At 38.7% G+C, this 137641-nt stretch overlaps 2 protein-coding genes across 18 annotated transcripts; one reads left to right on the top strand and one right to left on the bottom strand.

The window, feature by feature from the left end:
• The first annotated feature begins 40692 nt into the window (after positions 1-40692).
• Positions 40693-107563, top strand: PICALM (phosphatidylinositol binding clathrin assembly protein). Of its 17 annotated transcripts, XM_015629552.3 has the most exons (23): positions 40693-40986; positions 67113-67255; positions 69366-69441; positions 70662-70764; positions 72943-73036; positions 73541-73652; positions 75038-75144; positions 76325-76366; positions 77053-77138; positions 78338-78461; positions 78801-78937; positions 81287-81387; positions 86173-86322; positions 88127-88207; positions 90584-90691; positions 91554-91685; positions 91775-91805; positions 92639-92738; positions 94498-94521; positions 96556-96615; positions 98977-99081; positions 105105-105207; positions 106116-107563. In XM_015629552.3, the coding sequence occupies exons 1-22, from the start codon at positions 40857-40859 to the stop codon at positions 105195-105197; spliced, it is 2139 nt and encodes a 712-aa protein (XP_015485038.1). In that variant the 5' UTR covers positions 40693-40856; the 3' UTR covers positions 105198-105207; positions 106116-107563. The 17 variants fall into 17 exon arrangements, 14 of the variants coding, with proteins under 14 accessions (XP_015485038.1, XP_033372330.1, XP_015485104.1 ...); XM_015629576.3 differs by lacking the exon at positions 88127-88207 and having other exon boundaries at positions 40694-40986; XM_015629560.3 differs by lacking the exon at positions 94498-94521 and having other exon boundaries at positions 40694-40986.
• Positions 107564-112861: 5298 nt separating this feature from the next.
• CCDC83 (coiled-coil domain containing 83) lies at positions 112862-131310 on the bottom strand. Its single transcript, XM_033516460.1, has 10 exons — positions 131111-131310; positions 128563-128647; positions 125227-125395; positions 124442-124609; positions 121589-121680; positions 120384-120452; positions 117550-117671; positions 116441-116520; positions 114855-115009; positions 112862-113855 (listed from the first exon to the last, which is right to left on the bottom strand). The coding sequence occupies exons 1-10, from the start codon at positions 131194-131196 to the stop codon at positions 113667-113669; spliced, it is 1215 nt and encodes a 404-aa protein (XP_033372351.1). The 5' UTR covers positions 131197-131310; the 3' UTR covers positions 112862-113666.
• Between the last annotated feature and the right edge of the window lie 6331 nt (positions 131311-137641).

Raw genomic sequence — 137641 nt, 5'->3', positions numbered from 1 at the left:
TTTATTAGTGGGGCTTCAGACTGAAGCTATACCTTGAAACTAAGTGAAAAAATAACTAGAGACATTGAGAAAGAGAAAGGAAAGGCAGAGCTCTTCTATATGGACTGTTAAAAAAAAAAAAAAATGAGGAGAGGGTCCTCAGAAAGCACTGTTTCCTGGACTTCTCTCCAGGCTTCCCTGTAGTGCTTTTACCATAGCAATGATATAATGGTTATTGGGACACACTCAAGTGCTGTTGGTTGGAACCACTTATGTTGTGAGTGCCACATGTGGTTGTTAAGCTTTGTGCCCCCTGAAATTTAAACCAGAAGCAAAAGGGTAGGAAAAGAGGGAAAGGAGGGTTGATTCCCACGCTGGTGGCAATCGCTTCCCATGAGAATGTGCTGAGGACACTATCAGAGGCTTGCAGGTGCAAGGTCATAAGAATAACAACATGAGAACAGCCGAATAACAGCATGAGAACAACAGCATGAGAAAAACAGCATGAGAAAGACAAGGAAAAGATACTTCCCCAGGAGCTCTGGGGAACATTGCCAAGGCAGCCAGGGTGAGAGGACACAGCCCTGGGAGGCAGGTTTGGAGTTGCAGATGGAAGGCCCTTAGCAATACAAAAGGCTCAGGTGCCTAAGGTACAGGTGCAACAGCCCAGGACACACTGCTGGTGCTTACTTTGCCTTTGTGTCAGTCACACAGCCTCCTCACACTGAGCTGGTGGAAGGCACAGTAAAGAAAATGCTTCTGGGCCAAAACATCACTTAGCTCAATGAAAGCTGGTCATGAAACTACATTTTCAGGACCCTCTCTCCAGTGTCTGATGCCTGTCTTGTGGTCAGCTAGATCAGGGATCCAGCCAAAGTCAAAATTAATGGAGCCAAAAAAGAACAGAATATTTTGAAATATTAGAGCCAGCATCAGAGAGAAAGTATGGGCAGAGAGGTGCATGGGAAATTTCTCCACGCTGCAGCAAGGGCTGGGCCTTTCTTAAACCCATTGTGAACATACAATTCCAGCCATGATTTCCTGTCCCTTTCCTTGTAAGGGCATAATCTCCACAGTGACCTGGTTCAGAGCAGGCATCTATCCATGAGCTATGCTTCTCTTTCTGCTGTCTTAGTTTTCACCCAACCTGGTTTACCATTTGGCCATACAAATAGTTGTGTTGACCTGACAGAAAAGGCTGTGCAGAGTACAAGTGCCAAAGGGAAGTTAGGAAACAGAAAACACTAACTTTTGCTGCTTTGAAAAAGAACAGGTTAAACTATGGCCCAAGATGTCTTTGCATCACTTTTCCACTTGAAGACCTTAAAAGGCTTGAGAAGAAAAACTTGGTCTATCTCTGTACTGGGTATTACCAGACTAGGATGGGGCTGTCATAACTGCATTGCCCTGTTCCTTGCTGCCATCCTTTATTAGTGTAGCAGCATTACCAAGTGGAACTCTCCCTCATTAAGTCTTTTTCAATCTATTTAATAGTAGTTTATTTAGCTGCTGGAATGGAAAATGGGCACATTCCACATGGAAATGACAAAGAGGTGGGAAGGGACTGAAAAAACACTGGGGCATAGGATTAGAATTCCAAGTGCTTCTGACATATTTATAGAAGGGTCTGAAAATAGCTTTTTAATGGAGGTAAATTTGAGATACTGCACTTGGGCAGAAATGTTCAACTGCACAAGCATGGGACAGACAACACAGAAGTAAAGTCCAGGCCTCAAGAAGGAGGCTGAGGGGATTATAACAGATAAAGACTTGAAAAATGTCAACTACTACAGCTAAGGTGTTATCTGTATATCCAGATCCAGGCACTACACTTCAAGAATAATTTGACTCTGTTGGAGAGTGTCCAGAGAAGAACCAGCAGGAATGATGATAGGTTTGAAACCATGACCTGTAATGGAAAAACACAACAAACTGGAACTTCTTACCCTTAATAACAAAAAACTGTGTTGAGGTGATAAAGAGATGAAGAGAGATGAAAAAAGGGAAAGGTCATTGAAGAAATAAATTATTTTCTACAGGAGAAGAAGTAATGGGATTTAATTGTAGTAAAGAAGATTCAGTTTATGTATAGGGAAAATAAACTAATAGACAAATTAATAAAAATAGGTTGTTGTGAAGGATAGTATATACAAGCTTTAGGGTTAGAGAAATATCAGTCATGAATAGTTTAAGCGTAACTGATCCTATAGAAGGCCAGTAAGGCAAATGGCCTCTTGAAATCCCTTCTATATAAGCATGTTCCAGATGCAGAGCAGACAAGGAGGAAGCACAGAATTAACAGGGATTAGTAGAGGACAAAATAGTCTAACAGATTACATCGCAGCAGAATCAGGGGGAAGCCTTGCTGGCCTGTTTCCTTCCCCCTTAGTGCCTAGGTAAGATTTGGGCTCAGGGTAGCTACATATTTCTGATAATCTTTGAGAAACTGAAGAGATTATATTTCCACTGTGTGTATGTTGTCTTATTGCTGGAAAGGAGTTTCTAAAGTTGGCTGGTAGGAAAAAAAAGTTACTGTAAAAACTGTAAAGCCTTCAAGTTCCTTTCTGTATACCATGACCTGTGCCTGCCTATTTGCTGTGACTCTTTCATGGGTGACAACAGTGTTGTAATATTATAAAACAACGATTTTAGTTCAACCTCAGACCAAAGGCTTGCTTATACATGCACAGACAGTCCAATTCTGTACATGCTAACTGTTCCTAATCATGATTCCATGTAAATATGTGGGTGGCACACAGGCACCAGCTTTGTGCATGCAGAGCAGCTGTGCAGCTGTGTGCTGAATTTCAGGATGAGCACTAGGAACTTAGCATCCTGTGGTATCTCTCATTTGCAATTTGGATGCACATTACCCACACTGCTGGTGATGGATTGACTCTGAACAACTTAACTGCATCTAAAGAATATGTTAAATGGTTGGAAATGTCACTCCAGAGGGTATCAGAAATGCCAACAGCTTTAGCTATACATTATCTGTTGTGCAACTGTATTTGACAGAAATCATCAGATCCAACTATAAGCAAAAGCATCCCTTATCCCACTTCCTTCAGGATTATTATCAATGCAGACACAGAAAAACCCTTTTGGAAAATATATCTTATTTCTTGCAATAAAATACAGATATATGTACACTTCTAAACTTGTCAGACACTGTCTCAGATACAGACAGCAGGATCACCCTCAATGGTTTCTGACTACCTATGGACAACTCACTTTTTTTTCATTTCCATCTATAAATCTGAATGAAATAATAATGATTATTTTCTCACTAATGGACTTTGGGCCGTATTGAGAAAAAGTTCACTTTTAAGTATTGTTTTATTACTTTCAGGAGGAAAAAACCTAGCTTTTTTAGGGACTTTTCAGATGAGTTGCTGAGAAAACTGTAGCTTTAAGACTGCATTAAAAAATTGTTACTTAGAGTTCATTCACACATAGCATCTGTTGTATCTAAGTAAATTAGCTTTTTTCTATTTGCCTTTCACATGGTACTAAGCATACTTCTTTTTTCCCATAATATTGTAGTTCTGCTTTTATGTAACACAACGTGAACTAGACACAAAGAATATTGAATTGGAGATAATCATAGCTGAAGGGCTTCAGACAGAGACAGGATGACCTCAGAGGAGGGTTAAGCAGGAGCAAGATACTGTCCTGGACACCAGAGGCTGCAATATTCCAGCCAAAACATTGCCACTGTCAAGGAAAGCATAGGAATGTGTTCCCTAACCAGTTCCATGGTGGAGTTAAATAGCTGTTTCATTTACACTTCATTGATTTTTAGGAGTAGAAATGGTATTATATCTTCCAGCTTAGCCTCCTGTTTAATAAGCACAACTGAGTTTTACTGAATTAGTTAGTGTTGGGCCCAAAATCTCATGTTTATTAAAAGTATTTTCCACAAAGGCATTCAGTCCTGAGCTGAAGACCTGAAGAAATGGAAAATCTGCTGCTTCCCATGGTAGTCTGTTCCACTGGCTAATCACTCTCACAGTTGAACAATTGTGCCTTATTTCTCTTGTGAAATGTGCCTGGCACCAGCCGTTAGTGACATTAAATAGCACCTGGTATTTCTTCCCTGTAAGAATAAATTTTGTTATCAAGCCACTTCCTAATTTATCTTTGGTTTTTGTGGTTTGTTTTGTTGGGGGTTTTTTTTTGGGGGGTGGGGTTATATTATCTTAATTTTTATTTTTTAAAGATGAAACATATTTTTTTAAGTGTAGGAACCAGCATACCTATGGTAAACAGCCATGACTACAAGCTACTTGCTGCCAGTATCCTGTGTGCCCAGCCCATCACACCTGTTGCCATGTTTCTCCTCTGGATCAGCCTGTCTCTTTCTGCTGTCAGGCCTGTCTGCCAGCCCATTTTAGGCACAAATAGTTTGGTTTCTTAATTACTTTGATGGGAAGTAGTTAAGACAGCTCACTGTGACCCAACAGGGTAGCTTTGCAAGCAGATGTTGGGCAGCAGCACCTTCTGTTGGGAGGAGGAATCTGGAAGAAGCACCAAACACTGCTGAGCACAGCAAAGGATCTCCATCTGCAGGCATGGTTGCCCACCTTTGATCACAATTAGGTGGCAATTTAAACCAGCCTGATTAGTCCTTGCCCATATCATCCCATTTTGTTCCTAGTTCCAGCTCTCATGTTTGTATGATTCTCAAGGACCCCACTCCAAGGCAATAAATCCTCAGAAAACTTCCACGTATTTCACAGAAGTAGTTTCCTAGCACTTTGGTGCCTAGAACCAGCTCATCAAGGGACTGGACAAATTCCAGTGTCAGTTGTCCATCAGACTGGACAAATTCAGTTCATAATGGAGGGCATTGAAATCTGTGTTCATGTTATAGGTGCCAGCTTCTACAGCCATTTTTCATCTGTTTGTGCCCATGAGTCACAACCCAAAGTTTCTCTGACCTCATAGCAAAACGCCACTGTTAACACCATCCTCACAATTCATCTGTAGGCCTAGAGCCACCTTAAAGCTTTATAAAAGCTGACCATCTTTTATATGAAGTCAAGTTTCAAAACAATGCAGACACGTGGAAGAGGTAATATTCGGCATGCATTTTCAAACTGTCATTTGAATGAGCTCTGCCTACATCTTGGACTACAGATCACAAAGAAAGCTGGAGATCAGCATGTTTTCAAGCTTCCTGAAGATATCCACTGCAATGCAGTCACTGTGTTAAATATCTGAAAAAGAGACCAGACATTTAGGGAGAAGGCCCCAATCAGCAACCTTGATTAAATCTTCAGCTGCTGCACATCAGGATAATGTATAGGCTTCTTCAGAGCAGCATTATTTTACTCTTGGCTCAACAATGAGATGTTAAAATACTGGAAAAGGAAGACTGCTTTGTTTTTGTTTAAGAGTAGTTACAATGGTGATAACTTAGTCCAACCTTCATTTTGTTTTTCCCAGGGACACATTTAAAGAAAATGTAGCATCTTACAGCTAAACAGGCACTGGCCATCTGACTGCTGGTTATGATTATCTGTCTTCCCCTCGTGCATGTTCATTTAATATTCACTGTAGTTCTGATTCATTGCAATTTGTAAAGTAATAAATTCCTTACCAAAAGCTGGTGTCACATTTTCCAGAATTAGAAGTCTGAAAAGGTGTTGAAAAAAAAAATAATTTTCATATCTGTTTTCTAATCGAATCACAGGAATTATTCTACCTCACATTGTCATGGCTTTATTTTTCAAATAGATGTTGGAACACAGGCAGCTGCCACAAACAGCCAAAACAGAGTTACTTTCCTTGTTTCAGTTTCACTTACACTTTGGCTGCATCCATGCCATGGAATTTTAGAGTTTATATCTCTTCCATACCACAATTTCATTGCTATTCCTTTATATGACAATGTTTCCATTTTTCTTGAGAATATACAGAAAATACCTATTAAAAAATAAAAAATACTCTTAATACTAGCTAACCTCTCACTCTAATACCTTGTAAGTTAATGGGGGTTTTACAGTGTTTGAAGTAACACTTCTTCCTTTCATACTCACTGATACTCGGTTTCTGTGAATGGCTTCTTGTGAAAAGCACATGAATGGAAGAATCCAAATGTGCCTCTTCTAAGTGTTCGCTTCATGCAATTGATCAGTCTCCCCTCATTGTCCTGCTACTAAAATTAAGTTTCAGTATTTTCCCTTTAATACCCATGGTTTTCCATTCTTGTGTGAGTTTTACTACCCATCTCTCAACCTTTTTATTTTAACCATATACTTTATTAGACCCAGTGGCCAAGCCAAGCACTTTATTTCGGAATATTCCTTCAAAAGCTCTCTGCTCTGTCTCCAGGTCTTTCCTTCCTTAAATAATACTGACTAATCTGCAGGTTTTCCCTTCCTGCTGCTCACCTCTTTCCAGATCAGAAATGAACATTCATAAATATATCCAAGGTCACCACTTCAAACAAGGAATATAATATGAGTAGTCCCCAGATGGCAATTTCACAGAAAATAATACAAGTTGCTTTTCTTATTACACAATCAAGAGTTTCATCTGAGTAGATTTATTTTTTTTAAAGTGTATTTTATGATGCTTTTCCTTTGGAAGAGTCATGGCAAGTAATAAGAGCATTTGTTCTCTCATTTATTCCTTCTCCCCAGAACAGATAGCATTGCTTCTGGCATTTGTGACAGGATAGGCAACACTGTCCCCACCATCACTGCCAGGTCTATATAACACATGGTTACAGGGAAAATGTAGGAGAACACCAAGCTGCCAGGACTCAAGTGTCACCTGCCATTTGTTATTGCCATGCTGAGTATTGCAGCTTCTGCTCCTAACTTTTGCCTGTTCTGTGTTAACACTTGGTTGTCACCCATGGATGTGGGTGGAGTAATTACTGATCTCTCATCTCTGGCCTCTGATGGTATTTCACTTCTTTTGGATAGCTTAACTATTCCTTGTTCAAAGACTCATTCAAGTTCAACTTTCTGTCTCCTTTTTCTCCCTGTTTCATTTCATTGATGGATTTAGAGTACTATAGTGTAAGGGTGAGACATAAATTTCCTTTTCAAAAGATGTTTAAGGGTTTGTCATATCATCTTTCTAGCGAGTCATTCCATTTTGAATTGTAGCTTACCAGTATCCCATACACCAAAGCATGGTTTCACTATTAGCTGTGTACATCAGCCCTTTCTGGGTAGCACGGTTTCAGTCTGTGAGATGATACCTTCCTCTAGATTCAGCTATAACCCTGGAAGAAGTTATCACTCCCAAATTTTATTTGTTGCCTCTCTTCCATGTATTCCTGACCCCTTATATCTGTCAGATGAGTTGCTTATGTAAGCACTTCCAAACCCATCTCTCTGGCAAAGTGACCTGGATTGTGAAAATTAATTATTTAAAATTTTTAAGCCAAGCTGTCCCTTTTTCACTCAAGTGAGTCAGAAAGTATTCCCACTGCTTCACCAGGAGAAGCCCATGGTGTTGGTATTTTAAAAGAGTAGAAAGAATAGCCACTTTGGTGGAGAGACATGATGACACAGGCAGCAGTGGCCACTTCTTCCACCACCAGCTGGCTCTGGCAGAGAATATTTTTCTACTTCTGCTTTCTGCATGCAGGGCATCTGCTCCAGAAAGATTACAGTGGATAAGACTGAGAACATCTCTGCTATGTGGATTTGCCAGTGTGAATCAGCACTTCCTGAAGGATGTTCTACACTGTGCTCATCTGCACAATACAGACATTCAGGAGGAGAGTGTGAGCTAGAAGATCTTCACCTAAATCCAGCCAGGATCTTCCACTAGAGCAGCCACTGGGCTGTGAGCAGTGCACAGAGGGCAGTGCAGAGAGCAGTGACAGTTAAATGAAGAACATACTGCTGATGTTTCTTTTCAGAGACCAGTATTGAAGTTTCCAGACTAAAATAAAATTTAATTCCCTTGCCCCCTCAACACTGAAACACTGGATGAGCATTCAAGCGTGCTATATAGTTTTATTGGTGTCTCATTGAAATTTAAACTCTTTCAAATCTCTACAGTGACTATACACAGTTTTTCAGTGATGCTACTGTTTATTCTACATTCCTATAACTTCCTTCCTTAATCTTTGCTGATAACCTCAATTTTTTTTCTCCCATTGTCTGCATTTTCCAGCATATTTTCAAAAGGAAACTAATGCTGAAACATAACCTTATTTCTCTGCATTGTCTTCTCATTCTTTACCATTCCACTCATTCCCTAGCTGCACCATGAACAGGATTCACAGGAAATTTACCATTACATTTTCTATATGTCCTATGGAAAATATCATGTATATAAGCTGGAAAGCTAAGCAGATGCTTGATGGAAGGTTGTCCTAATTTCTTCCCCCTGTGAAATTATCCTGTACCCTCTTCTGTGGGACAAAATGTATGTGATGATGTAAATAAATACATAATCCAAAATATATGCTCTAGTTGAACAACTACTACCCATATTCCTTAGGTTTTCAGGGATGAAGAAGGAAATGAATATTGCACATGTAGAACCATTGTGCAACTTCACCTATCCGCTTGACTGCTCAGGCTGCTTGAGCTATAGGAACAAACTATATTCATTGGCAGTACAAAAAGGCAATTGTCCTACAGCAACTATTGTCATGGAACTGTGGCTGGAACACAGTTACTTCAGTGCTTTCAGGTATTTTTCAGGCAAGTTAGATGGACTTCACTGCCTCCAGTGCCCCCTGTCAATAGCAGAGGTGACTGTCTCAGCTAATCCCCCTTGCACATGCAGTCAGTGGAGGAGGCAGCACCATCTATCCACTCTGGTTTAGACATTTAATGTAGGATGTACTCATTTTGGTCCTATATGCCTGGCTATGAGTGTAGTAAAGGGATTCAATGAAATACAAGACTAATCTTACAATTGTAAAAGGAGAAAAAAAAAAATATTAACTGAGGGCTCAACATCACAGTCTTCAGTGTCTCTCAGGCCACTCTCATACCTGATGTGAATAGGCCCCTGTTGAGTGGGTGCTATTAAATTAAGCCTGAAAGTTTCAAGTATAAATTGAAAAAATATTTCCTTTTTGGAACACTGCTGTGTTACATAAAGGTGACAAATTTCACAGTGTTGCACACTGTATCAAATCAAGATGTTGGTGAAGAGAAGGGAAGTGACAGTCCTGGAGCGGTAATAGAGAAAGTCATGTACAGATGTTGCCAAAATGTCAGGATCAACAGACTTGAAGCAGCAGCAATCTCTGTAATCAAATATCTTAACGTCAGAGAAGTTCACTGCCTCCTGTAAAAGTTACTCATGTGGATGATAAATCACCAAGGTGAAGATCAGGTGCTCCCTACAGACAAAATAATGTCTGGAGCTGGTGCTGAGCACTATTAAACACTTCCCTTGTCTGTGAGAAAAGGAGGGTTATTTCCATTCCACTAGATACTCTCCTCCCTTTTTCTTGAGAATTGATATTCTTGCATTTGAAGCTCTTTCTTTATCAGAACAAAACATTCCTGCCCATCTGCAAAACCTTTCAGGCACCATGCCAGATCAACAGCATTTCCCAACACATAAGGCATGTTTAGGACAAAGCTGAAAACAATTATCCAGAGGAACAGGACACACAAGATAAGGCAAAGTTGTTGAGGTGCCTCAGAAAGCTTGGCAGATTTCAGAAGGAATGCTGACTGATTCCACTGAGTCTGAGCTTTGTACAGACTTTTACTCCTGATGAAACACCTATAGCCATCTATATCCATTTTTAGATAGCTCCCTTCAGCCAGTCTGTGTGGCCAAATGCTTTAACAAGGCATAAAGAAGTGCTTAATGGTAACAGGCACATAAGATAGTTCCCCAAATAACAGTTTTTTCTTTCTGACAGTGACTAGATTTCATACATTTTGGAAAAACAAGTTCAATGAATTCATAATTCTTGTGTCTCAGAGATATTTGCATAATTATTAATTACTGACATACAATACTTTAATTCTTCCACCTTTTATCACCTGACTAAGATTTCACTGGAGATAACATAGAAATGAGACAACACACAAAACAGAAGACCTGAAGAAACTGTATCTTTGTAAATGACATCCTAGTTTCAAAGGAGAGGGATGTTTGAGGGAAGGATAGGAGGTCCAGAAGAACATTTTCAAAGGATGTTTATCTCCTAAGACTGTAATCACAGCTGTAACTTCTCTCTGTGGATTCCAGGCTAGGACAGCTCTTGTCAGCTACTCCACAGAACCAGTGGAGATTTTCTTTCTGCTCTGAAGTAATTTCTTATGAGGTGTTTAAACAACTATTTTCAAACTCTCCATCTAGCTAAGTAGAATGGTATCCTTTGGTAAAAAAAAAAAATTACAACATTATTCATGTAGCATTGATTGTGCTCTTTCTAGACCATGTGAGGTTGTATCTCAGGTCTTGGCTGTACATTACACCTCTCCTACTGTGTTTTTACCCGTTTCTTGTTTCTATGACATGAGGTATGTTAGACATTTCATATACATTAGGTTTTGGGACATACAAAGGACTCATATTTTTGAAAATTGTTTAGCTTTTCAAACCATACCACCTGATCCAACAGAAGACTACCAATAAATCTTGTCTCACCAATGTCCACTTAAAATACCCTTTCTGTCTGAGCAGCAGATGGCAGAAACCTGCTACAGCCTGGAAGTTTTCTACTTTATTTGAGCAAAATGATGGTGATCTTTTATTTTAAAGCATGGTATTTTACAGACAAAAACAAAATACAAGAATTTTGCCAAAGGAGTGCATGCTTGCAACAGAGTGTTGGCTTCAGAACCTAGCTGAAGCTTTTCAACTTAAAAGTAAGAAAGAATCAAAACCAGAAGAATAAAGATTTTCTAACAAAGGAAGCACAGTGTTAGTGTTTATGAAAGAAGACAGTGGAAATCTCCATTGGAAAGATTTTGTGAAATGTTATTTTCCCTTAATTTTTCAAAATGTTTCTCATTGTTATTATTTTCTTTACTAATACTTTATTATTTCTATACTATGGTGGCTCAGCAAAAATTGAGCTCAGTACAGTATACACATGGACAAATACCTTTAGAATAGAAATCCAAGACAAAATACAAAAGGCCTAGATGGAGAGTGAGGAAGCGATGCAACTGCATTAGCCAGCCAGACAGCATAGATTGCCAAGTATTTTCTCAGCATCATGGCCAAGGAGAGCTGCAAGGAATCTGAATTAGAACAATGAATGGGTCTAAGAGATCATTAATAGGAATACATTTTTTTTTTTAAATATGGCAAATATGTGGCAGAAGCAGGAGTCACCCTCTCAGTATGCATGACAGACATGATAGAAGAGAGGACAGAAAAGCTGTTAACCTCAGTGAAGGTGAAGAGATAGAGCTGAGTTTTGATGAACACGGAAGGGTAAGTCAGTAAAACAATATAGATGTGGCTCTGAATGTAGAGTATGGATTGTACTTAAGAACTGCACAGCTAAGAGTTATCCATATTCTGAATAATGTTTCATACTCTTTAGTAGTTTAATTTTAGAAAATTACTGCATCTTGCTCATGCAAAAGACCTAAAACTTGCACAGAATTTTTGCCAGTGAGACGTATAGGAAGGGCTTTATCTTAGAGGAACCTAAACAATTGAGTCTGTATTTAAATGAATTCAAAAGAGATCAAAGAAGTCAAATCTGATTTCCAACATATGGGTCTGACTGACAAGCAAGATGATGTACAGTACACAGTGCTAAGAGTGAAAATCATGTTTTGGTATTGGAGGCTGAAACATCTTCCTTAGTAAGATGGAATATAAACCCATTACACATCCACTGAAGATGTCAAATCAACATGAGTTTTTAATTTGAACAGAAAGGACAGGGCTCGGATGCCACTATAACATATAAATCCAGGCCAGTCACCCAAGCTTCCTTTATGAACAGTAAAGACCTACTAAATGGATATTAGGACAAAATCAATTTCATCCAGGTTAATATCTAACACGGGCCAGACCTGAATAAAAATATTTCTAAACTAGGTCTCTGCAAGTGCCTTTTTCTGTCCACTGACTACAAAAAGCAATTCAGATGCCTGGTTTAGCTGTAGAAATCTATGTTACAGATGCCTAATGTTAGGTAAGATGACTCAGCCATCGAGGCAGATCTGTGGAGTAGTGAGTGTAAGTCTCAAGAGCAGAGATGGTAGATTATTGTACATGTGTGAGGCTTCACAGGGATAAAGTACAAAGAGAACAAAACTCTTTTTGTGTGATTTTGTGTATAAGTGCTACTCTTCAATCTGTGATGTATGAAATTGTTGCTTTCAGAATGGAAAGCTTCCTGCCCTAGAGGAGGAGGAGGCTAGAGGCTGAAACTACATAGCACATTGGCTATGCTAGCATAAGGAAAGCAGCAAAGTGATTTCCCTAATGATTACTGTTAAGTCTAGTTCCAAGAATACTGTCTGTGTATCCAGCAAACTCTCTTGGACATGTACATTTCCTCTGGCTCTGAAGTACTAGGCTACAAAATACCATATAAGTGCATGAAATGTCCAGAGTTTTTTCCATGAAAAGAAAGCTTTCAGCACTGCAAAGCTGAGTGCAGACATCTTTTTTACTGCTGGCAAAGAACAGGTGGGTGTTCTGTGTATATGGCACATCTGCAAATAGAGCAGGTCTGGCATGCAATCCTAAGTTGTCTCTTATTTCCCACCCAGATATCTTGCAGCTGCAAATGAAGGGTGTTTGATGATAAGCATGTTTAGAAAATAATTCTTTGATAAAGAAAACTAGAGCTCAACATTTGAATTAGAATCTCACCACTGCAACAAACTAAATTGTGCCAGGATGATCCTTTGAATGGATAAATAAGAATTCTGTGGATAAATAAAACAATAAATGCTGCAAGGCAATGAATTTAAATTCTGTGGTCTCATAGTAAATCACTGTATTGTGCCTATATACAGGGAAAGGATAGAAAGCACTTTGTGACATGACATTTGGCCTCTACAAATAAATATTCATAAGTTACAAGCAAAGAGGAGAAACAAGAAACAAACAAAAATAGTTTGTAGCTCCACTAATTCCTGTGGTTAGAAAGTATTTGGATAATGATGGGATATCAATAATAACCAGGAAGCAGAACAATAAACAACATAAAATAGCAAAGTCAAAGTCAGCCAGCCCAGAGTTTTCCATCAAAGTCAGCTCAAAAAAAAAAAAAATTAAAAAAGACACATTTTAAATAACTATTGTAGATGAACTCACCACTGTGTTTCTACAGGCTGATGACATGATGACTGCTTTGAATTCAATGTGATGTAAAGCCAAACCAGCACACTGTTGACATAGACCTATTGTCTCGTACTAACAGAAACACTGTTCAGTTAATGGGAGAGGTCCTGGCTGATTCAGACCAGAATCTGCGACTGGAATAAGCCAATTGAAGCAGATTATTTGATTGTAGTGGAGAACTTTTATCCTCTCTCATCCCCAGGCCACAGATAAAACAAGTGTCAAATAGCCTATACAGTGAAGGACCAGAGCAATGAGTGGCACATAGAGGTTGTAATGAAATCCGTGAGGTCCATAGAATTTTTCCTTGTGCAGAGACAATACAGGATCCATCTATATTAAGTCCTGCAGGATAGATCCTGTAAGATCTTAAGTCTAAATTTGTGCTGATGACAGTGGGGGGCCGGGATGAAGAAGTGTGCTATAGCAATTGAATGTGCAGATCATGTGCAGCTGCTGTGGGGATGGCAACACATGATAATGCAGACAGAGACAATAGATGGTATCTGGGCAAGGGATCCCCTGTGCCAAGACTCATGTCAGTGATGTCACACCCTTGGCAGAGAGAGCTATGTAGCATCTCTCAAATGTCTATTTGGGGATGCAGACCACAGCTTTGGCCTGAATCGCCTTCATTTCACAGGGTCGTGAAAATGCCCTCAGACAAAAGAGCTGTTTCATTGTAGCACAGGGGCTGCCCAACTCCACCCAAGAGGTTGCTGTATAGAAGTAGCCCTTCTTATGTCACATCCCTTCATCAGCTTCTTGAGACAGAAAAGCCCCACATACTTACAAACATATTTATTCTCTTAGAATAGCAGATCCCCTTGTGGCTTATGTTTAAGTACCTACCTATGAATTTGGAAAAATCTTAGCAATCTGCCTATGCATGAAATCCTACCATGAGGGGTTTTCTTGTTGCATTACTAGTCATCTCTGCCCCTAGGCTGAAGCCTGAAGACATTCAATTCAATACAGCATTATTATCTGTGTATTCTCCTGTATTAAGGCCATTAGCAGGCTATATAAGTACCTAAGTGAAGCTCATGAGCAGTTTTAACATATTACTGAATTAACATTAAGTAAAATATATTTTGTGTTGAACTGCAATAGCCTAGCATCAGAAATAGGATGGTTCTCCCTGTGCTAGGTCCCTTTCAGAAAGGAAATCTAAATTCATCCCGACCATCATTTGGACATCTGAGAAAAGGTTTAGTAAAATGTCTAGCCAAGCCACAGAACTTTTTCACATCTGGATGTGTCCCATGTGCTAAACTGCTTCAGTCTGTGAACAATTCCAAAGTACACTCGCCATTATTATTGTAAAAAAATGTAATGTTATATAACCAAATGTGAAAGCACATATTGTGGAATATTTCAGAAAGAACAACATGTTAAAACTGCACTTTTAAAACAAGGTTTGAATTTAACAGAGAAAATGGCCTCAACTGGTCTGCATATGTCAATAGTTTACGTAATCGGCTGAAGGCAGAGAAGCCTGCCAGGAAAACTGCTTTTAAAAATAAAATCACACTGGTGAAATGGGCTTTCTTCAGAGCAGAGGTGGGCCTCAGCTGCAAATATCATATCTGGCATGTTCAGAAGTTTGAAGCACTTAAATCCCAAGGTATTGCCCCACTACTTCTTTGAAACAGATTTAGAAGTTATCCTCGAGGAATTGAGAATGAGTCTCTCTCTATACTATGCAAAGAAATTCTGAAAGATTATAAAAATAAGATCTTGGGATGAGGGATTTCCTATGAAATACTAACAATATCAGATGGGCTTTTTCCTGGTTTTACTGAATCGTTCTTTAGGATCAGAAAATCACCCCATGTTCTTCTTCTTCATCCTTTATTTAGTTGTGGACTGCCAAAATTACAACTCAGCTCATTCCAGGCCCAGAGGTGTAGCTGTGTTAGGAAGCAGATTGTGGTACAGTGGAAAAATGCCAGCCCAGACCTTCCAGAGACTCTCAGGAAAGGTCTGTCTCAGATCCCTGCCTATGACAGAAAAAACTTCAGAACAGTACTGTGGGAATATGTGAGAAATACGCCTTTGCTTGCAAATGTCACCACTTACTGACAAGACACTATGGCAGAGGAAGGTTAAAGATTTTTTTACTCATGGATAAGGAAAAGGTTTAATGTAAAAGAGGGGAGTGGAAGTCCAGAGTGGATTTCTTTTTAATTCTTCAAGGTTACTTTTAAGTATCATAAAGATGGGCCACCTACAGTTTGTTTGTTGCTCTGGAGTTTTTGTCTTTTATTATGCTACAGAATTGCTGAGTTTCTTCAGCTAATCATGATCCTCTCTGTCACTTCTTGAGACTTGATAAAAATAAACGGTGTTTTCTGTGTAAAGAATGGACAATGAACAATGCTCAGGATAACACCACTCCCTATTTCTGCACTGCTGTCATCCAAGGAGGGTAACAGCCTGCTTAATAAACTGGGGGCAAAGTCTGCCTTGTGGATATGCAGCTTTTCTTGAGTGCCTCGAAGAGTGTGGATGTAGTCCACCTTGTGCACATATCCCTCACTAGCTGCATTTCAGCAGCAAGCAATCTCTGTGGGGAAAACACAGCAGTCTTTCCCATTCTGTGCCACCAGGATTACACAAAGGAAGGGAAGTGAGGAATACGTCATTCAGCTGAAACTACAGAGAAAATTCAGGAAGAAAGAAAAACATCTGAGCTGGAACATAGCCACATCTTAGAGGTTAACACCCTACTTCTGTGAAAAGTGCCGTAGTCATAGCGATAAAAAAGTGGTCACAGTCCTCATGTTTCATACAAAGGAAGGTTTTTTCATTCAATTTCCATTTTAAAAACTCAAAATTCAGAGCAATGCTGTTCTTTCTAGGCATTCTAAAGTTCTGGGTAAAATCTGCAATAAATAGGATGCCTTTTTTGGTTAGGAAATCTTAAAAAATGTGGTGTGTGTCAGAATCCAGTGAGTAAATGAATTAGAAACTCTCAGTCTATGGCTTATTTGTGAATCATTTCTTTGCATACCTTACTAGCCATTACTCATACTCTGTGGTCGATTCCTTAAGGCTTTGTCTTCACTGCAAAAGGGATCCATTCTTCACTACAGGCTACCTGGGCCAGATCAGCTTTGCTTTCTGCAGCTGCATTTTTCTTTGAGTTTACAGACAGAAACTGCTGAGCCTTTCTTCCATTAGGATTTAAGCTGGGATAGCCAGTTGGAGAAAGACAGCAATTTTAATGGAAAAAACCCACAGAGCTTGTTTTGGGTTTTGTTTGCTTTGCAGTGAACATGTCATTTTTGTCCAAGACATTGTTTCAGCTCCCTAATTGAATGACGGAAATTTTTTAAGCAGAACAATGAAATGGCCTTCTTGTGAAAAAAAATTCTGGTTGCTATCCAACTATTTGTGAATAATTCCGATTGTAGAAGTCAGAGTAAAACAAACTCTTTAAATTATTTGTGAATACATTTGTATTTTGTATTTTTTCAATAGATTCTGCTTATTACCACACTTGGGCAATGCTTTGTGAAGAGAAGGGCATCTTATTTACTCTCCAGCATCACCAATTTCTCACACATTTGATCATACTCAGTATGTAGTCATGCGCCACACCAGCTCAGCTTTCCTCCATCTTATGCTCCATGAAGCTTGAATTCATTTGATAAGAAACAAGATACCTAGAGGGAAGGAGGAGGGCCTAGTTAAAAATATAAGTGAATTAAAAGCTCACTTTTTGAATGCCTTTTTTGTTACTTAAAATCTGCCTGTCAAGTGAGGTGACATTCAGCATGAACTGGATCTCAGAATCTGAGCTTTAGTCATTTCTGCTTAATGCAATAACATCTTGAATGAAATAGTTTATTTCCTGGCAAAGGGCTTAACAGCAAAATTAGACTGTGTTCTGGCATGGCACTTAAATTGCTTTCCAGAAAGCTTGTGATTATCTTCTGAAGCTGGCTGAGCCAAGGGTCTGTTCTTTATCAGTGCCTCTTGGTCTATTCTGTCCTTTTCATTCAAGGTACAGCTTCACCAGTGCTGAGTAGAGGACAATCCCTGCCCTGGTCCTGCTGTCCACACTGTTGCTGATACAGGCCAGGATGTCATTAGCCTTGTTGGTCACCCGGGTACACTCTGGTTCAGGGTCAGTTGTTGCTGACAAACACCCCCAGATCCTTTTACCCCGGGCAGCTTTCCAGACATTCTTCCCCCAGCCTGTAGCACTACCTGGGGTTGTTGTGACCCAAGGGCAGGATTGAGCATTTTGTTCTATTGATCTCATACAATTGGCCTTGGCCCATCGATCCAGCCTGTCCAGATCCCTCTGCAGAGCTTTCCTGCCCTCCAGCAGACCAACACTACCACACAGATTGGTGTCACCTGCAAGCTGAGGGTGCACTTAATCCCCATGTCTAGATCATCAATAAAGATGTTAAAAAGGACTGGCCCCAGCACTGAGCCCTGGGGAACTCCACTGGTGACTGGCTGCCAACTGCATGTAACTCCATTCCCCACCATTCTCTAGGCTATCCAGACAGTTTTTAACCCATAGTGCACCCATCCAAGCCATTTCTCCAGGAGAAGGCTGCAGGAAATGGTGTCAAAGGCTTTACTATAGTATCAGTGTGATGGAAGAGATGTTAAAGCTTCCATTGTTGCTGGTTATGTAGTCCCTGTTTCTACACTGTCTAAAAAGACTGATAATTCTGTAAACATGAGTTTATGAGATCAACAGCCTGGCTATGTAAAAGAGAAAACAACTTTCATTATCAAGATAATAAATCAATCACAAAGATCTATAAAATTACTTTCTTCTGCCCTTGAGACAAATCCATATATACAAGAGTAGGTCATCTCCACACCGTTCACTTTTTAGCCCATTATCTTGGAAATGTGCACAAATTTATAGAAAACACCGAGTGGTCTGAGGTTTGTGACAAACATTCCCATGTAGGTAAATGGGATTAAAAGGGTGATACATTCTTCTGTGTGCCACTGGCCAGTCTTGAAATCATTACAACATGCAGCCTAGAAGTGAATCCCTAGGAGGTGAATAACTTCAAATCCTTTCTACTAATCCCTTGAGCTGATCATGTCCTTTCCTCTCTTGGGCATGAATGAATAAATTAATATCCCAGAATGCTTTAAACAACATCTAAGGATTTTGCATATGCAGGTAAAACATGCAAAACCATCAAAGCAAGAACAGAGAAGTCCAGAAGAATGTGAGCTATTTAAACTTAGGGAGTTTGCTAGAGAAAAGACCCTTGCTATGGTTTGTTCCATGCTCCTGGTGAACTCTACAACAAGAATACCAACCTGATTAATTCTGGAGATTGTTCAATATAGGATAAACTTAATACAAACTTTTGTTCAGTTGATTAGAATCATGGGATTGTTTAGGTTGGAAAAGACCTCTAAAATTGTAGTGTCCAACTATTAACCAAATACCACCATGCTCACCATGAAATGTTGTCCCCAAGTGCCACATCCACATGCCTTTTGAATACTTCCGGGGACAGATATTCCACCATTTCCCTAGGCAACCTGTTCCAATGCCTGACACAGGATTAACAACAGAGTATTGAGTTAAGGGAAGAAAATAGCAAGAACTGCTGCTTGTATGGTGTCGTAAGAAAAATGCTTCAATTTTGATCTGAATTGCTGACAACTCTAAAAAAGTTCATGTGTGACTGGTTCCACAGCTGATGTCTACAGAGAAGTTACTGGCAGTGTGCCGGGAACTTGATCTCCTCTCCCTTGCTTTCCAGCTACTAAATTGCTTTAAAGGAGAACCTAAAAATACATCAAATGCTTCCTGATAAATAATTTTCCACATACACCATTTCTGTACTTGTCATAGGGCTATTATGAGAGTGAAATGTTCTACCAGCCACTCTCTCTCCACTAAGGTGCCCAACACATAATGACTATGTTTGAGAGTCTAGGATTTGAATGTCAGTACATCCAAAGCAGAGGAAACCCATAGAACTTCATAGCTCTAACTGGGATGTGGGAAAACTTCCTGGTTTAAAGAAGTAATAATAATAAAAAGCTTGTGAAAACTGGTAACTTCACATTTATGCCTGGTGTTATGTGATCCTTCCTCCCTTTGAGGTACAGAGGATACCTTGTTCTACCTCCAGAAAACATCCGGCTCAGTGGAAGGAGGATGTTTGTTCTGTTCTTCTGAAGAAGTTTGAAGTAGAGCCCAGTCTGGGGCCCCTGATGAAAGGCTTCATGATGCCACACTCCCTTGAGAAGATTTTGAAGGAACGTAATTTGCTGTGAGATACAAATGAAACCGTTTACAACGAACAGGTTTTCCCTTTTATGCATAATGCAATCCTCCTTTTAAGTTGGTGGATTCCTGTCATCCAGTTTTGCTGAGGCCCAGCTGACTTGTTGTGTATATCCAATAATAAAGCTAAAAAAATTGAGAGCCACAACTAGCATGGCTGGGTTATTTGCAATTACAAATGACCACAATTCTCAAATTTGGTGGGCAAAACTTTGGTTTTAGCAAGATGTTTCTCAGCTGATCTAGGCAGAGATTTTTAAGCCTGATGTCATTCTTTGTTTCATCATGATAACTGCAGAAGGTTTAAAGAGTTTGTCCAATTTACATTTATCCTGGAAAAGAGATTGAAGAAATCAGATAAGTCTTACATAAAGTAAACAAAAATTGGGTCTTATTCAATTTTTAAAACAATTTTTGTCCACCACTGAAGGTAGAATTTTTATTTATTTCTGTTGTTGCTATCCATTAACTCCAATTTCTGACACATACCCTGAAGAAAACCATATCTATTCAAGATCCCATGCCTTATGTTGCTGAAACTGCTGAAAAATTCTCTGCTGCAAGAAAGGAGAAAGCTGATTTCCAGGTTTTCAAAAGATAAACAACAGTCAAACAAATTCCCAAACAAATAGATTGTGATGCCTCTGAAAATATGCAAGTTAAACCATCTCTGTCTCAGATGCCAGGTTCCTGTAGAGTTATAACAATGATAGTTTATCTTTCTACACTGCACTTTCTACACTGTGAGAAGATCATTGGTGCTGTGTGTGTGTCAAATTCCCCCAAAACTACAATCTTGTCTTCTTTATCTAATAACCAGCCAGCTGAGGCCATGCTTGGCTGCTGATGACATCAGTGATTCGGCTGAAAGAGCTAAACAAACCATTAAATGCCCAAAAGTGCTCACCCATGGCAAAACATCCCACCAGTCATAGCTACTTTAGCTTTACCAGAGCAGAAACAGGGTCAGAAACTTGTCCCATATCATTCCCATCCTGTTAATGATGAGTTCAATGAAGATGGCAGCTTCTGACTCTAAATGCAGAATAGAAATGAAACAGATACCTAGACACCCAAGGGGGTTTTTTTGGGCTGTATGTCTTGTAGTGATGGTTCTCATGTCTATACTCCACTCTGGTAAGACCACACCCAGATTACTGCATCCAGCCCTGAACTCATCAGGAGGAGGAAAGGCATGGACCTGTTAGAGCAGGTCAAGAGAAAAGCCACAAAAGTGATCAGAGGGCTGGAGTACATCTCCTGTGAGGAAAGGCTGAGAGGTTTTTCAGTCTGGGGAAGAAAAGGTTTCAAAAAGACCTTACTGCAGCCTTCCAGTAAAAGGGGGCTTACAAGGAAGGCTGAGAGAGACTTTTGACAAGGGCATGTAGCGCAGAACAAGCAGAAAGGGAGTTTCTGAAATAGGGCAGGTTTAGATTAGATATTAAGAAGAAATTATTTCCTGTGAGAGTGGTGAGACACTGGCACAGAGAAGTGGTAGATTCCCCATCCCTACAAACTTTCAAGGGCAGGCTGGATGGGGCTGGAAGCTGGAAGGAAGGAAGGAAGGAAGGGCAGGAGGATATCCCTGCTCATGGCAGTGAGGCTGGAACAAGATGATCTTCAAAGGTCCCTTCCCACCCATTCTATGATTCTATGTTTCTATACCTGATCAGCAGGCACCAAACCCACTGCTTAGAAAAAAGTCAAATTGTCACCATGCTCTATCAGTACAGCCTGCTCCTGTAAAGCCAGTTTGGAGCAAATTTGTATCTATCACACAGCTAAAAGGGCTTAAGAGCATTTTTATCAACCAAAATCCTTGTTTGTGAAATAGAAAATGAAATAGACCAGATTGGTTTTGTTCCAGATGCAGCAGGTACAGCTGTTATTTGATCTTGGCATGTTCTTTTCACCCCTAGACATGTCAAAGTGGTGACTTTTTTGGTTTATTTGTTTATTTGCAAAGAGCCCTGTTGAATATATCCACTGCTTTATTTGTGTGTAATTTCAAAGTGTTCAAATACCTTAGTTTTTAATCCTTCTCTCACTGCAGCATGGGAAACTACAGAAAGCTAGCTTCACTCCTGGCATATCAAGCAGGAACAGTCCACATCTGGGTCTGACTTCTTTTGATGACATTCAAGAAATTCCATTGCTCAAGGAGTTCTGTGAGGAAGACAAAAGTCAACATTACACAATGCCTTGGTCTGGATGTCTTGGACCAGGAGACCTAATCAAAAATACTGCCTTTGTTACATACAATATACTCAGAGCCCTTGAGCTCCACTGAATATTGGACTGACAGGGGTGACACAGGTGCATCTCCTCTAAAAATCTCAAGCCCGAAAGCAACTACAGCCAGTTTGGCATCAAAAATAGTATAAATCAAAGCAAACTCATAGAGACATCAGCTCTGCTGCTCATTACTACAGTAATACAACCCTAGAAACAAATTTCAGATTTGCCTTTAAAAGAGTATTTATAGAGCTAAATCTCATTCAAGTGGTGTAAGAACATCTTGATAATAGCCTCTATACATTCTATAGGATGAAAACACCTGATTAAATATGTTACATAAACATGATCTTAGCTTTGTGGTTTATCAATTGCAGTACTGAAAAAATGCTATGCAAAAATACACTTTAAATATTTCATTAACCTTCTTAACTCTGACCCAGCTTCATGATACATGCTGAGAAACTAACAATGTATTTTACATAGCAAATGTATGTCTCTGTCCCAATAATTTCTGAGCAGAGAATAAATAAATGTCGATTTTCCAGCTGTACCAGCTGAGGAAATTATAGACCCTCCTCAGTAAAACACTTAGCATCTTGTTAATTTGAATAGCTCTGAGGGAAAGCTTCAAGCAGAATAAATGACCCTTTCCTTTAACAAGAAGTAAGGGGCAGCAAATGAGCAAATTTGCATATGGAAAATACTTACTATTCACCAGCACTAAATGTTTCCTGTTCAAACCGGCAACAGAGGAGAATCTAATTCTCTAGAATGTTTTATTGAGGAGCTAGAAAGTTAATGGGAGAGGGAAGATACCATGTTTACCTCAGGAAATAAGCTAAAGTCAGCATTGATAATTCTGCTGAAGTGCTCCCAATTTCCATATTAAAGAGGTTCTTATTTGCTTGCTTAAATCCACATCTAAATAAGACAGATCTGAAGAGGCTTCAAGATTAATGCTGGTAGATTCTAATAATTCAAACAAGTTTTCAGGATCTTTTAAAGCATACATAATATAAGGTCAAAGGATAACTTAACCAAGACTCTTCAGTGTCTATGATTTTTGTTACTGCCCATTTACCTTGTGACAACTGAGAAAGGCTCAGTTTCACAGAAGAGGATCACAGTTTTCCCAAAAACAGACTTTCTCAGATATTTTGTGAAGGCCACTCAGATATTAAAGATGTTAGTGCATTAAAGTAATCCATATCTTTGGAAAATATTAGCCACAAGGGAACTGGCTTCTCAGCAATGCTGCAAGCTGTATGAGATAACTAGCTTGGCTTTCATTTTCTGGCTAGTTCATAAGGCAGCCCCTTCTGAAAACAAGCTATGAAAATACAGTCTGCCTGAAATATTGCAAGAGGCTGTACCATTGGGGAAGTAGAAAATTCTTATATTCCCCTCACTGCATGACAAAATCCAACTGATAGTGCTCAGGTGTCCTCTTTAAGCAATCTCAGAGAAGCTGCCTCACCATTTTGGCAGCCATCCAGAGTGTGTATTTTGTGTCCAAAGTTGAGGGAAAAAATTCATAGAGGCAAATGATTTTACAGGAAGACTGACACACAAAAAAAAGCAGTTGGAGTATTTTTAACAGAAGCAAATGTTTCATACTGTTTTACCTTCAAAGGCCTGGCTGCAGCTCTTGTTTAGTTTCTTTTGTACTTGGCTAGATCCCAGTGTATGATTTGCAGAACATAATCTGCCTTTCCTGTACCTATGGGTTTTTTGGTAGCTCAGGATTAGCATCCATTGAAAAAAGCATTTTTGAGATCTCAAGGCAGCATATTCAACTGCACTCACCAAAATCTGTGTTAATAGGATCAATAGCAGTGTGTGGGTTATATGACCCAGGGAATAGCTCATCTTGAGCACCTCATCAGTCATTAGTAGTCACTGAAAAAGCCATAGGATTCCAACAGTGACTGCGGGTAGATATCAAATTTAATTGCAGCCAGAATTAAGTGTTTTAGGCTGGAGAGATTTTGTTTAAACAACTCTGTAAATGGCATAAAGCTGGCCCACTACAGCTACATAGCTGTTTCACATGGAGCACTGCATGTAAAAAATACCATAAAAGAAACCTTACCAATCTCTACAACCGAAAGGAGGTTGTAGTGAGGTGGGGGTGAGTCCCTTCTCCCAGGTACAAAGTGACAGGAGGAAATGGCCTCAAGTTGTCCCAGGGGAGTTTTAGGTTGGATATTAGGATTTTTTATTTTTTTTTTTAACCTAAAGGGTTAAAAAGACATGTAGATATGACATTTGTGACATGGCTTAGTGTTAGGCATGGCAGTGCTGGGTTAATGGGTGGACTCATTGATTTTTCCCACCTTAGTGACTGATTCTGCAAAAGTAAATTCTCTTCCTCTCAGCTGCTCAGGTTCCCTCCACAGTGCATGTTGGCTGCCCTAATCCAGCGATGCACAGCAACCACAAATCCACTCAGATGACCAAAGTGACATGAACAGCAAGCACATGGCAGCAAGAATGTGTTGTCTGAAAGTCTGACTTTCAGACAAAGAGGGCATGTATGCACGTATAAAGGGTGTGAAGAAAATCTGTACCTTGGTTTAAGAGCTGTGCATTTACATGCAAAGTTGAATAAGGAGTTGGAAATTCCACTATCACTACATCATCACTGTTCCATCTGTCATGTGTCAGCAGAAGCATACCACTGCACTGGACAGACAGTATGGCCTTAGTGGGGAGACAGGTGGAGAAGAATGAAACTGTGAACTGACTGGAAAGAAAATATCTTCATGTCATCCACACCTCTGATTTTTATTTGAGCATTGTCTTTACCCTCTTCCTGCATTCCACAAAAGCTTTATATTGTTGTGCTCTCAGTAAGGGAACAGTTCTATACTGACTATCCAGCCTAAATCACACAAGATCTGACAGCTCCCCAAAGCCTGCCTATAGTTTCTGTGTGACACCAAAGAGACAAACTCTTTAGGCCACTGTCCCTTTCAGTGCAAGAGCATGGGTCATGAGGTGAAGTTAGGAAAGACCAGGTGTGAAACAAACAAGAGATGGCTCTTCATTTAATGGTTTGTCCATTGTCCCTTTTTGTCCCTGTGTCTTAGGGACAGGGATTAGTCCAACTCTGAAACACCGTCAAAGCACTCCCTCAGAAACTAAGAAGGATGAAAAAGAGAGAAAGCAGAGAAAAGGAAAAATCAAAGGACTGGGAACAGTGGCTGAAAAGAAAGAAAGACATGGCAACAAATAGATAAAAAATTAAAAGTAAGGAACTGCAGAGGGGCAAAGCACAAAGGACTAACCCAGCACTTCCAGCACTCTGGTGAACTGCTGGAACAGTTTTGCTCTTCTGTCCAGGGGCAGAAGGACAAATGAAAAGAAACCTCACAAATTTGGGGATCAGTGAAGCTCAGACCTGTTAACTGACTGGCTTGGCCATGGATAGAAGGAAGTAGGTGAGGAGGTCCAACATTGCAGTGGAGTCTTAGTTGAGACAAAGGAAAATAAAAAGATGAGAGGAAAAGTGCAGGTGCAGGAAGAAATTTTATGAGAGCAGAAAGATGGAATACAAACTGATAAGCCTTATCTAAATATATGATACCCTTCATCTTGCAGAAAACATGTAATTCTGCTTATGAGCTGCTCTATGAACACATTTCTGAAATAGAACCATAGAATAATTAAACGGTTTCTGTTGGAAGGGACCTTTGAAGAACCTCTAGTCCAAACCCCCTGCAATGGGCAGGGATATCTCCCACTAGACCAGGTTGCTAAAAGCCCCATCCAATCTGGCCTTGAACACTGCCAGAGAGGGGGCATCCACAGCCTCTCTGGGCAACCTGTTCCTGTGCCTCACCACACATACTGCAAAAAAATGCACTGCCTGAGTGGATTTTTCACTTTTTGTCCACAGTGATGAGAGACACTAGATCAGATATAAACTCAAAGGTGGGATACCAGGCTAAATAAAATCAGTGAAGAAAACAGGAAGAGAGGAAGAAATATCATTCTCAGGACAGAACATTTGGCTAATAACTCTCCTGGATATAGGGAGTGAAGGCACAGAGCCACGTGAATGATGACAGGATTCTCTTTGCATCTGTTTTCAGCAGAGCTTGACACTGTTACCAGTACAGTTCTGGGAGTGCTGAGAAGTCAGGGATCCTGACTGGGATCAGGGCTGTTTGTGCTGTATATGCCAGCAGGTTTTATTTCTCAAGTCTGATTACAAGAAACGAGAAGAGACAATAAACAGACAGTGGCACATTAAAAGAAAATGGTAGGTTAAGGAAGGAACACCTATCTATCTTGTCACTGACGTTTGGAAGACATCTATCACCTTGTTTTCTAAATCCCAAACATATTTACAGAATTATAGAGTTCAGAGGAACCATGTATTTCTCTCTGCTCTTCTGGAATGACAGTGATAGGTCAACTGAGTCTTAAATAGATGCTGTATAGAGGCATCCTTCCTTTTCCAGAATTTGGAGCCCTCACTGATTCAGCTGGATGGAGGAAGACTAGTTTGTGGTATAAATTTAAGTGCAAGAACACAGACTTTCTGCCATGTACCAGTTAGACACTTTTTCAGTTGTACAGTTCTCCATCTAATATAGAATTCATAATTGTCTTGGGGAATCATATCCAGATCCCACAAGGAATGCATTGTTCTAAGTGGTTGGGGACAATACCTTTCTATTGGTACTGGTATTGGACATTCCCACTAGGATATAAGTTAGAGGCCCTGTTTTGGCCCCCACCATACTTGGATAGCATATCTTATTCACTGGGAGTTACAGTCTTTGCAAATGCATTCCAAATTCTGCTTGATTTAATCAGTGCAATTTTCTCTTTCCTAATGGTCTGGCCTTTCCCTCTGCAAGCCAGGAACAATTCAGCTGCATTAAGAGCATGGAGGGCTCACTGGTACCACAGAAAACCTTTCACCATTCTGCTTTTTACAGTGTTTGTTCCAAATTCCTTAACAGCAGCCTCTCTTCTCAAGGTCCAGTTCAGTGAACTTGAAGGCCTGTCACTTCTCACAGCCACCTCACTGTTCTTGTAAATACAGGCTCCTTATAAAGTCCCTGTCTCTGCAGTGACAAACTGCAACCTTCAACTCAGACTGATGGAAAATTTATATCATCACAAAGCTCCCTCTTACCTCTTTTTGTCATCTCCAGGACCTTCCAGACCTGATCTCCAAAGGTTGTGGCAGAACTGCTTTTAACAGGCTTCAAGGATGGGAGGAGCTTGTCCCAGACAGTCCCCACATCTTGACTTTCCACCCCCACCTTCAGCCAGAATTTAATAAATTTGGCTCTTTTCCAAGAACAAAAACAAAGGCAAGGATATTGACTTTAATCTCCATGTCTTGCTTTCACTGTCAGTAAAGGAAGGGTAATAAAACACATTTGCATGGCTCTGAGGGGGATTGTGAGGGATAAATTAGTCTGTAACATATCTATAATTGCTCAAAATGCTATAATGAAAAGTATGAACAGCATGTAAAAAGGGAACACCTTTACACCCAAGTAATTCTGAGCTGAAGCCTTATAGCAAGAATCATTTTAAGAATAAGTGTGTACTGAGCTCACTTTTAATGCTGATGAGAACACTGTATTGAGAAAAGCAGGGAGAAGCCACCACCTGTGAGATGTGCCATCCACGTTGGCCTAAAGCGCTCCCTTTACTTGGAAGGAAAATAACTAATTGTGGAAGTCCAAACAGTGCCTACCTGACATGACTTTTGAGATGTAAGCAGTTATCAGGAAACCTGTTGTACTACTATAAAACAACACAAACTGCGCACTGGGTCTATGACCAGATGTGAGAGTCCGTGGGACTATGCAAAGGACATTAAAAGAGGCACTATCAGCAGCCCAGATCTTAAAACAATATGACTCATATTTCATTACCATGAAATTTGCTTAAAAATCTCACCATTTCCTATAGGTAGCAATCATGGAGAGGGGTTCTCCTTCCCCCTAAGTTCTGAGCCCTGAATTCAGAAGTCCTTTCTTTGCAAATCTGAACACTAGAAACCTTCCAAAGAAATAAATAAAAGTTGAATTTCTGACATAATCACTGAATTTCAGAAGCTGGGCTTTAATATAAAATGCAAAGGATTATAAGTGTTAACAACAGAGCTATCAGCTTGACAAAGTATCCTCTGTTCTTGGCAAAGGCTTCCTACAGGTGGCAAGTTTGATCTCTGGTCTGTCAGTGTCTTGCAAGGCACAGAAAGGGAGAGATTGGGGGAAGGGCACCTGGCACAACATGATCCCTCAGGTGCAGCAAGGACTATTGCTAAGGTATAAAGGCTGAATTGACCTCTGCTGATTTGCTGAGCAAGTGACTTCAGGAATGGGTATGGCTTCTATCTGTCCTTACATTTTTGAGTCATTAGACAGCAAGGCTGTGAATCAGTTGCTTTTGTGCTACTGAGAGCAATATTTACAGAACCCAGAAATAGATTGAGGAGGGGAGACACCCCACCAGTATGAAAGTCAAAGAGCTTAGCCACTTTCAAAATTATGGTTTAAAGTACCTGCAGTCATATCTGGAGAGCAAAGCAGAACATGTATTCTCCTCCCCCTTCCTCCTCCTTTCCATGTGAAAGGTATGGCTCTGTGATGTACTGCCCAAGGACTAAGGCCATGTTCGCTTTGATCTGGTAACAAATTGTATAATAATATCTGGTTGGCATTCAGAGAAAAACCTGCTAGTTTGAACTTGTGATTTATCATCAGAAGTGGAAACAAGGATTACTTCTTTTCAGGGACACACCAAATGAAGGACAATTTGCAGGAGACAAATTCCAGGTAACTGGTCCATTGTGCAGACACAACTTAATAAAGTCCAGCTTTTAATACAGCTTCCAGCTACCTCTCAGACAGGAAATTCTGATTGTTTTGAAGTGGCATAGGCTTGAATCCCAGTAAGACCCCGTATCTATTCCTACTCCTGCTACAAGTTTGCTTCTCAGTGGCTTATTAGTTTCTAGAGGGAAACTGAAGATCTTAAACTTAGGTCAAATAAATTCCAGGGCATATCACCTTTGGCAAGCTTCTTTATGGAGATAATAGTGTTCACTCCTTAGCTTTATCAGGCTATTTGAGATGTCATTACAACTATAGTACTTTGACCATGTAAATGCTACGTTGTCATAATATTCTCTCCTTCGCTCTGTTATGTTTAAAACAGGACTTTGAGATTTATAGGTGTCTCAGTCATCCTTCTTTCCTGGGTGTCAAAGACATCAGGAAATCATGCTTGCCTGTGACAAAGGCTTGTGAGTCAACATTAAATACAGCTGAGGGTTTGATCCTTGTTATTACATCACTAGGAGAACAGGTAATGTAGCTAGAAGCCACAGATCAAGGATACATAATATATCACCTGCTCTTTGGGTACCAGTGGCACTCACAGAATCATCTTCTTGGAAAAGCTGGCCCTCTGACACAGTTGAGTATATTTCAGAGCCAATGTTATGAACAAAACATTATTTCCTCTTTCAGAGGCAGATTTTTACTGCAAATAAATATGTTTCAAATTGTGTCATCTTCAGAACTGTAACTCATATTTTACTGCTTGGAATAAAAACATTATTTTCAGCATTAATAACTTAACTAAGTCAAAGTGTTCATTTACATTTTGACTACAAGCTCTCTCCAATGCCAGTATAGAACTCCTATGCAACCCCTTGGATGTGATCAGAAATTTTGATAAATAAAAAAAATTCCATTAAAAGCTTATTTAGGAATCCTGATTTTTAAATGTTTCAAGTCTTTCTCACTGATTGAAACTCCCTAAAGCCTTAAATCTAGATCACTCTCTTTCTTCCTGAGCAGAAGTCCTGCTGTATTTCTTAGTCATATTGAAAGGCTGAAATCTCACAAATTAATTTAAGAATGGAGCAAAAAGCAGTGGAGTATTCTGTTTCACATTTGTGAAATACATAAATGAGATGTTCAGCCACTGGAGAGGGAGGAGGGTTGGCAGATAAATCACAGTGGAAATTCAGTAACTGTTTCTCTTTTAAAATAGGCTTGCTATAGTTTCAAAAGACATTATTTATAGAGCACCACATGCAGTAAGAGTTTAACAGGCAAGGCAGATAGAAGGTATCAGTCCCAAAGCATGGTTCAATATTCAGTCACTGGACACCAGAGACCCACTGTTTTCATATCCCTGAACTCCCACTCTTGCTCGAACATTCCACCTCTCATTGCCTTTACTCTACTGACAGACTTTGGAGCCACATCACAAATTGGAACAGGGAACTCAAATCCAACCGAAAAAGTAAAACTGCAAAAAAAGGCTGGATAAACTTCAGCCATATTTTTCAGTCAGGTAAGCTCCCTGGTCAGATTCATCACGCAGCAGCACAAGTGCTGCAAGAATAAGGGTGGTGCAGGAGGAAGGGGTGGCCATAGTGGGAGAAAAAGAGGAGGCTCATGGTGTCTGTTTAAGCAAATAGGGTGGTTATTAAACTGGTCCTCTGATGCCTTCACCCCAGTGGTTTGAAGGCAGGTTTCACTTTGGATGGGGTGAGTCATTCCTTTTGCTAAATGGCACTATTCACAGCAAAGAAACCTTAGGGTTGTCCCCTGTTCTTGTGATCTTTGTGGGAGCCTGGAGTCATGTTAGCCATGTGAGAAACACAGCAACCCTTTGGAAAGGTCAGTTTATTTGAATACCTGCTGACTGTGGAGGAAAAAGGCATGAAAGTCACACCATAACAGCTCAAAAAGTTGAAAGCAAAGAGAAGAATCTCAGTCCCATATCAGCAAAAACATAATGGCTCCATAGCCCTTGCTATGCCAAATGATATGATAATGCTCAGATATCTTCTTTAAGTGACCAAAGGGAAGCTACCTCACCATTTTGGGGTCATAGCTAGATATTCACATGTTCTGATCAGTGGAACTGTTTAATTACACAGAGTTGCTTCCACATGATGCTGTGCAAACTTCACTTACAATCATCAAAGCTTGTTATTTTCCTGTGCTACAGCAAATGCCTTTGCTGCTTCCTCGGGCTCAGAGAAGTGTCAGCACAGACAAATCTAAGGCAGAACATGTGACTCCTGAGACTCGTGTCCTGCATGGAACCAAAGTTCTGTCAAAAGCCCCTGTACTCATGGGAAATCCTCTTCATAATTAACATTTATGTAACAACTCCTTCTCGGGCCAAACATATGTTTACATTCCTCCAGTCCATTTTTTTAAGAGAGTGCTGGCCAGATGTTTTTGCTAGAGCACTGGAATTAGGTCTTTGTTTTCAGCTCTCCTCTATCTACCCATGCAATGTCTCTAAGGGGATAAATGCTCCCACACATCCCTTTGTTTACCAAAGAACATGGATGTGTTCTGCTTTCCTTGAGAGTATGTATCAGGGAGAAGTGACAGAGAGCCTGTGGAGTGACTGAGTCATCCTACCTCCCCCACCAAAGGAGTATGGGTTTGGTGTAGAAAGGAGATCTGAGGATCTTTGGGGAACGATGCCCAAAAATCGTGTCTCACCTAAAGAGGTAACAGATCTTTGGAGTGTTCTGCAAAGTGCACCAGTGGCCCTGACTTAAGGAAAGGCAAGATTTCTGGCTCACCCTCTAATCTGCAGGCCCCTTCATGTTTTTGTGCCTCCTGTCTTGGTGTTTATTGTCTGTAAAGTGGATGAGCTATTATAATCTTCACCCACTGTGACTATAGAATTCATCTCACAAACATCTGAAAGATGGAACCTGGTAAAAGAGTAAGGTGCAGTCCAGTTGGCTTTTGAGTAACTCCTCATTGCAAGCTCCCCTTCAGACTGGCTCACAGCCCCAGGACTATCTAGCTTAATTTTGACCAGAACCCCAGTTTTGGGAATTACTGCCTAAGGGTGCTCATGTTCTACTGTGATTTCTGAATGCAAGTTTTTTGACAGGCAACCATCCATGCAAGGGAAACAGTCCTCAGAAAGGATGAGCTGCACTTTCTAGGAAAAAAAATTATCTGGATTAGAGAAACACCAAAGGATGTGGCAATTTAGAAAGGTTCGGCAGGTAGATGTTTCTTCCAAAACTATGAAATGTTATATCTAGGAATGAGGCAGCTTCATAATAAAATTCTTGAAGGAAAAAAAAGTAATTTCTAAAGACAGAAAAGGCTGAGAAAAGTAAAACCAGTAGCTGTCTGCACACTGCCCTCTCATACATGGGCCAGTGTTACTCCCAAGTTGAGCTGGGCTTTCTACAGAAAAGTGAATTGGGACAGCAGCTGCCACAAGAACTAATTTAATGAATATCCCCCTCACCTGACTAGCAGGAATTTGAACTGAAATTTAAAACAGTAAATCTTTGCAGGGAGGGTTGCAATGTCTTTCCTTAAGGAATTTCTCTGGATTCAGTCCTCACTGCTTCAGGAAAAATCAGTTTTACCTTTCTGTAATGGAACTGTTTTGAAAGCCACATCTGGTTTCATCAGAGGCTTTCTAATTTGGCTTTTCATAAGTTTTTCATAAGAGTTTCTTTGCTTAAGGATGTGTATCTGAGAATGACAGACTTCTGCCCTAAAATTTCTACAAGAAAGTATCTGCTTAGTAAAACACTGAAGTTACATCAAACACAGGCAGGTACTATATCAGTCTAGATTTTGTAAGCACTAATGATGTTTACCCAGTTGATGTTTGTTTCTGTCTAATAAAGAATTTATCCCCATCATAATATTATACCTCTAACCTCATAAAAACCCTTTTTATGCAAATGGGCACATAGAAATTAAAAAGTGGTGGGTTTTAACATCTTGACAATGCAAAATATTCACTCCCGTTGAAACACCTTGAGATTTCATTTGCCATAAAAGACTGGATTCCCAAATGAAAAGAACTGTAGGGAATGATGTTACTCTCTTTCAGTAAGAACATCAGAGTTGGGTCAAAAGACCCCACTGATTTCAATATGTAAGTAGCTTTCTTCAAAATTTTCATGTCACTGATAATCACTTTCTCTAGATTTTGTTGCTTTCAGTAACCCACAACTTTAAAATTATGGTCTTCTGTTCTGTTAAAATATGTGAACTAATCTCTGGTAAACCACCATATTTGATTTAGTTGAATATGTTTTGGTAACATTTTAAGCTAGCACAGTTAGTTCATGTGCCAAGTATTACATTTTTTCATTCCCCACAAAATCAGGACAAACTGTACGTCTCCCGCTGTGTCCGAAGCCGATTTGGCTAACTTTCAGCTATGTTAATTAAGAATTCAGCAATCCTATTTTTATCTGATTTTAAAATACTACAGACACACTGGCAATTGTACTTGTTTTGATGCAAAATTACTTTAATGAAAAAAAAGTTCAGTAGTTAATTTTATGCTATTCATTTTCACATCCATGCACAGATACTTGCTATAATGCTGAGAGCTGCCAATCCATTACAAAGACTTATCAAATTCACTTTTAGGATAAGGTTTAAGAATATAGATTTGGATAAACTTCACTAAAGGGAATATCATGGAACAGAGAAGGAGGTAAAAAGAAAGGGAATACCAACAAGAAGGTTTAAAGGTCTTTCTTGAACAAAGCTGGCTGCAATATCAAAAAGTTTTGGTTTGAAAAGAATGTTTCTAATGCTTCTAAAAACCTTGGTTAGCTATTTAAAAATCTATTTGCTAAACAAATTTATTAGCATTAATCACTTCAGCCAATGAGCTGTAAAATATTGTGAACAAAAAAAAAAATAATGAATAATGTAATGTTCTAAGAGTAAAAAGGTTTTGTTAATTTGAAAATAAAAGAATTAAGATCAGGCAGGCACTAAATTTCCAGCACCAACTCCCTACTCTTCACCTACACAATTTCTATTCTGCTTTGGTACTGCTGGCCATACTCATAGCTTAGAGGGACAAAACCTATTCTGTTTGAAGTCAGTGGGCATTTTGCCATAGATTCAATAGGATGGATAGGAACAGAATTTGTCATGTGAAAGCATGCTGCTATGCGATGAAATATGGACTCGCAAAGTATTTGATGTGTGGTTTTACCTGCCCACACTACTGTTTTCTTTACAACTGTTCTTAGTAAAATATTCTTTTAGGCATCTGATCTTTCAGGTCAACAAGATGTTGCACAAACTACTTATTTCCTCCTCTTTCCTCCAACTGTGTTATCTGAGTAAGTTCAATGCATCTGATATCCATTTTTGCTCTTTATCATCCACTGGTTTTTTGGTTGCGAGGGTTAAAAGACACAGGTGCCCAGAATGTTCATCATCATCTTGCTTTTGTAGTTCTTCCTAGGTTTCAGCTGCTATTGCAATGCACAAAGTCTTTAGCAATGAACAGACTCTCTTCAAGAATATTAGAAGTGAATGCCAACACATGCAGGGCTACTGTTTGACTTGAGAATATCCCAGTGCAATTTGAGATACTATAATACTTTCTTTTGGATCATAATTCCCTCTTTACTCCTCTGGTAGCAAGCCCTGTCAACATGTCTGGATTTCCATTGAAAAGGGATGCTGTATGAGAGGCAAAGGGAAGCTTAACTGATTACCGAAAGCACATAGAAGTGGTTCAAAGAGAAGAACTGGGCGGGTGGATGCCTCAAAAACACAGATCCTCTACTACCCTTTCCTCCTGCCTTCAGAAAAAAAGTGACCAGTAAAAACAGTAGTGATTTTGTGACCTACAGAAAGTGAGTTTTTTGGTCTGCAACCATTTGCCAGTGAAGAGATCCACATCAAACAGCTTTCAGCACATTGGGTGACTTATGATCTGAAGTCACAGAAGTTTGTTGCCAGATTCACTTGTAGCTTTAAACAGATATGGATTTATTGGGAGGTTACCAAGGACATTTTACACTTCTTGTAGCCCCTCTCCCTGTCCACTGGCGTAGTGCTAGCAATTCCCTTGTTCCCAGCATATCATCTCATCCACTCTTTGGCATCTCAACACTAACCACAAGAAGTGGGGAGTTGTAGAGAAAGCTCAGCCTGAGTCAGGACTGTGAGTATGCATTCTCCTGCATTTGGCCCCCCACTGTGGGACCTCCTCAAGGCCATTGAGCTGTCAGAAAGGTGGGTGTCCAACACAGAGTTGTGAAGGGAGTGCTGTGTCCCTGATATTAACATCTGGCCTGCATCTGTCCCTGGTTTCAGCAGAGAAGACAAACAAAACATATAATCCAATCACTTCTAGAAAAGTGGCTGAAGCGCATTGTCAAGACAAGCCTGCTGCGCCACTGCTACTAAGAAAGTATTGCTTTTTGATTTCTAAGAAATAAAACTAGGAAACACAGGATGACAGAGAAGGTGAGAACATTCATTCCAATATTACTCACAATTCTTTGCTTCTCAGATCCTGAGAAATAAAACAATTTTAAATTCATATTATTTTTTTATGCATTTCCTCAATTTTACTAAATAGAAAGCACTTTCATTTATGTACTTGTGTGTACTGGAATTAAAATCCTCTATGGATTTTAAGATTCAGAATAGCTTATACACCATCAGAATGTTAGGAGGCATTCAGTTAATGTTCTTTTCAGTGCAGTAGTTTGATTTAATCAGCATGAAGTCTGCCCACATGTAAATGCAGTCACTGACCCCTGAAGCACAGAGCCAAACACCGATAGCCTGACTCACTCCAGTGGGCAAGACTCAGATCTCACATAAAGACCAGGGAGTGGGACCTACCCATACAAGGCTTGAAACCAACTCATTGGCATAAATGGATTTATTTGCTTGAGGAAGAAAACCAGGATTTACTTTTACTGCACAGACCTGATCATGAGAATACTTTTCACATGTAGGTTTTCTTCTGGGTGAGAAGCCCCATTCAAGTCAGCATTGGCAGGCCCCAGCTATTTACTCTCTATAGTTGGCATTGCCAGCATCAACATTTTTGTTTCAGCTCCACATCAAAATTCATGTGGGTGTAAAGCTTTCCCAGACACAGAGCATGAGCACATGATCCTCAACATTAATGAGGGAATTGATTGAGCTCTGCTGCACGTATATGTGTGCAAGAGTGTGAGCATAAGTACCAATTTTAGCTTGGCAGCAGTGATTGTTCCATTGATACCCTGCCTGTTTGCTTATAACTTTCCTTAAAAATATTCCTTTAGGTCTGGAGTGTGTTCTGCTTGCTTTTGGCTCAAAGGTGACTGAAGGAAATGATAGGGGCTGCTTCCAAGTTACAGGAGCCCAAAAGGAATGCACTTCCTCCTGTACTTGCTCTCCTGGCTTGGTTTGTGAGCTGGCAGGGGACTGAAATGAATGACAGTGCCCTCTCAGAGGTGCCCAGAGAAGGATTCTTATCAAATGCTGTGTCCTGCCAAGTCTCACAAACACTGTCTGCCTGCAGTAATGGGGAGAAGCATTTGGCAGCAAGGCCCTAGGTTTTGGACATCAAACTAGGGGGAAGGGACAAGTGACACCAGCAGGGATGGGGCCACTTTTTCTCCTGTATGATAGATGGTCTCCAGAAATTTTGGAGAAGAGTATAGGTGCACTTACCATGCTGGTGAGGCTGTGTTGTAAGGTTTGCTTTTCCTTGTTCAGTATCTGAGTTACTGTGAGAGTGCCCACCGCTGGGAGAGGATGTGTAAAAAACCACAGTAGGAAGGAGCAGCAACAGGAGTGCATTAGGCATGTTTGCTGATGGGCAGTGCATGGCAGACACAGAGGACAGCAAGCCTCTTGCTCCTCAGAGGTGTCAGTGTTTGACACATCCACTGGGAAGTGTGAACAAAATGTAAGGGAGCTCATTTCCTTTCTCTCTCACGCTGAAAGACATTTACTATGTGCATTTGTCAGGTAGGTAGGAATCCTGCTTACAGAATTAATGACACAATCAATCTTGCAGTGTGCAAGTTTCATGTTAGGACAAGGAGAGAAAGATGTTAGAACACACAAGTGAATTCAGAAGCATTTTATTTGTTTTCCACCTCTACTTAGATACTCTCATGAGGCATGGGAGCTCCTACCCAGATATCCTGCTCCTAAGTGAATGCAGTAAAATTAGTTCTGATTGCTCCCCTCCTGTGCAATGGTAATGACTCACTTTTGTCCCTTACATGCTTTTCTCATGTCAAAATTAGGTTAGCTTTTGGACAGATGCTTTCTTTGTTGACAAAGTTAGCTTCTTTTCAGGGAACAGCACCGCAAGGGACATTGACTACTAGATAACAAGAACTGCATGAGGTGACACAAGCTGCAGAGCTAAGAATGCTGTGTATGAGGAAGGAAGTTGGATGTTTGCTTTATAGAGAGAGGCACAAAAGAGGAAATGCAAAATAAACAAAAGAAACATGAAAGCTGTCACTATTTCCAGAAAGAGGGAAGAGAACTGGGAAAGATATCTCTGATTCACTATGAACTTGAGGAAGTTGTCTTTGCAAAGAATGAGCTGGAATAGATTTCAGGATTGATAGATTTGGAATAGATGCAAGTACAGCGCGGAGCTTGAAGAAACACAGGTGATATAAGAGGAATGCAGAGCAAGAGTTGAATGTCCCTGTTTCAACAGGAAAATTCTGGATAGGCTCAGGGTGGATACTTGGATGGATAAGGATGATGAAACAGGAATGAACATGAAATAATGATCATTAGGAAAGGAAGGAGCTGGGTACTAAAAGCATAAAGGATCAGAAACTGGATACAAGTGAAGCAAAAGGAAAACCTGTGAACAAGCACATTTGGAGTAGCAAAGAGGTGTATCACTTTAAAAAGCATCCTAACTCCACTGTGTTTCATGACTATTTTGAAAATTTTATTGGGAAGCTGGTGTTTTCTATTTCCTACAGTCTATTCTACATCTTATGTGTACTCAAACGGATGCTGAACTCCTGGGGCTGACATCAAAACCACCTTCCCTGAAAAGCTGGGGGAAATACTATAACCCTTAACAGCAAATTAAACCACAGCGATCCTTTAAATGGGTCATGTGAAACACCTGGATTGTAACTTGTTTCCAAATAATTTATACAACGCTAACAGGGCATTTCCCAACCTTACACAGGTGGCTTTGCTGCCTTTGCTTTTCCTCCTCATTGCCTCCTTGCCCCATCAGTTTTACCTTCCCCTTCAGCTGTTCCAATGCCCAGCCCTACTTCAAACTTAATCCCTCTCTTCAACTTCTCTTCACTAGCCCCCTTAGCTTTCCAAATTATGATTGATAGGGTTGGTTTTTTTTTGTTGTTGTTAGCAGATATGACCTCAAATCCTTAGTAACGTGCCTGCAAAAGTTTATCAGCATATGCTCAGCTTTGTTCCTCACCAGTTTTGTGCCTCAGATGGGCTGATTTCTAATTGACCTGAAATTCAGACAAAACATCTGGCTTAGATCTGAAGCCAATTAATAGTGACCCAACCCATGGCTCTCCTAACAGTGTACAGTAGCATGGAGCAAGAAGGGAGGACATAGATGACAGCAGCACTGGGAACACCGAATCACAGTGGTGGACTGCAGGCATTACAGTGTAGCCTCACAGAGTGGAAATGACACTGTTGCAAGAAAATTATATACATAATAAATTACAGAGGTCATGCTGAGGCTAGGTTTTCAGTACTATACAACATGCATGGGAAGAAACAGATCTGTTAGCTTGTTTGTCCTTCCAGAATAGCTGAATACCAGTGAAATACTGTCAGTTTTGGGGAGCTTGTGAATGCAAGATACAGTATTTTCACAGGAGCTAGATCCAGATTCTGGAAGAACTTTTCACTAGAGAAAAGAATGTTGTTTAGGTTTGCCGCTTCACTAAATATAGGACTCCTATCTCTGCAGTAGTTTCTCTTTAGATGTGCACTCCTTTCTCCTTTCATTCTCAAGCACACCCAGGCACACAAACAAAAACAAATGAGTTATAAACTAATCAAACTTGTTTTCTTCAGGTTGGGAAGGAAAAGAGATAATATTTTGATTTCAATTTCCAAATCTTTGGGAGGTGCTCAGATATTATCTATCATAGTGTTTCAAGCTTCTTGCTGTAATGGTATCAAGTGTCTCCCAAGCAATTAAAAAGCAACAATTATCAAAATATATTTTTCCATCAGTTCTCTCACCAGTTTCTGCTTAGAAACAAGCAATACAAGTAGATTTTTTAACTGTGGAGTAAAACTCTGAGCTTTCTGTGAGCAAGAAGAGCTGTAAAAAGGGGAAAAAATATTTTTGGTTTTGGACCTTTGAGATCAAGGTCACGTTTTGTTCCCTTAGGAACGAGGTTTTGTCCAAATCTGGTCTCAGTAACTCCTAGAGTCACAAGCTTCCACTGTTTGCATAGTTTCAATGTTCCTGGAGAAAGTGACGGGCATCATCAGAGAACTGCTGGAGCCTAATTTACTCAGGCCAATTCCATGGAATGTCTCCAAACAGTAGCTTGAAATGGGGTGATTAAATCCACGTCCTAGCTGAAGTTAGCATGAAAAATACCAATGTGTGTTGCTGTATCAGTAGCCTATAGCAGCCCCTGTGTTTTCATGGTGCAAAGCTTTGTGCTAAAGCTGTCTTGTGCCAGAGTCTGCTGCTGTATACATGAGTGATTTATTTCACCAGCATGGGTATTTGGGACTTCAGAAGGAGCCAAGAAATACAAATACAACAGTATCCTCAAAGAGCTTGGCATTATGAAGAAAGCAAGCTCTACATGTTGCAAGCCTTCCTTACACACACACACACAAATGGCATTATTTGGGTTCTGCTTTCACCAGATGTTCTTCCTCTGACACCAATTTTCCTTAAGCATCATAAACAGACAATCCTACTTACACATCCTGTCAAGCAGACAGCGCTGAGTATTATTTGCATACTGCTTCTCTAAGTTGCCCAATAAATACTTCAGTGGCTTTATGAATGGGGGACAGCTCCTCAGGAGGCACTTCTGGGAGAGGAAGAACTGAGTCTGCTGGAATCCTGTGGTTTTGCGTGCTATTCACTGCTGTGTGTTTGGGGAGGAGAAGAGCCCTGTTGCAAGGAGTAATGGAAGTTGCAGATAGCTGGGAGGGAGGCTGGGACGGCACTTCGGCAATGGGCGGCAGGAGGTAAGGACGCCAAGTAGCTGCTCCTCAGTGTGTGTCACTGGGATAAACGTAACCACATTTACGGCTGGAGGAACCAGCCTGGGAGAAGGCACCTTAAGGAACAGCTGGTAATTTTTATGAACAGTAACCAAGTAACTTCGTACAAAATCCCAGGCTGCCAAGGACAGAGCCACCGAATAAGCCCAAGAGGCATTAGCTGACTACCAGCACAGTGGGAGGCTAATCATGAAAGACCTAAAAACCACCAGTGTTTTCGTGCTGGCCATGATGTACGTTCGAGAAATTTTTGGCGAGCTTTCAAATAAAAATAACTCCGAAGAGAAGCCCGATCGCAGCAACCAGCAGGCTGCGAACCCCTCGCTGCGTAAGAACAGATTATTTTTTTTCCCCCTTTGAGCTTTCTCTAGCCTAAGGTGATGCCAAAGGAGTTTCCACAAAAACTTTACAGGCTGACAATTACAAAACTACTTCATGGGCGGAGACACCCCCTACTCGCTCCACGGAGACTTTACCCAGCGCTGAACCCGAACAGGGGCTCACCGAATCTCCCGAGAGAAGCCTGTCCAGAGGAACAGAAGCTTGCCTTCCCCCCACAAGGGGAAGGGAGCCCGGGGCAGGGGAGACTGCCCAAGGGCCGGGGATGCCGGGGGAAGCGATCCTGGCCTGAGGAGCGGCTCCCGCCCCCTGCCCTCGCCCCCGCCGCTGAGGGGGCGGCGCGTGTCACGCGGGCGGGGCGTCGGGTGGTCACGTGACGCGGGAGAGGCCCGGCAAGGCCCGAGGAGGAGCTCGGCCGCCGCCATTTTCCTGCGGCGCCCAGTGCGTGTCCCTGTCCCCGGCCGGGCGGGCGCGCAGGGGGAGGGGACGGCGGCCGGGGGAGGGGGGCGGGAGGAGGAGGGGTCCCTGCTCGGGTGACAGGTCCGTCCCTGAGGGCGGAGCGGGGGCCGCCTGCGGCACGGCGGGGTGAGGAGCCCGCGCAGCTCCATCCCCCCGGCGACTCCTCCCGTCCCGGCCCCTGAGGAGGGAGCGGAGCCGCGCTCGGTTCCAGCGCCGCCAGCGAACCCGCCATGTCCGGCCAAAGCCTCACCGACCGCATCACGGCGGCGCAGCACAGCGTGACCGGCTCGGCCGTCTCGAAAACCGTGTGCAAGGCCACGACCCACGAGGTCATGGGCCCCAAGAAGAAACACCTGGACTGTGAGTACCGGGAGGGGACGGCGGCCCGAGGGATATCCCCGAGCGTCCCGCCGAGGAGCGGGATTGCCCGGCCTGTCCCGGGGTCCCGCTGCGGGGCTGCCGCCCATCCCACCGGCCTCGTGGGGACGGGAAACCTTCTCAGGCGGAGGAGCTCAGGGTTTCAGCATAGGGCATACCCGGAGGGCGGGGGCGTAGGGTCGGGGACGTGGCGATGGAGAGCCTGGGAGAAGCTGTTCAGTGTATCTGCTCTCCAAAAAGGGCCTTGCCAGCTCTTCCTTATGCACAGGGCCCCGGACAATGTGAGCTCCTGAAGGACGGGACCTGCCCCATACCCCTTTATTCGGGAGAGGTAGAACCACGGAGGCCAGGTAGAGGAATGGGCTGCAATTTCCTTATTAATTGATCTCATTTGTGTCGTGCTAAGGCAGCACTCCCCCATTCTTTAGAGGAGGTGCAGGAGTTTCAGGAAGGAATAGCTGATCACTTATCTTAATTATTTTTCAGGTAATCTACTAGGAAAAAAAAAAATCCTTCTTTAACAATCACGTAAATTTTCCATGTAGGAAAATATGTGAAACGACTGTTTGAGTCTCTCAGTAAGGATGTTCTTAGTCTTCTTCCTAGTCTGTCTCATTCACTTGGGAAGATGTGTCTAAGAGGACTTCTTTAGAACTTCAGTACCTGATCTTAACATACCATACAGGATCTGGCCATTTTTCAGCTTCTATTAAGACCAGATCAAAGGTGGGAAGGCTTAAAAGGTTTTCTAACAACTGTGATCCGTTCAGGTGAACATGAAGAGAATTATGAACACCAAAGTTCACATTAGTGTGTCTCCCACTAAGCTGTAAGGTCAAAGGACTGAGGAAGTTCTTGGTCTGAATACCTGATTGTCTTGCATGTTTTTATTCTAGGCCTTTTAAAGACGGCCCCTCCCCATTCCCTTTCATTTTCCCAAATATATAATAAATGATATTGGAGATACTTGTGTGTCTGTGCTTTCTGTATGTGTGCTTTCTCCCTTCCTCTCACGTCTGCAGAAGAAGGCTCTGTCTTCATGAGTCTTGAGTTTGTGCCTTCTGAATTGCTCTGTATCCAAATGAGAACACCAGATGATAGTAGTAGGATTAATTGTACTGTAGTTCTTTCTTCTTTCCACCGAAATGTGTGCGTGTTAAAGATTTAAGAAATTCTTGTTCTGCAAGTACCTGAGAGCAATTTGATTGATTTTTTTTTTTTAGGGGAGTCCCATAACAGCTGCCTCTGTCCCTTTTTGATATTCCTTCAAACAGTTCATCTTTTGGCTGAAGATAATAATAACTGAGTGGTCTTGTTATTTTTGGTTAGCTCAGGGTATTGGAACATTGAGGAAATATTTGGGCTTTGAGTAACTTATTGGCAGGTAGAGAAAACACCTTGTTGTATGGCATATGTATGAAATCCTGATGTTACTGGATTTCACACAGCAGAAGTGAGGCTTTCTGGAAAACAAACTTTGTCACGTTTAGCCTGTAATAGTGCTAAAAGTACAGTTTTAGTAATAAGGCATTTAGGAGCTGAATGATTTTGTGGTATAAACTTTGTTGAAAAGAGTATGAAGCTGGCCAGTAAACTTCTCTTCAGGTGCTGGGGGGTGTGTAAAAGGCTGGTGTTGTGAAAAAGGCTGCTGGGAGACAACCTAATGGAGACCTCTAGGGTGCTGCTTCAGAGGGGTGCCTGGACTTCCTTAGAAAGTTGTCTGGTAGCTGCTGGATGAGAATACCAGTTCTGTATTTTCTTTTCCTACTCTAGACTGTCAGGAGTCTGTTTTTGCCTGTTTCTGATAATTCCTTTATCAAAGCAAAGCAAATTTTTTTTTTTTTTTTTTTTTTTTTTTTTAAATTAGTCCCTCGTTTTAGTGGTTAAAATAGATCATGGCTAGATGTTTTGTATGCTACCCTAATATGTTTGTTAGAAGTCTCTGTTCCTGGCATCAGGAAATGACACATGGTCTTGTATTTTGAACTTTTTCTTTGTTCATAGCCTTTATGGCTGTATACTTTAAAATAAATATTTTTTACACAAGCTGTGACTCAAGCCCCACTTCTGAACTATTTGTACATATCTTCGTTTTACAACAAACAGTTCAACTTGGTAAGTCCTATGAACTCACATCTCATTGTAAATGACACTTAATATACTAGTCTTCATAGGCAGCATGCTGCCTTAATATTTTTCTGATTACTGCTTATTATGATAATACAGTAAGTAATACTTCACTATAGGTTGTGTCCTGGGTGAGTGGGATAAGTTGAATTTTCCTATACTGTCCTGTAATGAAGTCTTAGTTTTGTAGCGTATTCTGTGACCATGACATACATTGTTGTTACCGTATTTCTTGTATAGATCTCAAGATTTCTGACTGTCCTCTTACTGAAATTTTTTCTTCATTAAACTTGAGCTGTCATGAACAGATTATCTAGCTCAGCCTCATGTTAACTCATAAAAATGGAGGGAAGTCCAACATAGATACTAGTGAACACAATTATTCCTGTTCTAATTTATCTTGCTCCTGACAGTGTATGGAGTTTGAAAACTGAAGTGCTCTCAATCCTAGAGTTGGAGACAACCATCACTGAGGAAACAATCTTAATCAAGGAAGGTGAAAATGAATTCTTTCCTTAGCTCATGATAGTTAAAATGTAATATACTTCCAAGAATGTTTTCTCTCCCATTACAAGCCTATTTGGTTTGAGGGAGAAAGACTTCTAATTTACAAGTGGGCATGGCTTATGATAGGTAGTAGCATCATCTTGAGACTGTATACTATGATACTGTTTTTTTTCTTCTGTTTTGAAGGTCCGGGCTTAGACGTGGGTTAAGGATTCTCTTTGGCAATCTAAATGCTGCTTTTGTTATGATGGGTTACTTGTTTTACAAAATCAGGTTTAATAGCCTTGGAACCCTCAAAGCATAGTTCATGAACTTTTATGGAAAACCTAGTTTCACTAGGTCTTTGTCCCAGTTTTTTACACCTAGAGCAGTGGGAGCTCTAAACTGGTTTGTGGGTTTAACTTGCACACTGAGATTGGTACAACCCTTTCTTTCTAGTTAACTTCTTGTCCCCACCTTGTGTGATGGATAGTGATGCCAAGAACAAGTGCTTTAGGTTGTTTGAATATAAATGGTGCTGGGAAACTTGTTGCCACATTTCACTCCTTCTTTATGTGAATCTGAGACGGAGATGTGCTTGTGTATGCATGTGTGGTGGATAATTAATATTAGGAATACCTGGAGGTACATTAATATTAGGAATAGCTGAAGTTAACGCCAAGTAGATTTCACTGTGTTGGTTCAGTGAAACTGCTGTAGCAGTGATAGCTCAGTAGCATAAAAATGCTTGTGTACATGTGCATGTTGTAGAGTGTACTTAAAACAGCTTTGTTGTGATACACATTTAGGGTTGGCCTCTTGAATGAGCGTGGCATAGTAACCCTATCTGCTTATAGCTAATGGAGTAGCCCTCTTTAAAGGAGAATGTGGATGGATGACTTGGAAGGAAGTTGTGATGCTGTAATTACCCATTCCTAACAGGAAATATCTCTATAATTAAGCTAGAGTGTAATTTCCTTGATTTCTTATTGTAAAAGAAAAAGTGTATTTTTTAGGAAGATGGTAAACCAGAACCCTGCCCTGAGTTGGGTAGATGTCTGTGAAAAGCTGTGTAAGCGAAAGTAAACTTGAGGGAACTTGTTGGAAACTTAATTCCTAAGTCACTAGTGTCAGCTGCTTTGGTTTTGTCTAGAGGCTAATACTAGGACAGAGGAAAGCCCAGCTAAAGACTTGCTTCATGTCTGTGCTGGGAACAGCTTCTATTTCAAAATGAGATGGCACAAAGAGGGTAACTTGTAGAACTGAGAGACAAGGATCATTGTTATTCCCTGGATCACCCAAGAGGTTTGTAGGAAAGCTGGGAAAACCAGCATTGTAAGTGTTCACTTGCCTTTACATGCTAAAGTGTAACTGGGTGATGAGGTGAATTAGCTCCTAGTTCTGTGGATGCTTCTGTGTTCTCCAGTAGAAACAGATTATCCACATTCCTTTTATGGTATTGTAGTGCTTCAACAAACTCATATTTTGTTTCTGGTTTTGGCAGAATCACCTGAAGTTTCTTACAGCTTTGCTTCCCATTCTGTAATTGACTTAAATTTCTGTAGGCTATCCGTTGTTATTTTTGCTTAGAAATATTCTTTGTAACTGTAATTATTTCAAATACAGATAATTGCATTTTTACAACTTTCTTTTGAAGTATTCAGTTTTCTCTCTGAGTTTTTTTTTTCTGATTCCTTCATAATTTTTCCTTAGCCAACTTTTTTACTTTTTACTAGAATTCTTTTGAAATACTTGTTCGTGCCTTTTAGTAGAGTATGAAAACTATCATATTCCTCCTGGCTGCCAGAGGCACAATTTTCTACTACAGCTGCTCATTTGCAGAAAGAATAGCCATGTAGCTGTGCAGCTGTTGTTTTATTTTACTTAGCCTGAAGCAGTGTTCTGCTTCAGATGAAGTAAGAGGCAGGAGCTAAGGAGGAGAAGCTGTAGGACACCTGCAATTAGCTTTCTGTGAATCTTCATACCACCATTGTTTCCCATTAGCCGTGATTATTCAGGTCTCATGTAACTTTGGCCTATAGCTCCAGTTGGGATTTTTTTTCTTAATATCTTTGGGGTTTGTTTGTTTTGTTTTTTTTTAATGGTGCAGTCATCTCTTGCATTTTCTAAAAGGGACACTTGGGAGATGCATTCTTTTGCAGTTCAGCCTGTGACCTAATGATCTATTTCAGTCTTCAATTCCTTATCCTAAAATCAGTTTTTGACTTGTAGATGTGAAAGTTTTAAGTTGTCCCTAATGACTTGTCTAACAAAGTAATAGTAGTTTGCATAATAATACAAAAGATGACTTACCCAATGTGGAATTTAAAGCTTCCCAACTTTTGCATTTGTTGCTTCATATAAAGTACATGATCGTTGATGATGGTAAAATTCTGGGAAAGTTCGCTTGCAAAATGTTACTGATGTCTCGCTCCCTCTGAAAAATGCAATGTTATTTCTGAAGCAGAGACACCTCTTGTATTTGAAAGCTTAATTTATTAAAAAGCTTTCTTAAATTGAAATTTCTCAATACCATTAAAATATTTTCACTCAAAACATCTCACATCAATTAATGCTTTAAAAATAGCACATAAATAGCTTTACTACTGGTAGGATATGTGTACTTTTCTGTAAACTGTGAAGGAGCTGTTTCTCAACCATGATAGAAGAAATCATGTAAGAATTGTAGGTGACTTGTTTTTATTATGAAGTCTTGAAACCCTCCGCTGGGGCAGTTATTTAATATTTTCAAGTAGTTTGCAATACAAGTTTAAAGCAATAATCTCAAGCATGTGTCCTTTTGAGTATTTTAGCAAGCTCTTTTGCTGCAAACTTTGCTTTTTGTTCATGCGTATTTGAATTTAACCATTTAGACTTTCTGCTGGTCAAAGTCTTAACTCTGGGAGTAGTTGCAATTTGGAGCTTAATGTTATCTTTCAAAGACATGGATATGACAGACATTTTATTACTGATTATATCTGATTAAAAGTAACCAACAACTAACAAAAAAGAATGCAATCAAGTGGAAAAAAGCTTGTGTTGCTATAAAATTGATGGGTTTGGTGTTTTCCTTGCTCTTCTGGCTGTTTTCTCCATTGTGAAATATGATCATGAGTGGGCAGGTTATGAACTCGTAGTAACTTCAAAGTACTTCTATCCTTCAAAACTTGAAGAAGAAATATTGTTTTACTTTACATTTCACCCCTAGTTTATATCAGAACTTTATCAAGTAGCTGGTAGTTTCTAAACCTAAAAACAATATCAGTAAATTCAGTGCTAAGGCATGGTAGTCTCAAACCTACTAACAGTAAATCCAAGTTATGAGTAATATGTCACAAACCAGGTATTGGGATTTTAGAAATTAGGGAACTAAGCTGTATTTAACTGTGTGAGAATAACTTAATGAAGTTAAGCATTTCATACAGATTTAGCAAATGCACTGGATTTTCTGTTTGTGACTAAAAATCTCCTGTGCTATTTTACTAAAGGAGCTTTATTAAAGTAATGCTTATCTGGATTATTTGCAATATTATACAAGGGTAAATGAGGCTTTTATAAGTTTTACCTCAAAAGAGAGGGTGTAAATTAACAAGATCTACATCAAAATTTGATTTGGGCATATTAATTCAGAGAATGAAGCATAAGAGAATTTACTGGAGTGAACAGTGGTGGCATAAAGGGAAATCCTGAGACTTATATTCAGGTCATGACATAAGTAGTCTAAATTAAGATAAATAAAAAAAAACCTCACAAAGTGGGGATTATACTCATTCTGAGCTCTCCTATATACTTCCATTCATACCTATGTTAATTTACCCAGCTCTCCTCATCAACTTCTTTTTTCATTTTCTCCAGAAAAGACACGTTTGAAATCTTTACTTGCCTGTCCTTTATTGCTTCCTCCCAAGCAAGCAGTCCTTCAGTCACAACATTCGTGTGCTCCAGCAGCGGTGCCATTCTAGCAGGAGTGATTCTTTCACTGATGTGGGAAGTGAGAAGTTTGCATGGGTTGAAACTGCTCTGGTATTTTACATGTTTACTCTAAATATGGTGCCTGCAGTAGCTCAGCTATTCCAGTTGCTGGCTGTGTATTATGACATCAACAAAGTGTCTGTTTTATTTGTAGCCTTTCTTGATTCTTTGAATAACTAATTCAATAAAACTTAAAGCAGAAATTGTGAATCATTAATAACACTGTTTCCTAGGTAAATAATTAGTGTATAAACAAATTTTCCATGTTAATAACTTGTAGAAAAGGATATTTCTTTTACTCATTTATAAAAAGGTGATACGAGGTTCATATCATTCCTTAATTACTTTAGTTCAAAAAAAAAGAAAAATGAACCCAACAAAACCAAACCAACCCACTGGTGTTCATCTGCGCAGCATAAGTTTCTAAAGTTACCATGCTAAACTACATTTCTGACCCAAAGTGGGTAACATAGAAAGTTTTAAATTTAACTCAGGCTACAAAGCTATAGAGGTAAGCATGTTTTAAATACTTATTTTTTAATTTAAAAAAAAAAAAGTATTTGTTTTCAATCTGGCAGTAAATCCACTCAGAGCAGCTCTGGTTGTATGTGATGTGTTACTTTGTCTGCCAGATGAGAAGGTTGAATGTCTTGGCTGTCAAAGGTCGAAGTTGGTGTCTTCCTGTTCCTTGGTGTTCTTAAGGGCTGCTTGTAACTTGCTTTGCTGTTGGTAGCATTTGGGTTTTTCTGGGGTGGATACTGACCTGTGAAGTGCTCCTGTACCTCTTTTTTGCTGTTCAAGCGTGTGCTTTTGGTCTTGTGTTTAGTTTTTTTATGTAGCATGTCCCTCTCTTCCCATCTGTTCAGAAGTTGCATCAATGTTTCACCTATATTTGCTTGCAGTTGCACTTGGTTTATGTGGCTGACCTCCACTTTTACTGACAAATGTGTCAATATTTAATTTGGAATGGGGTCACACTCAAATTTGCTTTATCTCCTTCTCTCCCTGCCCAGTATTACCAGTTTCAGCCTTCATTGCAACCTGTTTCAAACTTTATGAATTTTTCTGATCAGCAACTCTGTATTCTGGATCTGACCTTATTTTTTATGTGAAGTGTAAAACCTTGTTTGAACTGCTGTGGTGGTTAAGTCGCCATACAGGGAATAGTGGTGTTATTTGAACATGTTTAATTCTGTCCCCTTTTCTGTTTGCCAGAAGCCATTGGTGTTCATAATTTGGCATGTATACTGTCACAGTGAGATTAAAAATAACTTTCATTTAAAAAGAGTTTTTTAGGAATATTCACTTGATTATGTATTGCAGTCTCATACAGTTGTAGTTCCCAAAGCAATTCTTCATTTCTGGGTTGATGTGAAACTGGCTTTGAGTCTTGCTTACTCATGAAATGCCTTCCTTCTTCTGTCTCACAAGGGGCACTTGAGTTTAATGTTTATGTAAGCAGTTATGTCAGTTTGTAAATTTTAGAGCTGAAATTCAGGTGTTTTACTTGCAATTAATTGTTATTCACCATAAACCACAACTAGTTCAAATACATAAAAAAGAAAAATGTCTTTTTGAACAATATCATTGTGTTCTTTTATTCTCTTGAGAAGTGATGTTTCTTTACTGTTTAGAAATATACTGGAATCCTTAGGTAGATTTCAAATCTGAATTAATTCTCTGGATATCCATGCCCCTTAGCTTTCATTGATACAGCCATGCTCTGATGCTTTTATTCAAATGACTGAATTTAGATTTATTATCCTTTAAATCAGTTTTTCTATTATATATTAATAACCTGTCTTAAATCCACTAGGGATTATTCCTTCCTAGAGTGTTTGCATTTCAGTCATCAGTGTTACAGTGCAGCACTGCAGAATAAGATTTAGAGTGTCAAAAATACATGTGAAGTGGATTTTAATCATAGGAATAAAAGAAAAAAAAAAACCCCAAATATGAACACCTCTGCATTTGTGGACTGTAGTTATTTCAAATAAGGATATGTCGTGCGTAGTAAGTTGTCACATTTGATTAGCAGTTGAATGGAAAAGCTCAGGATGCACAGCTCTTAGCTGTAAGCTGTTTGACACACAGGGACACTGTTTGTTGGGCTTTGAGGAAAAATGGTTGTCTGCATACAGACCATTTATTTTTAGGTTCTTGATAGTTAATAAAGAGCTAGCCCAAGCTTTTTTTCCTGGCTTGTTCTGTTGAAATGCTTTGCACTATGTAGCATCATTTAAGCATATCAAATGTAACATAAATTAAGTCCATTTACAAGCAGGTTACTTTGTGTTAAAAGTCTGGAATATATGAAGTTTGTTTCAGTGCTGAATTTGCTGTGTAAATCGATGGAAATCCAAAGAAGTTTTTCTGTTAGTTTTCAAATTCTAGGGTTAAACATAGTTTAGTAATAGTTAAACACAGTTTAACTTCTGAAATTTGGAATTTCATTGTTATGAATTTGAATTGAATGTGCTTTGAATTTCATTGTTATGAATTAGAAGCTCATGCATTTCTAGGGGCTGGTTTTCTCTCCTGTTTAGCTGGGTGTTTTTGCTTTTTATTTACAAGTAGTTTATGTGGAGACTTTCTTCATATTTAATGATCTGTAAGTAAAATACAGTGAGCTGGAGGAGATGCTTTTGTCCTTATTTTAAACTGTTAATGAGGAGTCTTTGTAGACAGGAATGTGGTCAGTCTCTTGGTGTATTCTAGGGCTGACACAAGATGTCTTAACACATAGTTTTAAGTTCCATATTTGTTTTAGCTCTCTGAGGTTTTAACCAATGAACAAACCTTACTTCAAAATAAATTGAATAACTATTTTTTCTCTTCTCTGAGCTTTTCTTATGAAACAGTTTAGTTTTAAGGATAGCATCTGGCTGAAGGTCTCTTGCTTTGTACTGAAAACCAAAAGGCAGATGCTATTTACTACTTCTCTTGGCTTTAGTTTATCTTAGAGGCTGTTTGTGATAGGGAGATGTCTTTGTTCATGGTAAACAGAGAAATTCCCAGCTGAAAGCTGTGGATACTGAGGAGTTCTTTCTGTATACAATTTCCCTTACCCATCTAGTTTCAGACTTAAGAATTTTGAAGTGTTGGCTCTGAAACTTTGTGAAACTTGATGACCCTATAGTCACTAATGAGGGTCTCAGGAACAGTCTCTAAAAGTGAGACATTAGGGAAAGAACTGATTTGGATTTATGAAACTCAGACATAACAGTATTGCTGTAAAGAAGGTGTCTTCCCCTTGGTAAGGTCCTCTGCTTTATCTGCTGAAAATTGGTGAAGCTTAGTGTATGGTCCTGGAAAAATTCAGCTTCCTTTCTGCTCTTCATGTTACACGAAGGTTGTTCCTACACCATCCTAACCTCTTACTACAGTGTATTTTAAAATATTTCCTTTGAGCAGCTTTGGCATGGTCTGTAAGGGATAGTCTTGTTGTGCCCTTGTAGAAGAGTTCTATTCAAATGTGAATTGAAGATGTGCTTGGGATGAGCCAGGGTGAGTCTTGTTTGGTCAGAGGGCTCCAAATATCTCATGGGAATTGTTAGTCTAAATTGAAAAAAGGAAGTAAAAGCTAAATTAGGCAGGCATTTCCAACATTTCTATTAATAGAATGGAAGAATTTAGCTGTACTTTTGCTTGACTGCCTTCCTTCATGGAAGAGCTGCACACTCACAGTACATGAATGTCAGTTGGAACAATTTTGTGGTGGTACCTCTATTTTTAAGGGTAGAGAAGTGGGGTTTTTAATTTTTTTTTTTAGCTCTTGTGCTCTGCTTTATCTGCTTTATTTAATGTCAAATATGATTGTGTTTTGGTCAAAAGAAAAGGTGTGAAAGTGGCTGGCTGTAACAGATCTCCTTTAATGAGTTCACCTACTTTTAAGTGCAAAAAGTGAAATAGATTGTATGGAATTGATAGAGCATGCATTAAAATGGCTGCAGAAGTGCTCTAAATCCATGTATCATGAACTTTCATTGTTGCTTAAAAAATGGTAGTTTGTAAAGTAGTGACACTTTTTTAATCAAAATGATTAGAATTTTGTATGTCACCAAATATTTTGGCATGGAAGGAGGACTTAGTTGGTTTTTGTTATGCTTCTTTCTCGTAATCCTGATCAAATGAAGATTAGTCTCACTTAGGAGTAGACAGAAATCATATAAAAATGTCTGGTGTGCAGAGTAATTTTTTTTTTTTTTCTGAATAGAAAAACGTAGGTCTCAGCCACATTGTGCAAATTGTGTGTTCAGACTGTTTTGTATAACACTAGGGAGTACAAAAATTTAGCCTATTTGATCTCTGAGATACCACCTCAAGTACCCAACTGTGTAAACCTGTGGTGGCCTGTGTGATTTTCTGCCAGTCACTTTGTAGGAGAAGGATGGTGTTTGATTTTCACTGAATGATAAATATTTGAAGTTTGAGAATTTGCTGCTTTGATCATTCAAATAATTCAGATATTTTGGTTTTTGTTTTTTTTTTTTCTTTAAGAAAATACATTATATGATATAATAGGCAAGTAGTCTAAACTGCTTTCCTCCTTGGTCTGTTAACTGAAATTTAGTAAGGACTTTTTTACAGCAATATTTGGGCAAGTGTTTTTAGTTTATAACCTTGAGGGTTATTATTTTGAGATTGACTAGCTTCTTCTATAGGAATTTCAAGAAAAAAGTATTCCTCAGCAAACCTCCTTCATGAAATCTGTGGGTTTTTTGTCACTTATTAGCCACATGATTCAATTGTCTTTGCCTTATTTTCCTCTTTTCAGGTTTTTCCACTTTCGTTGGGTTGCTTAGGTCATTGTTTATACGCCTTTAAATTAGAGCTACCTTGAGACCTGTTGAGCTCTGTTTAATCAGCTATAAGAGTAAGTGATCATTGGACAGGTCACTGCTGTATGTATTTCCTGAGAGACCCACATAAAAGATATATAGATTATCTATACAAAATGGAAAGTACTGCATAGCTGGATTGTTGTATGATGTATGTATTCATAGTAAAAATCAGTGTTAAAGCTATCATCTGAAGAGGTTTTCTCCAATTGCTGGGCATTGTGCTATTTATAAGGGAAAGCATTTGCACTTTTTTTGTAATAAATAGTACTAATTTTAAAAATCTAATTATTTTTGACTACTTCTGTTTGGTTTATGTCAGAAAAGCACCATTTGCAGTGCTTTTGTATATTGGACTTTTGATATTTACTATATTAAAATGAACCAAAATGATTAATTTTTGCAACTTTATGATGTTGGAAGAACATGATGTAATAGTCAAACCACTTTAGAGTATGGCTTAAACCTTTTCAGCCTTTTCCCATTTTTTTCCCCTTTATCAGGTTAATTTTGAAGATCTGTGTAAATACATGAAAAGCAATAAAATGTGGAGTGTTGGTTTCTAACCAGTATACTATAGGGGCAAAAAGACCTGTGGTAGATGATGACTCTAGACTAAATGCTGACCTTAGACTCTCTTGACAGTACAGCTGTTTTGTACAATATACTACCATGGAATCTTGACAAAAGGAAACCTATTTCCACACAATTAAAAGTTTCTGTTTTACTTGGGTTTTTTCCAGTAGTTAACCTGAAGCTGTAGAGAGTGATATCTACCAAGAAAAGTGTCCTACCATGCACCAGGTATACACATCTTCATTGGCAGTTTCAGCACTGATGGAGGAAGGCAAATACAGTGGCATAACTCCTTTAACTTAAATACATGCATCCTGACAGCTTCCAAAGGCATTCAGGAAAAACGTGCTATTCATGCTCAGAGTTAGATTTTGTTCAGAAGGAAATCTAATTTCCAAAATCTTCTTTTAAAATGGGAGAGAATAACACGTATTCCAAACAACTTTGCTGGAGTAAGACCTTTGAGCTATTAAAATGAGATGAGTATTGAAGTAGGAAAACCCCAGGTTAGATGGCTTTGGTTTTATCTTCTCTTTGGTTTTGTCTCTTAAACTGTCTAAAGATGCTGCACCGCTGTTCAAAGAGTAAAGAATGTGAATTACACGTGTGTGATTAATTTCAAAGTAACAGATTCTTTGGAATTTTTTTGACTTGAAGATCTGTTCAGTGAGATGTGGTGGCAGGAGGCCAGGTTGATGTTAATGCTCACTGGTTTCAGTTTCACTGTGCTCTACTGTGATGGTACATCACTACTACAAAATTGCTTTCTGGTGCATCTTTTAGAAGAAAGGGATGTGGAAGGTAAACATCTAGGAAACAGCTAAATTACACGTGTGTTGATACTCTGTATATTTAGAGGATACATATATTTAGATTCAGAGAGTGTGCTAGAAGTGTTTACTGCCAAAACATGCTGTGCACAAAGTCTGGCATTTTCTGTTTACTCCTCTGCAACACAGGATTAAGGAAGTCACAGATGTTGCAAGTTGGCATGGGCTGAGAGAGCGGGACTTGTTCTGTATGGATATAAGAAGGCTTGGGGACACCTCCCTACAGCCTTCCAGTACTTATAGGGGGCTGTAAAAGGGGTGGAGAGGGACTTTTTATATGGGTAGAGAATGACAGGACAAGGGGAAATGGCTTTAAACTGACAGAGGGTGGGTTTAAATTGCATACTAGGAAAACATTCTTTACTCAGAGGGTAGTGAAGTGCTGGAACCACATTTCCCAGAGAGGTTGTAGATGCCCCATCCCTTCAAGTGTTTAAGGCCAGATTCGATGGGGCTTTCAGTAGCCTGACCATGAGAGGTATCCCTGCTGTGGTGGAGGTGTTGGAACTAGATGATCTTTAAGATCCTTTCCAGTGTAAACCAACGTATGGTTCTGTGACAGGTACTTTGACAGTCTTTGGGTGTACTTTTTAACAGATATCATCTGAATGCCGTATGACCAGGCAAACTGAAGTTAGGATTAGGAGTTCCTTGCAGGGTTAGATACTGAAGCAAACCCTAGTTACGTTAAAGGCTTACCTTCTCAAAAAGATAAAAGTTGTCTTGCTGCAGAATGACTGTAGAATTGTGCTCATTGAGGTGTTTTTGTTTGGTGGTGTCTGCTGTTAACAAAATGGTTTCCCTGTTCTAGTGGGCTGGGCTACAGTAATGTTACTGTACCACTGCTAGCAAGCTGCCAGGTAAGGCATTTGTTGGTACTATGCCTGCATCCAGGAGGTATCCAGAGCAATCTGCAAGAATTGGTTATGTGTTATTGGCTGTACAATAGCAGGTTGTACGTGTGTTTTACAAGCTTTGATTTGAAAGCATGTCTGTTAGCACAACTTGTTTTTTATTGTATGGAGGTGTATTAGCTATAGAACATTTACAGCTTCTTTGGAGCAGAAAGAGAGGGCTTTAATTGCAACCAAAAATTTACAGTATGCAAAGGCAGATGGCTTAGGCATTATTCCATCATAGACAGAGAACAGTGTGGTAACATTCAATGTGTACATTGATGTGGTAAAGAGATCTGAAGGTTAATATCTCTGGCATCGCATACTGATCTCTCAGTTATCTATAAACCATGTTATGTGCCTTCTCTATGCACTGTAAGATGAAATCATAGGATAAACTTGCATGTATGCAGGCTGCGTGAAATACCTTCATGTTTTCAGTAGGATGTAAAAGCAGTGTTAAAGATATGCAATTTTCAAAATAATTAGTTTTCATCAAAGTTAAAATGTTGCACCTTCCTTATGCTTCCATACATCCACTGTGTGTGACTATTTACACTATAAATATTATATTGGATACTTATGTATTATTATAAGTTATTATAATATTTAGTATTGTATTTTAATATTATACACTGATATATTAAATATCTATTTCAATATCCACCCAATGGCTGTTGTTCAAAATCAAAGCCAGCCCAGCCACCTGTCCTAAACAGCAGTGCTCTTATAGAACTGTTAGGGTACATTCCTGCTTTCTTTTTGTCAGAACCTTAAATGGGGTGCATCCTCAAGTGTTTGCAGCCATGCAGTCTGGAAATACTGACAATCTTGAACAGAGAACTATTCATAATTTTATTCATGAACGCATTGAAATTAGCATGTGATCAGTGAAAAAGAATATTGGTTTCTCCCTGGTTTAATTAGGCCGGTGGGTTAAATATTCAGATTGAATGTACAGCTTATGCAAGAATTGTCATGTTGGTTGGCTGATAGATACAGACATTTTTCATCTTTTAATGAAGAATCATCCTCACAATATGATTCAGAGACTCATTATTAAGCATGTTTGTAAAGATAGGATCAAGGCTCTAAGTTTACAGATACTTTTCAGTAGGAATAATGTGCTAGTGTACGTGTGGGAGCTAATAATTATTTTGGACTAGATTTCATGATAAAGTGCTTTAAAAGAGTAGTGTAGGAGCTGAATGTAGAGCAAAAGTATTCAATAGTTTTAGTATGTCTTGCATATTTCTCAGTATTAGGAGCTGAAGCAATTGTTGTTTTGTTCTGTTTTGAGGAAGAATTTACTCTTAAGAGTGAGGGGCAGCTGGAAAATTAATCTTTAGGAAGGTAACTAATATATTTCAGGTACTTTTGTATCAATCACTATTTAAAGATTTTAACAAAGATAGTTCTCTCCTGTTATAACAATTGATAGGTACAGATAAAAGCCATGAGTTTTAGTGTGGTTTTTTTTGACTCTCAAATTTAGTGGAGCAAGAAGAGCAGTGCTTTAATACAGATTGCTTAAATCACTTGTCCACGGATTGGAGGGTACTTAAAGTGGAGAATATGTCCATATGTGGTTCTGATGATGCTTTTTATTAGTAACTGCTTTGTTGGTACACACTTTGTGTCAACAGAGAATTGCATTGTCTTGGGGATGTTTGCAGCTGCTCTTCAGACCAAGATTAGTAGATGAAGTTACACTGATAAATTGTAGTAATGCTCTATGAATGCTGGCAGAAGTCTAAATGTGCAAAGAAGGTGTAAAACTAAAGTCTTAAGAGGATTATCTGAATGTGCAGGAACACTGCAAGAGGGTTTGGCTCATTTAAGTTTCATTATAAACCACTAACATGAGAATGTAGGAAAGATGGGCATCCCTCCATGTCTGTAGAAGGAAGTAATTTCCATTATCCAGCTGAGACACAATATTTGACAACATATATAAATAAATATATACATTCATATATGTGTGTGTGTTTATATATAAAAATCAGTGAAACTGTAGAGAATCCAGAGGAGGTCAGATGAACTAAGAAGACTGAAAAGTTAGGAAATGTTGAAAGGAAATTATTTATTTTATTAAGAAAGAAAATAGTAGTTTTTCCATTGTGGTGAAGTCTTCATGGATAGTATGGATATTCAGTCTCCACTGAGAAACACAAGGAGAATTTCTTTTTTAATCTGCACCAAGACATCAGACTTTTGGGATATTAATCTAAGAAAACTTGGAATTGTAGAGATGCACAGTAACCATTGAAGGCTGAGGCAGACATCTTGGAAGAACAGAGGATGACGGTAGTGGAATGGCTGAGTAACAGTCACTCACTGGTGCCAAAAATGGGAGGACTTGTCCACTTTTCTTTTTCCTCTCATTCTTCTTACTTTTGCATGCCATCATCTTTTCTTGTTGTGGCTTTTGCCAATTTTGGTCTTTTGTGAGCCTTTTTTTATCTTGTAGGATAATGAAAAAACTATGCTGTGTTGTGTCATGTCATATGTCATCCCCAATATCCCACCCACCAGCACTGAGGTCAGGGGCTTTTATGTGGTTTTTTTTTTTTCTATTATGAGAAGTTAGTATGGTTCAGAGAAGTACACTAGGGCTGACATAACATAAGCAATGGAAGTGTGTTAATGTTTGCAGATAGAGACAGGATTGGTTGGGATCACCCTGTTTTGTCATGAGTTGTCATGGAAACATATGCTGCGAGTTATATATCTTACAAATTTGTGTTGGTCTAAAATAACTAACTTCTGCAATGTGTTAAACTTTCATGAAGTTAAGCTATGGTTTGTGTTCAGCTTGAACGGTATAAATGTTGGGGTAAAGCAGTAATGGGTTAACTTGTAGCAGTTGCCATTGAAGCCAATTTCATTAGCTCCAAGTCTGATCAGTTGTGAGCTTAATAGCCTTTCCTTATGTACAGAAGGAAAGGAAGAGACATAAAACTGAACAAAACTAATTGTCACTGATAGTGGTTCCACAACTGCATGTCTTCAGAAGATCATTCCTCAGAGGGATCCAGGCTCCAACAACCTGTATATTTAGTCAAGAATCTGTAGGATCTGAATGGAATTTTTATTCCAGAGGTTTTGGCCAACATGAATTATTTTATAGGTGATCCTAAATGTATGTATAAATAATTTATTCTGCTATTATGATCTGGCAATTCAGGTTATTTTCTTACATTGAGCTTTAGAGAATCAGCTTCTCTGGTCTGAAAGTGTAACATGATTCTTTGCAGGATGAAGAGAACAGCCTAAAATCACCTTTTTTTTCCAAGAAGAAATGTGCCTGATTAGATTAAGCAGATAAGAGCAAGAATTATGGTGTTGATATGTTTATTTTCTAAACTGCTCAAGCTTGTTTATGTGCTGTCAAGGTACACTGAATGCTTGTGTAAATCTGGTTGTAACTTTCTGGATTAATTATACAAATGTATTTGAAATGAGAATGTTGTATTTACAATCTGTGGCTGGAGCTGTTGAGACAATATTTAGCAGTATTTTAATGTTAGTCTTTAAAATGTGATGGGGATACTTGGCAAGTTTAGATGAAAGTGATGCTCAAGTCTGTCTTGAGAAATCAATTCTCCAAAGGTAACATAGACACACTTGTCACTTCAACAGTATTTGTAACTGGAGAAGTTTGAATGATCGTTATGAGTATTAAATCAAATGGTAATGTGGCATCTTCCAGTATGTAGGAATTAAGATTAAGTAAAGAAAAAAACAAAAAGGAAAATTGTGTGACTTACACAATGGTTTGAGTTGTGCTTCCCTGATTTTTAACTTCTTTTTCTGTTCCATTTACCAGTGCTTCATTTGTTGAGGGGTTTTGGTAGACAGTACTAATATTTTTCAGAGAATTCTTCATTGAAGGCAGTTGTCTAGCTGAACTAATTTTTACTGTATTTTTTGCAGAAAGTATCTTAATTAGTTTTTACAGTTCTCAAATGGAAGTAGAAAGTTACTCCAAGTGTTGCCATTTGAGAAAAATTTAGAGTTAAAAGATCCCTGTGGCAGTAATGCTGAGTTCACAGGGTTATTGATAGAGATTTAAAGTAATTTCTAAAAATTCTATTCAGAAACAGCAGTTTTAAGTAGGAGAGAACATGATAGTCTCATTTGAATTGGAAGAAAAGGCAAGATGCAGCTTGATGAAACAAAAATATAAATCTTTGACTATAGAGCAACTTACTCAACACTATAATGAATCTTCTTTCTGCTTATCTAATATAAATTAGATTAAATCAGTTCTTTTTAAACCTGGAAAGCTCAGAATATACTGAGTCTTTTCAGATTTCTTTAACTCTTCCATAGATTCTTTCCTGAGTCAGTGCATGTAGCTGTTAAGATGCCATTTATATGCAGAGAAAGAATTCTCAGTGGGAATTTTTATTGTTAATTTAAAAACGTGTGGTCTAGATTTCCTTGTCCGCTTTCTTGAGTGGGTTTGGGTGAAGCCATGGGGCAATCTGATGTAGTAAAATGCTTCTAGTAAAGTGGTTTGGTAAAAAATGGGTTTATTCAGAAGAGAAACAAACCTAAATTTAGAACAAATAGTGTTTATGACGTATTTTGTTTTAAACTGCAAAAATAGGTATTTTGTTAATTAGGAAAATACTGAAGTATTCATTCAGTTTTCAAATACATGCTTGTTATATAATATTTTCAGATTAAATTCAGCAGATTAAATGTCCTTTAGTGAGCGGCTCAGAATGAAATTTAACATCACTGTGTCTTGCCTGTTCACTCCAGTATCTCATTTGGGATATCCTTGTTTTTGCACAAGTTTAATTTTTAGTTACCAAATGTATTGTCTCAAGGAAGAAATCAGCTTTTAAAAAATTACAATTTTACTTGTTTGCATTAATGTTCAGAATTATTCTGAGTGGTTGTTTTTTTTTTTAGACAAATTCCTTTGTTCTATAATGAAAAGTACTTACATCCAGTAACTTTCTAATTCTATTTTCCGTATTTAAAGGAGGACATCACCTGTGGAAGAAGTGGGAAATTATTTAGAAAGTTACATATGCTTACATTAAAGTTATCTGCTTTTAAAATGTCAGTTGGAATGTCTAGAAACAGATCTGAATGTGTGAAGGTGTGCAGTTATCAGAACTGTTAATCTGTAGATTTTAATTATAGATTTTACAGAAACCCTTTTTCTTTTGTTCTTCTTTTGGTATTTCTGATTTCTTGAAGTTTTTGTATGTGTCCTTTCATGGCCCAATTAAGTCCTCCAAGCATTTAAATGTTAGAGAACACTGTCTATACGTATATAGACATGTACATACATAGACATCTAGAAATGTTTTCAAAGAGCTTTGCTAGAATAAAACTGGTATGTATTTGTGAAGTCATTTCAATTTTGTTAATTTTATAATTGGATAAAATGAGAGCACACTCTTCACGAACATTGTGTGAAGGTGAATAGAGAAAATAACCTCCAAAATCCAAAATACGTTGTCATCTGTGGCCAGCTGAAAAACTTGATACTTTATATTGAACTTTTGAAATTAAGGGACTCCCTTGACTTGCCAATTATTCAAAGAAGGAAGATGGTCTGTTACAGAAATTTGAAGAAAAAAATACAACAGAAAATATATCTAATATGCAGAGGTTAGATATTTCTAATATTTTATGTTACATTTTATGCAAAACACTCTGGCTAAAAAAATACTTCTAGTTCAGTAAATAACAACAACAACAACAACTACAAAACAGACCATGAAAAACTTTGTTGCTGCTAAATTCAGTTTCTCCTTCATTTAAGACCTGTGGACAAATGTTACATTACTGTAACTGGAACATGTTGATTTCTTTAATTTTTTCTTCCCCTGTCTCATTCTCAGTAACCTGTGTTTTCCCCCTCTTGTGAAATTTTCTTGATGTCCTCCTGGGAAGGAAAGATGTGGCAGGTGTGTGTCCTTTCCCAGAATCTGTAACAGGACTGTTTAAAATCTACATGGGCATATAGATCAAGAGCTCTTTAGGGGTAAGCAGGGGAATGTTGATCTTAAACCTATAAAATTTGTTTAGAAATAGTAAAAGCTTGCTGTAACTGTATTCCTAACAAAAAATGGAAGATATTTCTTGTCTAATGGCTGATTTCTCAATGGCCTAAACCCAATAATTTTTCATATCGTTTACCAGTTTGGTGTGAACTTGCTGATTTCTGATCTTTTAAATATTTCACCAAATTCCCAAAGTTGTCAGTGTTAAGTGCTGTTACACAGCATGTCATTGCATGGGAAATGGTCACATGGCTGCTTTCTCATCTATCCTTTGGAAATGTTTTAGCTGTTTAATAGATTTTTAGATTCAGCCATTTGTGTTTTGATTCAGATTGCTGACCAAACGAGGGAGCAGCTCTGTTCTGGTGATCAAATATTTGTGTAGAACAAGAAGAAAATGAGAGCCTGACATAGAGGAAACTGGTATAATTTGAAAATCATGATATGAATTGAAATCTAGGCAGCCAGAGAAAGGAATTTAACTTGAGTATTGGCAGTGTAGGTAACTGTGTCTTTTCCATAAGTATTTTATTTTTGTTTCAACTTTTGGATTGACATGCCAACATTTTTCCCACTCATTTCCAAAAGTATGATAAATGTAAAATAATGATATGATAAATATGATAAATGACAAAGCTTTGAATATTTTGTGTTGTTGAGAAATTGATCCCTTAGAGGAAAGCAAAATAGCCCTATATCAATAATTACTAGATTTTTTGCTCAAACCTAAGAATCATTTTGTATGGCCTTAGGTGAAAGGGGAATTGATCATAAGGAGATGTATACTGTTTAGTAAAACTATCTTATTATGGATAGACACTGTCCTGTATAATTCATGCAAGAAATGTTTTCTATTTCTTTTTTTACTTAGAAAAATAAACAAGTTTGCTGTGTTGACTTCAATTTTAAATTTATTAGTTGAGTAAACTTGATCTGATGTGTTTTGGCTTGTGCTTTGGATCTACCAGTATGTATTTAATTTTTTTTCTTTTCTTTTTTTTTTTTTTTAACTGAAGGATGTAATTTGTTTAGCTCTTGGCACTATCTGCCAAGTGGCAGTAGTGGTATGATCAATAGTGCAAGTCCTTACCAAAAGAATGCTGTCTTCTCTGCCATTATGTATTTTTTTCCTTAATGGCACAGCTATCAATAACTTTCAGGATATAACCAATGAATTATTCTAGGTAGTATCTGTGGTATAAAAGATGACAAAGCAATAGCTAAGAAGATGGACATCTGTCACAGCTGCCCGACTTGTTTTGGAGTAACTGGGGTGTGGGACACACTTTCTGGCCTGGAATATCTTAGTCTTGTAAATATTTTCAGATTGATACTTATGAATAGAAGTATTCTACAAAATGAGAGATACAGGTAAACTGTTGGAAATAATCAGCTACTGCATGTACATGAAGTATGTAAATCTGGCTTATGTTCAGTCTACTTGTCAAGTTACCACAAATGACACAGTCTGAAACTCTATCTGAAACTAAAACTGTTAAGGAATTCTCAATCTGGTTCTTTAGAATCTTACTGGGAATTCATATGAGTAAGATTCTGGGAAAAGAAATCATAAAGACTCATTAATGATACCTTGTAGTTCTTTTTTTGTGGGGAAGGAAACCAGTTTTTCATAGCTTTGTCTTGGCAGTCTGCCTGGTGCAGAACAAGGTGCTGCACAAGGAGTTAGGTCACAGGCACATGCTGAAAGCGCATGCATTCTCTGGGGTACTTTGGGACAGATGCCTTTGATGCTTTATTATCCAGCCTGACTGCCTCATGTTTGCCATGAGTCCCACTCATGATCTCTTACCATGGGTTGGCTAATCCACATCTACATGCCTAGTGTGGAATAGATGGCATCATTTATCATCACAGCCTTGTAGTAACTGCTTTGTGTAGGTGATTGCTGCTTCTTTCTTGTGTATGAATCTTCAGTCTTGCTCTACTTTTACTCTACTTTGCACTTTTATACTTCTTTCACCTGGTAACTATGAATTGCATAAGGCAATGAATCACTTGATTCTTTCCTGTAATGAAGGATGAATGGTTGAAAGGCTGTAGAACTCTTGTTTGGGAGCTGCCAGTATGTTATTTTTCTAAGCCTTAGTATTGTACAGTATCGTACTGTATGTTTTGCAGTAGTTAACTTGAACCAGGTTAGGCACTATGCTTGCTTTGGTACAGGTGCAGTTGCAAGTCTTCAAGTGTTGCTGAAATGTCTGTTGGCCAGACCTTTGTTATGATTCCTTGCAAATCCCTTGCTTTCTTGGAAAAAGACCCAAACAGAACTGAGTTATGTGGAAGTCGCTTGGTGGTGAAAGCTTTAACTGTTATAACAAAAATAAAATCTAAACACTATTTAAAAACAAACTATAAGTGTTTTCTTGGAAAATCTAGATTTGGCTCTGAAACCTCTGCTGAAATTTGATCCACAATTTAGTGTAGGTAGGTAAATGGTGTTCTCAAAACATGTTTTGTCAATCACTTCCATAAGTCTAAGGTTTTTCATCTTTAGGGATACCTGTTGGACCACTCTGTCTGACTTCAACTTACTTTGTAAGTCACTTTTCTGTTTTTGCCTGCCTCTATTCTCTCTTTCTATAGATGCTGCATAGATATGTAAATTGCTTTAGATTGGAAGGTGTCACACTGTATTAGGGATGGCAAAAGTGATGACAGACTCTAGCTTTAGTTGCGAAAGAGAGCACTTTTTATTCTTTCAGATATTTTATAGACAGTTCTGAGAAGGTCTGAAAAGGTAACTCTGACTGGTCATCAAACCAACACATCACCATTATTGGACAGTTAGGAGTAACAATCCTTGACTCTTTCTTGCAAGTAAACAAGAAGACAAACAACACCTGCAAAGGTTGTTTTCCTTCTCTAAGGACTGTTTGGATTCCTCTTCATGATTTCCCAGGCCAGAGTGAGAAAGTTATGTACTTGACTTTGCCACAGGCTCGAGCTAGTGCCTGAAGCCTAAAAATCTCTTATTTGACCACTGTCAGTTCCCACAGGAGGGGACCTCAGGTTTTGTAATGAACCCCAGCTTTTAAACCATGCAGAACTTTAACAGATTTGTCTGTTTATGGGCTCAGGTGCCTGACATTTTCCCTTTTGCTTTTCATCCTTTTTCTGTGAACCTCCAAGATTACATGATTAAAGGTATTAATTATATCCCCCCTCTCTGCTCCAGCCTTCTGTTTTGCTGGTGGAATAAGCCCTCCTCCTTCCACCACTTCTTGTGCATCATGTGCTTGATGCCCTGGGCAACCTGGTAGCCTTTCCCTTGGCTGTCCCCTGCCACATCCATGGATATGACTGTGAATTCATTGCTGTCTAACCTTCCCTCATATACATCTCCCAGCCGACTGCAAGCTTAAGATTCTTGTTGCTAATCACTGCCTTCTTTGAAGCAAGGAATGACATTTCTCTAACACCTGTATGCTGTGTGTCTCATGCTGTGAAGTTTTAACAGATTTTTGCAGAATTCTCTGATTTTATGTGGTTTATATTTCCCAGGAGTTTCTTTTTCTGCTGTGAGGTATTCTGGGCCTTAATGCAGAAGGTCAATACATAAAGTGACTTTCCTTTCTGTAGTATTGATGGGGTAACTATTCAGTCTTCCTCCTTGACTCCCATGACAAGACGGATCAGTGAAACAAGCATCACTCTTTCACCAAAGGTCATCCTTTGTTTTCTTGATTATTTTGCTTGTTTCTATTTTTGCTCTAAGATGAAAGCTATTGCCTTAGTGCTGTACCCTTTGGTTATACACCTGCCTGTGGTATTGCTCGTAGCATTTCCAGTAAGTAGCAGTCTAGAGATATGTTGCTTTGGGGCCCTTGGGTTTCCAAACACATAGCTAGTATTTTCATAGGTGGGTGTGAGATGAGTTGTGTTAAGCGTAGGATGTGAAAATAACTATATATTTGTTCCTCTCTTTTAATGAAGGGTGTTTGTGGGCCTAGGATAAATAAGTAAGAACACTGTATATGCAGTGTGGGATGTAGTGCAGAAGTGTGGGATGAAGGATATCCTCTTCTGTCTGTACTATGGTGCATATAGTATAGTTAGCACAAAAATTGCTGTTCTAATTTGGGTGTAACTGTGCAAGTATTTTACCTATTTAGCACTGTTCATGAAAATACTTTCAAAAGAAATTTCAGAGAGATGTAGCTTTTCTGAGATGTATATGGTGTAGGTACTTTGAGGTATTAAAACATACCAGATTGTTGTGCATCTGTTCAATCAGCATTTTGGAGAGAAAGAAATTTCATGTTTTACTAAATTTGATTTGTAGTAACTGTAGTATTGTAGTGACATCCTTGTTTGTGTTTGCAAATTTACCTCCACTGAAGGCTGGGGTTGCCTCTGTACCTCTCTTCTTGCCTATGTTCTCTCCCAGTTGGTTACTGGTTCCTCATAATGTGCTTGCACTCTCCCTCTGTGCACACCCCCCATTCATTTCTATGCTTTTCGCATAAACACTCATCAGTCTTGTTAGGGATGATTTTCTGAGGGTTATAGAGCCTGTTTTCTTTTATTCACTGCAACATAAAATTATTTTAAAGTTCAGTGGCATTTCAGAAAACATTTATCCCAACACAAAATATCATCTACACTGGATATTTATTTGGGGTGGGGATTTTTTAAGGTTTTTAGATAGTGGATATTGAAGTGCCACCTCTTCTATTTTTTGTTACTGTTGATGTGTTGGCAAACGTTGCATTTAGGGATAGAAGTTCTCACTTTGTAATATGCACTTGCACCTCTTGTGCCAAAATGTATGACCTGACATCCAGTGATGTGTGTACCTTTGTATTTAATGTATGTTCCTGCTAGGGAGCCTTGCACAAAACTGCTTGTGTTATTATTTAGGAGGGAAGATCTGAAGGTGAAGAAGCTGCAGGGCTTGGTTTTAATGATCCAGCTCAGACCATGTCTCTTGCTGAGTAATATCCTTGTATTGTCTTAACAACCCCAAATCATCATCCAATAATAGATAACCGTGACTTAAAAATGAGGTCATGAATGCCTGTAGTCATCACAATTTTAGTTGTAGATAAAAGAATGTTTATCTCTCCATCTCATTACATTTATGAATGTGGAAATAATTTCCTGCTCACTTCCTTTAATACTTAAACATGTAAATTGCAGCTTTTTCTGTTCTGACCATACTAGTTCTGAGTATGGTAGTCATGCTTACCTGCTGCTCTGGCTGAAGGAAGGTCCTGTCTTTCAAAAGTCCTTCAAGGTGAATGATTGTTCATAGCAAGATATAAAACTGTCTTCAAAGGTGAAATGTTTGCTTTCAGATTAAATGGGTGTTTCCAGTATACCTTGATAGTCCTTAGACAGGCATTCTGAAGTCTAGATTTTTATTGATCTAAGGCCTTTGGCAGGGCTGTCAGTTTGAGTGAAAATTACTGATTTATTTTTGGAGTGGTAATAGTAAAAAAATTTCATCCCTACTGTATTGCATTAAGTTAAGTTTCATATTAATATCAAGCTCTATGATCATATAGTTGTTTCTGTTGTATTTGTCAACATAGTGTTGTAATCTTAAATCATCCCTTCATCAGCCTTTGCAAATAAATTACTGGATGATGATCCATTATTCTATTGGTTGTACTGGCAGTATAGCTGCTCCCCATGTTTACACAGGTGGGCCAGTCAGTAGTCTAGGCTGAACAGAAATTGGAAAGCTTTGTTTTAGCTAGCCAACCTCAGGCCTTGTGCTCCTAACCATCTTTTTGGTTAACAATCCAACTTTGTTTGAACTAAATTAATCTGTCTTCTAAAATAATTCTGGTTTTGTTGCTAGAGGCTCCTTTTTCCACTCAACATTTCCTCTGCCCTTTTGAAGGTGTTGATTGCATTGTATCAAGACTAAGCAGTATTTGAATCTTTTATTACTCACTTTGAACCAGTGTCTGAAAGGGTTTACTGATCCATTAAGAGGCCAGAAATCTGAGATTACAATTAATTCTAGTCATAATCTTCCAGTAAAATGTAAGTAAATGGTACCATGTAATAGTTACCTTGCTGTTTAATGCTTTAGGTGTTTGAAAGCTGAGAGTTGTTAGAGGTAGTGTAGGGATTTCTGTTCCAGGGCTTTCTAAGGCAACTGCAAAAGCAGTTGAATCTTGGCAGTGAGCAGAGTGAATTTTGTATTATGAAGTTCTGATAGACTATGGCCATGGTGCTTTTCAATATTTTACTGGAAAGCCCCTCGGTTTTCAACAAAAATATTGCTACATAAAATGAATGTACTGAATTTCTGGGGAAAATTTTTGATCTTCCTTCACAGAACTGATAATAATAACAGAAATTTTTGTGTTGCAGATTTAATCCAGTGCACGAATGAGATGAATGTGAACATCCCGCAGCTGGCAGATAGTTTATTTGAAAGAACTACCAACAGTAGCTGGGTAGTGGTCTTCAAATCGCTTATCACAACCCATCATCTAATGGTGTATGGAAATGAGGTAATACAAAAATGATGTGTCTGAGAACAGTTGCAGCCCCTCATTCCTGTCCAGCTAAATGTTTCCACTAATCCTTTTTGTAAAACAGTCTTTGGGTTTGCCCTTTTGGGTCCAACTCTGCATGAACACAGGTCTCATTTTCTGTTTGTCTCCATTGTTTCTACTTCAAAATGTACAATTCTGGAGTAAAAAGTAAGTGTCCCAAATGCTGAGGATACTTTTTTCCCTATGTTCATATTCTTATGATGAAGGAAAAAAACCCAAGGAAAAACTGACTCATATGGGATTCTAAAAGCTGAAAATGGAAGCATTTTTACCTTCATGCTGTAGCTAACCTTCTGGTCTTTTTCCCTAGATAACTTGATTTTAAGTTAGTTTCTACCATCACCCCCTAATCTTTTATAATGAAATGTGTGCCTACGAGTTGGCTTTGAGGGTCACCCTAGGACAGGGTGAAGTAACACCAAAGTGTTAAAAGCTGAACAGTTTAACAGACATAACCCTAAGTTACACAAAAAGGAATAAACTTGTTTTGTCTCACAATTTGAATTCCTGTGGGGCCTTATTGTTTGAAATACCAAGCCAAGCATAGCAGCAGCTTGAATGTTTTGCTTTAAAAAAACAAAAAATATATTTAAGGCTTTCTTAGAAAATGTTTGTAAGCATTCCTTTTTACTGCAGTCGGAATAAGGTAAGCTATGAACTTGGGAATTGAGATAGCTTTCGCAAATTACCAAAATTTTTCATTTCAGGTTGCATTCAGAGGAACTACTTCTGACTGACTTGTCTGGGTTGGAGGGGGAGGTTAAGTTTTAAAACATATACTGGTTTCACTTGCAGGTTATTGCTGGTCTGGGTGAAAATCTATTCTGTGCAGATAACTAAGCCACAAGAGGGCAAACTTCTGTTGTTGACTAGAAACTTAAACTTTTTCATTGGGATAATTGACACTTTTCAAAACACAGTCTATACACTTTGCACTTTGAGTCATATGAATTTTAAACTGATGCCAAAATAGTTCATCATAATTAAAGGTATTTCATGGGACCACTGTCTGAAATACTTTCCATTAACAGTAGAATTTCTAAACAAGTTTTGCTTGCCAAATATATTACAGAAGTAGTGAGGGTAAGATTGCTGCTCAAAATGAAAGTTTTCACTGTTGGAAATAGTACTGGACCAGTGAGAGTGCAAACTGATTATAGCACATTTAGATTGTAGAGGACCTTTAAGGTCAAGTCCAGCTGCTAACCCAGCACTGCCAAAGCCCACCACTAACTTAGATCCCCAAATGCCACCCCTGTGTGTCTTTTAAATACCTCCAGGGATAGCACCCCAACTTTGGTTTAATTCCTTTATGGCTAGGTACTGAGTGCCTTTACTCTTCTCCAGTCTTTTTTCTATGTAACCTATGTATGCAAATGAAAGTAATGAAGTAGTACATGTACACTGTAATCAACACTGGTTTTGTCTTTTGTCAAAACGTTTCTTGCAACTGAATGATTGGCTTATTTTTGTAGCAGCTCTGTACAATATTTTTTCCCTATTAATTTGTGTCAATGATCTGAAATGTGTCTTTACAAGATGAAAATAGCATCATTCACCTTTTGAAACATAATTTGTAATTATGTATATTAGAAGTATTGTGATACAGTGTTAATACTTCATATGGTTTGTTTGGTATTTGATTTATGAGCAAACTAACACTTATATCACCTTATTCTCATATTTAAGCTAAGTACCATTGCAATTGTATGCTGAGCAAAGATGACTTGGCTAATTGGTAAAACTAAATTAGTTCTTATAAATTGAAATCAGTGAAATTTTTTTAGAACTTCAGAGTTCCATAATCTGGCTTAAAATAAACTCCAACTAAATGAGGCCTTCGTACAAAATGCTACTTGTATTTGTTCACATATTTATGCATAAAAACCTAACTGGCTTACTTCAATAGTTTTGCTGGTTTTGTAATAGTTTCCAGATTTGAAGTTAGTCTTAAGGCATAAAAGCTGAATTGTGTAACCTGGATAAAGAGTTTCTAGTACTGCTACCTCAATTCCTTCTCCTTGGTAACGCAGTAAAAGTATTTAATTTTTTTTATTTCATCTAGCGTTTTATCCAGTATCTGGCGTCCAGAAACACATTGTTCAATTTGAGCAATTTCCTAGACAAAAGTGGATTGCAAGGTAAGGTGTCTTTTTTTCATTAAAAGTTAGTAATGTGCTGAGGAGCAGCAAAGACAACTTGGTTACTCTAAAGAACCCTGTCATTTAGGAAGTAACTTTTTTGTCCATTTTACCCTAGGCTGCATTTCTTAAATAAAATGCTGTAATGGTGTGATAGGAGCTGTCTGCTGGAAGAACATGTTGCATCTTTTCTAACAGGCTTACTTAAAGACTTCTGACTTCTGTAGCAATACAGATCTCAGTAATCCTCTTATTTCTATAGAGATAGACCTCTCCAAATGAGACTATTTTGATTATTAACATAATTTTTAAAATATACATCATATGTACATACAGCATGTCAGTGAGACAAGAACTGTATCTAAAAAGAATTAAAATTACTTTTTTGGGAAATTGATCAAAAAAATTCCATTTATCTTTGAGACTAATTGTGGGTAAATAATTGTTTCTGTGGTTTGGGTTTTTCAACTGAAATAGTCTTCAAAACTGTTATGCTGCAGTTCAGTGCAGATCTGACCATAAATGTAGCTGTCATTGCTTTTTCTCTTAAACTTCCTTAGTTTGTCTACTGTTTCTTATATACTTCTGATCTTTGCCACAAGTGTACTAGAACAGGCAGCTAAAGTGGTTGCCTGAGAACTGAAACCCTCTCATAACCAAGGCTCTACCAAATTGTCATTTTATTGAGTTTTAACTTCTATGGTCTCAGCATAGACTATGAATAGATCTTTTTCTTAGTCTATACCCCTAGATTGACAGTTATCAAAATATTTCCTATCATTGCTGTCTTAACAGAGAAAAATTTCTGTCATGTTGTAGAGTTTCCATCAAAGCCTTTTTTTTCTATTCAGTTGCAAATGAGACACTGTTAAGGAGCTGATATGAAAGCCTTTGTGAATGCATCATTTAATTTCTTGAAAGTAATTTCTATTGTAGTATAAGAGAACTTGCATAAAATTACTTTGTTTTGATTGTGGAAGTAATTTCCTTAGGAAGTGAAGTGTGAACTTGTACGTAGTTGAGGTTGTCTAGATATTTGTGGTATTGTCTGTTTGATTTACATGGTGAATACAATGACGTATGCAGTTATTTTCAGTTTATATTTTTGCACAATTTTGCAGTTGTTGGAGCGGTCATGTTAATATTTTGCACTTTATTTTGAATAACATCCTTGTTCTTTGATTAAATAGGTAATAAACCTCTGAAACTTGTTTTTTTAGGTTACGATATGTCAACATTTATCAGGCGGTATAGCAGGTATTTGAATGAAAAGGCAGTTTCCTATAGACAAGTGGCTTTTGACTTCACAAAAGTAAAAAGAGGGTAAGGACTGTATTTTGTTCTACTGATCTTGAGGTTTTGTCACATGTCCTGTAATTCAAGTGAAAAATAGTGACGTTAGCTCAGGCTTAATGCAGACAATAATGACTCCTTTTTTCTTTTGAGTATCTCCCATGACACACAAAGGCTCAACTGATGTATATTGATGTATATTGCAAAAACTATTTTACTTCAGTTATTGCAATTTTTTATCTTTAAACAGTAGCAGTTTAATATAAAGGAATGGAAGATGGTATGCATGGAAGTATATATATAAAAAGCAGAAGTTTGAACAAGTTTTTCATAATAGATTATATACTTTGCCTTTTATGTGATATAGAAGACTCTGCAATTTATTTGTGCTTGTAGTTCTGGAAGGTTGAAATGACAGGTGAAACACCTGTCGTTACTGGTGTTTGTGTTCTTGTCACAAAATATCTGTGTGAAGTTTACTACCTTTGTGAAGGTAGTGTAAATTTCATGCTTTTAATAGCATGTAACAGCAGATGCTATCATGAGTTGGTCTACAAGAATTCAGATTTTCCCTGGGAAGTGTCCTCATTTAAGAGAAACGAGTTCTTTTGAGACGAGGTACCCATTTGCATATAAAATAAGATGGTGCAGAGCACCAGTAGTCTGGTAAACTACATGTTATAGTGAATGATGAAATTAATCTGGAGCTCTTCTTTGGGAAGGCTAGCAAGAAGGTACAGTTGACAGTTGAGTTTTTCCATCTTTGTCCAATATCTTTTTATATATCGTGCTCTTTAAGGTTTAAAAGCATAATACAAATTTTACATTTGGGTGTCCTAGATCATCCATACATAGGTGAATTTATATTGAAACTAAAAACTTAATGCTTAATCTACAGAAATCTGAATTTAATACCGTTGAATGAATTAATTGTAGTAATGGGCTGTCTAACGATATTTTGCACTAATGTTGTAAAAGCATTTGGAGTGGGCCTCAGAACTCTGTCCAAATTCCTTCTGTCTCCTTGCTAAGACTGTAGAATCCACTTTGAAGTGTGACAGTAAAGTAAAAGGAGGATGCTTGGGCTCCTTTTGCTCTTTCTGTGTTTATAGTTGCTTGGATTGCCAGCAACGCAAAACAGCCTTTTCCACACCTAAGATTTGTGTGTGGTAAGGTGGCTGCAGCTGCTCTAGAGAGATACACAATTGTTTTATCAGGTGTTTTGGGTCTAAGGAGGTGAATTATTTAGCCTGCACCACATGCTTGGAGGTCCTTCTTTGACCCAGTAGGAATAAGTGTTCTGATGGCAGCAATCTACCTTTTCAACTCCTTGATTTTTCTCAGGGCCCTCCCACCCATGCTCTGCATTATATGAATTTCTTGCACTTACTGTTAGGAGTAAATATACAGGACAAGTAGAGAGCTGGAAGCATGGAAGCATGGTCCCCACTGCTTTCCAACCTGGAGAACAGCCACAAACTTTTCTGTGAAGATGTCCTATGAGATTTGCACTTGCAGGAAGCATTTGGTTTGCTTTGTGCATGCTGATGAACTACAAGGCTGTCTGATTTGTCTTATAGACAGCAGTTGTTTTATGTCACTGAGGGGATTTAGTCTCTTCCTCAGTTGTTGCTGTTTTTGGATATTTTTCAAATGTGCAGCCAGTCTTAGTCTATGTAATCTGAACAATTAATAAACAACCAAATAATGGTAGTCAGCCATTAAAAGACATGTAGTCTCTAGAGCCTTTCTGAAAAAGCTTGAAAAACATACTACTGCATTTTTTTTATTCTTTCTTACCTCTTTAAGTTGAAAAGAATCCAAACTGACACAAAATAATAATTGGGTGATTGGAAAAAGAATACATAAAAAATTGCTTCAAAAATAATTTTTAAAGGTTTGTTTTTTTCCTTTGGTTACCTGATGCATTGTATCTCTCCTATATTTCTAAACACTATCAGTTTCATTTTCTCTGAGTAAAAATTCATCTTGGATTCATATTTTGACCAAATCAGTTGTTATCCTTCTGCGCTGCAGTTATTACAGTTGTATTGGCTAGACACCATTCCTAAACACCACAGGGATGGCTTTATATGGCAACGACTTAAATGGTTTCTCTGATGACCTGATATATTTTCTGTTGCTTCCTATTAATAATTGCGTTTAAAATTCATGTGAAGAATTTTCTTCATACTTTTTTCACAACAGGGCAGATGGAGTGATGAGAACAATGAGCACAGAAAAACTCTTAAAAACTGTACCAATTATACAAAATCAAATGGATGCACTTCTTGACTTTAATGTAAGTTTAGCAGCATGTACGTTTCTAACATACTATAAACTTGTACAAACATATAAAATAGGTCAAGATTAAAGGTCTTGCACTTGGTTCCATGTTATCTGCACAGCTTAAAGAGAACAGATCATTTTATTCATTGGTATACCCCCAAGAAATCAGAAAAAGTAGATACAACACTCACTGGAGAGAATGCTTTATGCTAAATTACTGTTTTTATTGTGTAGCTTATGTAGGAATTGCTTGTTTGTTGAAAAGCTGATTACTTCTGCCCTCTGTCTTTTAGTTATGTTAGTTAACATTAGCATTAGTTAACAAAAACGTCTGCCAAAATGATTTGATTTAATTCTGTGATGAGAGAAACTCTTGGTTTGTTATGATGCTACTTTCGGCTAGTAGCCAGTGAGATGATTGGAAAGCCTGTCTTGAGATAGCATGCTGGAGCTTAACTAGAAGTTTTCCAGTAAGAGGTGAATCCAGTTCAGTTAACTTTTTCTCTGATTTTCCTAGGTTAATAGCAATGAACTTACAAATGGTGTAATTAATGCTGCCTTCATGCTCCTCTTCAAAGATGCCATTAGACTGTTCGCGGCATATAATGAAGGGATTATTAACCTCTTGGGTAAATACGACTTTCTGCAATGCTTAGCTCTGGGTGGGGGAAACTCAGTGAGTGATTCACAAGAGCTGCTGTCTTGAGCAACTGAAACAGTCTTACTGTAAAACATCAAAATTTTACTGTTATTTCCAATGTTTGTCTCTGCAGTTGTTACATTGCTTACATTGTACCTAGGGATAGGTAAAATCTGAAAGTAAAACCCATCCAAGATTTTGGATCCACCTAATTTTTTTTCTTGCACTGTATTGTTGGGGATTTTTGTGTGCATTGGTTTTGGGTTTGTATTTTTTTTTATTTTGTCTTTTTGAACTGCATGGCAAACCTGAATTATAATATTGATGTTGCTTGGGGATTTTCTTAAGAAATAGTTTGTATTTCATAGTAAAGGAATCGGTTACTCAGTTCCAAATTTGCAGTCACAACATCAATGATTGCTTGGGTATTGAAACTTCAATGTTGCTTTGGTTCCATGATTGGTTGCCTTATGTTCCTATAGCGTATCTTGTATTTTAAAGAGAATTACAAATTCAGGGTTAAGGCCCTTTCATTTGCACGTACTGAAGGTGGAGAGCCTAAATTTAGAAAAGAATTAAGTTGAAAGTAATCTGTTGACTTGCTTGATTTTATTATATGCTGTGATTGGATGAAGCTACCTGATTGCTGTCATTACTCAGTGCTTGCAGAATGAAAAGTAAAATCCAAAATAAGTCAGTAAGGGACAATCTGAAGTCAGTCAAACTTCCAGTCTGAAGCCCCTGTCGGCTTCCTTTCCCTTGCTAAGAGGTGACATACAGTTGCTTTCACTTATGCTTTGAGTGAAGTGTAATTAAAAAAAAAGATAAATAGGCCTTGAAATTGCTTTTCTAAAGAGGGGTGGGACCCTCTTGCTTTCAGCACTGGTATTTTCTAATCAGTTGTACTTCACTGCACCAGACCATAGTAAGAGACATCAGTTTGTCAGAGAAGATCAAAATCTTGTGTGATATGTGGTCACTGGAATAGAGTAGATACTTGACTGCCAGATTGTAAAACTACGTTTTTTTCCTTCTTCTTCCCAAGAAGATGAATTTACATGTATTTGAGTGACCTATTCTTAAACTTGATTGTCCTCTTCGAGGTGGTTATGCTTTTGTGGTATCTAGTACCTGCAAGCTAGGGTGTAATCTCATGCATGGAACCAACAGCTCACATTTGACAGAGATTTTGACACTTTTAAGTTAGGCACAGTGACTTCTGCAGTTATCATAATATCATATTTTAATATATCATAATAATAGACATGCATAATAATAGACATTTTCTGTTTGTCTTAAAAGTACGCTTTTACTTTGCATATCATTTGCAAATCTTGATTTCTTATTTAATGCAAATATTCTTACTGTTTCTAGAAAAATATTTTGATATGAAAAAGAACCAATGCAAAGAAGGCCTTGATATATATAAGAAGTTCCTCACTAGAATGACACGGATTTCAGAGTTCCTTAAAGTTGCAGAGGTAAACTCTAAGTCAGTCAACTTTGCCCTTTATTTAGAACAGCTTTTAAAGTGCTTATTTTATCATAAAACAGATGCTTCTTCCTTCCTGCTTATTTGCTGTTCTCTCAAGGGTCATCTTGTTCATCTCTGCCTTGATTAGTTCATTTGAGGGCTGTATTGGAAAACCTGTGGAGTGCTTGTTGGTTTATCTTTACTTGAGGGGAGTGTATTAATGTGCATTTTAAATTTTCTTTGGTTATGTAATACTTGCGAGCTTTCTTTGGAGAATAGACTTGGTTTAAACAAACAAAGGAAATTCATGGTGATCTGCTTTCTATGATTCTAGCTGTATTCTAGTTTGAAACCCACAATTCTACCAGAAGTTTTAGATGAAATAACAGCTTCACAAATGAGCAACTGAGATAAACAGATGAACATGGGATTTCTTCAAGATTTCTTGCTGTAGGTGTGCTCATAGAGGGAAAAACAATTACCTTGCAAAATGTTTAGTTGTGGGTTTTTCTAAAAAAAGTGTGTTTAGTCTGTTGCCTTCTTGTTTATAGAGCACTGCTAAATTGTTGTATTAATATTATGGACTTCCTTAGTCGAGGTGTGCTTCTCTTCACATTTTTATTTCCTTGGTATTCATATCTCTCTTAACAAAAAAATAAGCGTTCAGGCTTGGCTTGCTGTCTGTCCTGGCAGTGTCTCTGTCAGAAATACTGTCTTCAGCTGATAAGACCATCAGTTGAAGTTGAGAATATTCATCTTTCTATTGTAACTGTATATGTCCTACTGTAAACTCCTACTTTTCATCTGCATTTTAGAAAAATGTTTCTTGACAAAACTGCAGAGGTGCTTTGTTTCATCAAATATGTCCTGTGTATCAGGAGGTGTGAGAGTTTGCCATGTAAATTGTGAGATAGGCAAACTTCTCCAGGTTATAAAACACTGGGTTCTTACTCTCTTATTTCCAAGATGCTATCTGTTAAAATATCTGTGTAACACACCTACTTCAATGTGTATACATTTAACAAGAATTTATACAACCGGCCATTAGAGTACAGACTGGAGATTTAAAAAATACTGAACAGGTTTGTGCTTTTTGCATTACTTCACATTAGTGTTGTTTACTTTTTTGAGAATCTCTGCCTTCAACAAAAGCAAATGGGTTCTAAAGCTTATGTGTTTTATTACAGCAAGTTGGAATTGACAGAGGAGACATACCAGATCTCTCACAGGTAGATAAACCTATTACATGTTTCCCAGTGCATGTCTGTGTGTTTTTTAGGGGTTGCATGATCAGAAAAACCTGACATTATGGTACTCACTTATGCATTGTTGTATACATTGTCACCAGGTTATGTCTAAGTTTTTGATTAAATCTAAGCTCTGTCAGAGCCTGGCTTTTCTATTCAGTGAGCCTGTTGTAAAATACTTAGATAATTTCTGTCATTCTCTAATTGAATTTTAAAATAACCTTATTTCCATCATGCTTGAAGACACAGTTTACATCTGTGAGGTCACATAATGAAACTTTTACATGATACTATGAAGCTGTTGCTTTTAGCAGCCTTGCTTTTGGCTAATGTTGAAATTAATGTGAAGACTTGCAGATCATGCATAGAGAAATTACTTCAGGTACAATTTCCTTCTTAGTGTCTCTTAAAATATTGACTGCTTCTGATTGTCTGCTTGCTGTTTCCTAGCTGTTAATTTTAACATTTCTTGCTGATAAATCCTTGTGATAGAATAATGTAATAAGGAGAATACATCACCGTATACTTAAATTCATTAAATACGTACAGAAGGCCAAGAGGGGGTAGAAGTATTCTGAGCTGTTGTCCCTGTTGCCCTACAATTGCATTCTATGAAAATATTTTAACTATTGGTTTCTTCAAACTTTCCCCAATGTCTCTCTTTGCAGGCACCGAGTAGCCTTCTTGATGCTTTGGAACAACATTTAGCTTCTCTAGAGGGGAAGAAAATCAAAGATTCCACAGCTGCAAGCAGGTGGTTATATATCCTTGTCCTTTTGGACAATTGTCAAATTGTTCAAATCCATTTCTTTTCAATCTAATTGTAAATTAAAATTGGAGGAGGCTTCCTTAAAGACATTGTATGAGCAAAGATGGATTAGCAAGTTGTCATATCTTAAAACAGCTTCTTCCAGGTCAACAGAACTAGAATCTAAGGACCTGTAAGGGCCTCCTCTAGCATCTGTACTTGCGCTTTTAGCATTTGATCCAGAATTTCTGAGGAGAAGCTAAGTTTCTTTCATGTACTGCCTGCCAATGTTCATTTTATATTAATAATTAGACTTTTGTAACTTACACAGCATGAACAAATTCATGTCTTTAGACCTTTACATCTCGGCTTTAATCCACATTTTGTCAAAAGCAAGGAAATGCATCCAGAAGTCCTTACATGAGGAATGAATTTTGAAAGTAATTGGAAGTTAAAGCCATAATGCATATGGTATAAGGCATTAAATTATTTTGAGTGCTTTCCAAAACACAACAGGCAATATAGAGAAGTCCTATACATGACAAATTTCATTGTTTAAATTTAACAAATCATAATATTGGGTGTAAGACTTGTAAAATTAAATAGTATTTTTTTTGTATGTTCAAAAACTAAGGCAGTAATGTTTTATAAGTTCTTTATGGCAGTGACTATTAGGGCACTACTTTTTAGAATATTTGCTTTCTTTTTTAAGATTACTATGTTAAAAGTTCAGTATTTGTTTAAAATCTTATTGCATACTCTTAAATATGATGATAAATTAGAAATTTCCTTTGGGATATATTAAAAGCATTGATTGTTTGTTCACTAAGCCTGTTAAATTAACAACAATTTGAAGTGCAGCCCAGATGATTTGGAACTGCTGTATGCCTACAAATAATGTCATTTTAAGCAAATAGGAAAAATAAAGGCTTAAAATGTGAATTTTGTGGTGCCATTTGGAGGAGAAGCATTTAAGGTGGAAAATCCAAAAGGCAGTAGAGTGGACAGCATGATTTCTGGGCATTTTTAATTTTGCATTTCATTTGAGGTATCTTATTTAAACTTTTCACTTCTGAAGTTTAAGATATCGCCAATGTTAGAGAGCTCAGAAGGAGACTGGGTGGATACAAGCAAAGTGCTCTTTAGAGGCTCCTATCACGTGTCATCTGTTAACTGCCAGCTTTTCTCCTGTCCAATTACTTTAGGGCTACCACCCTTTCCAATGCAGTCTCTTCCCTTGCAAGCACTGGCCTGTCCCTCACAAAAGTGGATGAAAGGGAAAAACAAGCTGCGCTAGAGGAAGAACAGGCTCGCTTAAAAGCTTTAAAGGTAGGCATACAGAATTTTTAATTGAAAATGCTTTTCCTGTGTTCTTGTTGATAGCTTATTAGGATTCTTAAAGAAGCAAAGGGGAAAACAGAGTTATTGGTACTGAACAGGTACTGTTGGCAAAGTGTAGGAAGTAGAATTGTGTATTCTTAGATGGTACAGCTTGTGCAGGGTTTGTTAAAATAGTTTTCCCCAAAGCATTTGTGGCACTGTTGACTTGTAATTGCAAGTGGTTTACACTAGTGTGTGGAATAAATATTCTTTAGTTCTGCTTTATTTACATCAAATGTCCTGGATGCAGATGTTCAGATTTCTTACACCAGCTCACTTTCCCAACAGGAGCAACGTCTAAAAGAACTTGCAAAGAAACCTCATACCTCTTTAACCACGGCAGCTTCTCCTGTGTCAACTGCAGCAGGAAGCATAATGACTACACCAGCCATTGATATTTTTTCTACCCCTAGCTCCTCTAACAGGTATGCTGAATCCTCCACTGGGACATCTGCTGCAGCAAGAGTTTCCTCTAAATTTCTGCTACAGAGTGTATATTGCACAAGATTGGTTGGATTGAAGAGTACATTAGCAATATGATAAGAAATTAGAGTGAAGCAGATGGGAAAATAGCCTATTGCAATAAATAACATAAAACTGTGTTCTCATCATCTGTTTGCAGAAGTTTCTGGTATGAACTGACTGCTGACAGCCCTTGTAGCTGTTCTTAGTTGGTAAGCCAGACGGTTGGAACTGTAAAACACACATGCTTTGTCCCCAAGGAACATTACAAGTAAATTTGAGAAAAGTCAAATAAAAATTCTGTTTGAGAAGTCATAAAGAAAAGGCATTTCCAGATCTTTAAAAGTAGAGTGGCATATATTCTGGCTAGTTTTTCAGAAAAAGGAAAGACTGAAACAGGGTTTGAAATGAGAGGCAGGTTTTGCAGTCTTGTGTTGTATCTGGAACATCTCTGCAAGGACCTGCAAAGGAAGTGCAAGAGTATTCACAGCATGCTAATCCTGATCTTTGACGAGCAGGAGCTGTTGGTATGAGCAAGTGTGTGATCTTCATTCTGTAAAATACCTGTCAAATTAAGCAGCAGCAGAAGATACAGTGCTTTTATTAGTATAGAAGGAATCTGCGCTCTGAAGTCATATTTTTGCTTTGAGCGTGATCCTAAACCTGGAGGGATTGCTTAGTTGCTCTGTTAGAGCACACATAAGAATCTATTGCTCTTTTGACAACTTTATTTTCCCATTAGAAAGGTATTGTAGGAAATTACTTGACACCAAATATGCGGTAAATATCTGAGTCACGTATAAGAAGCTAGAGAATGTCAGTGTTAGTAACTGAAAGACTTCCTTGTAAAGAGATTTTTTTTTTGTTAATTCTTTTTTAGAGGCCAGAAAACTTGAAAAGGGTGTATGCTTTGAACTTAAATATCTGATCTTGCTTCTTAAGAGGTCTGAAACATAGAAACATCTGATAAAGCTTCTTAAAACAGACAGAAATGCTGCATAGTGAGGACAAGAGTAAAAAAAACAAAACAAAACCCCAAAGCTAGATTTTCTTCATGTTCAAATTTACTTGCTGGCAGAATGACTGCTATGAGCAAAGAACAGATTTTACAACAGGAGCTGTCATGAAGGGGATATGCTGGGTCAGAAGTTCAGTGGCTTGCTGTTAGATGCAATGTGTCTGGTTAATCCCTGTCATTATCTTGAGCAAGCTTTACCTTGAAAATTATCTTTGTTCAGCTGCTTGCATTACAGGGCAGTGCTAGATCATGCTGCTTTTTAATAGGAGCAGTAGTGGCAAAATGTGATGGCAATCACTGCTGAAATGAATCATGCAATACTGAAAACTGTGAATTATACAAGTGATTGGATGAGCAAGAAAATATACAGAGGTCTAGGATGTCACTACTAGCTATTAAACTCTTGTGCTGGTCTCATTTAGAGAGGTGTTTGGATGTCAGTGATTCAGCTTCTGAGCATAGTAGAAACCATATGTGCAGATTTCGGTTCATTTCATGTCCTGAAAAGTTCTGGGAGAACACCAGTACACTTTTTTTTTTCCCCTTTTTTTCCCAAGACTTATTTAAATTGTGAAATGAACACTGCAGGAGGATGAATTTTACTGTTCTTGTTTGACTCCTTAAATTAATGCAGCAGTTGTATATAAGCCCTCACTCTTAATTTCCATGTAATGTTATATGGTCTCAGTTTTAAATGTTCTAAATTCAGAAAAGGTTTTGAATGGTCTAAAATGTGCATTTGAATGTTATTATTCACATGCCTGATGTGTGACCTTTAATCACTTGTTTAAAGACCTCTTACGTTTTGCTTTCCTCAAAGTTCTTTAATTGCTCATGGTTGTGAGGTAGTTTCTCAGCAGTGATTATAATGGAAAGATATAAATTGTGGGATTTAGAGTAATATTTTGGTGGTGCAGCCCATGAGAGTTCATTTTGTCAGTCACTTTTGTTGTATTATAGTGTTTTTGTGAGGTGACATTAAAAGTTGATGAACATAAAGAGTTCTAAACATAACATCTAGCCTGGTGTTGGACTGTGAGAATGCCTGTCTTTGTCTAGGACAGCTTTGAAAAAGGTCCCTTGGCATAATATACAACTTACCTTGCTAAGTTAACAGTTTCTTACAGAACTGAAAATATGGAGCTCACCAGCCCTTCTGATTTTGGCTCAGTTCTATCCATTTTGTAATAATCGTTTTGTAACAAAGCTTTCATTACTGTTGACAGTAGCTAGCATTTGCCTATATTGAAAACTGTGATGTAGCTCAAACAGTTTTATTAATTTATCTTTCTAGCACTTCAAAGCTGCCAAATGACCTGCTTGATTTGCAGCCAACTTTTCATCCGTCTGTACATCCTATATCTGCTGCTCCACAAGTAGGAAGTACCTGGGGAGGTAAGAATTCCAAGTTGGATTAAGGTTCTAATTGCTATGGTCATGTTCCTGTAGCTGTTGCCCCTAGTCTGAGGGCTATTTCTTCCTTAATGAGATCTTAGAAAGACATTACAAGTGAATAAGGGGAACAGAAAAAGTAAAATCTGTGTACAGATTAAAATAATTTTGTGTGGTGATTCTAAATTATCTTGATATGTCTTCTTATTAGCAAAGTTACTTTAATTGTTGACCAGCTCTGTTAGCCTCATAACTGCTGTCTTCAAGATTTCACATAGCTAGCTGCAGAAACTTAGCTGTTCAGAAGTCGGTTCATCAGTGAAGATATCTATGTAGGTAGACTGTGCTGCAAACACAGGAACCTGAATGCAAAATTGCTTTAATACATATTCTAAATTTTATCTAATGTTAAATCAAATTTGCTGGTGATGATAATGCAAAACTTGAATGAGGCCTGAAAGGAGGCACTTGTGACAACTGTGCATACAAAAAAAGGCCAGAGTTAGTTATTGAAACAATAATAAGGCTTCTCTTTACAAATTCTCTGCTATGTTTAATTTAACTACAACAGAAGATTAGCAGAAAGCTGTGGTTGGGCCTCTTAAGTGAAGAGACAAAATTTATATTCTTCCTTCTGAAATCTACTCTAGAACTCCCAAATTTTCATTCTGCCCAGTTTCTAGGGTGGACTGAATGAACTGAGATGATCTTACTCAAGTCCTCAAACCAAGGGGTCAAGCAAGAGAGTTCTAGAAAGTCAGGAATTTTCCTTCAGGATTGGTTTGAGTGCTGGAGCATTTGAATGTTTACTCATAGTTCTTGGCTGCTTTGCAGTGTTCCAGAATAATTCAGATATGGTATTATATTGCCAATATAACTGTTGGTTATACTGGTGGAGGTTTAAAAAGCTTTATATCAGAGGGAGAGGGAGGTTGTGTTGTTTTTTTTTAATTTTTCTACATAAATGACACTTAAAAATAAAGTAAATTCCTGAACTATGTGGGCTATTTCCAGATTTTTATTTTTTTTTCTAAACTAGATGCTTGCAAAAAATGCTTTCTTTTATGATGTGAAAAATTGGGGATTTCTGCTTCAGGAAGTTTCATAGGCATCAGAACAACCCTGTTCTAAATTTTTACTTCCCTCTTTCTTTTTATGAGCTGTAGCTCTTCTTAACATCTTTCCAGCTATCTAATGTATCTTCATAATAAGCTGTGTATGTATTCCACTTTACTTTTTGCTGTGTGCTTTGTTTTGTATACCTTCTCACATTTGTTCATAGGGAAATAACACAATTTTGAGTGAGGAAGGCACTACTAATATATGTGGCAGCTTCTAAAATAAATGAGTTTTACTTGTTCTTTAGTTTTGCTGAGCAAAGCCTCTTTGGAGAAAGATGTAGTGAGGGGTATATGGAGTTAGGCATACAAATTTCAGTGCTACAATAGGCTTGGAGTTTAGAAATGGAAAAAAATGGGCTCATCTTGATTGCTTTCTGCAAAATACCTTCTCTTTCAGCTTGTCCTGTTTGTTTTGTGGATGAGAGATAAAAGAGGAACTATCTGCCTCTAAAAGGTCACATCATAATTTAGCATTTCTTTATTAACCTGAAAGCTGAACCTGGAAGTCTGTTTGTTCAGTGTTGTGTTGCTTGTGACATGAGTCTTCAGTAATAGTCATTGATATATCTGCTTACTATTGACACATTTCTAAATACTTATAAGACTTAATTAACTGTGAAGATTTTGGATTGTCTGCTAAAACTTCACGTTAAAATTCTGGGATCTCCATTTTTTGTGTTACCTTTCATCAAAAAACACCCAACTCTTCAGCTTTACAGACATGAACACTCACTTCACACAGGTGAGGTAGATAAGAAGTGCTTTCCACATTTTACAGATGGGGAAATCTGAGCAATTAACTGACTTGTCTGAAGTCATACGGCAAGTCAGTGGCAGAGCCAAGAATGGAACCTGAGCTATTTCCAGTCCTGTGCTCTAATCACTGCACAGCATCCCTCCCTTAGGTAATTTTCTGACATGATGATGTTTGTATTTGGTGTATATGGTGGATTTGAGAAGAGTATCAAATCAACTAAAATCAGTTACTGTTAAAAATTTTATGCAGAAGCTCTTAGGTGTGTAATAAACCAATAAATTGTTAAATAAGCATTATATTTGGGTTGCTCTCTTTAGTTTTGTACTTCCAAAAATGTTAAAGCTAACAAGGTTAAACTCCTGGGGAATGGGTTCTATGATTGTATGTTTCCAGTTTACCTATTTCAGACTGTAAAAGATGCCACTGAAAACCCTTTGTCAAGGTTTCTTTGGACAAAATACTTCTAATTAGATAATTTAAAGGTAAAAATTTGCGAAATTTAAACTACTGTTTTAAATGCACCAAAATCATTAATGCCTAATGATAGCATGCAGGTGCAGAGTGATTCCATTGACACAAACAGATGCCATGTGTATTCAAGGATGAAATGGGTTTTAGAAACATTGAGGTGTTGCTGTCAGAATTGACAGCAATTTTTAAAACTTGAATATGCAAGGATATAAATTACCCAAACCAAATTAATTTTTGGTTACTTTTGTTACTAGCATTTGCAGGGTCTGAGACTTGGATAATATCAGACATGTTGGCTAGAGTTAGAATGGGGCAGACAAGCAGTGAATCTGAGAACAGGTTACATTTCTGAGCAAATTTTGATAATCTAAAATTGCATTATATTGTCTCAACGGTCAAAACATAGGAAGTTCCATATATAGCCTTGGGAATTGGGAACAGAAAGTAGTTTTTGGTAATTTTCTGGATGAGTGCATGTGTAAAATAATTTTAGTGGACAGGAGATTCAGACAAATACAGTTAAAAACTTCTGCTTCTTAATTTCTTCTATCTTATCTTCACTATTTATTTGGGTTCTTTGGAGACCATTCCAGCTGTGTCTGGTATATTTGCCAGCTACCAGTTTGTGGCTAAACTTCAGAAGCAAAACAAATCAGTGTGGAAATGAACATTTTGACCCATCTGTTTGATTTTTTTCCACTTATATAAAGAGAACCAATAAAATCAGCAGAATGTGAAGCAGCAACAGAAAGAGCAAGGAGGAACTGATGAACGGATAATCTGCCCCATTTTTATTGTTAGATTTGTTTGTTCTACATTTTTTGAAATGGTATTCAAAGCAGAAAGCAGTTTTAAGGAGTAACTGAAACAAGGACTCAGTTTCAGGCAACTGGCTGATTGGCATGTCCAGTATATAAAACATACATGAGGTAATATATAATTTTGTATTCCTTTTGTGTATTACAAATATTATATTAGCTTATTCTGCTTGTCCTTGATTCAGTGTTGGACACTATAATTTTGCTGACTGAATGATTTAGGAAAAGGTCTTCTAAGGTATTTCAATTGTTCTTTGCAACATAGCCAAGCAATTTGGGGAAAAGTCAGGACTTACCTAATAACATATCTTGAGCTTGCAGTGAATCGAAGCATGCATTAAGCCTGGAAAAAATAATGTAATTATAGTTTTTAAATTTTGTTTCCATTAGGGCTTTTGTACAACTGAGCACATTATGAAGCTATGTGGGACTTAGAGCTAAGAATCTGAAGCTATGTGGGACTTAGAGCTAAGAATCAGGAAGTCACATTCAGGGAAGGAAAATAATTTACACTTCAAAAGTGCTTCACACAGCATGATAGTATTTACAAGAGTTATGGATAACTGCATAAACTTGCCAGGTGAAAAAAAAATAAAAGGCCAAGAGCTGAAGAATTTAAGACATCTTTCTTACAATGATTATTCAGAAATTTTTCTGTAGTGGCTTTGTCTAGAAGAGTAAGCTACAGTTCTAGGCACCATGGTAAGTAGGACTAGATACAGCCCTTGCTGATCTCACCTGGTGAGTTCTTGAATTTTCTATCAAGAGTTCATGGGTTCTGAAACCAGACAGCTAAACCACAGCTCCTTCAGTCAACAAGTATTGTAGCTGCCTTCTCCATCCACTGTATCTGTTAGATTCTGAATTGCAGGAGTACTTGAGCTTGGCAATTCCATTCTCAGGAAGACTTGAAACTATGTGCCTTGGGAAGTCACTTGTATAGATCCATGTTTCCTTCATTCCAATAAAGTCTGGCCGTTTTTTTAGTAAGCAGCATTGTCCTCCTTATGGTTTAGTCTCTGTTGTCTGTAAAAGCAGAGCAGTTTTTTGCTTGCTTGCAGGTAACAGCATATCCAACAACAAGCTGTTTTGTTCCTGATACCCAGGGAGCAGAAGTGCTTATGTCCTGTATGCTACTTTGCTCTTGAAAATTTGTGATGCTCAGTAGTAACAGAACTGAGTTGTGTGAGTGTGTGAGAACACAGTTTGGAGAAAGAGAAATTCAGCTCAGTTGGTTTTGTTTACATTTTTAAAGTTGTCTTGGGGATTTTATTGCACTGAATCTTCTCCTAGTGCCTCAGGTTCTGTAGTGCTGATGGATACCCCCTGCTCCAGAGACATTGTTGCAAATGTCAAGGCATGACTGTGAGAAACAAGAAGTGATTGTGTTTAAAGACAAACGTAGTTGCTTTCAGTCTAAAACACACTCAAGAAGAAGCAGTTTATAAGATGGTGTTATTAATTCAAAAATTTTAAAAAAGAAAATTAGAAGCTAGTATCTGCAGTCCTGGACAACTTGAAAATGAAATAATTAGCTAGGTCATCCCAAGCTTAGAGATGTCCGGAGAAAACTAAATCCGTCTCCCTTTTCTTCTTTCTCTTGCTCTCTGGAATTGAACAGATCCTTTTTCTGCTACTGTTGATAGTGTTGATGATGCCATTCCAAACCTAAATCCTTTCCTTACAAAAACTAACGATGCTGCTCATCTGTCTGTGTCTTCTGATGTATCTACTTTCACCAGTAGGACACCCACACATGAAATGTTTGTTGGTAAAGTACCATTTTAAACTAATTTCCTATTTCCTAAAAATTTTAACATTATTTTAGTTTCCAAAATATATTTTTACAGCCTTTCAGAAACTAAAAGCTGGTCATTTGGGGCTGGTTTTGTGCTATGTTAAAATTTGACTTAGTAGCTGTGCAATAAAAATGGTGTTAAAATCCTTGCTTGGCTGCCTAGATAGGATTCTAACCTGATGTAAAGAAATAGTTACAGTTAGAGCAGCTGCTTGAGTGCAGTTTTACAGTCTCTTGTACTTGGGAATTTTAAGGTAAAATGCTGCATATGCCTGAGAAGTAAAAGAAAATGCTGTTACTTTCTTCCTCAGGTTGAAATGCTCTTTTTAAACAAAGGAGCCTAATCCAATTTTTTGGGTAGTGGATGTTTTTGCCTCAGTCATGTTGTCATGAACGAAATTGATAAGGCCACGCACATATTGATGCATAATTTACTCTTTACCTGTGGGGTAATAAGCTAGTGACTCACCTGCTAAAAACTGTTCATATCTTACTTTGGAGATGGTTCAACATGGCTGTCTCACTAGAAATCTTTCTAACATTTGTGTTGGTGCAGCTCTGTAGTAATTTAATTGCTTTTCAATATGAAGATTCAGTTTGTTTTCACACATGAAAAATCACTTAATTACATGTCAATTCTATTAAACAAAGCAAGTTTAAAGACAGTTGTACACCACTGGCTGTATTTATGCTGGTTGAACCTCACTAGAATTGATGAAAGAAAAACGCAGACTATTAGAACAAAGAGTTTTTTAATACCTCTGGTACTTGTTAACAGAGGTAAATCAAAGGGATTATGTCTTTAAAGGTATTCATACTACTTATACTTTGTCAGCTTAACTAACTAGTTTCCTAGCCTGTCTTCATTGGAAAGACAAAGCAAGCAAGAGAAATATATCTTTAAATAAATGTAAAATACTTTTAGTTGGTACTGCTATGTTTTATTCTGTCTTGTCTGTGCTTCAATTAAATTTTTATGGCTCATGCAAACGTAGAATGGTTATTTGAAATACAGCTGGTTTTTTAGTAGGATGATTATTTGGTCAGATTAGTTTCCTCTGTCTAACTTGTTCTGCAGTCACACAAAAAGTTGCAGCAATACAGAGTTGTGAACAAGGACCCTGGTGGGTTTTTGTGGTGCTTTCTGGTCTTTGTGATATTTATTACATGAGAGCTCTGAAGTCACTGGAAATGGATGACATTGATACATTACATTCCCTTCCAGTGTCTCATGCTCTAAGGGTATATCTAGAACCAGAGGGTGGCCTCCTGACAGATTGGTATGGGACAGGTAGATGCAGTTTTAGCTGTAGCACAATCAAGACACTATGATAATGTGAATGTGGGTTTAAAATAACTCTTTCTGGTTCTTTAGATCATTACAATCCATTTACTCAACTAAATCCTTTTGTGGCAACCAAATATGAATATACTTCAGGTATAAGAAAAATGCCTTGAAGCTTTTACACTCATTTCCTCCAAGGGTGTAAAACATGGCATTTGATTGGAAAAAAAATTGTTCCTAATATAGCTGTTCCTTTGAAATTGTGCTTTTCCCTTTTGTGTTAGAGATTGTGTAAATATGTTTCTTACTGTCTGTCTGATGTGTATTGATTTCATTCCATTGGTTCTATGTTATTAGACTATATGTGGATTTATAGACTGATGTGAAATTAAAGTTTTGAATAGCAGATAAACAGTGTATCTTGGTTCTCTTTCTGTAACTCTCCCTCTTCTCCTTTCCTGGCTTTCTCTCTTGTGTGATACTCCTTATCAGATTCTTTTTGTGGTCCTCAAGCTTATCCTAACGCTTCTCATTTCCGCAATGAGCCTTCTTCTGTAGCTGGTCTATTTGGAGGTAGGTAATGGGATGCAGCCTTACCACACACACAGAAATTTGAATGTGTTGTGTGCCTAGAACTAGTAGGCATGTTACTGACTACAGAAGTGGCTTGTTATAGTGGCTCCCACTATTATTCATGTGCTTGTGCCAGGTGTGTGGTCACAAATGGTATGTACTTTTTCAGTTTGTGCCAAACTAAGGCTTGTTTAGTCTAAACATGAAATGAGTATCTCCCCATTTCAGGATCTCTCTTAGTTTACTTGTTGCTACAAACCACACAAAAGACATGCATGTTTATAAGTAGCTTTCATCTTGCTCTACCTCATTGTTTCTAAGATAAAGGGATTGGGATGTTCGTGCTGCTTACGGCAATTTTGTTGATATATTACTCTTAAACAGTGCACTAAACTAGTGTTAAGCTTTTCAGCAGAGCAGGAGAAAGAGTCTGTGCTGCATTAAAGTACTGGCTGATGATTTGTGCAGCTGTTTCACATTTGTGTAGTAACACCATATTGGTAGTGATTCTGAAGCACCATCCTGATAGTTGCTAGAGAGACTGTAGGCTGTGACAGGTTATAATCTGTCCAGACCAGGTTGAGCAGGGTGTGTAAACATTGCTGCAGTGCAAGGCTTAGGAATATCTTCGGTAAATGGTTTGTGGAAGGCTTAGTTCTTAAAAGTCCCATAAAGTCCCATTTTGGTTTAGTATCCTTGCGTAAAAATCAGTGAACATCATTTAACAAAAGATTAAATACTACAAATTACTCTATTCCCTTTATTCCTTATTAAAAAACCAGGATTATTAGTTTCTGTCAAATCTTGATGCTCAAAGAAGTTCCATTAAAAATACTGACCTTTGCATCTTTCAAAATATCCCTGTTAAACAAAATGCCCTGAGTTGGTTGATAAGTTGGTTGGTAGGATTTGATCTTTATCAGGGGCTGATTCAAAGGAGTCCTTCATATTGTTTTGTCTTGGAGATGGTCTCATCATCTTAGTTTCATAAAACTTGAAACTTCTAAAATGTGAAAGCAGCTTATTTTGGTTGAGGCTGATTGCTAAAGCAAAATATGAGCTATTGTAAGTCAAGTTTTCTATTGGTACAGGCACGGTTTTAAGAGTTGCAGGACATCCCATCAAAGGAATTCCTATCTGCAGTTCAGAGTCTCTGAAATGGCTTGTTACAACTTGATGGTATACATGTCATAAAGATACTCATTTTGGTTTGTTGATTATTTACTCTCTCTTTTCCCACATTACTGCTTCTCATGTTTTGCTGTATGCAGTTTACTTAGATTTATTTTTAATGGAAACTACATTGTCTAAGTTGTAGTAATGGAGTTAGGAGTCTTGTGTTCCTTAAGACAAAAAGAGGCAGGTAATCTGAATTTGGGGTTTTTTTCTGTGAAATTTACGTTCAAGAATAACATCCTGTAGTTATTAATTTTTTTAGGCGCAAAATGTGACTTATTTTAGAAAAACAGTAAGATTGAAATGAGGTGCTGTCGCAGCAAGTGAAATGAAATCCAAGAAGTGTTCTTGGTCAGTTATTTCTGCCCACTGCAGTGTTTTATTGCTGACATAGTTGTAATCCTTTCATTTCTCCATATCATACTTTTTGTTAGAAACCAGAAGAGCTAATTTTCAAGGTGTTTTTTTTGCTTTTTTTTTTTTTGGTGCTTTTCATATAAAGCAATAATGACTTCTGTTATTGCCTGAATACTTCTGTGATGCACATGCATGTGCTTGTGATCATATATAACATGAAAAAATACTACAAACAAATGTCTACCACCTTTTTTACTGAACTATCAATTAATGCTGCTGAACATCATATGCAATGCTTTATGCTGCAATAAATTTTCAGTGTTAAAAAAAATTGTGTAATTGTAGAAAACTACAAATACATGGAAGATAAATGAAGTAAGTTTAGACAGCACTAAGAGTTGAAATATGACTGTACTCCCTATATCTTGCCATAATTTCTAGAAATTTGACTGCTAAACATGGTCAACTGCAAAATGTGCAAAACTTGAAACACGTTCATCACTAGCCAGCTTCTTTTCCTGGAGAAGCATGGTGACTTTTTCCTCAGTAATTTTATTGTAAGCATATAGTAAAAGAACAATGAAGGTATCCAGAGATTAAGCTGTTGCAGGGGAGTGTCTTATGGCCTGTCTGTTCAGCTTTTGAGACAAAATCTTTCTTTGGAGGAGTAACTTCAAATAAAGACCAAATAAACTGCTTGGTGTCAGGGTGTAATCTGGGCTTTTGAGGTATTCCTAGTCTTTCTGCAGTGCTGAAATATTTATTTGACTTGTCTAGCATAAAGGTGGATTTGTGGGAAATGCTGTATAAAAACATACAATTTCTTTCTTTTTTTCTGCACAGGGTTCACTCCATCTCCTGTTGCTCAACCACAGCCATCAGCTGGCCTTAATGTTGACTTTGAGTCTGTGTTTGGAAACAAATCTTCTAATGTTGTCCCAGATTCTGGTGGTAAGACACTTGTTAAAATAAATGATGTATGTTCTTTCCTTTAATTTATTTTACTTTTGAGGTATAAATCTCTTAATATGTTTTGACTTACACTACTAGGACAGAGTTTCAGATGAAGAAAACTGATTTTAAAAGGTCAATAATTAACAGCATTAATAAAATAATTTTTCTTTACAGACTATTTCTACGCTCTGCTGAAATGTTATCACTGATTTCCCCCACTTAAATATTTTGTACATTAAAACTTCACACAGTGAACAGCCTTAATTTTTATATGCTGTCAGCTGAAATTAAATTTGTGTTTGTAGAGTTTGGTTGGGAGAGGTGAACTTTCATCTTCATTTTATGCATCTACAACATGGTTTTGACACTCCTTTGCCTTTTCTTTTGACATTAAGATTGCTTCAGAAAAAGATCAGTTAATACACAATTTGGATTGAAGTCATTGTGCTCTTTCTGTTCGAGCATCTGGAAAGTAGATATTTTCTGATCTTTTGCATTAGGCTCTTGACATTGGATTTTTTTTTGTATTTGATTTGCTAAAAGCAAATACATGTTTTTGTAAGATTGAAACACTTTATATATTTCTTCTTTGTTTTACATTTTGCCTGCTTTACTGTCACTGTATGAATCCATTCCATGTAAAGTTGTCCCATAGGTTAAACCACTGAAGTGAAATCTTATTTCCATAGTAAATATCTTTTTTATCAAAAGGTGTAAGTTTTGTCCCTCTTGTATAGAGCAGCATCACTAGGTTAAATTTTGTATTAGCCATTTTGTTGACCTTGCTGTCTGTTTAATTGAATGACATGACATTTGTAGGAGGTCTGTGATTCAAATCACTTATGTTTCTCATTCCAAGGCTTTGATGAACTAGGTGGTCTCCTAAAACCAACAGTGGCCTCTCAAAACCAGAGTCTTCCAGTTGCCAAAGTCCCGCCTAATAAATTAGTGTCAGATGATCTGGATTCATCTTTAGCCAATCTTGTAGGCAGTAAGTATAGAACCACTAAACTGTAAATACTTACTGATTTATTTTAAACAAACAGAATTTCAGTAGTCTCTTTTTCTCCCTTGTGACAGATTTGGGCATTGGAAATGGAACTACTAAAAAGTAAGTATGCTTAGTCAGAAGTTGAGCATTTGGATTTTCATGATAAATTTTCATCAATGTACTTCTTGAAACCTGTGCATGCCAACATAATGTTATCCTTCAGAGCGCATGTGGGACTGTACTTCTTGTATAAGGTGTAATGAATTGTTGAGAGCTGTTGGAAGGTGACTGTGGACTGGGTGGCAGTGACAATGATAGCAGCAGGCAAGTTGTCCTCTGATTCCTTTCAGACTTTAGGTATATTAAAAAAATTAGTTCATCAAAATGTTTCTTTGTAGTTGTTGCAGGTAGTAATAGCGCTCCTTAAATACTTGGTATGATCTGAGTGAGAGCAAAGTGGTTTTAAATATTGTGAAACTGCAACCTCAGTCTTGAGGCTGACCTTTAGACAAGGTGAATTCTTAAGCGGGGTGTGTGTATTCAAGGGTAGCAAACATCTACTCTAGCAGCAAAGTTGAGAAATGGGATTGGCAAATTTCAAGTTTATTGGAACCATCTGTGCCAACTCTGAAATCGTTCAGAAATCTAATATGCTGTCTAGAAATCTAACTCGAACATCTTGACTCAAGTCAGATACATTAATTCACCTATTCTGGACAACTTGACTGAGATGCTGATTCATGCTGAACATCTCTACATGGGGATTCATGCTGAACATCTCCTGCTCTTCCAAGCCAAAGCATATTGTCACAAAATTTTTCATCAACCCTTTTGCTAAATGAGTTTCATTAATAAAAGAAGCCTCATTTCCAAGTGGAAATGGTGTTTACCTGAGAAAGTTTTCTTAGAAAGTCCATTGTTTTCTAACAATTTTTTAAAAAATTTATTTGAAGTGATGTAAACTGGACTCAGCCAGGTGAAAAGAAACTAACAGGTGGTTCCAACTGGCAACCCAAGATCGCACCTACCACTGCGTGGAATGCTCCAACATTGGTAAGCAAATGCTCGTTTTAAAATAGTGAGTTCCCTGCAATTTAGATCTGCAGGGTGATGTATAATGGGTGAATTTGAAAATGGTCTATAGTTTCAGTAAAAGGGTAATAGAAAATTGAAGAGGTAGTTAGTTGGAGCTGTGTACTACTGGGATTTGTTTTTCTTGGCTGTGTTATTCTAGTAAATAGTTTGTGATGTGATGTGCAGGTTTAGCATGAACTTCAGTCGTGTTCGAGCAGCCTCACTCATGGGAGGTAGTGGTCTCTGGGTCTCACTCAATGGACTTTTCAAGTACATGTAAAAACAGGACAAGGGGCAATGGCTGTGAACTGACAGAGGTCAGGTTTAAATGAAATACTAGGAAGAAATTCTTTACTGCAAGGGTGGTGAGGCTCTGGCACAGGTTTCCTAGAGAAGCTGTGCATGCCTCAATTCCTGGCAGTGTTCAAGGCCAGGCTGGACGGGGCTTTGAGCAGCCTGGTCTAGTGGAAGGTGTCCCTGCCCACAGAAGGGGGATTGAAACTAGGTGATCATCAAAGTACTTTCCAACCGAAACCATTCTATCGGTTTATGACATAAAACTCTGAATTCCAAGGAGTGAGAAGGTACTTTGCAGTGTGCAAAGTGTGAAAGTGACCTTCAGGTGTTCTTATAGGTCACACATCATTACATTGTAACTTGGCCTGCTCTGGGGTGGGAACTGGCCCCCGCTGGTACTTGCAGAGGTGTCTGTGACTACAGCTTTCTTGATGTGTGTAACTGCTGCTTTCCTGCCCCAGTGTGTGCAGTTGCTTTTAATCCATGTTTTGATGAGCAAGTTTGTGTCTATTTTAACAGGTAGTATTGGCAAGGATTTTGGGGTAGCGATGTAGAGGGAGGGCTTTTAATTACATGTTAAGACTTTACAGAAGTAGTTTTCACAGTGTTCACAGAACATTTTTTGCATGTGAATCCTACTCACCCTTTCACCAATGACCTGGAGAGCTATACATGGACAGAACAGGTAACAAACTGCCCCCAAGGACTTATTGCATCTGAATGTGACTAGAGAAGGTTGAGTCCACAGTGTAGTAATGCAGGATTGTGGATTTGGTAAGATGGGACTTTTCTCCTGGGATCTGCCATCTCTTCCCTACCAGGTGTCCCCTATCAATGCACTGCAATTTTTTTTAGGGAAAAATATGTTTGGGGATCTTACTGGAGGGGGTGTGTAGATATTGAAGGAATTGTAACTACTTACCTGCATTAATGACTGGTGGTTAGAGTTTACCCGTGTGCTTAAATCTGTTTAATAACTCATGTCTTTTATCTGCATCTTGTGATGATAAGTCATTACGTTTAACAGCTTTTATTATTGAGAGATACTGTTGAGACACTTCCTGTGAAACTGTTCTACAGACATAAGAAACTTGAAAAAGAAATAATGTGAGGGGGAAAAAAAAAAAGCTTTGTTTTCCTCTGCTGGTCCCTTTATTGCGGAGTTGCTGCTGCTTGCTAAATTGATATGCTTTTGAAAATCTTTGGTGAAAAAGGCATATACCAAATAAATGGACTATGCAAACCAATGTCAAACCTAATACCAATGATAGTATCACAGGTGTGTTGTCTCAGTGAATGACTTAAATTACAAGAATGTGTTGGAGTAAACATTTAATGTATTTGTGAACTAAAATGCTATCTGTGTATATTCTGTTGTGTAAGTATTTGCTTCTAATCCAGTGTTATTGCATTATGTAATTGTTCTCCCTGGGAAATACAGAATGGCATGCATTTTCCACAATACGTAAGTGAAACAACCCACAGCCTTTTTGCAATCAACTGGCATGCTGATATTAACCACTGCTGTTGCAGAATCTCATAACCTCCTCGCTATTTACACATTTCTCATTTGAAAATCTTTGGTGTGCCAAAAATTGAGCTTTTCCTAGCATACACAAACTTCATAGGTTGTGTGCAGGCTCTTGAATCGAATGATGGCATGGGAAATACCAAGATTATTTTTCCTTGCTTTAAACTGTACCATCTGCTGCCAGAGAGCTGGGATGTGTGTCTGTGCTGCCTTTAATGCATTTGGTGAATTCTGAATGAAGATAAAAATATTGTGTTTGAATAACTGCATGAAACCTCACAGGCTTCTGTTATATGTGGCACTTGATCCACATTTATGGTAGATCTTGATATTTTTTTTTAAAGTGGGGAGACACCAATATGTCATGAATTCTCATATGAAAAAAAAGAAAATTAATGCAGATAGTTTACAGAGGGCAAGAAATAACCTGTGCTTGCTGTCTGAGGAATGCAGGCTTTCATTTCAAAGGACTTCTTTCTTTATGTCAGCTGTAATATTGGTCTTTCCCTGTATTCTGTTTTTATGCCAGGGTAGCTCTGTAACTAAAGGGTGGTAGGTCCATATTTGAGCACTCAACCATAAGTTTATTCAGCATGTTTGTGTAGGTGTGTGTACACAAGCAAAACAAAAAAGAAGTTGTTATTTTTAGGATAGCTGTGCCCGCTGTTTGAAATACGTGGCAAATATGCTGTCCAGATGATTTTCTATCTGTTCTCATGGCAATTGAAATGCCAGTTGCACTGGCTCTACTATATAAGAAAAAGCAGCTGATACCTTAGAACTGAATTCAGAAGCAGCTTTTCTGATGCCCTATTCTTGATGAAACAATTTATCTGCTTTAATTAGTCCAGTATGATTAATAGTTTATTATTTCCCTCTTTTCTGTAGCAACAATGTCTGTGTACCAAGACATGCTTATGGTGTTTGTCTTGATTAGAAATCCCCACAGCAAAAGCATGAAAATTAGTGTTTTTTTTTCTAAAAGGGAAGACTAACAGGGGGTGGAGTGGATAAAGACAGCAAGTTATCTGAATATCTGTAAGCACCAGTTTAGTCTGAAAAAAAAATTCCAACTTGTTTAACTTTTTTGTCCTTGTAATAGTTAATACTACTTTAGAAGGTGGATAATAAACTGTAGAATAAAGAATTTGGCAAAGAGATGAAGAACTGTCTCTATTTTTCTAAGAGTTATCAGCTGTTTTTCTACATATATATTGCCAAGCTGTTTACAAAATAAATTCACCCAGTTTTTGTCTGTTGACAGCAATTGTACTGTGCTTTCATAAAAGTACAGTGAGCACATCAGGGTAATATAGATGTATCCAAGTACTAAATGTAGTCAAGTACTAAGAGGACTTTTAGCATGTCTTGCTAAATGAATGCAGTGAGCAAGGAAGAGGGAATGCAAACTGGCTATTCCTGTGAGAGTCTAATTTATATCAAAGCCTGCTGGGAGAATCCCCATAGAGTGTCCATCCTGACTAAAGAGAATTCCTCTAAGTGTCAGCAGAAGCAATGGTAATTTGGTCTTTCAGTCTTTCAAATTCTCTCTTCAGACTCCTTGTGTACCATTACTTTAGATACTGAAATACAAGTATATACTTCATGGGATTAAAAAGTGCTTCTGCTTCATATTTTCTCTTAAACTTCTGAGTCTTGTGCTGTGTTCTCTAAACAGGATGTTGAGAGAGTGGTAACTTGCAGTGTAGTTCAAACAGCCACAATCCTTATGTGAAAAAAGCAAATACATTATTAGAAATTTGCCAAAATGGCCCAGAAACTTTAGCTTAGGTATTGTATTCCATTTGAAATAATTAGGCTACACTCTTAACACCAGACTGCAAATCCTATTTATTCTTTGCTATGTTCATAATAAGCTCAGTGCTGCAGTTGATCCTTAGAAAGCAATGTTGTGGAGTATGCAGCTGATCTCTTCTCCTCTCAGTTCACTACTCTTTCTCACACCAGGCACCCCCTGTAATGGCCTATCCTGCCACAACACCAACAGGAATGATGGGCTACATGATGGTGAGTGGAATTCCTACAACTCCAACCAGGCAGATGCTATATATTGTTTGATTGCTTATAGTTTGGTAGCTCTTGTTTTCCTGAACTATTCTACTGAAGACTGAATTTCAACTCCCATTCATTTATTCCTCACCAAATGATTAACTTCTGGTTTTCTGAACCACTTACATTCTGTTTGTCTGAAATTAAGTCTGCCCTTCCTTACTTCACTTGTTTTATTCATAAACTTCTGAAAATGGAGCTAGATCATGTTTAAGGTCCCTTCCAACCCAAACCATTCTGTGATTTTGTGAAAATTAACACAGTGTTTGTTCTTGGTGGTCTTTATTGGCGTAGAAATAAGTGTCAATATAAATAGAAATACCATGTCAATATAAATAGCTGCTTTCAGAACAGAAATGCTTTCTTGGTGAAGTGAAGCCTTCCTTAAATACCTTCTGCTGAGGTTGGGAGCAAGTATCTGTGATGATTAATGTTACAAAAGTGCAAGTTTGTGACACTTCAGTATGGTGTGGTTTTGGTTGAGAATTGCATCTGTTGGTAACACACCAGTGCCTCAAGGCTTTTGACATAAACCTGACCTTCCTGCTTTTTGCTCTGAAAATTTTTGTTCTTCCCTTAAATTTTAAAATATTTCTGAAGTTATATGCCTTAGCATTTTTCAGTATGATTTTGATCCAGCACAGCTTTCTTGGGTGAATAAAAGGCATGAAAACTTCCTTCAGGCAGATATTCTATTAAATGCCTCACAGATTAAAGGAAAAAAAAAAATAAGTTAAATGTTTCATCATATAACCAAATTAGTTTAATGGCTTATAACTTGTATGCACTCAGTAAGTGAATTGCAGAAGTGGCCAGCTGTGTTCTTGAGGGCCTCTTGGGAGAGTATCGTCTTTCATGTCATTACCCATTACCATCCATGAACATGTTGTTGATCAAAGCTCTTATGGTTAAACTAACATTAGGGTGGATTCAAACTTGATCTGTAGAACTTTGCTCTTATGTTACCAGCAGCATTTTAATAGTTATTCTGAGTCAGCAGCAGTATATATATATATATATATAACACATATATAGTATACGAGAAGTAATCTTGCTTGTTATGTTGTTGTGTTATGTTTAATATATATATATATATATAACACATATATAGTATACGAGAAGTAATCTTGCTTGTTATGTTGTTGTGTTATGTTTAATTGTGGAGCTCAAATGCCATTGTGAAATGGAAACTGGAATTAAGGAGCCATAACTCTGTTACCCTGAGTTGCTACTGCTTGTTCAAACATGTGAGGTGGGCTGTTACAAATGACCAATGTGTTCCGTAGCACACCCTGAAATCTTCCCTGGCTCGGTCAGACTTTACTCAGAACATTTACCATGAGGAATCTCTGAAATGTTGACTCAATTTATAACCCTTGCTGTAAAACCTTTTAGTTTTTCATAAAAGCAGTAGTGGGGACCAGAATTCTGAAGATAGTCCTCTCTAAGTGCAGACTTTTCCCTTATGTTCCCATATGTTGCAAGCATGCTGGGACAGGCTGGCTTAGTGCCGTAGCGCTGTGCCTGGGCATTCCCTGGCTGCTGCTTCCTGTGGCTTGGGCCAGCAGTTGTTTGGTTGTTCTTGCATTTTTTTATAGGGTGTTTTCATTAGGGTCAGTTTATTGAATGGGTTGACCCTGTGATTGCCCATACAGCTGATTGGAGGAGGAGTACCACCACCACCAGAATTCGGGGAAAGCTGCTTGGAATGGGGATTGCTTCAGTAGGACTGCTGCTGGCTGTCAACCCAAGCCTGAGGGGAATGCCAAAAGCGGTGCCAGAGATGGGCATCTGTGATAAATATAATCTGACTTAGAAGACAACTAATACACATTAAACTTGTAATTTGGCTCAGCTGGAGTGCTGGTAACACTTTGACTCTGAATGCATATTGACTTATTATTGATAGCAAGTACAGCTCTCAGTTTTCAGTTTTGTCCTGAAGTCTGTCAGCACTGCAGTGGTCTCTGCAAAACTGTGCTTGTGCTTTCAGAGGCAATCAAGGCAATGCTGTCAGACCTTGCGTTTGGGAGCAGAAGGACCAGTACAAATGCTCGTCTAACAAGTGCTCTTAGTGCTTCAGATCTTTGCAGCAAGAGATTGAATGGGCTCAGTTGTTACTGAGAAAATTCCTTGGAAAGGCTCTAATGTTCCTTTCTGGTAACCTTTATTTGCAGAATATTGTAGAAGGATCTCACATGGTTGCATATCTCAAATATGACCAAGACTTTTCCCCCATTTGCCATTTTCCTTTATCTCCTTAAATACTTGCAATGTGTTAATGCTGTGTGTGATTTCATGCTGTCTGGGTTTTTTCAGCCATCACAGATGGGAGGCATACCAGTAATGACACAGCCAACTTTGATATACAGTCAGCCAGTCATGAGACCACCAAACCCCTTCGGCCCTGTACCGGGAGCACAGGTGTGTATATTCAAATTATTGGTGCTGGGAATGAATTACACGAGGCAGTTTCTTTAGAAGTATATTTAATATGTTAATTTTATACATAGATGTAACTAATATCTCTTATTTGTGTTGGGCAAATTACTGCATTAGCCCAGTGGTTCATGGGAGGCTTGCTTCCTATCTGCTTGAATCCATGTTGACAGCAGCAGCTTTGTGTTACCAAAGCAAAGACAGTAGGTTTCTTTCAGGCATTGTTTTTCTGGGAATGTGACAGTGACAAAAAATAGGAAAAGCTGATGCCTGTGCTTTTAGCTGAAGATGAGCTTTTTCCCAAAGTGATATCCCATGCTGCTTTATTCTCAGAGTGTGTGGCCTTGTGAGATTGGCTATTACAGCTTTTTCTTAAGTATGTGTCACTGTTCTTTCCCCTGTTACACTTCAAAGAATTACATTATAATTCACCTAAGGTGCAAGGCATGTGTTTGTATTACAGCATTTTGCAGGGGCCAAACAGGGTGTGTGTAGCCTTTTATGTCCATGACTGCATTAGATGGGTTTGAAAAAATTGGAGAATCAAACTTGGTGAAACCTCAATGCACCACTCAGTTGTTCCTGACCATCTCAGTGGGAGGCACATGGTGTGTCTATCTAGATTTAACCGTGGTGGTCTCCACTGGGTTTTGTGTTCTTCCATGGCTTTGCAGGAGACTGCATTTGCAGCATAGTGAAGATGTGCAATAGCAATACTGGCCATCTACCTGGCCTTTCCCTGTTAAGTGCTACCATAGATGGAGTGCTCCTTCAATCCCCTGTTACCCCTTTCTCAGGATGTGTTGTGTCCAGACTGATTACCTAACCTACTGGAATGAGTGTGCCAAAGGGCCACTCTGAACTGACTGCATCAATACTGGGGTTGAATATGTTCCTGTTAATGGTTTGTTTTACTGTTTGTTTTACAAATGTCTGTCACTGGGAAATCTTCTGTCTGAACTTACTTTTATAATCCAATAGGCATCTTAAGAGATGGGCTTTTTTACAGTAGGAAAAACATTTTAAAAAGTAGGAGGAAGAGGGGATGGGTAACCCTGACCACTTTTATACTATTCTTGGAAAATTCTGAGGTCATTAAGACTTTGTGCTTGTGAACTGCAGTTAAAAGCAGAGCCAAGTTTAGCTGGAAGACTGAAGCTCTGGGATTAAATGTGGTTTGACTCACCTATCAGATGTTTCTTTTTCTAAGTTCACTCTGTACATCAGATTTCTGTTAGAAAAGTGAAATATATTGTGCCTTTATTTTGATCTTACTATAAAGAGTTCTGTCTCTATAGGTGACTGTTTAAAAGTGTTCATTTATAACTTCACTTAGGTATAGGTTGGTGTAAGTGCAGTGTTTGGGACTGGACTGTGAAGGGAAGAGAATTCAGCAGTAAGCAGGAATTAAAAAGAGCCTCAAGTGAGGCCTCCAGTGCCTCAGTCTGATCTTTTAATAAGAAAGGTTCTGCTGTGTGCTGCCAGTGGTCTGTATCCCCATTGTCTTCCTCAAAATACAGCCTTGTGGATAGGTTTTTTTCTAAATATCTATTTAAATGCCTTATCTGAAAGGGATGCTGTTAGATTTCCTTCGCTAGAAATGCAGTTCTCAGCTGTCTTTCTCTTGGACTTTGGAGGGCTGCTTTGCACCTTCACTGTCACTTAAGTGGTTTGGTATTTTTCACATGGGTTTTATACCATTTCAAGAGGACAAATAGTGTTTATGACAGTTTTTAAATATTGACCAAGTAAAAGAATCTTCAAGGATAGGAGTTTTCTCTACATGAGAAAAATAAAAATTGAAGTGATCCTTAAAAAAATAAAACAAACCTGCCTATCTGCCTGATTCAGTTATGAACAGGTAGATGGGTCTGAATAGCTCAGTGAACCTTTCTGCTTCATTTGACATTGCAGGGTGTTGCCTAGGTTGAATCCCAACTGACTGTCAGAACAGGAGAAAGAGGAATTAGTCACAAGTGAGGTGTGTGGAGCTATATTTATTCTCTTATCTGACAATGTTTGGCTCCTGTGAGAATTAATTTCATTGAAAACACACCCTTTGAGTTGGCATTTGCTGTGACCAAGAAGGGTTTTCCCTGAGACACATAGTCTGTGTTGCTGGAAGGTGCTGAGTTTTTAGAAACCTGACATAGTAAAGCATCTTAAATGAACCAAGGGCTGCATGTGAGAGCTTCCCCATACACAGCAGAGTATATTAATGTATAGCCATGGAGGGGAATTACACTTTTATCATGCTGACTTTACTGTGTGCTGAGTCTTGAGGCTCTTCTGAGAGTGTATTTCAGAGTTTCAGTTTAGTCAATGCTTTCATTGCGCCAGAAATAGAAAAAGGAAAGTAAAAGAAATAGAAACACGTGTTCTTGGGGGTCAGTAAACAAATCTAAAAAGAATAAATAATGGTTATCTGAAGGGCACAGGCTCAAACTGCCCACATGGATCACTATAAACACCATTATTCTAATACTGGTTTTCTTCCATGGCATCATCACTGCCAAAAACCAAATTGTTTTTCATATTTACTTTTAAAGCACCAGATTATACCACCTCCAGTCTCCTAATAGATCTTGGGTGTTGTCTACAGTGAAGAAAGCTGAAGATACTTAAAAGCATGATGACAGATACGAAATTGTTGCCAAAAATTTTATTGACAAGTTTTAGTGAGTGGAGAACACATTGGGAAGATAGGCATCTTAATGTTGTGCAGTTTCTGTATAAATTAAACTGTTGTTTATAACTTGATACTCTCAAGGATTGGTCTTAATAAATAAGTTTTTTCTATCTCTAGACATACCTATTTTGCTTCTCTTCCAAGTGTTCTCTTTACATGCTCACAACTTTTTTCCTAATTGTTGCAGTCAAAAGCAAGGGTAGTTTTGTTTTTAAGGGTAAAATAATTTGAAATAATTGAGAATGAAACTAGAAGTCACATGTTCAAAAATCTGAGTGCAGAAGGCATTCATAGTTTTGAAAGGTGTGTAATTTTTCTTTGAAAATATTTATCTTGCTGTATTTCCTGTCTGAGAAAGAAAAGTTTTCATCATGATAAAATAGTGGGCATTACCCACTGCAAACCATTATATTGTGCTAGCCCAGAACAGTGAGAATGGTTGGAGTTGTTTGATGACCTTGTGGCTGGTGACAGGGAAGTGTGTGTGTGTGTGTGTGTGTGTGTCTGAGGAGAGGGGCAGGCTGAATCAGTGGCTCCAGCAGAGGGATGGCAGATGTGATAAAGTACAGCAAATGCTGAATGTTCCAGACAAGCCAGATCTGACTGATGTACAGGGCTGGAATGTGTCTGCCCATCACAAGCAGCAGCAAGGCTGGGCTGATAAACCAACAACGCTGGTGTGTTGGTCAATATTAAATGGTACAGTTAGGACAAATCCATGTGCCTTCACATGTCATGTGTCCTGGTGTGATTGTCCCCAGGACATCACCTTAGGAGGGGAAAGGAAATGGGTAGTGCAAAGTTTAAGATGTAAATAGAATAAAGAAATCACTCCACCTACTTCCAACATCTATGTAGATTGTAATACTGCAGTTGTTAACACAGCCAGTTGCACATGGCAAGTAGCAGGAGTGACCACCTGGGTGATGGAGAACAGGTAAATGTGCAAATGAAATGAGTAAGTTGGTTTGATGGATGAGTTTTGTGGTTGTTTTTTGTGGGGTTTTTTTTTGTTGAAGGGTGTTTGAAACTGTAAGAACAGGGTATGTAGTTCAGGACAGCTTTATGCCAGAAAGCAGACCTTAGAGATGCTTGCTTTGGCACATTACCCCTAAAATATATGCTAAAACAGCTTGACAGACTTGTTTCATGGGAAACTGGAACATAGCTAATGATGGCAATCAGCCCAGTGTTTGCTTATGGACAGGTTCTTAGGTATTACTGGGACTCCAGGGAGCTCTGTCTTGTTTGGAGGCAGTGAGAAGTGATGGCTGATGCTGGAGGCGTGACTAAGCTGTCTGAGCAGCATGGTGCGGTGCATTTCACATCACACCAGCTCTGGGCAGTGGGGGCACTAAATCCACAGCTCCAGTTAGATCAGCACTAGAGAAACTGATGACCAGTGCTGTTGTTTTAAATGCTTATCCTTAGAAACTGCTGAGAGTGGTTCTGGTTTTCAGACCTATTTATGAACAGTCATCTGAAGAGGTGCAATGTAGGAAACTGTCTAACTATACTTTCCATGTATTTTGGTTTTTTTTTAGACCTCCTTTTCAATAATTAGAGGAATCTTGTTAAAATATGTATTTACTACAAGACATTGTGTCCTGTCTGAATTTAATAATGGCATCTAGATAATGGCATTGTCAGGTTTTTTTTCTCAGGCTTCCTGAAATATCCCCTGTGTCTGGTTATGTGCTGATGCTGCACAAGTTACTCTAACCTACCAGTCTTCCACACTGCTTTCAAACTGGGATGTTACTTTGGACTTGATATGGGTTGGGTTGGAGATTTCCCAGCTCAGTTTGATAGAAGTTTTAGTGTGTGACTTCAAGGCATTTGACCATGAAGAGGAAGAATGTCTCCTGAAATCAAGTGGCAGCAGGCATTCTTGCTGAGGTTAGGATTCTATTGGACCATATCACTAGTCTGCCTATGGCTTTCCAAGGGGAAAAAAACCAAGTTTAAGAGGGAAATTCTGACATCCTGAGAATGCTTCTTAAGCATTTCCCATTCTGTCTCATGACTTTTCCATAATTTATTTGTGGTGACTGAATCCGAGTGCCCCATTGTGAGTGGGGCTTCAGAAGGAGATGAAGATTCCAATGCAGATCAAGCACATACTGATCCTGAAGGAAGTCCTTCTGCTCATGTGGTTTCCGAGATAGACGTTCATGTGAAAAGTTTAAATGTGCAATGGCAATATTTACACTTGGAGCACTTCTGCAAGCAATTCCCATAAGCAGATTCCCTGTCATGCATAGGTTGGCGGGTCCCTGGCATGTCCAGAGGAAAAGGTCTTCATGCAATGTTGTTTGCCATGGACACAGAGTGCAAGTGACTCGATTCTGTACAAACTGTTCCAGTGAGGAACCCAAATTGGAGGATCCTGACTTTGATTTGTAACTGCAAAAACATGCATGTTCTACCCAGGGGGAGGGCAAATAGGATTTAATGAAACACTATTTATAACAGGAAAAGTACTAACACAGAAGGAAAAATAAATGAACAAATAGCAGATACTCCTGCAAGTACAGCCTGCAGATTATTGGGCCTTCCCAGCAGCAGCAGTTGGAATGCCAATATTACCCACCTAAATTATGTGCTTTATATGAGTTTGTGGTGTGATGCTTTAGGTACACAACTGTAGGATGCAGTTTTTGAGTGTACAGACTATCAGTCACAGTCTTCAGTTCTCACCTAAAATGGCCACAGTAGCAGTTGAAACTCTCATCCTGTTTCCTTTTTTTTTATTTCTTTTTTCCTCCTACTCACAGAATATATCCTGTTCTCCTTCTAGGTCCCAAACTGAGAATTATCTATTCTCTGCTATCCAGCCTTTTTTTTTACACATCCTATTTTGACAAGAAAAGATGCTGAGAGCTATTCCTTCTGGAGAAACCATCTGGAAAGCTGCCATGTTCTGGCCAGACCCCAGCATCATCTCTCCCTGCCAGGCTGTAGTTTTCCCAGTAAAGCAGGGAGAGGATTAACCTGTTTCACAGGAGTCAGGCTGAATGTTTTGTATCTTCTTTTGAAGAAAAGTGCTGTGAAAGTGTTGAGGTTATCTGCTTGTTTGGGAAATGCCACTGGTATTTCCTTTCTGGAGGGTCATGTCCAGCTTGTTTATGCATTACACCAACCTTTGAAGAGGCTTTGTTTTCCATATGACCAAACACCTTGTTTTAATAGTCAACTTCTGCCAAGTTTGCCTCTTAACCTCCCCTTGTCCTTTCATTACACGTTCAGCTTTCATATTCTGTCATTCTGAGACCTTGTTTTCTTTTTCTTTCCCTTTCTCTGTCGTCTTTCTTACTAGCTGTCTGCAGCATCCAGCCCTTCCAGTCAGAGTCCTCACAGAGCCTCAGGAAAGGATCCCTTTGCAGAGCTCTCTCTCCAGGATTTCTTGTAGAACAACTTAGGTATTGTCCGTTATTCTGGGGAGATGCTGGTGTTTGTGATATGAAACAAAAATAGTTCTAATTCAGGTTTTATTAACATGGCTAGAACTGTTTCTGAAGGAAATAAAACCAAATCTTGTTGAGTTGGAATCACTGTGGAAGTGATTTGGAAACTGTGTATTTAACTTCAGCAGTTTAGAGGTTGATTGGAAATAGAACCAGCTCATGTGGTACTTGCTGTCGTTAGGGGGAAGGAACTGGTGCTCCCTGGTTATTTACCATCTCATCAGGAGAATGTTCAGAGTTGCCCATTAGCTGCAGAGCCCTGAGTGCTGCTGGCAGAGTGCTTGTGCACTTCCCCGTGGCTTGGCCAGAGAGTTCCTTTCGTGCAGGAGGAGGTGCTTGTTTCGCATGTGCCAGGGGTCCATTTTGGTACAGAGCTGCAGTGGAGTTCTGTTGCTTTTGACCAGTCAGGGACAGGTGGGAATTGAATAGTAAAATGAGTGAAAATGTGAAAAAGAAATTCAAGAATACACAGTATAAAGAGAGAGTAGGCTTATTGCACACAGCAGCTGCTTTTCTTCGTGCACGTCCTCTGGTTCAACGTGAAAAATGACCCTGAGTTCTCTTCATAATGGTGTTGGTCTGTGTTATGCTGCCGCTGGTGACAATATTGCATGGATAACTAGTTGGGTTTTATTTTTAATGCAGAGCTATTCCAAAGGCTGGTGTCGTTGGAAGAACATCCTATCCTGATGGCTTTTGGTTGTTTCCTGGCCCTGATTTTTTAAAATATTTTATTTCTGTTCAGAACTTCAGATCATGGGGTAGCTTAGGCATCAGAAGAATGGAATTTTTTGAAGAAAAAAGGTTTAGAGTGAAGTCCTACTTCTGTTGCATGTTAACCCCAGGGTTTTTCATCTTTCCAGATTCAGTTTATGTAACTGTGTTAGATGGAAGAGAAAGGAACGTTTCCAAAAAGATGTGCTCAGCAGTAAACTCCCAGTTCCAGGAAAAAAATGAACTTCAGTCTCTCAAACTCTCCTCTTCCATTAAGTGATGCAGTGAAATGATGAAGACCCATGAAGGAAGCTGGGACACCTCCATAAGAAGATATCAGTACACAACACAAAGCCAAGAATTGCCATGAATTAAGACCAAGATCTATTTTTGTCCTGGTGACTAACACGTCAATACTCTCAGCTTCTAATAATATCCTTAATTGGTAACGTATGAATGGAAGCCTTTATTCTGGAAATTGATATTGGTGTTTGGAAATGCTGTCTGGATTGGAGATATCCTTTACCGTAACTCGAAACAAGACTCTGGGCAAGGGAGGGTCAAATCCTAACTCTTAATTCTGCAGTTACCTTTTCTTCAGTCCTCACAAATGTAGGCACAGCAGTAATGGAAATTAACTTTTTTTAAAAATTATATATTCAGTTTGCAGTAGACATTCCTTATGTATTATTGTTTGTATTTATTTATGATTATCAATTTAACATTAATATTGTATCAAAAAATCCTCCTTATGAAAATGAGTATGGATGTATACAGTATGTCTGATTTTTATCCACAAAGAATGAATCTGATTCAGAATGCTTTTCAGCTGACATACAGAGCACTAAATATTTTAAAGGTCTGAATCTCATGAATTCTCAGTATATATGGGAATTAGGGAAGAGCTGTAAAATGCATTAATCCTTATAGTCAATTCTGTGCCTAGGATTTTGCAAGGGAACAGTTAACTGACTAGAAGAAGCACTACATTTTTAATTCAGCATTAGTGCATCGGGAAGGAACTTTATTGCTTTGTGCTTGGCATGTCATTATTTTTACATTTGACATTATAAGGCCTTTCCAAGATGAATGTGAGGAATTGCTTTCACTTTTAAGACTTTCCTTCTTTTCTGTAAAAAAAATAAATTGAGGTGTTGTGTGTTGGGGGGGGAAGCCTTTTCATTTGGCTCGTGCCATGTTTATGATCATGTACCTTTTAAAAGTAAAAAAGGGGAAGTAGCTTCCTTACATATGTCTAGTGGGTATTTAGTTCACGAGGAAGTAGCGCTGTTGATCGGTGCTTTGTGTAAATACATCATAACTTTTGGGTGGAGTGGGGCCTTCAGAAGGATAGTCAATGATACGAAAGCAATTCTGTACATGAATTAAGCATACTTGCTGCATTGTCTCTGCAGATTCTATTTTTGTTTAAAATATTAAAATGTATGTTAGCAAAAATGGGTGGATTTTCAAATAAAATGCAGCTTCCACAGAACTTTTGTTACGGTATGAAAGTCTGAGGTTCTTTTCTTTTTGCTGCTTAAAATGTGCACTGATAATTGCTTTGTTTACTTAATAAAATACCAAATGTATTTCATACGTGCATATTGTATTGCAGGAAGTGCAGCGCTCTGAACCTGTGGCTGACGTGATCCATGCAGCCTCTTGCCCGGGCTGGTGTCACAGCCAGCCTCAGTGTTCCGGTAACAAGGTGTCTCCTTCTACCTGACCTAACATCATATTTCACCATCTTCTAGTTTTTCAAAATATTCATGGCAATAAACTTGTACTGTTTATAACTGTACAATGAGCAAGAAGCATAAATATGTCCCCAAAAATTATAATTATTTTCCCTACTCTTCCAGCGGAAGGTAGTGCTGGAAGAGTTATGAACAGTTTGCTGAGACCATCTTCTGTAATTCGACACAGGAAGAGTTGGTAGAAGTGGAACTTTCCTCCTCACAATGACCTGAAGCTGGTCCTGGAGGCCAGGATATCATAAACTGAGCAGTACAGGTCAATAGATTTAAAATTTCTTTTTCAAAGCATGAATAAAAAAAATCCCTGTGTTGCTCTATTGGGAACGGCGAGAAGAACAACACAGACTCTCTCGTGGAGTCCGAACTGGAGAAGTTTCTCTCGGGTTTATTGCCTCAGCTCTTTTTTATAGACTGATACGTGAAAAGTACAGAAAAGAAAACTCTTATTGGTTAGTGAACTAACACATCACCATCATTGGTCAGTGGGGTTCACCACCCCTCAGCCTTCTCTTGAAAAAAAACAAGGAACAGACAAACAGCACCTGCAAGGCTGCTTCCTATCTCTAAGGATTGTTTTAATTCCTCCCCATGATTTCTCAGGCCACTTTCTCTGGTGAGACTGAGAAAGTTATGTGGCCTGCTATTCTACAGGCACTATGCTGCCTGCTTTAGAATTAGCATCTATATCCCTGAGCCTATTACAGAGTATGTAATACACACCCCGATCTGGGGAGTTTCATACACATCTACTAAATTTTACCTTCCTACCACTGAGGCTTTCAGTGTGGGACGGTGCAGAAAGCAACTCAGGTTTGCTTGGGGTTAGAATATAAAAAAGGTGAATTGTTTGAATTGGGGGGCAGCTGGATAAAAGGTGCACATCTGTGACCTCTTAGCTACGTCCATAACTACCAGGGTACAGACTGTTCTGAAATACAGTCCAGACCTTGTGTGAAGTAAGAGCGCAGACCTTCGTCCTCCTCCAGAGCCTGATCAGCTGGGTTAGGATAAAACAGATGCCAACCTTCTTTTTAGATCTGTGGTGCTCTCTGCAGAGTCTAACTTGAGGCTTTTGGCTGAGGATACATCTGTGTTTCTAGATCTCTGTGATCCTTTGGGCTCTTTCTGTGGCTGTGGACTTAAGGCTGCAAATCATGAAAGCACCAAAGAATTGTGAACACCCAAACCCATGTCTTCTGCAGGGATGTTGAACTCCTATTACCCTTTACTGCTCACTTGTTATTGCTCTGTGTTCCTTGAAACAGCTGCTGTGCAGATTAGGTTTTCTTGCTGAAGGCCTTGCTAAAAACCCTCACTTTTTGATTTACTCTTTGGAAACAAACTGGCTTGAGAATTTCTCTGAGTAGTATTTTCTCATTTGCTTTGTTCCCAGTAAGTGTTTGCTTTCAGTATCACTGAAATAACACTCACTTTAGCTTAATTTTAAAAGTGCAGCACACAGACGCATTTTGTTTTTTAATTACTGGCACTTTTCAGTAATTGGGGGTTGTGAAAACCTGGTTCTCTTCAGAATTGAGTTGAAAGGCTGCTTAATTTACAGGAACAAACTGTGTAGGGAAGCTGCTGGCCCTTAGCAAGCAGAAGATGATGGAGTGCTTTGTTAGAGGGATGTGGTTCTTAAAGCTTTTTGTAGGGAACTGGTGTGTCAGAATAACCACAATATTTTTATTGTTTTTTAAATCAGGGAATTATATCATGAAAAAAAACTGGATTTACCTCTTGAGACAATTACTCTTGCCAGAACAAGAACTTGAACAGCTCCTCACTGAGTTTTCTAACAGCACAGATGTAGTTTTCATCTGAAGACAGATCTAAATTCCTTTGCTGTTTCTCCTCTTTGTTTCAAAGTCACAAACTACACTGAGCTGGTACCTCAGGACATGTTTTAAGTCTGTTTTTGCATGACTTTGTGACATCAGAGGTTCCTTTCAGCCAACTGCCAGCTGTTCCCAGCTACCAAACAGCCCTTCAGCAAGAAAAAGGGACAGGGTGAAACCCTGCATCTTTCTTTAGACAAAAAGTGCCCATTGCCAGAGCCTGACACAAATTTTGTAGCAACATAAATGAATTGCAACTTAAAGGCCATGACATAATTGAGATAAAGATTGTGACAGAGAAATGAGAATTAAGTGCTAAAAACACTGGGAATGATAGTAAATGCTGATGGGAGCAGAAGATTGACAAGATAATGTGAGGGGCAGTGAAAAAATGTGCTGAATACAAACAAAAGAGCAGTGCTAATGGCAGCATATGTAAACTGAACAAGAGCTTTCTTCTTGGCCTGTTGTCAATCTCTCAGCGTGACCTTTGGAGCTCTCACACCACAGTGGAGAGAGCAGAAGCAGGCTTGACATCTTCCACTGAGTTTGCCCAACAAGAAAAATCTGTGAGATGCTGCTGTTTTCCAAGGTTAAACTGAAGAGCAGAGGGACTTAGCTGATTGTTCAGCTGCATCCTGGCTGGATCAGGAGAATGAGTGAGGAGATGACCCTGGGCAGGTTCCCTGAAGGTGTAACATTGCTACCACCTACTCGGCACCTTTGTGTACCTGAAGGTTGAGTAATGCTATGGGAGATGGCCTCCCCAAGATAACAGATCAGTCTAGGAGTGAGTAAAACACATTTAATTATTTTCTTGCTTCTCTGATGATGAAATTCCCTGAAGCAAAGATCAAAAAGCCTTGGAACGAAGAGCCAACTTGCTTAAATTTCTGTGAGGTGATAGTGGGTACGGAGAATGTGTTGGATGCAAGCACAGTGCTTTGGATATCTGGCAGCTGTGGTACACAGGAGCACTGGGGTCTTGAGTTCATTTTCATCGCATGGATCTCTGTTTTGTTCTTGGCAGCAACTGCTGAACTTCCCTGTGCCAGCCACACCAATTGCCCAGGTACTGGGGTTTTTTCAGGAAAGCAGTATTTGATACAATTTTAGCTTCTTGTTCTACTCTAATCACTATGTGAGCTAATGTGAGCACTAAAGATCCAGTACCATTTTAAATCCCGGTTATCAGCATGGCTCAGTGTTCAGTTGTCCATATATGAGAACAGTTGTTGGCATCTTGTTGCCATCTCATGTCCTAAAACAATATGGTGTTTGTGGGAGACTGCAGAACACGAGCTCTGAAATGTAGTATTGCAAAAAGCATCCTTACTTTGACAGTTGACTCAAAATCCAAGGAAAAGCCTTTTTTTGGAGGAACAGCTAGCTGCAAAACATCAGTGGCTAAAGATGCTAACACCAATAGGTTCTCTGTTCTGTGCTTGTCACTACAGTGTAACTTTTCAGTCCCTTAGCTTCTGCCTTGACCTTATTCTGGCAAACTCCTTTTAGCCCACAGAAGCAGAGTGTTTAATAATTTCTCTCTCAGAGAGCAGCCAAACAAGAACAAATGCTGCAGAACGAGTCTCTTACCCTCATTTCCCAAAACGTGCAGGTCTGAACCTGTGGAAACATTGCCTTGTTATATAACCTTGCTGCAGAGGAGGCTGCAAACCTCACAAAAACCAGACCAAAAGTGAAATCACCCACATTTCCTGCAGCTCAAACTGGGGGAGATCATACCAGCACAGCCAGACTATAAAGCAATATAATCCAGTTGCTCAGAGAGGGTTCAAGCCAGCAGAGTGCTGAGGTAAGCAGCCCCTTTCATCACTAGAATGGATAGAAGCTCTCAGCACACCTCTCCCCATTGTGCTTTATAGACATTCCATGGATTGATGTTTCTCACTTCAGCTCACGAACCTTAGTTCTATTAAAATCATTTTTATTTCCATGCAACTTGAGTGGTGCTTGTATTTCTTTAGTTTTGAATTCCAAGGAATACTTGTTTTTTTTCTTCCTGTTGAAACTGCAAGTTTCTTTGAGCTCTGTTCTAGTTAAACACAACTCCAGCTCAACTGATGCTCAGCTTGGATTATAGTTTTGGAGACACCCGGACCCTTGCTTGCATCCTAGAGTTGTCATGTACAACAGTAACACAGTAAAGACAAGGTATTTCATAATGCTGGGAATACAAGGGTGACTCCCATAAGTTTGGTCCTAACTGCAGTAGTGAACTCCAAGTAGGGCTTGGAAGCACTGGCTGTGCTGCCAGAAAGTGACTGATCAGCCCCCTGTTTTACAACATGCTGCTCATTTCTGAGAGGTTTTTCCAGTAATGAATTTATCAAATCCAGATGCCTTGGGCTGAAGACCCAGCTTTCTCCATATGCAAGCCTCGAAGTGGCCTTAATGCTAATCCTGTAGAAATCAAGGGGATTTGGGACACTTCACTAAATATGTTTTGCTGCAGGGTGTTGCTTCTGGCTTGTGCAGGCTGCCTGTGGCTTGTACCCTAATTAGCATGTTTGGGATTTCTTTTTAACTCCTTCTCCCCCACACAGGCTGTTACAGGAAAAGGCTAATCTGACTGGAAGAGGCGAGGATTCTTTTTTCCAAGATGCAGGTTGATGTTGTCCTGCCATATGTCCTTCACATGGTTATGGATTATGGGCATAAGCCAAGAGGAGCCTAGAGATGAACCCCACATTTATACCACTAGAAAATGTAAATCCCTTCTGGGGAGTGGTGGGAAGAAGGAGAGGCCTTTCTTCAACAGAAAAGCCATTCACAGCATTAGCCACATTCTAATTCTGCATCTAAAGGAGAAGCTAAACTAATCACTGAGCAGAACTAATCTCTCTTTCAAGTCAGCCATTTCATAGGGCTTGCACTGCACTCAAAGCAAGGCAGGGGAGCCGAGGGGAGGCTTATGTTGGGCTGCAGACACAGCAGGAGCTGCCCAAGTGCAGATCCCCATTCCCTGGACACTCAAGGGATAGGAATCGCCTCAGCCTTCACAGTAACTCCCTGGGTTACAGGAGCACGTTCAAACTCACTTCACTGTTCACCACATGGCAGAGAAGTGTGAATCAGTGTGAGGTGGAGTCTGACACCTTCACCTGTCTTCTTGTGATCGCAGCAGAGGAGCTTGGTCAGTGGAGCCCAGAGACCAGTGGGACTCACCTGCAGCCTAAGGAGACAGACACCTGCTGGGCAGGAACAGCTGAGTGTGCTTGGAAAAGTGCTTGCACTGAAGTACAGATACACTGAGATACTGCACAGAGATACAGGTTGTTTAAAACATACGATTTAAAAAAAACTTTATTCCAAAGAGCTGATTATCCTGTCAAGGGTTTAAATCAGATTATTCAATGCTGTCACAAGTTTCTAATGAGGAAATGCACAAGTCAGAGCCTACATGTGGGAAGGACCCGTTGTGTCCTGCTGAAAGGGTGTCCAGAGGGAACCTCCCACTGCATCAATGCACTTCAAAGAGACCAGCCACAAACCAAGGATATGGGCTTACACAATATATTTGGCCAATTCTAAATAAACAAAATATTTAAGACCTTAGAGATTTTTATGCTGGTTTTAAACTGTTTTTAAATTAATTTTTGTTTATTCCAATGTATTTAAGTAGAGGTCTTGTGGAGACAGATAAAAAAGCATTCAAACAATTTATAGCAATAGTTGAATTATGCTTGCATAAATTAATTCTGCTTTAGCAGAGCACTAAGTATTTTGTAACAGTTCTGTGTTTTATGGCAGCCTGCATTTACCCATCCACTGTCTGATCAAGAGGGAATTCCATATCTGCAAGTGGAGACAGCACAAATTAAACATTAGCTCTGACCTTTTAGTAGATATATGTGCTGCTACGTGGACTGAATACCCCAAAAAGTGCACAAGACGTCTCGCAGCAGTAAGGAAAGGAACCTTTCAATTAGCCTCTGCACACAGGCATACCTCTCATGAAACTTAAAACCATGATTCAGGCATTCTAAAATAGTTTCCTCAAAGCCCCATGCTGCACAGAAGAGAGCAAATATTTAATGAATTGAGAATGTTACATTTCTTTGTCAAGAGCACAGCTTGTCTAGTTTTCATCAACATTTTCCTTAAATAAGGCCTTGATCATCTTAGCTGTAATATGTCCATCTGATTTACCAACAGTGTCCTCTTCTCTGTGGCTCCTCCTTGACATTTCTTCTGGTTCCTTACAAGTAGGCACAGCTTTTCCAACCACATACAGCTTTCTTTTCAGAGGTCCCAGTTTTGAGTATGCCTTAAGAAGAAAAAACATGCTTCCTTTGCAATTTCCTAGGAAAGCAACCATTCTTAAAAAAAAAAAGCAACAAACAACCCAGCAACTTTTCTTTTTAAAGCAGCTGTAGAGATGCTGCACTGGGGTTTTGTTTGATAATGTCAGTAATAATGGGCTTCTTTTGCAAGCCAACTCATTTTAGGAGGCTGCAGCTCTGCTGCCCTCTCCTTTTCCTGTGTGTTTTCAACAATATCACCTTCTCTATAAACCAAATTCTGATCTCAAACTCAGTTCTATGGGAAGAATTAAACTAATCCAATAGCTCACTCCTGCCTAAAAGAGAGAGGTCCAAGCCCAGCCGTGTCCTTCTGCACATCTGCACTGGCCCTGGTCTTCTCCAAACCTCAGTTGACCAACACAACAGAAACGAATTCAGGGGGAGGAAGAAAAGGAAAGCTTTTCTGCTGGGTTAGAGTCAATCAGCTACAGGAAAGGCCAATGTGCACTGTTTTCTCAACCCCGTAGTTTGCACCCACAAACACCTTCATCCTGGCTTTTTGTTGAAGGCATATTGATCCTTTAATGTTACTATGCAACTCAGATTCTAAAGGACCAGTCCATTACCATCCAAGTGAAGTAATCTCTCATTGGGTGACATTCAGAATTCTTTCCAGGGGAATTTCATCCTGACATTCCATGGGATGATTCCTAGGACACCACTCAATTGCCAAAACATGTGCCTCATGGTATCAGAGATGCCTGAAGACATCCAAAACATTCACATGAGGCTGGTCCATAGGACACACAGGTTGTGCTCTTTTGGCCCAACATTTGAAGGACATGGAGTGACCTAGCTGTCCCAAACAGCACCAGAGGACTACAGTCAACATCTGAATTGCCCACCAGGTAAAGGACACTGGATGCCATAACACCATTGGAAACAGAATGGTCCTGACAGTAGCTCATGCTCCACACTAAAAGACGTTTTTGTCAGTGAAAGACCTGAATTCTAACTCATACCTGGAACTCTTCTTCATCTTCATACAACAAGCTGTCCAGGGCTGGAGTGAAGAATTTTTTCTGCAGCTTTTCATCACTCTCTTGAGACTTCTCATAATCTGTTTTAGACTGAATCTTTCGAAAGGCACTTCTGAGGCTCTTTCCATCTGTCTTTGCTTTTTAAAGCGAAGAAAAATGAAGTGTATGTAATTGTTAGGCCTTATGGAAGTCAGAATCAGTACTTGATATGAGCATTGCCTGCAATCTTTAATATGGCTGAGCCCATGTGATGCAAAGAACAGCTTGGTAGTGTTTTTAATTGGCAATTCAAGCCAAATGTTCATTTATGTTGGGGTTTTTTATGTGTTTTTTTGTTCACAATTTCTGATCAGGACCCAGGAACTGAAATTGATTGGAAGTTAGAACTAATGGATCTGTGAGAGGGGGTGTGGAAAAAAAAGAGCTTTTGTCAGTTCAACTTAATTCCTGTAGAGCCCTGAACAGTTAAAAAGAATAAGAAAGGCAGCAAAAACAAGTATAAAGTTCTTTTGTACCCATGTTTGTGTATCTATAGGTACACAAATACAAGTTCCTGAAACAGTCTTAGTCTACTTATAACTCCCCTGAAGAGATCACATCTGTAGTTGACTAATTCTCAGGTTGATAGAGGATTCTGGACATGGACTGCCAAGTTACAGGTTTGCCTGGGACACTGACCCAGCTTATTGGAACAAAGCCTTCTCCTCCAGGTAACTATGGCAAAAGTCTAGCAAAGGTTTTCAAAGTAAACATATATTTAATAGAGAAGTCTTTGTCAACATGTTTGCTGGTGCCTGATGGTTTCAAAAGGCCCACCTATGGCTGGGACTGATCAGAATTTCAAAACTTTTTCATGTCTCCATAACTGTATGACTTCCATTTTTCTAACATATCTCTTTAATTTTGTATTAAAAAACTCGTGAGACTTAGGAATCCACAGAGACTGTCCTAAACAGGTAAGTACAGACTCAGCTCCTTCTTGCCTAATGGTATATCATTTCCCTGGGCACACCTCCCAAGAAAGGATGGAGATTCAGCCCAAAATTCAGTATGGCTTACAAAGATTTTCAATTCAGGCTGAGCTCCATGTAGCTTCATCTGCTCTTGCTAGGGATTTAGTTCTAATTTAACTCTGGTGTATTGGCTGAATGACTGCAAAGTGCGTGTACACTCAAAGTGAAAGCCAACACGGAGTTTAAGAGTGTCCTCTCAGGGACAAGCTATAATAAAGTTATGATATGGGTCGATAAAGAACTGATTAAGATATGATTCATATCTTCATAAAAGATGGGCAATCCTGTAAACTGCATTCCAGGGTAGCTCTAGATGAGTAATTATATTCCACAATCTAAAACAAATTTTCATTTAAAAACTCTATTACAGATAGATTATGATTTTCTCTCCTTATGCAAATTACCATCTATCATTGCTATGGTGGCTGCAGTCAAGAAGGAAATAAGGTGTTCACCATATCAAACAGGTACTTTGATTAAAAAGTTTCAGAAATGAAAAGTCTATAAATGTTCAGTAACTTATCAATTCTTATAAGCTGCTGGCATTTGCATTACCTGCATATTCTCTGTTTTCCCTTTCCATTTCATCCTTAGAAAGTTCTTGCAAGCCAGCACCCTTTGTAAGAAACAAATGCCTATGGAATAAAAAATATAAAGTGAAATCCATAACAGGGGCCTAAATTTTCTCTACAGACTGTCCTGTGCAATGATTTGGAGTGAGGGGGAGGCCACCCTTTCTGAGAGCCACTGCTGCTTAACCGCAAAGGCTGAATAGCGCAATGGTTCAAAAATGCAATGGAGGCAGCCAGGTAGCTTAGTGGCTAATAAACTGCTCCTTTTTATTCTTAGTGCCTTAGTTCAACTATGTCCATGAGACTAAAAGAAAACAAATGTTATAGTCTCCAGTCAGTCCAAGATTCAGACCACAGCTGGCAGCTCTCACTTCAAAGTAATCCAAAGTTTGGAAAGGAGAGAAAAATGGTCACTTCTTAAGACTTGGAACTTTTTGTGCAATATGGCTAAAATCACTGAGCTGGGACTGGAAACTGAAGATGGATCTCTCACATTGTTGCATTGTGCTTTTGATACCATTAGTATTGACATTTTGTAGCTAAATTAATCTTTCTCTAGGGACAAAGTTAAATCGTTTCAATACAAAAGAAGCTAATACTACAGACACCTCTGCAGACAGACATTTCCCATGGTCTCTGTCTTTCTCAGTGTCAGGTCACTTGTTTCACTCAAGATTGCAAGTCCCCTATATTTGCAAATTAATCTTCACATCCACATTCTTAAATGTTTTGTGAACAGTAAAAATCTATTATTCAGCACTTAGTCTAAAAAGGTGGGCCTGAGACCATCTAATTGCAACACAAAGAAATTATTTCCAAACCACAGTGATATAAAGCAAATGGTGCTAGGTCTTAGTAGATTAATTAAGGACCCAGTTTCTTCCCTGAAATTTAGTACTTGGGAAGTCACAATGTTACTGTCATCCTTCAGAGATACTACTCCCACCTATACTCAGTCAAATCCTGTCCTCCCTCAACTAGGAAACTACCTTGGCTTTGATCTAGGAGAGCCCAAATAGCTCTAGAGGCAGACAGAAGCATTATCTTTAAAAAAAATTAATCACTTTTGAGTCCATAAAAGCATTATTTTACCCTGATACTCTTAGATGCTGCAGTTTGATATCAATCAGTTTTGCCAATAAAGTGGTATTTTCTTCTTCCAGGAGCTGGACAGAAGCTTTCAAATCACTTTCTTCCTTTCGGTAGATTTTAACCTTTTGACAATTAAAAAAAAAATAATAAAATAGAATTATTTAGAATTATTTAGAATTTAGAATCTTATAATTTTGGAAACCTTTGGTAGCAACTACTTTACCAGCACCTACCTAGAAAAAATGCTGCTGTATCAGCAAGTTTGCACATTTGGTGGGGAAATATATTGACACAATTTCAGACAAAGGGAAGGACTCTCTGGTTTCACAGCTTTATTAGAACCCTTTTACTGTCATAGCTCACGTGTGTCAATCACAGACACACATTTGGGCTATGCAATCCTGTCAGCCAAACCTTCTTGGTGGTCAAACAGGTCTGCTAAATAGGAGCTCTGGATTTTTCTTTTTTGCTTTCACATCAGAGCTTTGAGAGAGGAAAAGTTTCTTAGGAGAGGTAAAGTTGGGGTCTTGCTCAGCAAGTGTTGTTTTTTCTAATTCTTTCTTATACACAAAACCTTCTTACCCAGAATTAGTGAAGTTTTCAGTCCAAGTTACCACATTGCTTCCCCTGGAGGGTGGTGGGGCTCTGGAACAGGCTCCCCAGGGAAACGGTCACAGCCCCAAAGCTGACAGAGCTCAAGGAGCATTTGGACAATGCTCTCAGGCATGTGTTGGGGCTTTGCAGGACAAAGAGTTGGACTCAATGATCCTTGGCCCCTTCCAGTTCAGGATATTCTATGGTTCTGTGACATTGGCTAAGCCCAGGTACCACTTGGTTTCAGACTGGTAATTGCCCTTAATCACCAAGGAGTTATACTGACCAAAGGACAGAGGTTATTCAGTTCCCATAATTCCTCCCACTTTCACTGAAATACAAGCAAGTTCTTACCCTTTTCACTGGGAAGGGGAATGTACTAGGGGAAAGAAAACTTCCCATAAAACTTAGCCATATCCACATGTTTAAGAGAAGTACCCAGTGATCTGAAAGGATCCACTCTCATCAAAACCAAATTAACCCAGCTATAATCATCCAAATTTGCAGTCAAAACTAGTTTCAACTTATTCCAAGGATTCAAAAGGTGAAAATGACTGGAAATTAACCAGTAACAGGATGTGGCTTGGCACAGTGAGGTGATGCAGCTTTGCACCGTCTTGGTGTGACACAGTAACCATGGAAAAATGTGACTGAAGTTTCCAAATCTGTTTAAATTTGGAGGTAACTAATCTAGGGCTATTTTTGTAAGTAATTTTTCAGTCCAGTGGCCAAACTTAAAAAAAAAAAAAAAATAAAAAAAAAAATTAAAAAAGAAAAGAAAAATAATTGAGACAAAACTGAAATTTTTTGTTTACCTTCCCCAAAGGAAATACTGAAAGAGCCTGTCAGCTACATATAAACATTAGTCTGAGAGAAAATATTTCATCCATGTAAGAAAAGCAGAGAAAATGAATGGGTGAATTCAGAGGACTGGAGAAGTTAGTGATAATAGTTTTGTTTTCCCCCAAAATTCAAAGCAGTAATTCATAACATAGGAAAGTAGCAACATAGGAAAGAAATTCATAACATAGGAAACTTCTAGTTGAGAGGAAATAAATCCAAATCCCTCAGCTCTGAGGTGAGGGCCTGTCAGGACATAAGAGTACTCCAAAGTGCTCTCTTGTTGGCACTGCTAATGTGTGTAAAAACTGTAAGTGTTCAGTGAGACAGGGAGAAGGGAAGAGATTTCATACTCATTCACTGATGGGATGTGTAGATTTGAGCTCCTGTTTGTTTATACAGAATAAAACATTAATTCTTTCCCATTTCTCTTCCCTACCCTCATTGCTTCAGAAGCTGTGGCTTGGACACCCTCCTTGGAAAGTTATAGATGCATGTTCAGAGCTCCTTAAGGGGAAGAAGGAAGGCTGTGTTCCTGCATACTGGCAAGTACTTAAATTAGTAACTAAAATGAAGAAACCTCTACAAGGTTCATTGATGTGCCATGGAAAAGTAAGTACATTTATTAACTTCCCAAAAAGTTTTGTTCAGTTCTCATCGGTGAGGCTGTAAAAGTGAGGAAAGACATTTCACCCACCAATCTCAGATTCGATTGAAATAAAGAACCTATATTGACTGGAATAAATAAAATCAAACTTTCACCATAGAAAAAATTAGTTTCCTAAATCTGGCTCACAAGAAATTTTTCTTGTCAAGAAAATTACAGCTATCTAATATATAGCTCTAAATTGCCATTAAAGGACAGTAGAAAAGCTATCAAGCAATAATTACAACTATATATGATTTTGATTTTCCTGTCTTCAGTGTAGAGTCCCCATGGGTTTTTTATGACCTTCCATTTAATGCCATCTCAAAAGCCATTTCTCAGAACATGTTTCCAACATCCATATCCATTTTCCTTCAGTACAGCAGCACTAGGAACTTCAATGCAATTCAAACTTCCCCTCTTCAGCTACTTACCTGGTTGATCCTTTATAATATATAGCATCCCAATCTTCACAGATAAAAATCTTTAATTGTATGGAACACTGTAGTCCTTCATGTAACAGCTTGGGCAGAAAAGGGGGTCCTCCATTTGTGAAAGTAAATGTTCATCTCTTACCTTTATTCACCACATTGCACTGTTTGCTGCTCAGGATTACAGATTAATTACTGTAAAATTGCTCTCCTTTGCCAACAGAAGTCTCCTGAGGCCCATGACTGGAAACAGTTTTGACGATAGGCCACAATATTTCAAACATAAACTGCTGTGATAAACTGCAGGCAAGTGATTTTCTTACCTCTTCTTTTAGCCACTCATTCTCTTCAATCTCTCTCCGACAGTTTTTGTCTAAGTATCTCACAGCATTCTGAGAAAACACAGTTTAAGATCATCTCACCTGAGAGCAAAACTTTGACAGTCCTGAATACTATAAAGAACCTTCTGCTCTTTAGGAGGAAATAGTTAAGAAACATCCACACAACAGACTGTAGCATCCCCTAAGGGATTACAAGGGGATTTAGTTCACAAGGCCAGATGTTTCTCTTCTATCATCCTGCCTAGAGCAGATTATATGTCAAGCAATTTACCAATATTTTTTGATTTCCCATATTAAAATAGGACATTTCCCTTTTTGTCTAACAAATTCTTCTATGTTCCCATATCAAATATTACTGCTTTCAGAAAATCAAACCTTCAGACATTAAGAACCCCAAGTAAAATCTCAAATGAGGCAGTACTGATCTACAAGTGACCTAAGCATGTAGAGGGCTGTGCTAATGAGCCAAGGCCACAATTTAATTATTGATGTCAGTAAAGTAAGAACTGGGAGGGAAGATGCCCCTGTAGATCACCATAAACACAGTCCTCTGGATTATGTTCTCACATGACTGGAAATTCCAGCACTGAAGTCAGGACTAATGGGCATAGTGGTTTGTACTGAAGTATGCTTTGCATTTTGTGAAAGTAAGAAGTTGTTGCTAGAGCTATTTGTAAATCATGTTTTCAAATCAGAGCTGGCAGAGATGACAAAAAATAGTGAATCAATATACCTACATTTTCCTGAGATTGCACTATTGTGGCATTTTAAAATGTTATACTTTGCATGTACAGTGAAACCATTTTTCTTCAAATCGATGTATATTTTCATGCAATCTCTGTGTATGTTGCTGCTTTTTGAAGTCTGTGTAAATGTCAAAATCAAGGCTATGGCAAAAGCAACATGTTCTCAAACAAGCCTTGTCAGTGCATGGTGCCCAGTTTCCTTGTTTGTAAAACGCCCTCACATCTACCCATTGTTATTCTGATGGAAAGAAAAAAAAAAAAAATAGGTACATGTATGTATAGCAATAACCAGATCCATGTGTACCAAGATTTACAAAATATTTTACTCTCAATTTATTAGAAAAGTTTGAAGTGTTAATATGAGTTAAAAGAAGTAATAATGCAAAGTACATGTATCCCAACTATAATGAAGTTTGCAGTTTTTAAAAAAAGCAAAAATACCTTAAGAGCTTCTTCACTGAGTAATTTCATGTGCCTATCAAACAGTTTCTGATTTTCTTCTCTCACAACCTTCAAAGCTTCTCTATAATATTCTTCAAAACAAAAAAAAAAAAAAAAGAGAAATCAGAAATCATTATTTGACATCAATTTTTCCTGATAACAGATAGATAACTGGCATGTCATTACTAAACTGGAACTTATCAGCAAGTCACCTGCATAGATGTTCCTCAGAAAAGGATCCAAATATCCTTCTCCACAGAAATTGTCCTAAACCCAAAGAACAGTGATGTTAACTACAAAACTAGAAATCTGAAGTTTCTTACACATTTTTGTTGACAACTGCAACAGCTGAGCAATTCACTACTAACTGAGCAGCAAGCTAAGCAATTCTCTGTGAAAATATTGGCATCTTAACATGAAATTTTGTCTCTATCAATAGCAGAGCTCCTGGAGCCAAGCGAGAGGTTTGTTTAGAACATTTATTTTTTTGATATAGAAGGGTATTGGATCACCTTATCTATGCGACATTTTTTAAGATCGTTATTATAATGTGCCTAATAAATTTTCTGACTTACCTAAGGCTCTAAGATTATAATTAGACAATAGGACAAAATGGTGAATGTGGCAATTGCCACAATTATTTGCTTCTATCATTACTTGCAGTCATTATTTAGAAGGTATGCCTACCATTGAACTGAATAGGTTTGGCTTCATGTTCTAGTCACTTGCTATTTAATTATTTCATCCTTCCCTTCAGTTCTTTTTTTTGCTCATCTAAATAGCCCACTTCTGCTTGACATTTCTTCTTTGAAGGAATTAATGAGATTGTAGTAATTTTCTCTGAAGAAAGGCACTGCATACTTGTTCCAAAGGTGAAATTCAGTCTTTCACTGCACTTGTGTTGCAGACAGCCTACTTCTGATCTGGATGTAAATGAATATTTGCTCAAGGATGCACTGTGGAGTCAAAGGCAGTCAAATATGAAAGGTGTATTAGTTGTGCATTAATTATTAATTTAACAATGTGGAAGCTGGAGTCCACCATCTAGACTTGGCAGAGTGAAAAGGAAGTACTTCTATACTATAATGAATTCACTCTTTCATTATTTCAGACAGCTAAATATCCCATGCTGTACTGAGAGAATGAAAAAGGAGAAATTGTATGTCTGAACAGTTCCTAAAGAGACTATCCTCTCTACTCCTTTCACTGCAATACTGTTTTCCCCACACATCACCTGACCGTGTGGTTCTCTTTTGCTTCCTCTCTTCTCCAGCTGTTTAAAATGTCACCACCAGACAACCTGAACTGTGCCAGTTTCAAGCCCTTCAGTGGAACACACAGAGACAAAAACCTGTTCACCTATGCTTGTTCTCTAAGCCTGTTACACATTCAAGGTCTGAACAAGCCAAATTTGTTGCCGTCTTGCTCTGAAAGTTTGTTAGATTTCTGTTGGAAGGCTGTACTCCCCAGACACTTTCTTGGTTCAGTTTTAGGGGGTTAAGCAAAATAGAATGGTAAACATCCAGTACTGGCAGCATCATTTTCCAGTATGCTATGTAGGCCACCTACAAATGTACCACTATAACATAACTTTCAATAAATACACTTCAGTTGGACCATTAATTTTTGTTAAACCACAACATTCTCTACCCTGTGACATGCAGGAGGTCAGACTGCCTGTCCCTACTGGCATTCTATATGAAAGCCCATTCTCTTTTTAATTTTGTATTTCAGCAGCTATATAGCAAAGTTTTAAAACAATTAAGAACACAGAAAATGCATAATGAAAAAAGAAAAACAACCTCTCTTGAATACAGATGTGGATAGATATCTGACTAGCTGTCTGTAAATGTAGAAATCACAGAGCAGATCTTAATTGTGGTCAAATATGCTTTGATAGACAAAAATATAGCTGGCTGGCTCTTATTCACAGTAGCTGATGACTGGTAATGGCTGGCACAGAATATAGAGACCCTTAGAGCAGTGTCACTGCCTGTTACTACCAGCTGCTTGGCTGTGGTCACGCATACTGAGAGGGACATAAAGAAAGAAAACCAGGACATCCTTCTCCTGTTGGAAGCATGGATTATGTAACAGCAAAATATTTAAATTATTTTAAAATAATGCAGTAAGAAAGAAGTCTTTGTAAAACACTCAGCACCACAACATATAAGCTCTCAAATGAATCCCACTGCTGTGACAGTGCTGAAACAGTTCCCAGTATGTGTCTGTGTTGGCAATTTTGCAGGGCCTCACACTGTGTAACTAGGAGGAAAGGTCCAGACCACTGGCTAAAGAGCTCCCTCTAGTCCTGCATGCAAACCAGTGTGCTCCATGGAAAAGACTGTTCCAAGAATGAGCTCATACTACTTTCCTGTCAAAGGAGCTTTCAATATGTGAAGTGCTTGTAGATGATGAGAAATAAGAGCTGCAGAGTCAACATTTTCAAGTATGACTGCTAAGGGAGCTCTCTGTGTAGGTGATCTAAATATGCGTAGACTTATTTTTTGAAAAACTGCTATCCTTCTGGGTAACATTTTTTTAAATGGGTTGCCTGTATTTTATAAGAAAATCATCAAAGGACCATCTTGTCAGTTTCTCTAAGTGTCATAATTTCTGTAAACTTTATAAATTTCTTTAATAAAGGAACTTTTATGAAAGAGAGAGAAAGAAAGAGAGTCCTCATATTTTTCAGAATTATGCAGCCCATCATAGGTGCACTGGGAAAAGTTCATGCAAGTTACTAGAAAAGCTGCTACAAGTTACTAGAACTTGACCTCAAATTAATTTTAATTCCTGCAAGCAATATGCAAAGACCCTGTAAGGCTTACATTACACCAGCTGTAAACTGACCTTCAGTTCTTTCAAGTTCATATTTGACTTCCACAATGTCTTTTTCCAGACTGCTAATCCTCTCAGCATGTATTTCACTTCCAACATTTTTGTACTCCAACCAATAATCTCTCTCACTTTGCTTTTCTGAAATTTTTTTCTTAGTTTCTTCAATTTGGGAGCGTAGATCTATTAAAATAAGAATGTCAAAAGACAAGTTCATTACCGATTGCTTGAACTGATAATTCTTACTATGTCAACTTCTTTAAGAAAGGCACTTTCATAGGGAATGGAAAAGGAAGGGGGATTCTTTCATACTACAATACATTACAACCTGATGGCCAGACATAGTTTCATGGGCAACCATCATTGTTGAAAACAGGCTGATCTTATTCTTTCAAAGAGAAGATAATTCTTCTCACCAAATGTTGTAACCAAGGTCAGATGTCTCCCACAAAGAATCACAGGGATGGCAGATAGAATTTTCAACACTCAAAACTTGTCTTTTTTCCTGCCATCAATAATTTTATCTTTAATCTTCAGTAGAGCCAGTGCCTTGGACTTTCATGAGTTTCAAAAAGGAGGAAGCCTCTGTGCTTGCACAATACTATACATCACTTGGCAGGGACAAATTGATTTATAAGCCCTCCACAATCTCACACTAAATTGAGAGTCCAGTTTTGGGAGAGGAAAAGTTTTATACTTATGCAACAAAGAATCTCTACTTAAATTGCAAAACAACAACAACATGTACTCAATACCAAGTGTGTAAACTGCAACCCACACTTCCCCAACTCACAACATACCTTGAAGGAGTTGCTCTTTGTCCTTCACAAACTGAAAAACTTCTTTCAGTGACCTTTCCACATCATCCCTGGTTACAACCTCCTTCTCATCTCGTTTTTTCTCCTTTTCTTCTATTTGCCTTACTAAGCGCCAGATAAGCACTTTCTGCTCTTCCTTCAGAACAGCATTCTAAGAAAGAACAGAAGACACTCTGGTATTAAAATGCTTTCAAAGTGACAAATTTAAGTAAAAAAAGTAAAATCTGGCCTAGTGCCAGGTGAAATGCTAGAACACCCAGCTAAACACCTGTTCTTCGTATTCTGAAAGGTTAGAACAGAAGGGAGAATTTACAAGGCTCAGACATTTCCTCAGTAACTTCAAGACCACTGGAAGGAAAAGAGAGACTAATGACAGCTGTACTTGGTACAGCACACCAATAATCCTCCATTGCCTGGAAAGAAAGGTGCTTGTGGGTAATTTAATAATAATATTTATATGTAGGAGCTATTTGCTTCATGTTAACATTCTTCATGAGAGCACACCATCTTCACATAGAAAAATCGTAAGACAATCAGTTGCACTTGCATACAGCGAAAGAAAAGAGTCTTGTCAGAGCTGAAATTAATTAGGCCTCCTGATTCCACAACTGTGATCATAACCCTTGGCCATGACACTCTCTAGTGACACTCAGATTGTTTGAAATTACTGATTGTGTATATTTGCTCCCACAGGATACCATACAAGAGCAAACAAGGAGTAAGGAAGTAACAGTTACTAGGCAGTAGAAAGAGTCTCAAGCATTCCTCACTTCTAAGATTAATTCTGAACAGCTTAGAAACACCCAGCAGGAAAAAAAGAATGGAGCTCAAAGAACTGTCAAAACATGATTAAATTAAAACAATAGCACTTCACCCACACCTTAAATTGCCCTGCTCAATCTAAAATATGGAATCCTAATTGGGGGAATAACTGTAGAAAGATAGCTGGGGTAAAATTAGAGAAAACTGGGAAGTTGTATTCACATCCTAACAGAAGTTGTAGTGGTACAGAAATTAAAGGGTAAAATACAGCTGCTACTCACTGAATGCAATGCACCTGGCATGCTCAAAACCTATTCCATGATGATTCCCTACAATCTGCAACCACCCCTGCAAAGGGGGATGGAACAGAGGGTGGAACAGAGTGGAGACACTATGGCCAGGCTGCATAGAAATCCTTGCAGGGTGGGGAACTAAATGGCATTCCATAGCTGACAAACCTCACAGCACCTGTCAGCCAGGGGAGAGAGGAGAAGATGAATGACTGGAGTCACTCAAGCTCCACCCAAACATAAAGAAATAGTATAAAAGTAAGTTAGGAATGAGGAGAAGTTTGGGAAGTCCATTATAACTGTTGGGATCAGTCATGTGTCTGAATCTGTCTTCTCCCACATACGGACACCTATTGGGTTAGAACCACGCTCTGTGCGCACTTAATACTTTCACTGGGAATTACAGCTTGTCTGTGTGCTGCTTTGAATATTTTTGCATAAATGCAATATGTTTTTGCAGGGAGATACTATCACTGAAAATCCTCAAATCTTAATCTGTCCCAACTTTTATGTTAATAAAAGTTAATATTTTTATATTAAAATTATTGCATAATTATTCTTACATAAACTGTCAGTGTGAGTCCTTCATGGGCACTGTTATCAGTAACACACTCAAACAAACTGGGGAGACCCACTGAGGGGTCTCCTTTATGCTGCTGCTCTGTGTCCCTGAACAAGGCAGTCAAACTGCCCTCTGATCCAGCAGTATAACCATAAGAGGCATAAGATCCAACAATAATCATAAAACCCTTCAGATGCCTGCAGAAGGAAGAGCAATTGCCACTTCCAGTGATAGTCAAGCCACAGATGAAACACCATCCAGGCTTCAAGACTGAAAGAAGTACCATAGAAAGCTAAATAGATGGACACTTATATAAAGCAGGGAAAGGAGACAGGCAAATTGTTTCAATATTCCACTGCTATGAAGTGCAGGCTCCAACATGATCCATAATAAGGCTTTTTGAGCACTTTCATATAATTTCAATAGGTGACTCTCTAATATCTATTTTCAAAGTTCACTGCTCACAGTTATTAGATGCCATATTATGACTCTTTATATACAGCTCATACACACTGTTCTTTAAAGTGTCACTCAGGTGAGATCAGTAGTTACACAGCCTTGTTCTAAAAATTACCCAAAGCAATTCTTAATCCATGAGAAAGTGTGTCTTCATCAATCAGTGCTAGAAATCACAGCTAGTAAATAGCATGGTAGTCTTTCTTTATTCAATTTTTATTGTAACTGAGTTTGCAGCAATAACTAGATTCTGACAGAAACTTGTGCAATTCCATTAGTTCAAAAGTGATTTGAAGAAGGTCAGCAATTCTCAGTGCTTGGTTAGATCTGCTAATACTACTGACAAAATTGAAATTTATACCATTCATTCTTCATGCATTGAAATATTGAAGAATATTTGTAGGACTGGTTAAAAGATATATTTGAATGTACTGCAGGAAAGGTACCTACTGAAAGGGAGCTTGGTGTCCTGCGCTTGCTGCAGAGAAAGATGCCAAAGAAAGGCAACAAAGTTGATAAAAGGACCAGAGCACAAGTCTGATATGGAGTAGCTGAGGATGTTTAGTCTGGGGAAAAGGAGGCTCAGGTGACACCTTATCTCTCTCTACAACCACCTGGAAGGACTTTGTAGCCAGGAGGAGGTTGGTCTCTCGTCCCAGGTAACAAGTAACAGGGCAAGAGGAAAAGGAAATTGTGCCAGGTTTAGACAGGATATTAGGGAAAATTCTTTCACTGAAAGAGTAGTGAGGCATTGGAAGAGATTGCCCAGGAAAGTGGTGGAATCACTATCCCTAGAAGCATTCAAAAGACATGTGAATGTGGCACTTGTGGACCTGGTTTAGTGAACACAGTGGTGCTGGGTTCAACAGTTGAACTTGATCTGAGAAGTCTTTCTTATCCTCAATGATTCTGTGATTCCATGAAATACATAAATGGTTATAAGGATCTCTTGTGCATTGGAAAGCACCTGCACTGAACTCACTTTACCTTACTGCTCTGTCCTATTCTGTAATGTTTTACACCTGCAGCTTCTGTTTAGCATGTTATATTTAGGACATTTATGCTACATATCACATTTAATTCAAATAACACTAACTTTCAGCACATAAAGTGACTCACTAACTGTAGTTTCATTGACTGTAACAAATTCACTGCAGTAGCTAATTTTAATGTATGTAGTATTAGGATGGAAAGAACAAAACTGAATCTGTAAGAACACCACAAATAAAACTTGTTGCCGTCACTTACATTTTTAAGATTTTCTTTGATCTTTTCTTCTAGTCCTTCCAGATGAAACAAAACCCGTTCAATTGCTCTTTCTTTTGCAGCAATGCTATGAAGAGAGAGTAAAGAAAGAAACATTCTTACAGAAATATTAAAGAAAGGAATGCTATTTAAGCTAGATTAGATGTAAAAACTACGAAACTGTTTATTTTCATATCATATTGCTTGACTCGTTTAGTTAAATAATACTGTCTGCTTACCACACATAAAGAAATTATTTCCCATATACATCTGGGCCTGCATGTTAGTTTGGATTTCATACCCCTACAGAGCAGCAGATTCCCTGGTAATACTGTTCCTGTGTAGCATCCTGAGAGGCTGAAGCTGGTTTGTTCATTTTGCAAGAGGTTTAGCTGGCCTGTTAAACAGGTCACTTTCAGGACAAGAACATTTGTGCTCCAGAAAATGTTACTCATCACTAGCCAGGAGAAAGCCTAAGCAACTCACTCACATACAGGTCAAATGAATTCCAAGTTGGAGAATTCAATGGGATTCAATTCTTCTGATGATGTGCTTTGTTAAGCTTCATAAACTACAACTGTACACCAAGAACTTGTTAGCCTTGGAGAAGAACTAAGGGAATAGGGACTCCAGCCTAAGTAGTACGTTCTGTTCGTATGTTTTTGTCAAAGAAAACTTGTCATCTTCTTTGCCACAGCTATAAAATAAAGATTTCTTTCCAATGTTCTCTCTTCTAGAATGAGAAACACTAGGCTGCAAATGGTGTCTATTTGCAAAATTCCCTGTAATAAGTACCTCTGTTCCCAGCATTCATTCATCATATAGCACTATAGAGGCAAGTATTACAATTATCACAAAGTCTTTTATTCTTTTAACAGTTCTTTCAGTTTTTAGCTTGGGGGCTTGGGGTGCTTTTTTTGTGGTTTTGGGAGTTTTTTCCCTTCCCTATTGCCTTAAGCTATTTTAAAATAACATAATTTTTTCCTGGTTAATTTGCTACATTTGGATCACTGAATCATGCAAATTGCAGGTTACTAAATTTATATCCTCTGGTGTCAGTGTGCTCCAAGGTATTCTTCATGTTTTCAGATAAGCAGAAGGATATTAGCTAGAGAGAGACCAGACCAGAGATATGGGGGTACAGTGGTCATGGCCACAGCAAAAGTACATCATAAGATAGTTGTTCCTAAGAAATGCTAAAACTGAGAACTTTAATGAAAATGCAAAATAAACTCCCTAGGAATGTGACCATTCTTCAGTGTATGGAAACAAAAAACAGGAATGGAAGTTAAATAAATACTACACGCTTGATAAATCCTAAAGTGGAATGTGACAGTTATTGACTTGTATTATTATCCACCTTTGATCCATCAAGTGGTACAGAGAAGTTACAGATTACAGAGGTGAAGAGCAAGAAAGGGAGAGCAAGAGGGGCAGAGAAGAGAGAAAGACAAAAACAGCAAGAATACTTTCCTTCCCTTTTCCCCCTACTGTTGCAGTAGAAACTACATATTCCATTTCAGCGAAGCACCTATTTCAGTGGAAAACTCTCCAGACAAATGAGTCATTTGCTTGGATATTTGCATATGCATAACAACAATTTTAAAGTGGTACAGAACATGGTACAGCTTTTTTTCTCAGCCCAGTAATACAGTTTCCTTATTCCTTCACAAAATAGGTTAGTTTTGGACTTTTCAGATGGTATTTATTTGGGATATGATTCAGCTAAATCTAGACTAATTCACTATGGCAAATTGTACTCTGTGCTCTGTAAAATGAAGCAGAAAATCCCACATAAACCCTGTGAATTCATATAGATGTCACTACAACTCTAGGAACATACTATTCAGTTTTCTTACTCCACATTTCATTTCCACACCAAGGCATTACTGCTTGCTCCCTAAACACTGATAATTGTTGGATACTGGGTGTTCCTGAGGTTATTTCCTTTTCAATTTCTGTCTCTTAGATAAAAGTCTTGAAGCTTACTTTTTTACCTTTTAATCATTTACTCAAGAGACTAGAAATCAAATCAATTAGACTAGTTTGTAACTGCTTCAGATATTTCGCCCTTGGCTCTTATTTTTCTCTGCTTGATTTTGAGACCTTTAATTTATCCATCTCTTACTTTCAAAATAAAACACTTTATGCTCTGCTCTCAGCTGCACCAAGGAAGACAGCAAACTGTAGGTCTTGAGGTTCTGGCTAGTGACAACAAACCTCCACGAACACCAAGGAATCCTAAAAAATACAGTCAAATGTAATCTTCCAAATTCAGAATATGCTGATCAAAAGCTTGCTACAGAAAAAATGACAGGTTTTTTTTGGTTTTAATAAATTTTTTCCCCAAGTTATAGTCTAATGGCATAACATTTCTGACCCAGTAAATTGCTCCCTTACAGCTACAGTTTAAAAAGTGTACCTTTCCGAAACATCCCCAAAACCTCAAAACAATCAGCTCAGGCTAAAAATTGTATAAGTTGTCTTTGTTATCCACTTCCTCCATTCACATATTCTATATGAGTGAAAAGTTAAAATATATTAAACCTACTGATATTCTAATAAGGCTTCTGGTAAATCTGATTCAGGCTCTTGAACTTGCTCTTCTGGTTTCTTCTTTTTCTTACTCTCTTCCATTTTTTATTTTTTTTTTCTTTATACTTGTGCTAGAAGCGAAAGAAAAAAAGTATAGAGATGAATGATTTACAAAATATTGTGTGTTCAATGGCATTTCTCACTTGTGACAAGCTTGTAACACTCCTGAAATAAAAAAAAAATAAAAAAAAAAAAGGTTGGGTTTTAGACAGCAATAATCCTACCCAGGGGTAGCATTCAGGCCCATGTATATATATGTATATTAATGTAATGTATACCCAAGTAGATACAGTGGTCTCTATCGCCAGTTACTTATTGCATCCCTTGCTGCAGGTTGTCTTTACCATGCTTGTAAATCAAACCAGCAGTTGTTCCTTTTCCAGTCCTTTTTTTCTTTATCAGGCTTGTTTTATCAAGACCACTTGTCCACATGCCTCTCTTTCCCTCTCCTTCTGTTCTGCTAGCACTATGAATATCTCCCTTTCACCACAACTCTGATACCAGTTTTCATTGTCAGAGCTGGAACAAAAGCACTTTCTGAAGGGATATGCATGTCAGCAGTATTCCCTGGGCATGCTGGCACAACTACCAACCTCAGAATTCAACTGGCAATGAATAGTTCTGCAATGGAACTGGTAGCATATATTATACAAAATAAAAAATGTCACGAGAAAGGGCACTTATGAAGATTCCTCACTTTTAGAAGTCACATAACCAAATGTCCAAACTGAAATAGCTTATATAATATAGAATGTTTTATTAGTGAATAAGTATAAACATTGTATATAACCTGTTTTCTTATTAAACTGCTCCTCTGAATTTAAATTCTGAATTTTACAATAATGGCCGATATTGATAAAAACTTGTTTTGCAACTAAACACAGCAGGCTAGATATTTTTTCCTGTTAAAATGAGCACAAGTAAACAGGAAAAAAAATAATCAGTAAAAAGCCACATAAGCCAGTAAAATCAAGGGAATGAAGTGAAACCAACTATTGACAGATACACTGTAATCCATACACTGTCCTATGCCTTCTCACCACACTCCCCATACCCTGAAGCAAGGCAATGTCAGCTTTTTGTATACAAAGTAACTTTCTATCCTATTTCATGTACAACCTTTGCAGTTTCCAATTCAGTACAATATTTTTTCATTACTTTCAGAAATCCTAAAGACATGGCTGCTGTAAGACCTGAGATTTAAAAGAAACCCAAATGAACAAGTGAATTAAGAAAAACATCTCACTGAAGCAGGAAGTTAGGTACTTTGCTCCTCCTAGACCCCTTCAAAATTTCCAAACCAAATGCACAAGTGCAGGATACACTTGTTAAGTGTAAAAAAGGATCCATCACACTTCTTCAGTGCAAAATTAACTGGACTGCTATTGATTCCATTTCCACTTGAGCATTTAATTTACTGATTTTCCTCAGAAACTGAAGATTACTAGAGCACTCCCTAAGGTTTTCTTTAAATTGTTTCTGTCTTTCACTAAATGGATAATCAAATTCCCTGCTTAAAATTGGATACAAAACAGAAAATTTTGAGCAGAAGTATCTTGAAAAGGCTTAGGGCCTTTTTGCTTTTTAACTACAGACCCAGATGAGCTCCAGTGATATATTTATGAAATTCTTCCCAAGTAGAGAGGAACAAGAAAGCCTCCAAGCTGTACAAGGCGAAACAACACATACTACAATAAAGGATTTTGCAAACCATAGAAAATGCACACACATGAGAGAGAGAGAGAGGAACATATTTAAGGGGACTGAAGATTGCACATTTTAAACTTCCAGAACATTTGCAGAGGGAAAGATCTATTTCTTCTCCCAAACAAATAAAATTGTGATGTTGACTGACCCCCTTTATCAGTACCAGCACTATCTCAAGCAGTACCTACGGTGCCATTGCATCCTTAGAAGAAGCAGTTTCCTGACACAACCCAAATACAGTGACTTCCCAGAGACCACCACTCTCACGAGCCCAATTATCATTAATGCCATCCAAACTAGCACTTGCACTCACATAATTACCCCCATATATGGAGCAGCTGCACTACCAGAAGCCTCCACTCCCTCAGAATACACTGAGTTGGAAGGGACCCATCATGATCATCGAGTCCAACTTCTGGCCCTATGCAGGACACTCTAAGAATCCCAACACGTGCCTGACAGCATTGTCCAAACACGCCTTTAACTCAGCTTCAGGCTATCCCCTGGGGTCCTCTCACTTCTTCCTACAGAGGAGACTGGTACCAGCCTTTCCTCTTCCCCTCATGAGGAAGTTGCAGACTGCCATGAGGTCTCCCCTCAGTCTCCTCCAGGCTGAACAGACCAAGTGCCCTCAGCCACTCCTCAGGACGGACCATCCTTGTGGCCCTTCTTTGGACACTCTCCAATAGCTTAATGTTTTTCTTGTGGCACCCAAAACTGCACAGAATATCCGAGGTGAGGCTGCCCCAGCTGAGAGCAGAGCGGGACAATCTCTCCCTTGCCCGGCTGGCGAAGGATGATGTGCCTGATGTCCCCCAGGACACACTCGGCCCTCCTGGCTGCCAGGGCACTGCTGGCTCATGTTCAGTTTGCCATCGACCAAGACCCCCGGCTCCATTTCCGCTGGCTGCTGCCCATCCTCTCGCTTCCCAGTCTGTCGGTACACCCGAGGTTGTCCCGTCCCAGGTGCAGAATACGGAAAATCGATTACCTCAGTCACGCTACAAAATCGTGCAAGTCACACTGTAACCCGTTCCCAATCTCCAAAGCAAGCTAACAATTCCCTCTGCCCTCAATCCGTCCCTGCCTAACATTTCCCCCGTGTCCCTTACATTATTCCCCCCAGCCCCCTTCACCACCAGACACCTCAGTGGATAAAGCTGGTTCACCCCTCACCTCGAATCGCTGCCTGTAGGCACCAAATCCGCTGGCACTGTTACCCTGCGCCTCGGCCCCAGCCACCCCTCCCCGCCACCTCCCCCGGCCCTGTTCCCACCCACACCCGCGTCCCCCCTCACGGTGCCCGCGCCCCGGCGCCGGGCCCGCGCCGCGCGCCGCGCCTGCCCCTGCCGGGCCCTGCCGCGCGCCCCGCCCGCCGGTCGCCATCGCGACGGGGCCCGGAGCAGCGGGGGCCGCCGGCGCCCTCTGCCCCGGGAAACGAGAAGCACGGGGGGAAAAGGCTCGTGGGGTGGTCTGGGTTTCGCCGAAATGCGAGGCCAGGCTGAAATCCTTAAGTTGTAACTCTCTTCAAGAAAAAGAGTGTGTCCCGTACTGGGACAGTCCGACACCGAATGTGAGCCTGGCCAGCCATCATCGCAGAGCTGCTTTCTCAGGAGCCAGCTTCCTCAGTCCAAGGCACGGCGATGGAGCCTTGGGTGGCTCCTGCACTGCAGTAGCAACAGCCGTACTCTGTACCCTGTGACCCCTTTGCTCCATCACTGTGAAAGGCCATGCCCAGCGGCGGGGACAGGACTCAAGAAAGTGGAAAGGAAGGCTGGAGTCTGATCCTGAACTACTTTTGCTTCTCTCCTTCTGGTCAGCATACTGCAATAAATTTTGGATAGACTCTGGTCATTTCCTTCCTTCATAGGATATCAATGCCTGAGCCACATAATCCTGGGAGCCATACTCAACCACAGAAATAAATTATCAGTCGCTAAAGTGGTGCCGTCTGCAATCTTGGGCAACGCAGAATCATAGCGTTGGAAGGGACCTTAAAGATCATTGGTTTTAAACCCCTGCCATGAGCAGAGACATCATCACTAGTTTGATTTGCTCAGGGCCCCATCCATCCTGGCCTTGAAAACTTTTATGGAAGAGGCATCCACAATCTCCCTGAGTTCTCATCTTTTAGTTTAAAACCATTCATCCTTGTCCCATAACTATCTGCCTGTGTCACTCTTCCTCTTTTTTATAAGCTCCTTCTAAGGACTGGAAGGCTGCAATGAGCTCTCCCCATAACCGCCTTTTCTCCATAATGAACATTCACATTTACTTACTTTGTTCATAATTTTTGGCCATCCCTGTGGGAATTTCTGTTTTCCTTTGACAAGTCCCACTTGACATAGTAGAACAGTCTTTGTAATTAAGACATATTCATGAAAGTAAGCACAAAATTTTTTTAAGTTCTACAGGCAGAGATCTCTGGCCATGCTGCATAAGAAAGTCAATTTAAAGATGCCTTGGTCACTGTCAGCAGCACTTAAATTTGCTTTGCTTGGGAGCAAAAGAGAAGGAAAATGATCAGGCCCTAGTCATGCACATTTGATCTTTGAGGCCATTCCTTTCATGATCATTACTATGAAACCAGTCTTTTTCTTATCATAGAGAGTACCATATTATAGAGTAATATAAATTCTACACACTGTTTCCTTTTACAGTTTGCATTTCTGGTATGCATTTTTTGAAAGGTTTTAAAATAAATTCTAAATAATTCTAAAATATTTTTGAAGGCTTACTTTTTAAAGACTCTGCACTGCTTCATGTGTGAAGAGATGAACCTTTGAAGGGCTGAGAGCTCCTGTGGTGGACTTGGGGGTAGCCAGGCAGGGTATTTCACTCCTCCACTCACTATTATTTCTCTGCCTTCCTTTGTGCATGTGGAGAACTTTTTACGGCATAACCTAACAGCATGGAAGATTTTAAAAGAAACTAGTAAGTTACCTCAATGCCCAGGAACCAACTGAAGGATGAAAAGCGAGGAATGGTGTGGTCAAAGACACCTGGGAAATATCACTACAGCCATTAAATGAACAACATCAGAGTTAGCTGTGATTTGTGTTAGTTCATCAGAGAGCGGCTCAGTGTCAAAGGCAGTTGAGTGACAGGAGGAAACTGGACGAAGGAAAGCATTATCAGCTCTATTTGCTTCACTGGAAGTTACTGTCACTTCAACAAATACCTGTCATTTTGTAACCGCACCAAAGCACTCACTAATTTTTTCATTATTGGAAGAAGATGGGATGACTTCCTTTTTACTTTGGGAAATCACTAGAGAGATAGACATGCTGAGTGAGGGGGTGAAGGAAGAAAGGTGAACCACTTTCTGACTCTGATAGCAACACTATACAATACTACTATACTACTGTCTGCAGACTTGGTTGGTTTGGGTCTTTTTCCTGAAGATGCCATAATCTTTGTTGCACCGCAATCAAAACCATGCTGATTATCTTTTGATTGTGCTGAGGACTTAACAGCTCTGTTACTGTATCTGGGAAACACAAAGAGGAGGGTGTGTAGATTATACCCTTTCATGACTAATTTTTGTTCTCTTGCTGCCACCTTGAGAGTGTTCAAGCTCAAATCACTTGAAAAACATATGTTCTGTGCTTACATGAAATGCATAGATTCTTCAAATCTATTGCACCACTGCAGAGTTGTTGTGGGGACAGGATGGATACTGGGTGCAGACTTTTCCCATCTGCAGTTACTGAGGAATGAGTCTGAGGGTCCTTAAGGTATTCCATGCTCTGAAGGTCATTCAGATATTTTCAGTTTCTTCATTATGAAGATATCAACTGGCAACTGGTCTGAGCTGAGACAGTCCTTACACACATAATCCCACAGATTTCATCTGAATCAATTTCAAGAACACATCACTGAATTAAATTTGAGCAGGAGAGTTCACCTACGTATTTTAACAGACACAGCACACTCCACATATATCATTTCTCAGCAGTCACTTCTCACAGTGCTGGAGACCGCTGCCACTGAGCATCAAGAAGCTGCTTTTTCCTAAGCTTGGGTCCAAAGTCCTCGATTAGAAGGGGAATTGTTTCGGGCACCTGACCCATCAGTTCCAAGTCCATCCAGCAGGGGTCAAGCGCACTCACAGCTGCCGGCTGATGCGTCTCTGTTCCTGAGCTGTTTTAGTCATAGCTTTATTTTCCTTTGGGACTGATGTGAGAGGGGGAAAGTGGTCTTTTACACACAAGAAAAATATGCTCCTCTACGCAGTGTCAGAAGGGATTCGCATCACTTATAAATAAGTGATGTTTCTTATTCTGCACTGAACAGCACTTTAGTGTGGGTTTGAATAGATGCAGCTTAGTATGCTGCATTGGGCTGAATAAACAGGATATTTAGATGAGAGGTGTTTGAATGAAAATTATTGAGGGAAGGAAGCGACTTTTAATCTTTCACAAGGTCTTCAATTCACTCTGATCCTTGTGAGCTGAATGTAAGCCTTATTAAAGGCTTATTAAGCCTGAATTTTACCATATAGTACTTGAAAAGCATGCTCTAGTCTAGTCTCTTATTTTGTCACCAAAAAGGAGGAGCCGAGTATCAAATGCATGAAACTGAGAAGACATGTAATTGACCAAACTTTCCACCAATGCTATGAACATTAAATTTTCTCTAAAAATTGTTTCACCGTATCCAAGTTTGAGAAGGAAGTGAAACATAAGAATTTGTTGTTAGCGGGAAGCCGGGGCTGATGGTATGGGATTCGGGAAGCGAATGGACTCAGGCTGGGAACAACACAGTGGGGATGTAATTT

The sequence above is a fragment of the Parus major genome, chromosome 1 (genome assembly GCF_001522545.3).
Source record: "Parus major isolate Abel chromosome 1, Parus_major1.1, whole genome shotgun sequence".
In the NCBI taxonomy this organism is placed as follows: Eukaryota; Metazoa; Chordata; class Aves; order Passeriformes; family Paridae; genus Parus; species Parus major.
This window is presented reverse-complemented; position numbering and strand designations above follow the sequence as displayed.

What these genes read in the sequence shown, in the direction of transcription:
- PICALM (XM_015629552.3), top strand. Translation starts at nt 40,857, where the DNA reads ATGTCCGGCCAAAGCCTCACCGACCGCATCACGGCGGCGCAGCACAGC. An exon ending in AGTAGGAAGTACCTGGGGAG is followed by an intron (nt 81,388 to 86,172) that starts GTAAGAATTCCA and finishes GGAATTGAACAG; the next exon opens with ATCCTTTTTCTGCTACTGTT. An exon ending in GCATGCATTTTCCACAATAC is followed by an intron (nt 94,522 to 96,555) that starts GTAAGTGAAACA and finishes TTCTCACACCAG; the next exon opens with GCACCCCCTGTAATGGCCTA.
- CCDC83 (XM_033516460.1), bottom strand. Translation starts at nt 131,196, where the DNA reads ATGGAAGAGAGTAAGAAAAAGAAGAAACCAGAAGAGCAAGTTCAAGAG. An exon ending in CAGCATCTAAGAGTATCAGG is followed by an intron (nt 116,521 to 117,549) that starts GTAAAATAATGC and finishes TTTATTCCATAG; the next exon opens with GCATTTGTTTCTTACAAAGG. An exon ending in AAGATGAAGAAGAGTTCCAG is followed by an intron (nt 113,856 to 114,854) that starts GTATGAGTTAGA and finishes TTTCTTCTTAAG; the next exon opens with GCATACTCAAAACTGGGACC.